This window comes from Lycium barbarum, chromosome 3 (assembly GCF_019175385.1).
Source record: "Lycium barbarum isolate Lr01 chromosome 3, ASM1917538v2, whole genome shotgun sequence".
In the NCBI taxonomy this organism is placed as follows: domain Eukaryota; kingdom Viridiplantae; phylum Streptophyta; class Magnoliopsida; order Solanales; family Solanaceae; genus Lycium; species Lycium barbarum.
In genome coordinates this window covers 130691176-130835354 of record NC_083339.1, presented here as the reverse complement: position 1 = coordinate 130835354, position 144179 = coordinate 130691176, and the positions used below count along the sequence as shown (strand labels likewise).

The following is a 144179-nucleotide window of genomic DNA, read 5'->3' as shown; positions in this document are numbered from 1 at the left end:
CTCTCATCATTATAATCGTCTAATCTATGTGTTAATCTATAAGTACCAAAGTCTCACCCAAGCGTTCTTAGGGTATTATTATACATTAAAATTAAGTTGGGCCATCATCCAAATAACTCTCAGGGGTTGTTTGGTAGCGAGTCGAAATTATCCCGGGACTAATTTATCTCATCTATTGGAATTATTTTATACCATCTAAAAGATGGTATAAAATAATCCCAGTATAAGTGGGATAAGAAGGTATAAACTGGGATATCCCAGCACTAATTTTTGTACCATGTTTGGTACAAGGTATAAATTTATCCTACCAAACGACCCCTTAGCTATAGACATGCTTAATTAATGAATTATTGAATGACCTGTGGATTTGAAGCTTTGGAGTTTTCATTGTATCTAATGCAACAAGTTTCAAACATCTATTAAGTAGCTAGAGGAGTTATTTCGTCCCATCCTAACGATTATGAGTAAAAACTTATTTGCAACACATGTACACAAAGCCAATGAATTTAAGTTATATGTTTGGAATATACATTTTTTAACATTTGATTGTGATTAAGTGATATGCATTTTTACTTTCATTTATTGGTTCGTAGAATTAATTGTTTGGTTAGGTATAAATACTCTACGGAAATAAGTATTTACTAAGATTATGTGCAGGGACGGAGCCACGTTAGCTCCAGGGGGTTCGAGCCTCCTCGGTGAAAAATTACAGTGTATTTTCAAATTTAAAATTATTTTATTGTATATATATAGTAGATGTTGAACCCCCTAACTTCTTCGTGTATTTACCTTTTAGAATTTTTGAACCTCCTAGATGAAAATTCTAACTCCGCCACTGATCATGTGTCTCGTAAATTTTTGTTCGGCGGGTAATATAATGGCTTCATAATCATCAATAATTTATCTCATTTTTAGTTGTTCTCCAGTTAGGTGAATATTTTTTCTTGCTCTCTTGTCTTCCACATGGTTTTCTTGCTCTCTTGTCTTCCACATGGTTTTCTTGCTCTCTTGTCTTCCACATGGTTTAATCATATAGGGTTACAATTTCTTTTTTACTTTTCTAAGGCAATTGAACAAAAGCAACAGCTTATTAATGTTGACCTTTGTTGGTTGTTGCTTTAATTGAGGAAGGCAAATGAAAAATACAAAAAAGAAAATTGGAAAAAGGACGGTAGACTTTGATTTACTGCTTTGCAAACAGAGCAAGTGGTTCAAACTTACTTTCCTACCAATAATCTCTCAAACACCTTCCTGTTCGAAATAATGTTTTTCCTAGAAGGTGGTGGGGAAATTGAAAACCCCATTTTGACTTCTCTTTTCCTATTTTTTTTCCTTTCCATTTTCCCTTTTTCTTTTTGTACCTTTCTTTTTGTCTTTTTCTTTTTGTGCTCTAAAACCCAAGATGCAGATGTAGCGCATAAGTTATAACTCTAATAGAAATAGGGATTTTTTTTCATTCACATTTAGTAAAAAATTTATGCTATAAATTTCATTTCCACTGAATCAGCTCACTGAGAAAACAGATGGTGAATAACAGGTTTCATTGAAACGCTGAAAAATTTTCTAATTTTTTCGTGTGAAGACACTACTATATAAGTTTTTCCACTGATATTCAGTGAGAAATAATCACTGAACATTTTTCAGTGAAAAATTAATAGAAAAATAGAGATGTTTTAGTAGTGTAGGTTTACACGAATATAGTAATTTTAACTCAAATTTTATATACATATTAAAATTTTCTAAAATAAGTATATAAATTTAGATTTCGAACCCATTAAATTAAACAAATTATGGTAAAACTCCTAATTTAAATTCATATTATTCAAATCTGTATCGCCTTTACTTTACCTATAGTAATCTTGACCGGTACTATGTCTCTTTGTCAGTTTCTCTTTATTGTACAAACTGTTTTTCTTGAAACAATCAAGCTTTTGGCCATGTCTGTTTGAAGAAGATTTGCTATGGTGCCACCACGAGAGAACCACACTGACCATTAAACTAGTAAGAGGCGTGCCAAAGCATGTGACAAGGAACTTTTTCTTTGGAAGACTAGCCTATTATCCATAACGTAACATGATTGTCGCATCTGATACTGAGCCTATTATATAGTATATGGTTCAGACATTTTCTGTTTCTCTCGTCTCCATAAATTTTGATGTTTGAATCCTATCTGGTCAAAGGTTTAAATTTTATTGTTCCCTTACTTTTCTTTTTCATTCATTCTTTATTCTTCTTTTCGGTGTTTTGATTCCTCGCTAATATTTTTCCATTTTGCGTATTGGAAATTATTACCTTAATTAAGTACGAGAAGTCTCCTGTCCCATAAGTACAAAACATCATGGGTACCCTATTTAACATTGCTATTTAATTTGTATTCAGTTTATTGGGCATGCGGTTAGACATTCTTAAACGAAGCAATACTGATCTTTCATGATTGGACATTGCGTGTTACCACCTTCCACCTATCCTGCACATTCGATTATATTTTTGAATGTCTACCTACTTCAAAATAACTTCAAACATAAGGTGTTTGAAGTTTCATATGACTGAAATTCAAGTATTTTTATCTGAATTACAATTAAATTTAATTGAATTTCAGCTATATGTGCATGAACTTTAGGCAAATTGCTAAAGTACTCGGGCAAAAAGAACTTTAATCATAATGCCTGAACTTTCACCATATAAAATTTTAAACATTTTATCTTACGTTTTTCTGAAGTAGGTAGACGTACGAAAATTTATAACTCTAGGACATAACTAATTAATCAGCGGTACCAGATTCGAGTAAATTATTTGTGCACCTCACGCCCCTCTTATAACCATAATTAAATGGATACGCATGACTGGTCCACCGTGGAAAAGTTTTGAATAGTTGATACTTAGCTCCCGTTTGGTCATGAGAATTTTAAATACAACTTGAAGTTGTATTCTGGAATACCAAAAATTCAAAAAGCTTATTTTTTTACAACTACATTTCATCGAAAACTACAATTTCAAAAACTATGACCAAACATAACTCCAACTCCAAAATTCCAAAAAAAAAAGTGAATTTTTTTTTGGTATCTATGGACAAACGGGCCTTTAGTTAATTTTCAATACAAAAATAGTTAGCTACAAAATAAGTGCTCAATTATAAGGTCCCTCTAAAAAAGATTATCAACCCCTTTCCCTTTTGATTTATAGCCGAACTTCTATTGAAAATTCAACCACTTTTGTTTTCCGGGTTTAAAATTCAACCACTCAATGCAGAAGAATTAAGGCAAAGCAACTACAGAAGTAAAACCGATGCACGACGGTTGTCACAAGGCTTAAATAGAATTTAAGAGCCGAAACTAACTAGGAATTACTTTTGTGATAAAATCTTATTTTTCAATTGTTTCATTCGTTTGCAAGGAAATGTTTTTCATGAGGAAATCATTTTCTGATATTTGGTTATCAGAAAATGTTACATCTCAATTATACCTTTTCCGGTAAATATACTCACTAACTAACCAAATACCTGTAAGGAATTTTTTATGAAAATAATTTTTAAGAAAAATGATTTATGTCATACCTAAACACATCCAAGTCTGATACTACTGGTTGGATGTCAGCATTGGACTACTAAAGTGTATTACTAGTACTTTGGTGTTGCATGCATGGTGGTCCACCCAATTATAAAAATAGGCATATACGGACAAGACATCTACAACATTGCTTGAATAAATCAATTATAACACATTAATTAGTATTTTTTTTTTAATATATAGAGTGGAAATGATGCACATAATGCTTAGTAATGACCTCGTGTGCCTCTTCAGTTGCAACCTTTTATAGAATTCAACATTGGTAGTTGAACATGTTCCAACATTTGCTTATAACAACTTATTACAGATAAATAATTATTAGTACTCCAAGTTTTTAGGTGATTAAATATATTTTTACACTACAGCATATAAAAGTTTATTATTATTTTCTATATTTCGTCTTTCGAACAGTCTGATGATTTTTTTTTTCTAGTTTGCCCACTATAGCAATAATATTATGCGAGATAGACAAAGAAAGATACACAAGATTTAAAAATCAATACATATATTGATGTATATATCAACACTTCTTAACTTGCCTTTCTCTAAAACCAACAGAACCGAAAGTCCCAAAGGCTGAGAATAGCAGGCCGAGGTTGTATTTGACAATCAAGTCAAAAAGACTTAAAGGAAAAAAATAGAAAAGGTAAAAAATTAAAGGGACGAAAAAAAGACAAATAAAAAACACAACCCTAGCAATAGGACCTACACTTAGTAGAATAAGACCAAGTTAAATAATTCCTTTTCTCTCGAACTATGTCATATAAATTAGGACATAGGAGTAATAATCAACAACGAGAACCCTTTCGGCAATTGAGAACTCCAGAACCGGAGACAAGGTTGCTGACTAATGAAGAGGGCCTTGCACTTAAGCTTGACGCTTTAGCATAACTCGATGAACTAGCTCCAGCTCCTGATTGTGTAAAATATGCACCATTTAACATTAGGTCCCCTTCTGTCCTCCAGTTCCAACTCTTCCATTCACTCTCTGGTGCATCCTCGTGTTTTGTAACCTACATATATATTATTCCAATGAATTTAACTGTAAAATTAAATTATTTCTCAATATAAAAATATGAAATTCTTTTTTAACGATTAAAAGGAAAAAAATGTGTTACATAAATTGAAATAGAGAAAGTACTATTTATTAGAAGAAGGGACACTAACTAACCTCTTTGCTGAACCTGATATCAGGGGCAAGGAATCTGTTGCCTTGGCTATTGATGGTGGGACTAGCACTTCCACCAATGGCATACATTTCCCAGTGTGTGTAGTCATTGTTCACCACATGGAAGTAACCATGTCTACATCTGTATGTTCCAAAATTCCAATAATTCATTAAATTCCACTGCAGCATTTATATAGTTCCTAACTACCTTTCTCTCTGTCATTTAGAATATATATACCGAATTTTAGGTGCATCATTTGCCTAACACATAAACCATCTAACTTAGCTTGAGAACACAATATTTCAAATTTAAGAATTAACAAAAGTATCATGCACAATGATAAATACTGAAAATATAAATAATTTTTATGCTACTACTAGTATAATTTTATATGTAGTAAGTATATTATATCAAGTTGTCTGTTTTATTTCAGATGATCACTTTCCACCGATATGGGATACATAATTATCTTTTCTGCAAGACATTGTAAAAATTTATTTATACTATCAATAAAAAGAAGTTGAACTCAATAATTCTTTGTTACCTTGGCATTCTTTGGACAAGGCCTTCACCGAAGTGATTAAAAGCAATAGTGACTTGCATGTTCTTGTCTTGAGTATAAGAATCACTGTGTCCCAGGAGCATGACTTTATCATGGTGCGTCATGAAATTGTTTGAAATGGTAATCGCTGTGGACCCCATAATAGCGTCAATCAAGCCGTCATGACAGTTAGATAAAGAACAATGATCCACCCAAATATGGCTCCCACCAAATATAGACACTCCATCACCATCAGAAACAGTCCTCCACCCATAATGCGATGGACTACTCCGCACCATAGCATTTCCTCCTTGCTTACAATCGTGTATGTGAATTCCATGTATAATAATATTCGTCACGTACTGTATAGTTATACATGGACCGCCCGAAATATGTACACTAGCGCCTCTTCCATCAATTGTTTTAAATGAGTTCATAATTAGTTCTTCTTTTAATTGGATGACCATGTCGCTTTTGAAAATAATCCACAAGGGTTCTGTCTGAATGACAGCGTGCCTGAGAGTCCCCGGCTTTGGTGTGACAGGGTCGTCGTCACCAGAGTCAGTGACGACGTAGATTTTACCGTCCCTGCCACCAATGGCGTTTTTGCCAAAGCCAATGGCGCAGTCAGCTAACCGCTGGCGGTTTTTCTCCCAGTTGGGATCACAACGCCAGCAGTCATCGATTGGGTTTCCAGTACCACATGAAAGATAGCCCAAGTTCCTCCTTGAACCATTTAGGCTCCTGCATTATCCCAACAAAAAAAAAAATGCTAAATCATGTTAATGTACCTCATGAAAATGTACTAGCAAAAATAATGTTGTGGACTAGGGATGGATTTAGGACATGTTCTGTGGGTTCAACTGAATTTACGTATACATATGAAACAAATGTGCTAGCGACAGAGGCTTAACATGTTCCTTTTCTGCCACTAGATCAACATCACATTTTTGTCAGTGGGTTCCCAACTTGTAATTCTTATATATACTGCATTTCGCAATACAAATACAGGATCCAACAAGAGTTACTTGGTTCCGAGAACCACCACATAATACCCTAATATGCAATGTGGGACTAAAAGGAAGCAAAATTAATGTGAAGAAAGCAAAATGTACGTACCTATGCACTTCATCAACAACAGCTTGAGGACTAGAGGAGGCAAAGAGGGACGGAAGAAGGAGAAGGAAAGACAAGATGAATAGTAGAGAAAGAGAGAAAGCGCCCATGTTGTCTGTTAGCTTTGCCTTTAGGAGAACAGATGGAAAACAGAGAATTTGGGTTGGGAAGAAAAGAGAGGGAAATGGAGGAGTTTATAAAGAGGGAAAAGGTAGAGAAATTAGCGTGTTTAAACAAAGGGGTGGGGTCCATTTTCCCTTCGTGATTACATGTTTTACGGAGATTCCTCTAATTACTCTTACTATACCTGGAAGCTAGAGAGGACTATGGTAGTTTTGTCGGTTAAGCAAGCAGTCCTACCATTGTTAGCTTATGATTCGTAGTCTAGCATGTTAATTAAACAAATAGTTTAACTTATATAGATATATCACCTAAAATTAAAGGTGTCAACCGGTTAAACTGTAACCGGTTTAACCGGTAACCGGAACCGGTTAAACCGGAACCGAACCGGAACCGGTTATACCGGTTAACCGGTTCCGGTTAACCGGATATTAATTTACCGGTCCGGTTCCAAATTTTTTTTAACCGGAACCGGAACCGGAACCGGTTAAACCGGTTAAACCGGTTAAAATTAAAAAAAAAATAGTATATATATTAAGTATATATTGTATATATAGTAGATATGTATACATAGTATATATATTAAGTTATACTTATATATATATATATATATATATATATATATATATATATATTAAGTTATGCATATATTTAGTATATATATTAAGTTATACATATATATAGTATATATATTAAGTATATATTGTATATATAGTATATATATTAAGTATATATTGTATATATAGTAGATATGTATATATAGTATATATATTAAGTTATACATATATATAGTATATATATTAAGTTATATATATATATAGTATATATATTAAGTATATATTGTATATATAGTATATATATTAAGTATATATTGTATATATAGTAGATATGTATATATAGTATATATATTAAGTTATACCTATATATATATATATATATATATATTAAGCTATACCTATATATAGTATATAGTACATATATATACATATATATAGTATATATATTAAGTTATGCATATATTTAGTATATATAGTATATAGTACATATATATACATATATATAGTATATATATTAAGTTATGCATATATTTAGTATATAGTACATATATATACATATATATAGTATATATATTAAGTTATATCTATATATATATATATATTAAGCTATACCTATATATAGTATATAGTACATATATATAGTATATATATTAAGTTATACATATATTTAGTATATATATTAAGTTATACATATATATAAGTATATAGAGTATATAGTACATATATATTAAGTTGTATATATATTAAGTTATACATATATATAGTATATATATTAAGTTATACATATATTTAGTATATATATTAAGTTATACATATATTTAGTATATATATTAAGTTATACATATATATAGTATATATAATAAGTTATACATATATATATAAGTATATATAGTATATAGTACATATATATAAGTATGTATAGTATATATATTAAGTTATACATATATATAAGTATATATAGTATATAGTACATATTTATATATAAGTATATGTAAGTTATACATATATATAGTATATATATTAAGTTATGCATATATTTAGTATATAGTACATATATATACATATATATAGTATATATATTAAGTTATATCTATATATATATATATATTAAGCTATACCTATATATAGTATATAGTACATATATATAGTATATATATTAAGTTATACATATATTTAGTATATATATTAAGTTATACATATATATAAGTATATAGAGTATATAGTACATATATATTAAGTAGTATATATATTAAGTTATACATATATATAGTATATATATTAAGTTATACATATATTTAGTATATATATTAAGTTATACATATATATAGTATATATAATAAGTTATACATATATATATAAGTATATATAGTATATAGTACATATATATAAGTATGTATAGTATATATATTAAGTTATACATATATATAAGTATATATAGTATATAGTACATATTTATATATAAGTATATGTAAGTTATACATATATATGTATACGAAAAGCACTATTCTGTATTGGTGACTTGCTGTTAGGCTGTTAGTCAGTAAATATTTAAACTTTAATTATAAAGTTGTATAACATATGAAAATATAGCTACAATATACAAATAAATACTATAATATATATATATAATACAAAAAACAAAAAAAAAATAGATTTTAATCACTCCAAACCGGACCGGTTCCGGTTTGAGGTTTAAAACCGGTAAACCGGAACCGGTTAAACCGGAACCGGTTAGGCGGTTCCGGTTTTGGAACCGGAACCGGCCGGTTTTCTAACCGGTTCCATAACCGGTTCCGGTTCCAACCGGTTGACAGTACTACCTAAAATATATTTGTAGATGTACTAAAAATGTGAGATTTGTATTTGATTTTGAAAAGAAGATATATATATAAAAGATACTTCATCCTGTCCAAAAACAAAGTTTCCACTTTGAACGTCACGGGCCATGTACTTCTAATTCTACTAAATCTAGACATTCATTTCTTTATATTTTTTAAATGAGATTTTATATGTACAAAATTATTGCACATCAGATATATAATATGGTTTTTTTAATCTATAAGAAATATATATATATATATATATATATATATATATATATATATATATATATATATATATATTGCTATAATGTCATTAAGAACAAATGGATGCAGTATAACTTTACGTAGCAAATTTAAAGGAGTATTACTATAATTTTAGCCCATAGCTCCTTTCCGCATGCAAGAATATATGGAATATTATAATCAAAGTTTTGCAATTTCTATGTTATAGAATAGTGTGTAGAAATAATTAAGGGCTGGATGCATATACTGATATACAGATAATTGTCCCCGTCCTCCATTATAATATTCCAACAGCTGCATTTTATAAGCTAACCATGTCGATCCATGCGAACTCAAACTTTTGCTTATGATTGGATCGCATTCCTTAAGGAAGGAAATAAAAAAGTTAAATCTAATATTGCCATAAAAATTGCTCCCTTTTTAGTGGATAGATGGAGAATAATTTCAATTTGGAACTACAGAAGATACTCTCCTATGGTATAAAACATCGAGATTAAATAAGCAAATGGATTACTTTCACCCCGGAAAGAAGCACTTCATGAAATATTTCCAAAATGACGACAACTTACACTTACCGGATTACAATTCACGATTTTTCATTCCTTTTTATCTTTCATAATAAATTGTCTAAATTTGTAAAAAAAAAAAAATTGAAATCGATTTTAATTGACCAATGCATGACAATTTTTTTGACGTGTATTTTACTTTTAGCACAAGATGTTTCTAATCAGTGATATGGAGAAATAGACCAGCTGTGTATAGCAAGTTTCACAGGGCGACCTAATTATGTCATTCTGGCCTTTAGTTGCAAAAATTGTGTTTTCCATTTAATTTTGGGTAGGAACCCCTGCCCAATTAATTTTCTTTTGTTGTCCTATTTAATTCGTTCAAAGTTTGATATGTTATTGTCCGTTATTAAAATATTTAGTTAGGTAGTTAAATCCTTTAATTTTTCTTGCTAATTCTTTATTGAAAAATGAGAAATGATTAGTGAATGGCATGTTATGCGTCCACGCACATATGCAAATATTATAGTGATTCCCAAAGCTAGCCAACTGAGTCTAGCATAGTTGTTTATGAAAAAATATTTGGCATCACGCATATAAAGTTACTAGATTGCATGGGACCCTTATCATTTGTCTTGATTTTCCCTTTAGTTACAAGCAATCTATGAATTATTTGCTTTCTCTTTTCTGTCTGCTTTTTTTCGATCTTTTGTTCCTCTATTATTTTTGTAGTGGAGTAACTGTAACTTCCATATAAAAGATTAACTGTCAAGAATAGTTTTGCTTTTTATTATGTTATAGGAGATCGATATTGTAGTACAAATTAGCAAAAGACGAATTGTTCTTCTGTTTTAAAAAACTGTTTAGCAAAACCTTACTTGGAATCGGTGTTTACACCAAATTAAAGTAGGAGTATTTAACTTTAGAATTTAAAATTAAAGTGAAAATACTTATCACTTAACCATAATTAAGTGACAAATACGTAGATGAAAGAAAAAATATCGACATTTAATTAATTATTATATTTGATCCTATTGTTTAAGGGGTAGTCTTATATCATTCACCGATGTTAACTTCTGGTTTTTTTTTTTTGGGGGGGGGGGGGGGGGGGGCGTGGTTGTTGAAGTTTCAAAAAATTTACCTTGAAAAAAAATCGATGTTTTGATCTCTTCTTTACGCTACCGAGTTTTTCCGACTTTGAATTAGGTTTGTAAGTATTAAAAATCTGGCTACTCCAAGATTGTGGACACTAAAATTTCATTGGCTAGTTTGAATTTTGAAATATTTACAATATTGTATCCTAATCCATTTATTTAATCTAGTTCAAACTTTTAGGAATTAAATCCCCGCCTCATTCGTGAAAAAAGGAAAAAAAAAAAAGACCCCCACCTAATTTAAAAGAGACTTTAAAGTCTCATCACCACAAAGTGCGACCTACGTGGTTGTTGAAGTTTCAAAAAATTTACCTTGAAAAAAAATCGATGTTTTGATCTCTTCTTTACGCTACCGAGTTTTTCCGACTTTGAATTAGGTTTGTAAGTATTAAAAATCTGGCTACTCCAAGATTGTGGACACTAAAATTTCATTGGCTAGTTTGAATTTTGAAATATTTACAATATTGTATCCTAATCCATTTATTTAATCTAGTTCAAACTTTTAGGAATTAAATCCCCGCCTCATTCGTGAAAAAAGGAAAAAAAAAAAAGACCCCCACCTAATTTAAAAGAGACTTTAAAGTCTCATCACCACAAAGTGCGACCTAGGTGGTAGTTACAAAATACTAATTCTAATTAAAATCACTTAAAAGTCTTATCCATTCTCCATTAAATCTCATAGAAAATGACATGTTAGACGATCACACATATGACATTATAACCATAGCACATGCTTTTGGTATAAAAATCAAAGTTCGATGGTCCCAACTCTAGTCAAGTACCCAACTTCATATGCCCAAAAACACAAATTTCTTCCTCAAATTCCCTCAATATTTCATGGCCGCAAACCTCGCCGTGACTCCACAAACCAATAATATTATAGAAGAATATAACAACACATTCAAAGGAAAATGTGAAAATCCACTCAAGCTGATACAGCAAATCTAAAGCCGCTACTCGTCCACATGACAAACTCCACACATGGCCATGGACCTCCAAATGAAAGGCAAAATGAAAATGAAACAAAGTGCTTTACCAAAAAAATGAAACAAAGTGATAGTTACGTGGCAGATATACCTTGGCCAAGAGGTGCGGGATGCCACTCATCCAATTTTTTTTTTTTAAAACGTTTAGCTCTAAAAATAAGAAGCAAAATAGAAATATTGGGTGTAGATATAAAAATTATATTGCTTGTTGTTGGTAGTGATTTGTTAATGTGGCTCCACTCCTTAGTGGTTAAAATTATTTTTTATGTATATAATAGACCTTGAATTCCCTTTGACTTCTTGGTGTGTTTATTTTTTCATATTTTTAACCCCCTTAGTGAAAATCCTGACTTCGTCACTGCCCGAGCTATATCAATTTTCTTAAGTTTCATTCATGCTAACTAATCTGAGTTCTTGAGAGCTTAGACGTCAGTGGGAAAGAATTCCGAAAGGATTTTATCCGCTCCTCCTTTCTTTCCCTCTCGATGGTATTCGGTTGTATTGGGCAAAGTAAACATATAATTGGTTGTAGATATGAAGAATAAAAAACATTGTTTGTTATTACAATAATTTATTAATTTGTTCATTTCTTTAGTTATTGAAATCGGTTATGAAAATCCTGTGTATGCTGTTAATTTGGCTTCAATTTTTGGTTTCCTCTAAAAGCATTCGGATTCTGATTCTCCTTTCGGGCGGATTGGGGCGAATAGCAGTCTTAGATTAAAGGATATAAATGGGAAACAATATCATCGAATGGATTGTGAGTCAAAATGTGGATACTACTTTAGGGGAAACCTTTGGGACAATACTAACGTGATGAGGGTCATTTTTATTCTGTTTGGTAGGGTTCAAGTGAATGGCATAGCCATTATGTCTATACATAAGTTGCCTTGTTGGGTTGGGTGGATTATGGATAGGGTAGTGACATTGTTGATTGTTACTTCATAATTGCCTATTCTTTGAATTCCATGATGGAGCACTTATCTTGGTACGATGCCACAAATTTGCACATGAATGCGGGTGGGAATATTGATAAGAAAATCGATTGCGAGAGTCTAGCTCAATTCAAAAGTCTGTTTTATGAATTAGGTAAAAGTTGTTTGAGACAATTTAATTAAGAAAATAAATTCATTCTCTCAATCAGTGGGTGATAATATTCTAACGCCCTCCTCCCAGTAATAAGAGCCAATTTTTTTATTAAGGCAAATCAAAATATAAAGAAATAAACACACAAAGAAATTAAAGAAATTTTATATATGCATAATTTCATTTACCTATCTACAGAATGTAATACTATAATTCTATTAATTGACACCCCTTGTTGGAAACGTGGATGAAATTTATTAATAATATGATTAAAGTTAATATTGGATTGAATTCAACCTTAAAAAGCAGCTCAAGATTTTAGAATAGCCAAAGATCATATAAGGAATAAAGGAAATAAGAAGCGATTTTCTCTAACTAATGTGGGACAATCTCACAGGTATAGTTTCTTCCTTTTTATTATGTATATTTTTAATTTAAAAAAGAGCTCAACTCGGATACTAATTTTTCAATCTGCATTTTTGTCTAATTCTCGTTATTTTCAACTAAAAATCACATTACCTTGATCTCCTCCACCTTTACTGGAAGAAAAGTCAGAATCTTTCACCTCAAGTCATGTGATGTACGTAATTAATTGTCTTTTTCCGTAGTTAATTGTGGGCCCAACAGCTAATTATTATCACGTAGAGAACAGAATTACGTAGACTGAACACGATTTCGCTTGTCACGGACTCATGGAAGAAGAAGGAAGAGATATCATATATGCATTTGCTCAAAGGGCAAAAAAAGAAACCAAAGGGAAAATGAACAAGTAGTTACGCATTGTCTTTTCTTTTCCTTGTTAGTTATTTTTAACAATAACGGTATGACAAATAGATACCCAACATTAGAACTGAAATAAAAAGACGTTTTCTATATGTGATTATGGTAATGAGGATGTGTTCGTAGTCCCACATAGCAAGTGAGATGGAAATTTGTCTTCTTATACAGTAGCGGAGTCAGAATTTTCGCTCAGACTTTGAAAAATAAAAATGGAATATCTACATGCCATAACTAACTACTAGTACATATTTATATTTAGTGGCTATAATTTAGATTAATTAGATCCTATATCTAAGAGTAATATGTTAAATACAATTAATAAATACATATATATTTAAAGTAGAATACCCATCATTACATTATTCCAACCCAACCATCCCATCTCTCTGTCCCCTCTTCCCCCACTAGAGCAGCAGTCTACTGCTCACCGCTGCCGGAGCTCTGGCGAACGAGCTCCAGCCACCGACGTCGTGGCCACCGTCGCCGCCAGATCTGACGGACTGAATTTTTGTTTCATCGGTGCTTTTCGCCGGCGGTGATCGTGAAGCCGCCAACCAACAACCTGCTGGCAATCTAACTTTATTTATATGTGAGCATATGCAAATAGAGGAATATTGAAGAAAGTCAAGAATGGAATAGTTAATTGCTTCGTACTAAAGGAAGTTTTTTTTTTTTTGGACATGTAAAGTGGTTGCTTCATAGTAAAGGCAGTTGTTTACGGCGCCAGACGGCAATTCATAAATCAGATCTGGCGGATTGATTTTTTTGTGTTCGCTGGTGTTTTCGCCGGCGGTAACGGTGACAGCATCCATGTTAATATTTTGTTTGGTTTCACTGGATCTAGTGGTGGTCGAGGCGGCGACGGTGAAACTCCGGTTAGGCAAATCTGGCAGGAACTAGTGGTTGGTGTTGTTGTATTCACGAATACACGATTGTATTCACTTTTTTGAGTTTTTTTTGTTAATTTTTTAGATTGTATTCATTTTTTAGGGCGTATATTGTTAATTTGTGGTGTACCTATGTTTTTATGTATTCAGTTTTACTTGCTTTATTCATTAATACAATGAACCCTTTTATAAATACAAATTTAATTTTATATTTGTATTCATTTTTTTAAGGTGTATTTGTTAATTTTTGGTGTATATATTCAGTTTTACTCGCTATATTCATGAATACAATAAGCCCGTTTATGAATACATATAGTCATTTCGTGAATACAGTGAAAAAAGAAAAAAGAAAAATCATTGTATTCATGAATACAGCGGAAAAAAAAAGTAGCTACGCCATGTAAATATTGAAAATGTAGCTACGCCTAATTTTAAACCCCTAAAATGTAGTCATTTATGTAAAATCCCAAAAAACTGTTGTCCCTAGGAATTGAACCTTGGACACTCGAGAGAACTTTGAACACCATGGACCACTTGAGCTAACTTTTACATTTGTTCAGGGTATTCAAAACTTAGATATGTACATAAACACAAAAAATCTACCCCATATATATATATATATATATAATGAAATTTTTTGGCGAGGGTGAACACCCTCACTCCCATTTAAATCTTCCCCTGTTCTTTGGCAATTTTCATTTTTAAACTAGTTTCTGGGTTAAACTAGATTCAATGTCTATTTTCTTTAAGGAAAAGAGCACAAATGTCCGCTGCACACAAAATAACTATCCAGCTCCGCCCCTTTACTTTTATACCCTCAAAATTATTGATCAGCCGTCTTTGAAACTCATATGGTATATATAATATACTGACGGAATATGATAGAGGATTCATTCGTTTATTCAAAAACCACACTTTCTTTAAAAAGAAACCTCTATCATACCATCATGTTATATACATATACTGACATGGTATCATGGAGGACTGCTTCAGTCCTCGAATGAGACACTCCCCAGTCCTCCATGTTACCATCATGGTATATATCATATACTGAGATGGTATCATGGAGGATTGCTTCAGCTAGGTTGAGTACAAATGAAATTAGTTTATGACGGGATGGGATCGGGTTATTATTTTGCCTTTTTATTGATATTTTGTAGTGTTGTCCCGTTGTTTATTATGGTATCAGAGTTAAGCTCGTACAATTTTTGTTTCACTTGATATTAGACCCTCATATATTATCTTGTCCAGTCAATTTTTGTTTCACTTGATATTAGACCCTCATATATATTATCTTGTTCAGTAGCTAATATTCGGAGTTGAGCTAGGTCCAATGACTATTCTTTTAAGGGCAAAAAACATATATGTACATGGTAAGGGGGTATATTTACAAAACATGACGATATTTTTTTGTTTACAAAATATATCACAAACATGTTACAAAATCTATATGAATTAGGTAAATTAAAAAGAAGCAAATAAAACACATTAAATAAGGTAAGGAAATCGTTTTACTTATTTTATTTTCTTTCTCTCTCCATTCAAAATTTAGAGATATAGTTCCCTGATTTTCTCCAAATTTTTCTTCCTTATTTCATCCACTTTTCTCTCCCCATTCAAAATTAAGAGATATTGTTATCTAATTTTCTCCAACTTTTACTCAAAAAGTCTATTATAATCGGTAATTTTTATGTACAAAGGTCATACACCAAAAAACATATATGTATAGTTTTTGTATGCAATATGTATAACTGTTTAGATTCTTATAAGTTTTATATATGAAATATGTATAAACATTATATGAGTATTTTGATTATTATAAAGTACATATAAATTGTATAAAATCTAATCAAAGTATGTACAAATTTTAAGAAAATATGTATAATAAACTTGTAAGTGATACAAATCAGATTTCATACAAAGTCCATACACCAGAAAATAAATATATATTAATTTTTGTATGCAATATGTATAAATGTATAAATTCGTTATAATTTCTACGTATGAAATATGTATAAAAGTTGTGTATATTGTGATTATGATAAAGTACATATAAATTATATAAAATCTTATCAAAGTATGTATATATTATGAGAAAGTGTATATGTATAATAAGTTTTCTAATTGATACAAACCAAATTCCATCCACATTTCATACACATATCAGTTTTCAACATTTTTAAGACTAATTAATATCGAATTTGTTCGCATTTCATACACATTGTGCCGCATATATCTAAAAAATGACACATAGCAGACTCCATACACATTTCATACATATATTAGTTTTCAATTTTTTTAAAACTACAGTTTATATAATTTATATAGATTTTCAAAACACACAATGATCATATATATCTCAAAACGATACAAATCAATTTTTATATATAATTAATACACAATTTAGTAATCAAAGATACTTTTTAATATTGGTTTGAAAATTTATATTATGAGAGAAGATGGACTTTATGTATGAAAATGGTGTCTATCATAGAGGGAGAGATAGAGAGAGAGATTTTTAAAAAGAAGAAGTTGAATAGTAACTATTCTAGAATCAAGTTCACATTTAAAATCAAATGTTCTTATTTAAAAAAAGCTTAAAATCGTGAGTATCCATTAAGCCCAAATCTGGTATACTTTGTACTTTTGTTGGTATGTTTTCCAAATAAGAAAAAGTATCCTTCTATTTTGTAATATACAGTCTTAAATAGGTATTATTAGGTCATTTTCCCTTCTTTTAATCATGGTAGTATTTGAGACCCCATATTATTTAAATTTTGTCTGGTTCCAGATATCAGGCATAGGCGTGTCGAGGGTGTTAGTAGTCCCACAACAATGGGTGAAATAGCAATTTATCTCCTTATATCGTGTTAAATAATTCTCACCTCTTGAGCTAACTTTTGAGATTGAGTTAGGTCCAAAATGCATCTTTTTTATTGGATGGGCCAATTATGTTGTAGTCTCGCTGTTTCATGGAGATTGCCTAAAATTTTCAAATCTAATTTTCAAGAAGTCATGATTCATTGGCTGGAAATATATTTGGTAGAATCATGGGATGCTTTTCAAAATCTTTATGGAATGTATTTAATCATGGGATGCTTGACACAATTAGCTTTAAATTAATTTAATGTGCAGGTGGGGAAGCTTGGTCTAATTTGATATTATAGCTCAATTATTTCAGTAGGCTTTCCGGTTATTATATATTTCGGAACCAAAAGCCATGTCCTACTAGATTTAATTTGCCTTTTCCCGATTTATCTTGTTTCTATTTACGGACCCATAATTAATTAAATATAAAAAAAGAGTAAAAGAAAAAAAAAAGAAAAAAAAAGGATTGTTTCTAGCCTATTTTGACAGTTTCATGTTTTAGAAACTAGTTTTAGCATACTTGCGCTGCACGTGTCAATAAATTATAAATTCTTCACAATAAGAAAAAAATCATGTGAAATAGCAATGAACATCGAAATAGATGCAACATCTATTTAAATAACAAAATAATGTTATTACATTGACCCAAAAATTATGTTTGATGCATCCAATAGTACCTCTTCATAGCTATGTTAAATTGTGTTCAAAGTAAAAATATAACATTTTAAAAATTCTAAACATAAATAAGATTAGGTTAAAAACATTCCTAATTTGAAAATAATAAAGTTGTCGAAAAGGTTTACCATAATAAAAGTAGCTAAAATTCTCTTTTTAATATGGTATTCTCCTCTTTTATTTACCGTAGGAGGTTTTGGAGCTGAAAACAATTTGATTCCTTCTCTGAAAGATAGTTTTCTCTTTCTTGATAACTTTCTCTTTTATTTAACTTAAAATTTAGCAACTGAAGACAATTTAATTCCTGAAAAAATATTTTCTCTTTTAACTATGATAGGAATTTTAGCCGTGTATTTTCTTAATTTTTAATATTGGTTATTTCTACTTTAGAAAAAAAAAACCTGACAGTTATTTTTTCTAGACATAAGTTGTTTTAAATTAAATTAGACATAACTTACATTTTAAAATGTATTACAAACTTGGACCTTACAAAATAATTGATATTCCTGTGTTATTATTATCTAGAAAAAAAGAATCCTACCCCTAAAATAATTAAAAGTGATCAAAATTTGATCCGTATACAAAATAATGTGTCAGATATATTATAAAAAACAATAACATTCCTTTTACAAATATGTTAAATTACATAGTTTAAAAAAGGAAAGATTTAATGTATAAAATTTCTTTGATTTTGAAGTCCTAAATATTAGAGAAATAATTAATATGTATTCCTAAATATTTAGGAAAAATAATTAAATTAGATATAAAATTTTATTAACAAACCTAAAAGAACTACAAAATTGTTGAAACATTCCTGTGTGAGGCGCTGCGCGTGTACTCTATATTAATGAATGAATACATAACTTCTAAAAATTGCACAGATATTATTAGTAATACATTTGAATTGTAAAATACAAATTTTAAAAAATTGCATTAGTTCCTAAAAATGTGAATATTGATCCTGTATAGCTAGCTCCATAAGCAAGAAATCCGACCACACATGAGTCTTCATATGCCTTGTTATGCCAAAGGACTTCTATGGGGACATACCTTGCAAAACTTATTATGCCATTATTTTTGAGATTTAATGCTAAAACAAAAACAACCAACACGAATTCTTTCATAACGATTCTTCATTTTTTTTGTCAAATAACACAAGTACAAATATGATATAAAATACGTTATACTCCATCATCTCATTTTTTTTATAATCTTAAGCATCGAAAATTGTAAAGTAATAATACTGTAAACCTTATAACATACAGAGTGCTCAATGAGATTTAATTTTTAACGATTCTAGAAACATTTTCTCTCTTTTTCAATAATTATTTAATTTTTTTTTTAAAAGTACAATATCATAATTAATTTAGCCTATGCCAGTGTTCAACCTTTATAATTGCATAAAGCTTTGCGCGTTTATGATAGTATATCTATAAATAGATAAAGATATAGATGATTAAATTAATTTTGCTTTACCCTATTTTCCAACTATTGTGAGTTATATATTTTTGTTTTTCATTATTTTTCATCTTTTTTCTCGTAGCTTTTCAAAATTGGATGTTAAACTCATTTATAGTAGTCTTAATTTTTAGCTTTTAGGTGGTCATGTCATAATTGATTAAGAACATTAGATAGTCAAAACATGGACTATACTTTAAGAACTGAATTATACTTTTTTTAGGAAAAACATTATTAAAATTGACGTATATTCTTAAAGAATTAATTTGGGAGAAAAGTGTACATTGAATGAAACTTTTACATTATATATATATGTATGATTCGTGAAATCTAAAGAGAGAATTTCATTTATGAAAAATTCTCGTCGTCATTACTATATGTTTGCATATGTCACGTCCCAAACAGACGTGAGTGGCACCCACACTAGTCTTATAGTGGGCGAATCAATCCCTTAACCCATTACCAAGCCAATTTCAATTATTTAAACCAATTAATAAACTGTTATACCCCGCGTTTTCAGAGCATGAGTATGACATGTACCTTACCGTAGTAATGGAGCGTCGGAGATGTCCCATGATGTTTTGAAAGGCACAAGCCATGGAAAGTACGTAACAACGGAGAAAAAGGGTGAATTACGATCTCGTAAGTCGTAATCGGGAAAGAGTATTTTGAAACACGAGAACATGACCATTATTAGTATAATAAGAGATAAATATCATGTATGGAGAGTTTCGGAATATTTCGAGATCGAGCAAATTGAGGAAAATAAATTCGACGAAAATTTGAGAAATGCTGGAAGGATTTTTAGTCAACTTTGGAGGCGCATATCTCCATGTATATTTGGAGTTTTTAGGTGAAACAAAATCCTAAAATGAAGTTCGTCGAGTCTAGTTTATAATGCAACAAACCGCTTGTCGATAGGATATAGGAGTAGAGAATTATAGACGTTACAAACTGAGCTGTCGACGCAGAAACAGAACTACTACAGTACTGCTACGGTACTGTAGCTACAGTGATGCCGACTTTGCTCACTATAAAAGGGATAAAATCCCATTTTTTCTTCATCCAAAAGCTCTAAAAATTTCCAGAAAATTCAGCCATCAAAGGGATCTTAAATCCCACTTAAAATTGAGGAAGTTGAGCGAATTTCAAGCTACGGAATACCAATCGAAGTTCGGACGATTTGTAGTCGCGATTATCATTCCGTTTTGGTGTTGGAGGAGCTTGGGAACAAGTAAAAATTGAAGATCTTGTTACTTTGGTAAAAAAAAAAAGGTATGAATCATTGAATTTCTTTCTTCATCAATATGGATTAAGGAGTAATTGCAAGAATAAAGATTATATTTTGTTGTGTTGATGTTGTTGAATTATGGATTGAGGGTTGAAGAGAATTTTGGATAAAATATATATATTTATCTTGTAGGATGTTGAGGATGTTGTTATTGATGTCGTTGGTATTAATTTCGCCTTCTTTACAGAAATAAAATTATTAAATAATCATATCACAAGTTGGTTAGTTGAGAAATTTAGAAGACATCGTGTGCGATGTTTTAGGGAGTATATTGGTATGGATAATGGTATTGATGATGTTGGTATTGTTGTTGTTGATTGGTTGTTGATATAATGATTTCGGGCTAGGCATATAAACAGGGGAGATGCTGCCTAAATTTCGACAGAACCTAAAAGGATTTTAATTAAAGTTTCGAGTCGAGCATATGATGACGATTCTAATAATAGTATGAATGGTTGTATATGTAGATTACGAGGCTACGAATAATCTTCAGTGGATTGCAAGACAAGAAGTAAGTTGGAAGTCGAGAAATTATCCTTCAGGTATGTTAAGGCTCGCCCCTTTCTTTCAAAGGCATGATCTTTAGGTTATGATTTCATAAATGTTTCCGTATTTTCCTTGTCATCAAAAGTTAAATGTCCCAGATTCCAAAGCATAATTTCCTTCTTGATATTCCATAAATGTTTTCCAAGGTGCCCCTATTTTCCAAAAACCAAAGGTTGTGATTATGTGAGTTCTTATGATAACGACGAAGGATATGTTTTTCAATGACAACAATGATGTCAAAAGTGAGAATATCATTATGATGACTATGATGAGAATGATTCCTTGCTTAAAGGTTCTAAGTTTATGATTCCAACGACGATATAAGAATGTTGAGTTATTTACTGATTTCTCAATTCATTCATGGATGATGACTAATTTCTTTTAAGATTCCAAAAATACATGGCTTGATGCCTTATGAGATTTACGATCCTATTCTATGTTTTCTCTTAATTCTATTCTTCATCGATAGTCTCACCTTAAAATAATTGTTCTTTCAAGGTGAGACAAAGCGACGATGAGTATTCCATAATATAATCGGAGGCTACCGACCTTACGTCACTCGGATATAGTTGTGGCTTTTGATTGGGCTCTTATGCATGCTTTATATATATATATATATATATATATATATATATATATATATATATATATATATATATATATATGTATGTATGTATGTATTTTCTCACACCGCGCCACGCTATAGTCGGCCGGGCAGACACGTAGATGTGCACACCACTGCAGTGGGCATGTTATGATATTGCCCCGGACGTGGGAGGCCTGGACGCAGGCTAATGATGATAACATCGAGCCTTGATGGCCGGGCATGATACTATATATGACACCGCGCCTTAATGGCGGGGCATGTTACTATGTATATGTATAGAAATGTTTTTTTTTAAAAAAAGGTTAAGCATGCATGACATCCGCCCTACGAGGCATTCAGATGTACAGGTTATCTTTCTTATTCCTTGTTACTTTTCATATCTATGTTATGTTGTTACTCATGCCTTACATACTCAGTACATTATTCGTACTGACGCCCCTCCTTGTGGGCGCTGCGTTTCATGCCACGCAGGTGTATACAGATGAGTAGAGGATATTGCTAGAAGATGTTCCAGCGGGATTGGCGAACTCCATTTCTTTTCGGAGTGTTGCCGAGTCAGAGTATGTGTGTTATGGGATATTGATTTATGTTAGAGACTTTGCAGACAGAGTCATGTATACAGTATGCCCGTCTTGTAAGCAGCTATTTAAGCCGATGTATCATTATGCATTACTTTACAGATTCATATGATTACAAATTTTATTTGATTCGAGAAAGATGAAAAGAATGTTTACGAAAAGCTTCCATTATGCATCTCATTTCATGACTTAAAAGTCCAGTGTGATTAGGAGTATAACAAGATCCAGCGGGTTCGCTCGGCTCTAAGTAAGGGTCGGGTGCCCATCATGCCCTATCAGGATTGGGGTGTGACATAAATATTACTCACGAATAACGGAATAAAATATCTGACAATAAAATAGATTAAATAGCAAGTGCGGAAATCTAGCTATTGCATCCCCAAAATCCGAAAGTCACCGTACACGGACTCTAACCAACAATGTCTAAAAAGAAGAGATATTGTCCAAAAAAACATAATGTTTGGGATGAAAGATAGACATCGGAATAAATAAAGATCTTCAGGCGGCATAGCACGGATAAGAGCTCACCGTCTAATCTTGGTAACGAATAACCTTACTAGATACGAGGTCTGGAAGATGTCTTCCTGGCTCAAAATTTGCACTCACAAAAAAAGTGCAGCAAGTGTAGGTCAGTACAAACAACATGTACTGGTAGGTATCATAGGCCGACTAAGATTAGTATCATGTATACACACATAAAATCAATCGAATAGGCAGACAGACACAACAAACGTGAATGACAATAAATATTCTCAAATAATCCTCTTTCAGAATCAATCATCAATTATCAACAATGAAACACCAATGCTCAAGCCGAAAGTAGTAAAATAAACAATAAAGTTTCTAGCTCTGTCACTTAATATGTAAATGCATGCCAAATGGTATTGTTTTTCCAAATAGTCATGTCATGCAGAGGACTCATGGTGTCCATGTACCACTCGTTCCGGAACGAACCTCGGACCACGAGCTCATAACTAGGCTACATCGTCACCCACTGTCAAAAGTGTCGTAGGAGATGTATACATTCCGTCTCAATCATTATCAATAAATGCCTCATAATCACATCACAAAAATAGCCCAAATACATGTGTCAAGTCAACACTAATGAAGTATAATCAAATAATACAAGCCACAATAAGACACAAATAATCTGCTCAATAATAATATGATATGTGGCTATCTCAATTCATCTTTGAAGCGTATATATGAACACCTCCCTTTCGGTATGGTTCGGTATTTTTTCAGCTTATTTTTATAAAATAAAAAACCAATTTAATTATTCGGTACGGCTACAAATTTATATAAAAACCATCGATTTTATTACAATAAACCTACAAATCGGTTCGGTACGATACGATCAGTTAAGTCGGTTTTTTGAAAACCATTGACACCCCTATTGGTGATGAATTTAGGATTTAATAACCAAAATTTAGTTGGCTTTGAAATCCTAAATATTAAGGAAATAACTAAATTTTTATTTATAAATAAATATTTAGAAAAATAGTAAATGACGATTTTGTCTATTGCATGGTATTTTAATGAAGGGCAAAAAGTTTAATCAACATTTCTAAGGCCCTTCGTGTTTTTAATAGTACTAGTCTCAATGAACGTGCCTCGCATGTTAATCCCTGTCAATTATAAAAAAAATGTAAGGTAATATTATTTGCAATTATATATTATTTATTTTATAAGATACAAATATTATTTGATCATATCCACTTAATGCTTCCATTAAAATGTTCTTTTTGGTATGCACCCTATATGTTTTAGAATTGCGAACTTGTTTTATTAATGTCAAAATAGGTTAGGATTACTTCATAAATGAAAGGTCAAAATATTTGCAGTGGTTGCTGATTTATAGACCGCCAAAATATCGCACTTAAATCTGAAGTAACTCACAGTGCTGCATGTTATATACTTTTATCCAACTTGGGAATTCTCTACTTCAAGGAATAACTTAATTTTTGAAAGATATAAACTTTATAAGCATTATAATTTTATTTTATTTTATATTTTATATTTTATATTAAGCCATCCCTAGTAGGTTATGAGCTTAAGGTGTGGGGGGTTTGGCTTGACCCTTACCATGTCATATAAAAGCAAAAAACTTACAGAAATTAGAGGAGGGCATGGACCTTGCTTCTAATGAGCAAAAGGGGATTATTTAAAAACAATCTATGGGGAGAGGATTGGTATCCTATACTGTTCCTTCCCCATACAAACTACTAATGAATTAACTAATAAAAAAATTACATTTTTCAAATCTTCTTCTGATAGTGGGAAAGTGTCATTTATCAAGTTGAAATAGTCCATTTGCCTCTCTAGGAAGATGTTGAAGAGAAGGATATAAGGTCCCAGTTCTGCTTGTAGAGGCCAGTTTAGCAAGGAAGTTTGTCACTTGATTAGCTTCTCTATACTAATGCTTAATAGTAACATCTGCACCATTGATGCTCTTGATAGTGCTATTAATGATGTGTTTGAGCTTGAGATTGTCAATTCCTTTGTTAATCAGCATATTAGAAATGATCTGTGAATCCATTTCTATAATTTATTTGTTGTAACCATTTTATTTGCACCATTCTGTACCAAAGTTGATTGCTAGAGCATCAGCTTCATTGTTGCTAGTACACTGCATAGGAATAGAATAAGCCATGATAAAGTATCCTCTGCTATCTCTCATAATACCCCCAGCTCCAGCACTATTAGTATCTGTAAAATAGCTCCCATCAGAATTTATTTTGACTTCTCCAATGTCTGGTTTTTCCCAGAAAAGAGTGATGCATTTAGGAATTGGACTCAGTCTTTCAATCATATCACAAATGTTGATCCAGTTGCCCTCTATATTGATAGTAGGGAAGGCCTGATTTAAGGCAGTTCTAATGTTCCACATACATTGAATTTCCAAGTTGTACTTAGATACATTGAATTTCCAAGTTGTACTTAGAGAACTTCTTTTGATCCCCATGTTTGCAAGCAACCCATTCTTTCCATCATTGCTAACATATAATCACTAGACAAATCTAAATAACCAACTTATGAACCTTGTTGATTGGATTGTTGATCCACCAACCTCTATAAATGTTTCTGATTGACTGGAACCATTCCCAATAGGGCACCAACCTTCTTCCAGCTATTTTGAGCAGCCTGTCCTTCCACAAAACGGTGATGCATAGAGTCTAGTGTAGGGATTCTGCAACATAAACAATTAATATCCCTTCTGTTATCAACCCAAGGCATATTTTCCAAGAAAGAGAGCTTATTGTGATATAATCTACAGGACAGGAAGGAGAATTTGAAGGGGATTGAGTTGCTCAAAATACTGTTCAGAAGAAGATTTTTAGGTTGTGTGTCTTCTAACCAATTGCCAAGCAGAATGATTATTGTAATGCCCATCCTTGTAATCTTTCCATATAGCATAATCACTGCCATCCTGATGATTAATAACAATGGAACTTATGTGCAGTGCAATGTTACAAGGACTAGTATTGTAGAGCTTGGCCATACTCCAAGTATTGTTGATGAGAAAATGCTGAACTTTGATCTTGATGTTACTATTGGGGACCTGATTTGGACAGATGAGGACTAGAGGACCCTGTTTTCTCCGATCATCCCACCAAAAATTGGAGCTCCCATTAACAATTTTCCAAGTAATCTCTCTATCACACTTCTCTCTTGCCTTGAGGAGCTGTTTCCAAGCCTGTGAGTTAGCAGGGCACCATTTTTTTCCTACTGGATAGACTCGTTGACTGTACTTAGAAATCAGAAAATTAGCCCATAGATTCTTCTCAGATCTAAATTTCCACCATCTTTTAATAGCAAGAATATTAGTGATATCTTCCATGCCTCTAATACCTATACCAGTTTCATCTTTAGGAAAGGTTAAGTTCTCCCAAACACTCCAATAGTACTTGTTTTTGTCACCGGTTTTCCCCTAAAAAAGTTAGCAATATGTTTTTCAATCAACTCCGAACATTTCTTAGGGGGGTTGACAATAGTAAGGATTGGAGAGCTTGGATTACACTCTTGATCAATATTTGTTTGCCACCAAAAGATAGCATATGCCCTTGCCAACCATTCGTGCTTTTGATCACATTAGTAAGCATAAAATAAAATAACATATCTTTTTCTTCCCTATATGAATAGGGCAACAAAGGTAATTGAAAGGCAAATTCTTATCCATAAAACCAGTACAATCTCTGATTCTATTAATTCTATAAGCACAAGTTTTTGGAGCAGTGAGAAAACAACTTTTTTCTTTATTAACTAATTGACCAGAGATGTTATCATATTTATGAATGATCTTCATAATTAGCTTAATGGTATTGGTGTTGCCACTACTAAAGATCACTATGTCATCTGCATAAGCAAGATGAGTAATGACAGGACCCTTCTTATGCATAGAAAAAGGAATAAACTTGGGATTAGCAATAAGATTATTTAAGGACCTAGATAGAACTTCAACAGCTAAGATACACAAAGAGGGGGAAATGCGATCACCATGTTTAAGACCATGAGATGAGGAAAAGAAACCTTTTTTAGTTCCATTAAGAATAATGGAATACCAAACATTAAAAATGCACCTCCTAATTAAAAAAATCCACTCATTACTGAAACCAAGACATGACCTTAGATAAGAAATGCCAAGAAAGCCTATCATAAGCTTTGGCTATTTCCAATTTTAGAACCACATTGCCTCCCACATTAAGATTTGAGATGTTGTGAATTATTTCTTGAGTAAGCATTGCATAATCTGTAATCAACCTACCTGAGATAAATCCACTTCGATTTTCTGAAATAAGCTTGGGAAGCTGTGGGTTTAGCCTATTAACCAAAATCTTTGAAATAATTTTGTTGGTAAAATTGCTCAAACTAATAGGTCTAAAATAAGTAAAGCTAGTTGGTGAATCAATTTTAGGAATCAAGGTCAGACAAGTATGGGTGTAAAACTTAGTCAGAGATTTGCCAATGAAGAAATCATGAATGAAGTTTAAGAGATATAGCTTCATGATGTCCCAGCAATCCTGAATTTTTTTACCTCCATAGTCGTATGGTCTTGCTGAACAATCCTTGTTGAGACTGAAAACTGCTCTTTTGATTTCTTCCTCTTCAGGTTTTCTAGTGAGCATGATTTTTTCTTCATTTGTGACCATTCTTAGAATGCAATCAATAATTCTGCTACACTTCTGTGGTAAATTAAGATTAAATTGTCTCTTAAAGTGTCTGATGGTTGTTCTGCCAATTCTGTCATTGTGTTGTATCCACCTTCCATTGTTACTCTTAATCCTCGTGATTTGAAGCCTTCTCCTTCTGTTTCTAAGAACACTGTGGAAATACTTGGTGTTTTTGTTCCCATCTTTAAACCAGTTGAATTTGGTCTTTTGCCTTAGTAAGCAATCTTGCATGCTTAACCATCTTATATACTCAGCATAACCTTTGTTCAAGTTTTCCCTAGTAATGTCAGTGTTATCCACAATATCTAAGTTCTCCAGTATTTCCACCTTAGCCTCCTAGTTAACAACATTATCATTAATATCTCTTATCCCTTCTCTAAACCTAAGACTCAATGCTTTGCTAAGTCTTTATAATTTACTTTGAAGAATCCACAGATTGTTTCCTCTAGTTTCCTCATTCCAAGAATTCTGAATAATTTCTAGGAAATCAGGATGTTTAGTCCATACATTAAGGCACTTGAAGTACTTTATAAGTTATCTTGATCACTATTACACTTCAATAACAGGTGCATATGATCAAAACCAGTTCTTGCCAAGTGAAGAACTATATTGTTTTGCCAAACTTGTGCCCAGTCATCATTAACCAGTATTCTGTCAATCATTTGCCATACTCTGACAGCAGGTCTCCAATTATTACACCAGGTATATTTAGGACCAGTGTACCCAATGTCATTTAGACCACAAACATCTATACAAGTAATAAAATCCATACTGTTATGAGTTCTGTGAGGAATTCCACCTAGTTTTTCATCCTGGTCCATTATAACATTAAAATCTCCTCCAATGCACCATGGATCATTGATGATATTTTTCATTCTTTCCAAACTATCCCATACGTCTTTTCTCTACCATAGGCTGCTGAAATATAGGTACCAGGGTCGAAGTTATTGTCCTTGAGCTTCAAAGTGATCTGCTGCTCATTGTTTTCCAAAATTTCAGTGTGATCCAAGTCTTTCCAAAAACACCATATCTGTCCATTGGAATTTGCAATACAGTGATGGAAGCCCAGATATCTTTTATACCCTTCAATCTTACTTTGATATAGCAACAAAAACTAGTTTGTTTATGATAACTAATCTTTTGAGTCTTTGAATAGCCTTTTTTGACCCTACCCCTCTGATATTTCAAAAAATTATACTAATCATGGATAACAGATAGTGGGGGGGGGGGGGGGGGGGGGGGGGGGGCACTTTGTCTTTTCTCTTTTCCTTTTTGTGATAGAGTTTGTCTGCCTTTCTTGTTACCATCTTTGTTCTTGTTTCCGCTTCTACCTTTGTTGAAAATAAGTTTGTCTGTCTATTGGCTTTGAGCAGTGTCATGATTCTCTTCTAAAAAAGATTTGGATTTGATAGATTCCTCATATAGAGTTTGCAGATTTCCAAATCCTCTATTCAAAGTTCTACCCCTTTCTGAATGTTGATTCTCATCATTTTGGCTCTTTGAATATTTTGTAACCTTTTTACAGTTCAAATCAACATATAAATCAATGCCCTCCATGTTATTAATATCAGGCTGAGGATCAGGGGGCTAAAGTTCGTTTTCCTTTACATCAGCATCTTTGTTGTATTTATTGTTGACTTCAATGTATTGTTCCAAATCAACATTGTGACCTTCTTCAGTATTGCTAACATGAGTAGAATCAATATGATTTTCAGTAGGTTTACCCTTCTTTGGACCCACCCTATCTTTCATACCCTTGTGATGTGCTTTCTTAACTTGATCCACCTGTTTGGTAATGCTAAGTTACTCTGATTATTTCCTGAAAAATCCTGCTTCTTGTTATTCCTTTAGATGGTCATATCAATTTCTTCAAAATGATTCTGCTCATCAGGATTGGTTTTGGCCTTTTTGTACCTCTTCATGGTCTTGAGAATCACTTTGTTCTTTTTTTTTTTTTGTGGAAGCTTCTTCTTATTATTGTTACTCTTCTTTTTACTCTTGTTCCATGTAAGTTTTCTAACCTGAGCCTGAATTTCATTTTCTTCCTCTTGTCTGTCACTTTGTCCTTTCTTTCTTCAGTAGAAATTTTGTTTTGTAACACCCTTTGACTCTTTTCCTTGTCTTGCCCATTCTCAATCTCATGATTCTGAACTTCAATACTATTGTCCTCTTTAGCATCATTTCCTTCTTTTTGTTCATTAACCTCAGAATTCTTTTGCATCTCAACACATTTTCCCAACTCATCTACTTTGTTCTAGTTTTGGTCAAAATTAATGGGATTTTTCTTGGTTTCATTTTTCGGATCAGCCCTTTTCTGTTCCACCTTCCTACATTGTATTATAGAATGTCCCAAAATCTTGCAATGTTTGCAATATTTAGGAGGATTTTCAAACTCAACCTTTTGAGTGGAACCTTTAAGAGGGCATGATCATTTTCAGCACCAATTCATATAGCATTAATGTTGGGTTTTGTGAGATCCACTTCAACCCTGACCTTAGCCATGCTAGGTCGAGTCCTAAAATCAGTGGCAGCATCTACGGTCAAGGGAATACCTAAAGGTCTAACAATTTGTTTCAAGTAATTCCAAGCATGACAATGAAAGGGCAATTTGGGTAAGAGTATCCAAACTAGTACTGTTGGAGAATCTCCCTCTAGTCTGAATTTTTGAGTCTATTTCTCCAACCACATAACCTGGCCTTCAATTTCAATAGAACGTCTAAACCATGCATTTTCAAAATCGTCTTTACTGGAGAAATTCAGAAAAACAGTACGATGATTGAATACTCCAATTGTAGCAGTACCTTTTACAGTTATTTTTTTAGCGAATCTTGATCTAATTGGGGCCTGGACTTCATAAATTTGCCCACAAGAATAAACTTACATTCTTCCGCCATGACCCCATTAAAATCTTGTGCTTTGAAAATTACCGTCGGAATTCCATTATGTGAAGTAATTCGGACTCCACAGATGTATTCCCTAATCGATTCTTAGTATTGGTGTTCGTAGTCACAACTGTTTGAATCGTCGTAGCATAATTGATAGTTTGTGGAATTTCTACCCCAGATGAGGTTGGGTCTTTGAGAGGAGTTGTTTTCTCTGTGGGACGCGCCGGTTTCGGGTTATCTGGCGTCCTCATGGGACGGCGCGTGTTTTTCTGATTCTGAAAGCTTATAGAAAAATTACTGTTATGAAATAACGGTCATAAGTGTACGGAGAGAGTTTGTTCTGATCCTAGGGAAGTTATTATTTAATATGATAAGCATTATAAGTTATTTTCGTCAATCTAACCTTTTGCATTGAAATTCAATTAAAAAAGATAGGGTGTCAAGAGTAACTTAACGTTAGGCTTTGCCATCTGATGTCTACAATGTCTTTATTTGGCATTTATAACATGTATATATTAGGGGCACAACCAAAAAAAAAAAAAAATTGAAGTCACATTAGAATCTAATTTAGTTATTTTTGAAACATAACGGACTGGAAAAGTAATAGTTAAAATTGCGACATGTACTAATAAAATACAAAGAAAATTTTAAAATTATATTTATATCATATTCACCTTTAATTTGTATTCGTCAGAGTAACTCCCTTACTTCATCCCTGGTGTGCAATTTAGTTTCAGATCCACGATTAATGGTTTGTCCTAATTAGCGTCCGTTCCAATATTTATCTAATTAGGCTTATTCGTAAGAAAGTATTAAATATCCAATAACTTTCGTTTGTGCGTGAAAATAATGTTTTAGTCATTCCATTAAGTTAGTTCAAACTCCCGATGCATAGCAATTTTTCCAAGCAATTCAACTGATGCAAAAGCATCTCACTGGAAATACCACTTTATTACACCTTGAGTTTACCAAAGTTCATAAGAAGTGCCTACTTTTTTCGAATTAAGGTATTTACTATTAAAAGTCCAATGATATTACAGACTACAGAGTTCTTACCGAACAAAAAAAAAAAAAAAAAAAGGCATTAAAATTCATGTTGAATCCGGTGATGCTTATGGCAAGACATTCTCCTCATCTAGAGACCCCTTTGCGCAATGCTGCTAAAATAAAGTCGCTAACATACTGAATGCGAGAGATAAAATATAATTTTTTTGCATAAGTATAAAGTGTCTGTTTTCAATAATTAAAAAATATTGATCAGATGGGAAGAGAGAACACATACAAGTATATGATGCAACCAAATTTGATTTGAGTGTCTTGGATACTTTTATTATGTACCATTCTATGTCAGAATAGCTATCAATAGTATACGTATAAGAATAATGCAAGGAAAACCACGATTTTTTTTAAACTTTAAAACTGTATTAAAAAAAAAAAAAAAAAAAAACAACAACAACGCTACAACCACAACATATGCAGAAAAGGACTAAAATTAGACAATTAAGTAAAATTGAAACATTGTCAATCACATACACATAAGATGATGAGAAAAATTTTATAGAAAAAAGAAGCATTGAATAGTGGCCCTTTTAGCATAAGTGTTCGAATCCCCCTACATGATTCAGTTCTAAAACTCTCGTTTTCGTAAATATACCGACAAACAAATTATGTTTACCTTATAACTCTAGATCCCACTAAAATTCTAATCTCTTTTTTGTCCAAATCCGTTTAAATTCAGCAAAGATTATTTAATTATATAATTAACTTGGGAATAGAAACTCTGAAGTATAATTGATTTATAACTCTATTAAAAAGTAAGTACTTATTTGTTTTAAACTCTATTTTTACTGTGATATTTTTCTATTTAACAAAATAGCAACTAGAAATATGATAGAATTAGACTAAAAGGGTAAATAAAAGTCGTTCAATATTTGAAGGATATTTGATAACGTCCAAATACACTCCTCAAAGAGAAAGTGTACACGGTCGTATGCAATATATTTACCCAACTATGAGTCGGGGTCGATCCCACAGGGAACAATATGCTAGGCGATTAAGAAAGTAAGGAATTTTCACCAACTAAGCTAAAGCCAAACGATAGATAATATTTTGGGTTTTTGAGAAAATTATGACTAATGCGGAAATGTAAACTAACCTAGAAAGCAAGTAAAATGATCAATGGCCACAAGTTTGGATACAAAGGAAATTACACTCAAGTAACGATCCAATGTATTTCACGATTTTACAACTAAGAACGGGTTTATGTCAATAGATAATGATATCTAAAATCTCATTGAAAGTCTTCCAACCAAATCAATGAATTTCACTCTAAGCTTTTCCAAGCCTTAGAGTGTGATATAGGTCTGTGCACAAATCGGTTCAATTCGAATTTCCGAACCGATTCGAATTAATTCGGATAATTTAATTTGGATAATACAATTCGATTTCGATTTACAAATGCAATTGTAAAATATTACGGTTTAACGGTTCGGATACGATTTGCTTCAATTATCAACCGAACCGATCCGAACAAACCGAATTTATATGCCACTAGTGATTAATATGACTAATTTGGTATATGTAATGTGGTGTTGGCGAATTTGTATGCTTGCACAAGTTGTCAAGCTCTTGTTTTGCTATTTATATGCTATTATGCTTGCAAGTTTATGGGTTTTTCTTGGTTAATGTCTTGGTTATAAGGCTGTAAGTTTAGGATCTCATTATTTTTTGTTATGTTTACTCTAAAACTGAAATGAAATAGTTGCTTGTTTAAATTTCGAATAAACTGAACAAATCGATTTGTGTAACCAAACCGAAATAATAAAAAAACGAATCAAATTGAACCTAGAATGAATTGAGTTTGGTTGAGAATTTTAGAAAGTCGAAATTCAAAATTTCAACTCGATGATGGTCAAAATCGAACCGAACCGATTCGTGCACAGGCCTAGTGTGATATTAGGCACAATCAATTTAACCTCAAGTAACTATCCTCTTCCGAGCTCAAGTTATTAGATGAGTTTAATGACCCAAATTCTTGTTAATTAATCTTTCCCAACCTAGATTTTCTCTTCCGAGCTCAATCTAAGTAAATGGGTGAGTCCTAGGGTTAGCTAATCCCTTTGGAAACATTCAAGAACGAGATTAATTAAATCAACAAAGACCCACTTCAATAGCAATAAGAATCATTCAATACATAAGCAAAACAAGAGTTTCAATCCAAACTTTAATCAAGAATATTTTCATAAACAAGATTCAAGTCTAGAAATGAAATACTACACACTAAAATATTCAATACAAAACAAGGAATTGAAGAAAGGTTTAAGAATTATCTCATTAAAGTGCTCCAATCTTCTCTTCCAATGGTGTAGGTGAAAACCCTAGCCTCCAAAACTTGCAAAATGGCAAAAGATGATAATGTTTTTGCCCTAAGCCTCTCTTTTGTAGCTCCTCTAATTCTTCCAAGTTCAAAAGAATGTCAAAATCTGCCCCCATATTTCTGTTTTTGCAATTCTGCCCGTTTTTGCAAAACTGTCCACTTTTGACAGTTTTGCAAATCTGTCCCGTTTTTGCAAAACTGTCCAGTTTTGACAGTTTTGCAAAAATGTTCAGTTTGACCTCTTTTTGACTTTCTTTTCACTTGGTTTCTTCCGATCACTCATTTCAGCTACTTGGCTTGTTTTGCTTTATTTTGTTCCATTTTGGTCAATTTTGCTCTTTTATGCTCTCCGGGCATCTTTTCCTACAAAACAACATAAAAACACAAAAAGTAACAACAAAAGTGCTTAAGGAGTCACAAAAGCTTAAGGAATTAGCGTCGAATATCGCGTAATTTCACGACTCGTCAATATTTTGATCAATCAACATTATATTCAAACTTTTAAAATTGTATATAGATAGATAGATAGATAGATATAGATAGTTTATTAGTCTGACGGCCGATTCGCAAAATCGAGTTAAAAATTGTTAATATTTGTTTGGACATAGTTTTGTATGACAAGTGATGTGTCGATATAAGTGTCCAAGAGGGACTAACACAGCAATGAATGTTTGTACCAAAAGCTATTTAAATTATATACTTTAACCAACTATTTTTTTATCCCACGCGGACATATATCATAGTACTGAATATTTATTCTCTTCTCATGTACACAAGTATGCACTTCAATTTTAATTCTCCGACACATTTATTTCCTCCGTGCACTTTTACTTGTTCACTTTTGACTTTTCAAGTTCTTTATGAATTAATAAATGAAGTACTTCCTCCGTCCCATATTACCTGGCCACATTACTAAATTACTTTTTTATCCCATGTGGACACATGTCATAGTACTGAATATTTATTCTCTTCTCATGTATACATATATGCACTTCAATTTTAATTCTCCGACACATATTTATTTCCTCTGTGCACTTTTACTTGTTCACTTTTGACTTTTCACGTTCTTTAAGAATTAATAAATGATGTACTCCCTCCGTCCCATATTACTTGACCACTTTACTAAAAATATAGGCTTAATACCTAGATGGACCCTTAAACTTGGCATGTTTTGTAAGATAGGCATATAAACTTACAAGGTGACCAGATAGACACTTAAACTTACTCAAAGTGTATTTTTCAAGTTTTCCAATTGTTTTGAAAACAAAAACTATATTTTTCAAACACTCACAATTTTCATGGCCAAACAAGCCCCAAATATATCACAAAATATTTTTTTTTAAATGCAAAAATAAGGCAAACGCATATACATGAGACTATAAATGTGCACTTAAACCAATAAATACTCGCTAATCGCAATTTTGCAGCTTTCAATTAACTCGGTTTTTTTTTTACACTTGAATAATTAAAAAACAATAACTTTAACCAATAAAAATCCTTAAAAAAAAGAAATTTCAAATTAAGAAATTTCTTTTTTTAAGGATTTTCTTCTCGGCTTTATAGTTTTCTTAATTTGAAATTTCTTTTTTTAAGGATTTTTATTGGTTAAAGTTATTGTTTTTTAATTATTCAAGTGTAAAAAAAAAACCGAGTTAATTGAAAGCTGCAAAATTGCGATTAGCGAGTATTTAGTGGTTTAAGTGCACATTTATAGTCTCATGTATATGCGTTTGCCTTATTTTTGCATTTTAAAAAAAATATTTTGTGATATATTTAGGGCTTGTTTGGCCATGAAAATTGTGAGTGTTTGAAAAATATAGTTTTTGTTTTCAAAACAACTGGAAAACTTGAAAAATACACTTTGAGTAAGTTTAAGTGTCTATCTGGTCACCTTGTAAGTTTATATGCCTATCTTACAAAACATGCCAAGTTTAAGGGTCCATCTAGGTATTAAGCCAAAAATATATATCCAAATTACTTATTCATTTACAAAACCAAGATAAGATTAATTAAATTTTTCCTATCTTACCCTCTCCGCCCCATATTACTTGGCCACATTACTAAAAATATATATTCAAATTACTTGTTCATTTACAAAACCAAGATATAATTAATTAAATCTTTCCCATCTTACCCTTAGTAATAAATGTTCTTGAAAATAGTCAATTCTGATTAGAATGTATTTATTGGAGATAGATAGGGCTAAGATAGTAAAATACATCTTTTATTTATGATTTCTTAAGGGGCGTGCAAAAAGGAAAGTGGCAAGTAATATGGGACAGAGGGAGTATATATTTTACCATAATATTCATATTTATTGGTGTAAGTCTCAATAGCCTTGAAAAATGATTTGAAAATGAGTAATTGATGTGAAGGGTAAAATTGATAATAAGAACAAAAATTTCTTTCTCTCGATATGTTAACATGGACAAGTAAAAGTGAACGGAGGAAGGGACTTTTATCTCTGTTTTCCTTCTTTGTCAATACTTTAAATGTGAAGAGAGGACGAACAATAGTAATGCAAATTTGTACCAAAATTTATATATATTGTATACTTTAACCAACTACTTTTTTATCCCACTTGGACATATGTTATAGTACTGAGTATTTATTCTCTTCTCATGTATACATATATGCACTTCAAATTTAATTCTCCTACACATATTTATTCGCTCCGTGCGCTTTTACTTGTCCACTTTTGACTTTTCACGTTCTTTAAGAATTAATAAATGAAGTATATATTTTATCGTGATATTCATATTTATTGGTGTATAGTCTCCACAACCTTAGAAAATGATTTAAAAATAAGTAATTAGTGTGAAGAGTAAAATAAGAAGAAGAAGAAGAAAAATTTCTTTCTCCTGATATGTCAACGTGGATAAGTAAAAGTGAAGGGAGGGAGTGACTTTTATCCCCGCTTTCCTTCTTTGTCAATACTTTACTTATTTTACTCTCCTTTGCATACCCTAATTATTGTTTCTTTACATTTATTAAATGCATTACTTTATATTTTCATTTTGAAATTAAAATTTGGTAATTTACGATATAACATATATCTTTCTAATTTTGATTTCTTTGTAGCAATTCTTTTTATCTCTAATTGTTAATATAAAAAAATATAATATATATTTTTAATTAATTTAATAAAAATATTTTATTAGTTTTGCTTTTAAAAAATCCAATATATACAATAATGGTTCTTATGTTTGGATCTGAACAATTAGTTAATTGAGATGGATATCAACCTGTCCGTGTACATATAAGATATTATAGAATTTAAAAGAAAAAATCTAGAATCAAAATATAAATTTTCCCTCACATTCTTACTAATTTTCTTTTTCACATCGATAAACAACTTTCATTGTCATGACAATAAGAAAAAATTCTGACTCTTTCCATGTCAAAGACTTAATTCCATTATATGTTTTTAATTTTAAACTCCATTTTCTAATTATAACTAAAGTGATGGTACATAAAATAAATTTTGTATATATTGCTATATTTAATAACAATTAGAATGTTTTTAAAAGTTATTTTTTCAAAAAACAAACCTTAAAGACTGACTAATTAAAGTGAATAAACATGTTCGGCCCGTGCATCGCACGGGCATATATTGCTAGTGTGTGTTCTATGTGCGGTGCATAACGTTTGGCCATTATTTTGAATCAGATTTTTGAATTCAAACGAAAAGTTAGACCGTACAGTCACCGGGAATATATAATATAAATCCTTAATTAATGATTCTAGCTGCAAGAGAAATTAAAGTCACACATCTTCTAGACTAAATTTACTTAATCGTCGAAATAATTTGTTGATTCAACATTAGAATCCAAGACGCTAGAATATTACTAAACTAGTTAATATGACCGCGCTTCGCGCGGCCATGAAAAAAATAATAAATTCATACTCCCTCCATTCCATAATAAGTGATATTTTAGGATTTCAAGAAGAAATTAATCTTATTCTTCCAAACTTACCCTTATTTATAATCAAGAATCATTAAATAACTTCTTCTTTTCTAAGCATTAATTAGGTGTAAGTTAGTAAAAATACTCAGAATATTTTGAGATTAAACAATTTCTTAAGGGGTGTGCATAAACTAAAAACACCACTTATTATATAATGGAGGGAGTAATACAAAAAGGGAACAAACCTCTATTCTGCAATGTCTTTCTTTAAGAGCTTGTAGATTGCTAAATAGTTCTTTTGTCCTTAAATATTTCAACTAATCAAGAAGCTTCGACAAAATTTATATATATAAAATTTAGGTAATAGTAAAATTTTTGTGGCATCTTCCATAGTTGAGGCTCCATTTGATTCCAAAACTTTCTATACTATCAAATTCAAGACTATTTTCGTTTAAATCTGAATGATAGTAAATTATAACTCTCTAACGATTGTGTTTTTCATGATTACAAACTTCGCTCGCAGCACCCCCCTCAAAATATCACTTTCTTTAGACATAAAAATGGGAATCATAACCAATTTCATTTAAATCCCAAAACAAAATATGATTATCATCTAATCCATGACTTAGCAGAAAAAGGTGAACACATTGCCACAAAGATCGACACAAAAAACTTAGCCTCAATTTTTGCGCAATAGCAGAAGTCGTAACTGGTAAGTTCATAAAGGTGTGAGTAGTAATACATCCCATTCTAAATTTGGTGCTTTGAGAATTCATTTGCCAACTTTCTACTAACTTTTCACGAAAATATTATTTACTGTCATATATATACTTTCTTGTTTATTTTTGTTTCTTATTTTTGCAATTGTTAGCCAGTTTTGACTTAGATTATGTTAAAAAATTTGGATGAATATGTAAACCATATCGTTCAACTTAACATAAGAGAAATATGTAGTTTTTTTTTGGTATTGCTTCAAGCAGAAGTTCTTTCTTCCCTTTTGCTGAACTTCACAATTCATCTACCCTCACAGAAAAGTTAAACAATCTTCCGCTCATTTAGTTAAGCTAAGTGCAATTACAAAAAAAAAAAAACAGTAGAGAGAATATCATGTTTGAACTCTTTTTATTCAGAACTAACAAACTCTAACAAAATATTCATGAGTGTGGAACAGCCGCACCCTCTTCACTCAAGGTTTACTATCAACTGAATTAATCGGTTCTCCACAAATAGGGTTAAGTGGTAATCTCCGATGACCATTGCAGACGGGTTGCTCCAATGCTCCGGGAGAACTATGCAAGTCCAACTTACATTATTTGATAGTGTATTGGTACTGAGAACTGCTAGGAATTCTTCATGATCTAATGGCTTCAATCTCTTTGGAGGCAAAAGCAAAAATTGACTAATTAAGGTCCTAGGCCAAAACAATATTAATTGGGAATTATTTGATCAGTTTTTCTTGCAACTTCTTCAATAGAATTTGAGCCAAACATCAGAAGGTAATGGACAATTAATGACCAGTGCATGCTATAGTCACATGCATTATATGACATAATGGCTCCTTTACCCTTCGCTTTCTTAGGATTAGAGAATTAGAGGGTCATCTTTTAGCAAATTGACGATGCAAAATGTACATTTTGTCGATTCTATCTCCGCGTGTGAGTTTACTCACATTAGCGGTTTCAAACCTGAATAAAGAAATAGGGATAATGAAGAGCTTTTAAAACTATTTGGCAAAATGAAGAACATAATGCTTACGAAAAAGTGGATCAAACCAAAAGAGGTGTGCGAAACACCCTTCTCCCCTCAATGCACGTTGTACAGTTTGTTGCATCGTACCTTCTACGTGGCTCTATCAAATTCCCTCCACCGATGTCATTGTATTGATCAAATTTGAAACAAAATATGGATGTACAATTAAAGATAGGAGACCAATCGTCCCTCTGCAATTGCGTCGAGAATGTCCTGTTGGAAGAGAACTACTTGGTGACAGCATTCGAGTTTCTCGACAATGACCATGACGGTCAGGCAGTTGGTCTCAAAAGGTTCCAAGTTATTTATCTGATCCTCCGCAATTGCCTCCCCAGCAAATTAGGCAGTTGGTCTCAAATGATGTGCCTTTGTGAGGACGGGGATAAATAGAAGAAGCAACTGTTCTGTGCTTAAAGTGACTATTGAGAATGAACAAAGACTGGACGCGACTATTGGGGTGGGAAAAGAGACGGATTGGGAAATAGATAATAAATGAAAAAAAGAGGGGAAAAAGGCAAAAAAACAGCAAAATAGATAAATAGAGTTCCTCGTCTGTGAGCTTGCCACGTCAGCGAGCCTTTGACTTGCTTTTATATATATATATATGATGAATTGGCCAATTTATTGTGAACCATGCATCGTCAATATTAAATGTAAATATGGTAAATATATATTAAGGTAAATATAGATCTTGAAGGTCCAAATTTAATTCGCACGAGAAGTTTCATATCGAGAGTAAAACGCTTCCTAACAAAGGCGATTCGTTATCCAAAACTTAAACTCGAGACCTATAGGTAAAAATAGAGAAATATGCTTGTTTCTATTACAAATTGAAATGTTGGACATCGTAGATTAAGCTAATTACATTTTTTTATGGTCCATATGATCTATCTTATGAGGTTTTTATATAAAACAACAACTACATAGCCAATGTAATTTTTTTCAGGTTTGAAAACAATATTTAACGGTTTTCATCACAAAAGAATTTGTGTAGACTATCCTTTTTATATCTCATAAATATCTCACTTAATTAATGCGGATTCGTTTAAATGGGGGCAGTAAAGGTCAATTGAAGTGGAAAAATATTAGTAACACAAAAGGGGATGGATTAAAATTTTGTCGTGTGGGGATACGTGACAGCCCCGGGTGCTAATAATTGTATGTAAAATCTAATTAGGGCCAACTAATGCTCCATCCGAAATTAAGTTCATATTTGAAGTCATTTGGTAACGACATGAATGTATTTAATCTCAATTACTAATGAAGGACAAAGTTAAACTATGTCACATCTTTCAGACACAGTAGACATCTTTACTCTTATCAACAACCATGCAATATCAAACTTGGCTGGTACACCCTGGCTAGCATTCAGCATTCTTCTTTTAACCTTTGAAGTATATGAGAATATATAGCCTATAGGGCCTACTAGCCCTAATTGGATGCATTACTCATTGTACTTTGAGTTTCTTTTCTGAAGCAATTACGGGTAGACGGCGGTAACAAAATGACGTGATTTCATAATCTTTTTTCCACTAGAAGGAAAAAAGAAACTCATTATTATCTGTCATATGATTTGGTTCTAATAATGTGAATCATTAATTCTTAATCTTTTTCCAGCTGTCTCCTATACCTTAATTTTACTGTGATAAATCGATGCTGTCGAGAGAACTCAAAAGTCAAATTTGCTGTTCTGTAAAAGAACTCAGTATTAAAGATTCACTACGCGCACCATCAACCATGATTATTGCATATTAGTATTTCTTTCTGCATTTTAATGTAAGATGATATCTGAGGCTAGGCCTTTCTCTTTTTTTCTTTCCAGATATAATATTTATAAATTGTATATCATCAAACCATATTTCTTTGGAGAAAATGAGATCTCTTACCCTCTTACAATTTAAATAAAAGAAAATGACTTTTTCAGATCTCTTATGTGTTTTTTCCAAATAATATTTCTCTTTGTGTCCTTTTTTTCAAGTAATATACATTTCTGTAGTTTTTCAATCGTAAAATACTAGTTTAGGAGACCTATGGGTTTCTTCTTAGTGGAAGCGAATCTGTAGCAATCACGACTTGTGTCACCGATAGTCGGGAATCCTCACTGAATGGATGAACCCCCTTTGTCCACAGCCTAAATTAAAGATTCCTCTAATGGATGATGCATAGACTCTTTCTTAATAAACCCTAGCGGTCGTATTAATATGAAAACACTTGTTTTTTCAACACATAATAGTATATTTATACGCTAAGGATTATGGTTTAGGAGGAGGACAAAATAATGGGCTAACAAAATATTTAGCACCCGTTATGGGCGGACCCAACCCAATAGCTATTGTTCCAACAATTTCAAACGGAGAGTAAATATTAAAAATGTCCCAAAAACTGGTCAGCCCATGTCATTTTCACTTATTTAAGATTTATATAAAACTAAAATCATTTCGCATCGATATTTAACATTTGACCTTATTTTTAAAAGTTGAGCAAAAACAACCTCCTCGACGGAAGTTGGGAGTTCAGTTCCTGACAGATCACCTGAAGACCTGCTTTACCACAACTCTTGACATATCACAAGGATTTTGTATACGAAAAAATTGGCAGGTCACTAGAATTTCTGATTAGGCTTGCCACAAATTTTTGGCAAATCCGGAATAAACTATCCACAATACTTAACGGTTCACTAAAGGTTTCTGTAGGCATTTGACTAACACTTTATTTGCTATAAATTTGTCCAAATAAAGTCAAATGATTCATATGATACCGAACATTCCGGAAGAAATTGCGTGAATTTCCCTTCAAATGTGCTGGTCTTTATTTTTGCCGTTCAAATGGATTGGTCTCTAATTTTTGCTATGACTACGGAAACATGAGTTCTTTAATCATGCGGAGAATAATTTGTAAGATATTATGATGCGAAAATATAAATTTATGTCTACAAAAAATTTGTTTGTTACGAGGACAAAAGTTAAAGATCCGCGAAATGGGGGCGCAAGTGCCAATGACCCAACATTACTACTACTTAGAAGAGGGAGTTTGGTCGTCCCTCTTCGTCGTAGTTGATGGGCCCCATAAAAAAAAAACTTTCGGGCCCTATATTAAACAGGCCATAAAAAAAAATATATAAAAAAAATTGTGGATCCCATATATTAAACAACAACTAATATTTAAAAAAAAAATGGGCCTCATATTAAACACCATGCGTATCGTAGCAAACACTAATATAATAAAGTTTTAAATACGGAGCATAAACTAAAAATTTGTGGATCCCATATATATTAATTAAACAACAACTAATATTTAAAAAAAAAAATGGGCCTCATATTAAACACCATGCGTATTCGTAGCAAACACTAATATAATAAAGTTTTAAATACGGAGCATAAACTATAATGTTATATTAGTCGTATTTTGAACATAGTATGAGCCTGTTTTTTTTTATGGGCCTGTTTAAAAAGGGTGCAGACTTTGTATTCTTAGCAAACACTAATATAATAAAGTTTTAGATACGGAGCACAAATTACAATGTTATATCAATCGTGTTTTGAACATACTACATATAAATACGAACATAGTATCCCATATTGACGAAATCAAGCAACATATAAAAAATAAAAATAAAAGGTGCAGACTTTGTATTCTTAGCAAACACTAATATAATAAAGTTTTAGATACGGAGTACAAATTACAATGTTATATCAATCGTGTTTTGAACATAGTATATATAAAAAAAATAAAAAATTGGGCCCCATATTAAACAGGCCCATAAAAAAAATTGTAAAAAAATAAAATTGTGGGCCCCATATATATTAAACAACAACTAATATTAAAAAAAATGAATCCCACATTGTGGGCCCCATATTAAACACCATCCAGTATTAAAAAAAAGGTGGAACCCACCACATCCAAACTCACGGGAAAAAAAAAAGTGAACCCCATATTAACAAAATCAAATAATATTAAAAAAAAAAAAGTGAATCCCATATTAAAAAAACAAACAATGTTAAAAAAAATTGTAGGCCCCATATTAAATACCGTGCGTATTCGTAGCAAACACTAATATAATAAAGTTTTAAATACGGAGCACAAACTACAATGTTATATTAATCGTGTTTTGAACATAGTATCCCATATTGACAAAATCAAGTTGTTATGTTCACTAAATATACTTAAAATATTTATATTTTAAAATTAGATAGAATTTAATACAAAAGACAACATGACAAGTAAAATGAGCTAAACTGAGAATATTTACTAAAAAATTAAAAAATAATATTTCTTCGTTTAGATAGAAAATTAATTTCTACAACAAGTTTTCTCTTTTAAAAAATATTAATAAATTTGCCGATTTTGTAATCGTAGCAATCATTAATATAATAAAATTTTAGATACGAAGCACAAACTACAATGTTATATTAATCATATTTTAAACATAACATATACTCTCTCTCTCTCTCTCTCTCTCTCTCTCTCTCTATATATATATATATATATATATATATATATATATATATATATATATATATATATATAATCACTATTCAAAGATAACTACATATACATAGATGCACTATAATCTAAAGTATTGGACCCGTGCGCAGCACGGGCATAAGCCGTATAGTTCTAATGATCTGACAGACTAATTTGATGACTGGGCTTTCTTACTCTTTTGCGTTAAACGTTATCAAGAACTAACTCATGTAAACTTGGGCTTTGAACTGCAGCTCATACCGAGCCTGTAAAAAGGAAGGGCCAGAGTGCCAGTCCACGAGTTGCGTTGTAACAGAATTATTGGGCTAATGCTTTTGAAATGTACCGGTTAAGGAAGTAATTGCACTCTTTGTTATTTCAAATGGACTGGTCTTTAATGTTTGTCCTTCAAAATCGAGGCATAAATTTTTAAGGGTGCTTGCATAATTTGTGGATGTTAGAATGCTTATCTTATTCCCCTCTAAGCATAAGTTCGATTCTGAAGGGCAAAAATTAAAAACCAGCCCATTTGAAGGGCCAAAAAAAAAAAAAATAGGGACAAAAGTATAAACAAGGAAGGTTAGTAGTGCTACGTAGAAACTAAAGTGTACGAGTATGTGGGAATAACGTTAAACAACTTTCACCATTGTACTTTCTTTTATTTCTTTGAAAGAAACTAATGCGTAAGAGTATGTTGTTAGTTAGACAATACATCGCTGTAAAAACGTATTTTTCACAAAATATCTACGTACTTGTCATTTATAGCATTAGTGTAAAGGAGAGGCTACTATCCTATTCCAAGAAACTTGGCAATTGAATTTGTAAATCAATATGTACAGAAAATGTGATTTGAACATTCGCACTAGACGAAATTGTATTAAATAATGAATGAAAATGAAAGAACAGAGCTGAGATTCATAAAACGGAAAAGGCTCAAAAATGCCTTTTACTCTTTTACTCTTACTGAAATTATTTACGATCACACAAATATTTATGGCTTGTTTTAGACTACAAGTTTCATAAATATTTATTTCTTTCTTAAACTCTGTGCCTAGTCGAACTATATCACACAAATTGGAACGGAGGGAGTAATAAATTTGCCGCTCAAACACAAAAAGTTATATGGAAATCAATATATATGGCATGCTATATAAGTTGCATTGGTTCCCTATATTCATTTTTCCCTTTACAAATGCGAATACAGATCACATTCTTGGTTCTTAACTGTAGATACAATTATCAGTTGTGCTCGAGTACTCCTACTTGATTTTTACTTTTTTAGTAAAACATTGGTATGATACTGTAGTCATAATTTCAAACTAGAAGATACAACTTTGCACCCGTTAGGTCATTATCTTTTTCCTTTTGTTTTTTTCTTTGGTAATAGTTACGTTAAATACTGATAAGCTTTTCTTTTTTTGCATTTCTTCAGAAACTAAATATAGTAAACTGGGACTTCGTAGATGCATGTTTGGTTTGAAAAGCAGTGAACAATTGGTTCCCACTTACGCTATCTTCATGATAGGTAGTCGTACTCGTACTCTTGATCACCAACCTTCGTACGCATAACACAAGAGCACATTGATTGAGAACTTATAAAGTGAAATTTGAACACTCCTAGAAGATTTACGAAATGAATAAAAGTAGAAGGTGCTCAAAATCTGCTACTAGTTATAGACTATGAAGAAATTAGTGTCAAGTGTTGTGATAGAGGACTAAGAATCTCCTTATTTTTAATTAGAGATCACATTTTTTTATTTTTAATTCTTATTTATCGCGAGAGGGAAGGGAAAAAGTAAAAAAAAGGATATTATGTTATTGATCGGGTTTGAACCCTTCATAGCTCACCAAGTTAGCTAGCCCTCAACCTCGAGGTCTCAGGTATGCTACTTGAGAACGAAAAAAATCTTAGTAAGGAATATATATCTTTTAATGAGTTTTACGCAGTGCAAATTCTAACTAATCGTGCGCTTAAATCGGACACCTAACACCGTTTGAAAAAACAAAAAAGAGTAGGGAGAAATTAGAGGTGAAGTAGAGAAACACACCGCAATTAAAGCGCCACTGTCATTAAAATCTCATCCAATAGCTGAATTGTTATGCCATTTGCCAACACTATCAAACTAGCTGGAGCTTGAAGCGGAGTTGGTCAATTGTCCCACTCCATAGGTCGGCCCCAATTAATTTCTACTCATATTGGGTGTGCGATGTATTTTTCTTTCTTTTTTCAATTGCAAAAAAAGAGTAAGTTCAAACTCGATTGAAAATATTGAGTCACGTTATTCTCTTGTGGATGATTGAAATAGGACTCTGCCGCTAATGAAATAAATGGTCAAAGAAGTAGGTGAACTCCAGCATTAATTTAGCTCTCAGAATTGGAGTAACGTGGTAATAGGCGATTGCTGTTCTTGGATGCCTACGTCAAAAAAATAGTTTTTTTTGTCCCTCGGTTTCAATAAATATTTTGAACCGAGAGTCTATCGAAAGCAGTTTTCTACCTTCATCAGGTTGGGGTAAGGTTGTGTACGCATTCTCACAGACTCCACTTATAAGATTACACTGGATATGTTGTTGGTGGTGGTGGTTTCAATAAATGTTTATTTTTGATCCATTTTTATAGGAAAGATATTTATATTTTTGCACCATTTTTAAAAATATATTGGCCTCAAATATGAATTAACATTGCAAACTGAATGTAACACATAATAGTCATATATGTAATATTAAATATATAATTTGTTAAGTTTGTGAAGTTTCAGAAGGGAAGAATATAAAAAATGCACATTTCAATTAAGTTAATATTTTAAATTTACTTAACCAAATTTTCTAATAACCAAAATTAAAATCGATACATATTTAAAGGACTAAAAGTACAAATTTTCACCAAACATGTATAATAGTTTTTTGTTTATAAGAAGAAGAAGGGGACAATGAAAACGACAAGTTATTATTTATCGATTTTTATTTTTATTTTTTGAAAAAATTTATCAATATTTTAATACAAGTGGAAAGAAAATGTTTCTTATTACTTCCTCTGCAACCCGAATAACATGATTTGTGGTATATTTTGGAGGGAAAAAACATCAGATTTGACAATATACTATAGAGTCAAATATGTGTACTTAGCATTGGGCCTAATAGGTAGTCTGAAATTAATAATTTTCAGCTTTATTTATTTATTTAATTAATGTTTGAATTCTGAATTTTGAATTTGATCATTTAAGTGCCTAGTAAATATCTGTCTTCTACATCTGACTATCTGAGAATGAATACGATTGGATTTGTTTAACCATTTTGGTTTCTTTCTCTTTATATTCACATTGCATTATTTTGAAATTCAAAGCTAAATCTCGAACGTAGTTTTGGTTTCGTAAATCCTGAAGAAATTACATCAAATACTCGACAACCGTAATGATATAAATTCTTTAAGAAAAGTAACTACACTAACGGTCTGTTTGGAAAGCCACCTGGTAATTGGAATTGGTGTAATTACTACCCTAGTAATTACACAGCCTAGTAATTACGCAGTATTGTAATTACAATGACTTGTTTGTTTGTCATAATGTAATTACAGTGTAATTATAAGCGTGTTGTTTGGTTGCACAAGTGTAATTACACAGTTAGTTTAATTTTAAAATAAAACTTCATTATAAAAAATTTAAAATTAATATTTAAAAAATATGTACCTTTATACATGATATTAAATTAACTATTTAATAACACATTATTTCTTGAAAATATGTTAATTAATAATCATATATTTGTAACTAATATTGTAAAAAATAGTTGATATATAATTTTAAATTAATAATATTTTTATTTTAATTGATTATAAATACTTTTTTTGTGAGAACATCATGGGATTTGATGTATGAGAAAAAAAAATTATAAATATAATGCCACAATATTATTCAAATGTTTAACAAAAATTCTGTCAATTATAAGTGAAAAATAAACAACAAGCAATGTGAAATAACAAGTCAACAGTATTAAAACAAATAAATTAAAGTCAAAAATATAACCTAAATTCCAAATCCAAAAGAATTTTTTTTTAACATAATTCTCTTATGTCAAATTCCAACATTACATAAATAAGTTCCAACGTAACATAAGTAAATACTCCTATAATTCAAAAGAAAGGGAAAATATAAGTCTATAACCACATTCACAACGAAATTATACTTTAATAACGTCACTCATTATATGTCAAGTTTGTTAATGACTCATTCTTTCTAATATTAAGAGATGTAGTTTCAAAAATTTGAATAATAATACTGTTATGCTAAATGAATAAAAAAAAAAAAAATACGAGCAATTACATGGAACCACAAGAAGTAAAGGTTGGAAATGAGAAGAAAGGAAATGAAAAATAAATAATATAAAAAGAAAAATATATTTTAAAAAATAAAAATAATTAAAAAGTAAAAATAAATAAATTAATAGAAATAAAAAAATAAATTAATAGAAATAAAAAAATAAATTCGAAAATCAAAGAAATTAAAATAAAATTAAAAAGAAATAAAATAAAATAAAAAAGAAATAAACTAAAAAGTAACTCTGTAATTACAGGGTGTAATTACACTCAATTCTCAGCCCCCCCTTGAGAATTGGAGAGTGTAATTACACTCAATTCTCAGCCCCCCCTTGAGAATTGGAGAGTGTAATTACACCCTGTCAATTACACCCAATTCCCACCTAACTGTGTAATTACCTGGTCAAACAAACATGCCAAACTGTGTAATTACACCCAATTACATTCAATTCCAATTACCTGGGTGACTTTCCAAACAGGCCCTAAAAATGTCAGGAATTTACTACTTCCTAAATTATCCGACAACTTATTCTTCTCAAGAAGTCGTTTGCTTAACTATGATATGGGATCACAATCACGAGATAAAATGTAAGATTATTTTATCTTACGTTCAATAGATTTTTAAAATTTCGAAATTAGCAATTCTTGGATAGTTTACATCAAAATTGTAGTATTATTTTTATATCACAATCTATGTGAAATAATAATTTCAGATTATTAATTTTGTGATAGAATAACAAAGAACTAAATATTTATTAATAAAATTATAACCACTGTAACACTTGTTCACAGACCAAAACCACCAGCTAATTTGCTACTTTTGAATTTTATCCAACAACCTAATCCTCTTCATTTGGGAACCGGAAACTTTTTAACCCCAAAAATAACTTTTAGAACCAAACTAACCCTTTAAAAAAAATCAAATTACGCTTCACGCACAAAATCTGTGCATGAAAGGGCCAAAGTGTACATTTACACTTTGGTCCTTTCACGCACAGATTTTGTGCGTGAAATCCTCTTCCCCCCCCCCCCCCCCCCCCCCCGACCTTAACATTTATTCTTTGGAAATCAAACTCAAAATTAAGCTTTTTTTCCGTACTTTGACCGAAGATTAGTCACGTTTCAAAAAATCGGAATATAAATATTTTATATAGAACTTAATATTTTTTTAGCGTACAATAATATCGGCTCATTACATCAAGTATACATATACATTTGGATCGTCGTTTTAGAGGTTGTAAAGTGCTCCAAGTAAGTTTGAAAACTTGTTATATTTAGTTTAAGTGCCATATTTTATAGGGTTTTGATTAATCTCTTTTATTTTACTCCCAAAGCTATGAAAGTACTTTTTTGGTTCAAGAAAGATAGAAAAGAAAAAATTACTCTGCTTTGTATTAGTTTTTTTTCTTTTTATTTTATGTCTTTTTTATTTCGTTATTATATTGTGTAATCCGCACCTTTTGAATGTGCAAAAATAAATATAATATTTAAAAATAATTCATCCAATACGAGAGGTTCATAATAATTGAAAAATATTTCATTCCATTAGCAAGGAAATACATCATTAAATTACAATAGACTTAAAAAATTCAAGTTCTAGACACTCTTCTACTTCCAGATGTGCTGCCACCACGGGAGTTTTGCCCACGTGAACGCTTATCATGCCCAAATTGCTTACATGTCGAGCACTTGCGAGAGTAAGTTTTTTCGCTAACATCCATTTGATTGTGATAACGGGTTAGCTTGTTTTTTTCCAATTTACGAATATGCTTCTTGTTCGCAACCATAGAAAACGGTGCGGCTGGCCAATAAGCTTGATTGCCACGGGGATGGAAGTGGCCGGAATATGCTTTAAGGTAATTTACGACCTTATATTCCCCCGCCACATAATCAGTTACATTTTTTGCCATTCTCTCAAAGCACTTGACTGCATGAGAACATGGCATGTGGTACGTTTGCCACTTACCACAAGTGCATAATTTTGTACGCTCAGTAACGATATGTTTGTTTCCTCCTTTACCGTTATAATAACCCGTTCTAACTTCATACACTTGTTGAACGACATCATACTCGGTCATTTGGTGACCCTCTGCCTTTCTTCTATGGTGCTCCATCTTTTTGTAGGGCTTTGGCATCCATATTCCGTCCTCGGCTAATATGGCTCTGGCCTGCCTTGTCCTATCCGCAAATCGCTCCACGACCTTCTTGAAAGTTAGTCTTACTATTGCGGTGACAGGTAGTCCTCGAGTAGATTTGAGGAGTCCATTGAAAGACTCCGAGCTGTTCGTTGTGAGCATGCCCCATCTTCTTCCTCTATCAGCATAAAGCGTCCATTTTTCAACTTCTAATTTCATCAACCAAACATATGCCTCGTCACTCACTTCCCTTAGCAGGTCCATTTTTGCAGCCCATTTTCTTTGTTGATGCTGCATCGCAGCCCCCCACATCAATTTGTTTATAGTGCCATTTTCAAACTTTGTTTACAAATTAGCCTTTAAGTGCCTTAAACAATATCGATGGTAAGCATGTGGAGGCTACCACCCTTCCAGAATACGCATATTGTGCAATGTGCCTTTATGACAATCCGATAGGACACATATGCCCTGATGACCCTTAATAACATGAGTTTTCAGATGAGTCAATAACATCCCCCATGTCTCGTTACTCTCGTTGGCGGCAATTATGAAAGCAAGAGGAAATATTGACCCATTGGCATCCATACCTACTGCAATTAGGAGCTTAATGTCATATCGGCCATATACATGCGTCCCATGTATCGATATCACGTTCCAGCAGTGAGCAAAGCCATCAATACTTGGTCTGAATGCCCAAAAGACGAAGTCGAAAATTCTGCCCTCTAAAAGCCGCCATTGTACAACAGTTCCAGAATTAGCATTTTGTAGAGCCGCCATATACCCCGGCAAAGCCCGAAAAGAGGATTCCCAAGTTCCAAAGATCATCCCAAAAGCACGTCTACGCTCGAGAAATCCATTTCTCTTGCTTATGATTTTACCATATTTGGAGTGGACCATGCTAATACAAGTTTTGATGGGCATCCTGCATAAGTTTAAACAAACAATATTTAGCAATGATATTTTAATTGCTATAAGATATATAACGTACTAGGTCGGATAAGTTACCTTGGAGTTTCCTCAATGTCTTTAAGTAACACATGAGCAATCAGGTTTATATCTAAATTAAAACAATCTGCTCGACTTTGTCCCATATCACAAATATGCTTTAGGTGGAATTTTGTGATTTCCCACAGACCATCAGGCTTAACAATTCCCCGAAGCAACTACCGATAGCCTTGAGACTTTCGCTTACAAACCAGCCTTCATACCGATTTGTTTGAGTCATCAACCTTAAACTTCCTCATATCCTTTATACAATACATTTTGACAGCCCGTTGCAACGCCTTTTTTATGCGAACATCATTCCCTTTGCAAGGTCGCATTCATCAGTTATGAGATTTTTTGGTTCAATCCACATTTTATGGCGACTTTGATCATCATCTCTTGTGAAGAAAAATGCATCCTCACGACCTTGTAGACTGTCAAGATATGGAATATAGTCAGAATGCTACTGCATTGGGTTGTCAGGAATTGGGATTTCCACCATCGAAGGTGGTACATGATGGTGAGTTGGTTCTGGTTGGTTCTGGGGACTAAAATGTGTGTCTTCTTCATCCCCTTCGCTATCTTCATCATCGGTTACCTCTGATTAGCTGGTTATCGCCATCACTCTCTGATGTATCCGCATAACTTGGACAATTAATGATGTGTTGTCAAATCGGTCCTTTATGTGTGATAAAAAACCTGTAATTTTCAACCATGACGTGTTGTCAAATCATGTTATATTACGCATTGAAATGTTGTGCAATATGAATTAAATTCAAATAAAATGGTCAAAAAATGCAGCTTTGTATTGTCAAATCGGTCCTTTATGTGTCATAAAAAAACTGAAATTGGCATGCACGATGTATTGTCAAATCAAGCATGAGTGTCATAAAACTGAAATTGGCATGCATGATGTGTTGTCAAATCGATCTTTTATGTGTGATAAAAAAGTTGTTTTCAACCATGATGTGTTGTCAAATCATGTTATATTGCGCATTGAAATGTTGCACAATATGAATTAAATTCAAATAAAACGGTAAAAAAATGCAGTACTATATATAGCATGATTGACAAACAACTAGTATTCACTTTAAAATGAGTTATCATGATATTCTACACCCAATTTGGTAATCTTGATTTTATCACATGTTTTACCCCAGCAAACATATTTGAAGCAATGGGTAGGACATGGGAACTAGATGATGATGATTTTCATTACTTAAATAACTCTAACAAAAGATTCAGTCGAGAATACAATAAAACAATGAGAGAGGAGTGAAATTGGCGTGTTAGGGAGGCTGAAGCACTGGAGCAAAAGTTAGTTTCAGTAGGACTTAAACGCCCAAAAAAATGTGCTATGTCAATGCTTTGTGGAACTCCACAAGAGTTTAATTTTACTCTTAATCGTTTTCGCGAAGAGAACAATCAGATGCAAATACGTTACCATATGGTAGAATATGGTGTACAATCTAACATAAGATTTAGATCCAAGTGGGATTCGGACTGTGAAATGTCTGATGAAGATTAATATTTTTCTTATAATAAGGTAAGTAGGTAGGGTCAGAAAGACCCCCCCCCCCCCCCCCCCGAGGGTACTTGGGGGTTTGCTACTATATAATAGCCCTTTCTTTTGTTATTAGATTATAACGTATTCAATGTCGAGTAATAGAAACGCAACTTGGTCTTTACTCCTTCCAAAAGAACCAAATAGCAGTGATGATGGGAGTTCAAATCATAGCAGTTTTTCGAGTGATAACGGTGATTTCAAACTAGACGAATTGAATCCTCACCTTCTTATAAAGCGTAATGATGGTTTCTGCAGTGTGAAATATTCAGATCCACGAGAATATTATTGCGGGTTACGCCGCGAATGGTCACATCAGCTTGCCGAATCAGAACGTCTTGTTCGTGACTTGAAAAATCTCAACACTCCAATCCCAACAAGGTACTTAATAACCATGCCTCGAGTAGGTCCAGAAACTTGCGAGTTTGCCGTACAAAGGATTAGAAAAGAAAATAACAGAATGTTGGCAAGACGTTGTAGATTTTACATGCTAAAGTTGGCCGAAGAACAAGCATGATCAACCGGTAGAGCACTAACATCTCCTGAAAAAAGATGTGTGTTAAGAGTCCGCCAATATTGTTCTGAGGACGATATTGAGGACTTCTATTATGATGACGATTAGGGTCTATTTAGGCTTATTGTCTTAGATTATGAGTCATTTAAGTTTCAGACTAAGGCTGTTAATTTGTATTTTTATTTTATGATGAAGTCATCAATTTGAATTAGTTTGGCATGTTTTTAATTTGCTTTTATTATTAAAGTCTATTATTAATTGACAATTTAACAAAAAAACATAAATAAATTAGTACATAAAGGGTACGGATTACATTATAGGGGAAAATGTACAACTAGTAAAAACCATAATCCATAGAAATATTAAACTTAATAAACAAAATGCATATAAATAATAAACAACAACAAGATATTACAAATAATCTTTCACAATTTAAGTTTTTCTTTCAAAGCTATTTTCTCGTGTTGAGTGTCTCTAAGGTTAGCCTTGAGCAAAATTCATTTTTTTCTGAACCGGTGAGCAAGAGCTCCAAAAGTTCAATTTTTTCTTCAGCTTCCGCAAGCTTAAATTGCAAGTCCAACTTAGCAGTATTTCTAGAGATACGTGAAATCGCGGTATCTCTATTAAAAAGTAAATTTTTAAACTTCGCCGGCACCGTTTTATCCACGTGAATGTTATCTTCCTACCGAAAGTGTTTGCAACCGCCCATATCCTATAAACATTACAAGATAATTAGTTTTTTAAAGTAACATATGTAGATAACGTGAAAAAAAAACACTAAAAAAATGTAAAAACACTTACTTCGGGCACTTTACAATGCCAAAAACGGCGACCCGGATTATCTTGGGTCTTTGATGTTTTTAGTTTACACAAATAACTGTATTCACAAATATCAGGTTGTATAGCAAACTTTGAAGTTTCAAAACTTTGAGACATATTTTTGAGAGTGCAAAAGTGTGTTGAAAGGGTGAAAATGAAGGAAATGAAAGAGAAGAGTATGCTGGAAATGGGAGGTTCTGGTGGGTTTTTGTTATGCCTTTCACACACAGATTCTGTACGTAAAGCTTAATTTTTTTTTTTTCCTTAAATGGTTAGTTTGGTTTCAAAATTTATTTTTTGAGTTAAAAAGGTTTCCGGCTCCTTCATTTGCAACTTCTATTGACTTTCCATTGTTTCAATTCATCCTTGACATCTTCTGAATAAATAAAACAAAAACTGAAAAGAAAAAAAAAAGTAAAACAAAAAATGGAAAAAGCAGGTGATTCCCGAGGCTACTCTATGAGGGGTTAGACTTTGAATGTCAAGTCAGTAATGTTTTGACAAATAACATGGACAGAGAAACCAACTAAAAGGCATGAAAAAATAGTCAGAAAAGCTATCGTGGGGTTTGACTAGATTCAAGACACCCTCCCGTTTGATCCTAGACTTGAGAGCATATTTTAAAAATTTATTTTTAAATTTTTATTTGATTATAAAATTTTGATAGATTTTGAAAATAAATATTCAAATCTCAAATTTTAGCTCAAACCTGTTTTTAGGTCAAGATTAATTTTTTGGCCTTTTCAAAACTTTTAAAAATTATAAAAAATAAAAATATAAAACTCTGTTAATGACCAACTAATCTTATCTATCATATTCCTCCATAAAAGTCGTATACCATGTTTCCACAATTAAAGTAGTCCCTTCTATAAAATAACGATCTAATATGCGCCGAAATAATAGCAGAAGAAACCCAAAGTTATGCCCAAACAGTAGAAGAAGAAACTTTAGGGAAAATTGCACTGTCAACTGTAGAAATTCGTTGCGAAGAGAAAAATTAATCTTTGCATTGTAATTTGAACTATAGTAGTTAATAAGTGTGTTATTAGCAGTTGTTATTAAAATATCATATTCTGCATAATTTGGGACCACCAAGTATGTATGTTTTGTATGATTGGAATTCTAGATAGTTTTTAGAACTTTTGGGTACAAGTAATGTTTCAGTTTTCCAAAACAAAGAGTGAAATATATTTTAAAAAACTATGATCAAACACGTTTTCAAAACTTGAAAAACTTCACCCAAATGAAGTTTTTTAATTTTTTTGGGGAATTTATGGCCAAACGCTAGCTTAATTCCTCTTTTAATTTGATGTACATTTTGCGACGGAATGTGAAGTGAATGCCTCTAAGTTGGAATTGCAATTGCCTATGTTAAACATTAATCACATATATTTATATCAAATTAATAATTTAATATTAATGTGAAATTGTATTATTATTTTATTATTTATATATAATAAGTATTTTATATGATTTTGGACATGAGTTTTTTCTAGAAAAATACTTTTGGTTAGTTTTTTCAGTGAACTTTTCAAATTTGAAAAATTGATCTAAGGCCCCGTTTGGACATGGTTTGAAACCTGGTTTGAAACCATGTCTGGACATACAATTTGAATATTTTAAGTTATATTTTCTCTTATAAATATAAAAACCCCACAAATTTTGAAAACTATCAAAACATTCTCAATTCTTATACAATCTTACCAAATGAGCAAATCATAGTTTATAACAAAATTAGTACATTACTAGAAAGCTTTTCTAAAAAATGCAACATCAATTAATCAAATTTTACTTCAATAAAATAAAAAATTTAACATGAATAGTAATATAACTACTATTTAATATAATCTTTCCACATAAATTAAAGATTGGTAGACATAAATAAACGTTAGTGGAAGTTAATGAGATTGGTAAAGGATTGATGGGGGTAATTGTTAAAAATATTATCAACTTATGTTTTTTTTTTTTTTACAAAATATTAACTTATGGGTTAAATTTTGTATTTAAAAAGTTGAAATCATGGTTTCAAACTCAAACCATGCTTTTTTGGATGGTTTGGGTTCAAATCATGGTTTCAAACCAGGTTTCAAACCACGACTTAAAATTGATGGTCAAACGCTGGTTTGAAACCATGGTTTCAAAATTGATGGCCAAACGCTGGTTTGAAACCATGGTTTCAAAATTGATGGCCAAACGCCTACTAAGTTTTACAAGTGAAATTTTTCACTCATAAAATTTAATTTATTTTAAATAGGATGATATTCAAACACAACTTTTTTTTTAAATAATAATTCAAATTTAATTTTAAGTACATTTTCTTGAAATATTACTCAGTTAATGTTTAAACGCTTTCGTAGTATGAATATCAAATAAAAGTAAACACAGAAATATCTTTGTTGTTCCACTTCAAGTATTTTTCTTTTAAACATTTTTTTTTTAAATTAGGAGAAGTTTCTAACTATTTTGCCCTTATTTATGTTTTTAAAAATAATACCTCCATGTGCAATCTCATCATAATTGAAGCATTTATAATTTTTCAAGAATAATTATTATTACGGGTAAACTAATAAAATTAATATTATCTTAAATTTCTAAATTAAAAAATAATTTGAGATAATTTTTTTAAAAATTAGATGGGACTATAATCATTCGTGCCTTGTAGAAAGATTTTGTCCTAATTGGGGACTCTTTGTCGGTCTTTCATAAACGTGACAATGACAATTAGACCAATTGATGTGATAACAATGGATGAATAACAAAAAAAAAAAGGTGATAATAATGGATGATAATTGACATTGATAATATTTGTACAAAAAGGAGATCCATGTTCTCTATCACACACGTGGTGCTCTTAAAGTTCATGGAATTAATATCCTAGAATGTTTCTTGTACTTTCGTTAATTTAGAGAAATTTGAAACCTAATCATGATCATCGATGATCTTCTAATAATGCCGCTTAAAGGAAAAATAATTCAAAATGCTGAATAACAAAGTTTGATATTGGAAAAATATCACTCCTATTATTATGGAAAAGTACACACAATTAAAATAAATACTAAAAAGTACACACAATAAACATAAAAAAATCATCAATTCATTTAAATATGATATCCTACAAGTAAATATTTGCTATAAAAAGTGAATCCTGTCTAGCTCATATACCAAGCATTCAAAAATTAATTTGTTTTAGGTTGTGTAAGCTTTTGGCAGTAAAGCAAGTCTACAAAATACAAATTATTACAGCAAGGTTATAGGTTCAGTAGGAGTGGTCATAGACGTTCCAACGTTTTAAAAATATCAAATCGAACTAATTATATCTATTTTTTTGGGTCAAGTAAAAAAATTTCATTCGACCAAAAATAAAATATGTACAGCAGCTAGTTCATGTTGAACTCTAAAATTAGTTGTATGGTAAGTCCTATCTATTTTGACTATTTACAAGCAGTTACAAGTAATTGAACTAGCCGGGTTAGGAACTTAAACTATCAAGTATGAAGTTATGTTTTCCCATAAATTCATCAAATTTAATAAAGAAACCAAACTTAATGAAATGAAGTTTTATTTTTCCATTTTTCTTTTCTGACTTTTTCTTTCACGTGAAATGCAAATATCTTGTCCAATTTAGCAGAGTTAAAAACACAATCTCTCATATGTAACAAGGATCTAACAAATAGGATAACCTTATTATCTATTGAAATTTTTATATGTGGAGAATTTAACATGACAACTTTTTACTTTCATAATCAAATGTCAACCTTACATTTATATGTGTTTTCAAACTTCAATGTAAAAGAATACTAGTATGGTATGTCCGTGCTGCGCATGAGACCCAACATGAGAAAATTTTCAATTAGACAATTCGATTCTAGTATTTTTAATAAGCTGACAACTCTTAAAGTAACAATAATATGCTTAAGTATCATAACCGAATGTCACGAATGTATAACAACATAAACAACATGATGCAGCTAAACAAAAGTAACATATACAATTATTCTAGTTTTTATCTTACGTAAGATTGAGAGCTATAAAACTAAGTAAATTCTTAAAAGGTTGATGCAGCCCATCTTCAAGTATTTCATACCATAATTCAGTTTTGACTGTCAAATCAATATGCCACTGAAATTCCTTTAGGATAAAAAGAGTTGGAAAATGCGTAGACGATAAATGAAAAATGCAAAGTAGTGTAGGATGCGGTAATCTAGGCCTTGCTTCTTCTATATTACTCATATTAGCTCGTGCTTATTCTGACATAAACCGTACAATCGTAACTTAAATATGTAATATAATGGGGACACTTAATTAGTATGTTGTCTTCTCATAATGTTAGAATTAAATTATCAAATAACACGTGTCTTTTTTATCTTTCGGAGTTCCTCATTATCAAACACTTAAACTGGTAGGCTACCTGAATTTTCACCTTGTTGGTGAGAATTCAAATCCTCACATTGTAATACCTCCCCATTTCCCTCTCTCCTGCCCCCTATATAATAACAAAATGGTTTTTTAAAAAATTATTTAAACTCTTTGACAACACATATGCACATGCATATTGCAATCCCCTCATATTTATTCTTGCTATTTATATACATCATCATCATCAATATTCTTTCACTTGCTTAATAAATACACACATGAATTTCTGCTTCATGCTTATATATAAAGTGCATGAATATGTAGTCATATTTTATTCATCTATTTCATGCACATAATTTCTATTTCAGAATTAATACAATATGTTGTAAAATAGAAAGAAATATTTTTTTTTCTCTTTTTACATTAATCGCTCCGGTTCAAAAAAAGTGGTTAGCCATATGCACACCTTTAGGAAAATATTAATTCCTATAATAGGTAATTTGACTAAATTATTCCTAATTAAATAGGTATTGAGATTTTATCACTTAACACTTAATAAGGGCAAATTTTAAAAAATAAGATTAATTCTTTCTTGATTTGATAAGTGGACAGTCTTTTTTAACAAAAAAATAAAGGTTAAGTGGACACCCTTTTTGAATCGGAGGGCGTATTAATTTTCTTGTAAGATACTTTCAAATAGTTTATTCTTTCTAGTATGGACTTTAAAGTTCATTTTATCATTATTAACTTATTATACTTTAAAGAATACATTTTTAAAAGGATTAATTATAGAATTTGCACTTGATATGGTAAGTATCATTATTGAGTCTCTGATTATGTGAGAATGAAATAGTAAATTAAAATTATTGCGATCAAATTTTAATCCGCAAAAGTCTTTCCACCTAACTAAATAATTAATTTGGTTCCCCTATTTTATTCCAAATTTGAAATCAACTTTATTTTGAATAATAATTATCATTAAACAAAGATTTTATTTTTAATTAAATTATTCTCTTCTTTAGATCCTTGTAATTTAAAAAGTAATTGACATATACAATTTCATGTAAAATTTAGTGATAAGAGTATATGCATACTATTTCCTAAAAACTGTATCACATAATTAGATTCCTTTTTAAAAAGATTAAAAAAAGGACTTAAAAATCCTAAAAGGAAAGTTGGTCCCTCACTAAAAAATAGGAATTAAAAGAAATGTAAAGCAAAAAGTACAACATTGTTAAGCATGAGGAAATGTTTAATTCCACTTTTGCCCTTGTTTGTCCATGACAAACTCCATAAACTCCCATTTCTATATTGGTCCCACACTAAGAGGGATAAAACAGGAATTAAAAGAAATGTAAAGCAAAGAGTACAACATTGTTAAGCATGAAGAAATGCTTAATTCCACTTTTGCCTTTGTTTGTCCATGACAAACTCCCATTTCTTATAGAGAGAAAAAATTTAAACAAGCGCTGTGAAAATATCTACAACAGTTTCTTTAATGACTATCTCTCAATTTGATTCATCTCTTTTCTTGAATAACAAATCAAACTTGATATAGTTGATTTTTTAAATATTGAGAATCATATCAAACCAAAGCATCTTGAAAGTTCATCATGTGCATAGCGCGAAAAAGAATGAAAAATAAACACAAACAGTGCTGCACTTTATGAAATGTAACAAATAACAAACCCAATTAGCTACTCCATAATCAATTGATGTTTTGAATTTTGACTACCCCTAGTTTCAAGAAGTTAAAGACGTAAATAACTTTAGTACTACTGGTTCAGAAACTTAATACTACCTCCACCTAAAGTTTTGTCGTGGTTATTAAAACATCTCAAATTATTTGTCATTTTAGAAGTGTAAGATACAATTAATTTTTTTTCCATTTTATCTTAGTTGAATTTAATTTTAATGGAGATGACACATAAATAGAGTACACATTTGATGGAGAGAGACGATAACTTAAATATAAATAAGTGAAAATTAGTCAAATAACCCTCTTAATTATTACTCCTTCCGGTTCAAAAAGAGTATCCAGTTAACCTTTATTTTTTTGGTTCAAAATGAGTTTTCACTTACCAAATCAAAAAAAAAATTAATCTTATTTTTCAGATTTGCTCTTATTAAGTGTTAAGTGATCAAATCTCAATACCTATTTAATTAGGAAAGTTTAGTCAGATTAATTATTTTTACCTAAGAGTTAATATTTTCTTAAAGAGTGTGCAAACGACTAAGTGAACATTCTTTTTGGAGTATTTCTTAACAGACGTGTAAAACAAAAGCGACAAATAATTTGAGACCGAGAGAGTACAGTACTGCCTCCGTTGTTAATAAGTGGTATTTTTAGTTTATGTATAATCCTTTAAAAATTGCTCACTTCTAGAAAATTACGAATGTTTATATCAATTTACCCCTAATCAAAGTTTACCTCTTTCTAAGTTACCAGTTTGCTAGAAAAGCTACCTAATATTTCTCGATTATATAAATAAGAGTAATTTAAAAAAAAAAAATTTCTTGAAATTATAAAACATTATTTATTTTAAAACAAATTGAAAAGGCTAAAGGGAGGGCTAGTAATTCTTTTTCCTTTGTCAAAATCTAGAAAGTGATGTCGCAATAAAAAAACAGTAAGCCGACGCTACAGTATTATAGCAACAGCTTTTAGCCACCAGAAGCCCCCAAATAATAACTGAAACTGTCAGTTGTACGAAATCCCGAAAGTACCCCTTCAACACCTTCTTTCTCTGCAAAACACACTGCCACAAGTTACAGTAGAATTTCTGAGAGACTATTATTTGACATGTCTCTGCTCTATTGAATGTGATGGCGTGTTTTATCACCATCTAACCCCTCTACATTAATTACATTTACTACTTTGCCACTTCACTTCATCTCCTTATCCCAAGAACGACAAATACAAATACAAATAGCGCTCTCTCTCTGTTGTTTCATTTCAAAATCTCGTGAACTTCGAAAGCCCATTTTGTTTTGCTTCTTCTTCAATCCACAGGTTTCCTGTGTCTTCATGTGTATGTATTCTTTCAAATTTTGTCGTTTCGTTATTTTAATATGATTGAGTATTTGTTTAAGCATTTGTTTTGAACTGAAAGATTCGTCCCTATATAAAGTATTGTTTTGGGGTGAGCGAAAGGGTTATACGTATTTCTATGTATATAAACGTATGGGAATGTGCTCATGTTGACTGTTGCTTCTTTTCTTCGTATATACTAAGGTACTTTGTTTTTCATTTCTCTTGTATTTTCCGTCATTTCAGTGCTTGCATTTTGTTTACAAGTGCAAAAAGAAAAATGGGGTTTTGATTTTTTTTTTTTTTTTTTTTTGAGCTCGTTGTCTCAGTTGAAAGGTACTACGTTGTTCTTCATTTTTGTGAATGTAGTTGTGTTGGGGTTGAGATTATTTTGCATTTTGGCTTAGTTTTAGTAGACGATAATATTTTAATTTGGGGTATGAAAAAACATATTTTTTCCTTTTTTTCTTCCTCTAGATGTTTGAAAGATTTAGTTTCTTTCAATTTTTAATACCTTTTTACGGACTTTACAGTATTGCTGTTTTTTTTTTTTTCCTGTACATACCCAAAAGTTGGATTCTTTAGTTCATTGCGAAGCAATAGAAAAGACTTAAATTTTTTTCCTTGGTTTCTTGATGAATTCTAGGTGAAAACCACAGCATTGTTTTCTGGGCCATTTGAAAATCTTCAGCATTATAAGAGCTCTGATAATTTTTGAGTAATGGATGGGAGACGGCATTCGGTTGATGTTCCCATATCGAAAACGCTGGTTGCACTTAGAAGAGTGAAGTCACTCAGGGATCCAACCACGAATTCGATAAGCAAGTTCTCCACAATGGTTGATAAGTTGAATTGGGAAACAAATTCAAATAATGCTATTACTTTAGGATTTGAAAATAGACAAGAAGTAGGCTACAATGAACCAAATGGCTTCTCTTTGTATGCCAACCTGGAGGACTATGTAGGTGATCAGGAACTTAACTGCAATATGGGGAACTGCAAACCACAGTTGGTTTCGCCTCGAATGGAGCCTTGGAACGGTAATGTCGAAATGTCTAACCTAGGCAAACCAAATGAGATAGAAAGAGGAAATAAATCATCAAGTAAAAGATTAGGTCATCCTTACAGGGATCAAGGAATGGCAATGACTTGTACAACACCTTTTGATGCCTTGGAGGAGGGCACAGGTTCCAGTAAAGAATCAATTGGAGCAGTGCAGGCGAAAGATGTAGTTTATTATTCAACAAAAAAGAATTGCAAACATAAAAAACATACTAGATCATCTAGAACAGCAGCTGGTGATATCTTGAGTCGTGTAGGTAGTCCCTACTTTTCATTAAGCGATGCTCCAATCGAAAGCTCAAACCATGCGATTTCACTATATGGAAATGAAGATGTTGACAATGTCGATTCTGATCACGGTGGATGTGGAATTAGCTCTTGCTGGTTAGGCACCCCTAAATTTAGGGGATCAAGTCCTCTTGAAGAGAGACCACTTCTGTCTGCAGGAATAGGTGACACACTCTTAGCTCTACAAAGAAGAAGCTGGACGAGAGATAACAATGGAGTTGCTTCACACTCAGAAAGTCCTAGAAATCTCAGTCAAAAGTTCAGGCCAAAATCATTCACTGAAATGGTTGGACAGAACGTGGTATCAAGGTCTCTGTTGAATGCAATCTCGAGTGGGCGGATAAATCCATTCTACCTGTTTCATGGTCCTCGTGGTACGGGAAAAACATGCGCGTCAAGAATATTTGCAGCCGCATTAAATTGTCTTTCTCCTGATGCTGAGAAACCATGTGGCCTCTGTAGAGATTGCGTTCTCTATTTCTCAGGAAGAAGCAAGGATGTTAGAGAAGTAGATTCCTTGAAAATCAATAAAATGGAGAGAGTTAGATTAATTATCAAGAATGCAGTGGCACCTCCTGTTTCATCCAAATTTAAGATTTTTATAATTGATGAGTGCCACTTATTGCGAGAGGAAACATGGACTAGCATTTTAAAGCACCTGGAAGAACTATCTCGGCATGTGATATTCATAATGATCACCCCTGACCTTGATAAGCTGCCTCGTAGTGCAGTATCACGGTCCCAGAAGTATCATTTTTCCAAAATAAAAGAACTTGATATTTCGACTAGGTTACGTGAAATTTGTGAAGATGAAGGACTCGATTTTAATCAGGATGCTTTGGATTTCATTGCTTGTAAATCAAATGGTTCACTTCGAGATGGAGAGATAATGCTTGAACAGCTAAGTTTGCTTGGGAAAAGAATAACAATGCCTTTAGTCTATGAGCTAGTAGGTGTTCAATAGTGAATTTCTTGTATTTTCCTTTTCTATTTCCTCGTTTTATAAAAGTCGTGATAATTAATGTTGTCCATTCATCTTCTCTGCAGATTGGAGCTGTCTCTGATGATGAGTTGCTAGAGTTGCTGCATCTGGCATTGTCATCTGACACTTCAAATACAGTTAAAAGAGCCAGAGAGCTAATGAGATCTAGAATAGATCCCATGCAATTGGTATCACAGCTGGCAAATCTAATAATGGACATTCTTGCTGGAAAATGTCAAAGAAGTGCTTGTGAAGTCAAAGACAGGCTATTCAGCGGACACATTTGTAAGTATTAGGTTTCATGGTTATTCGTCCCTTTGTATGCTGCTAACATATCTTGCCAATTTTTTGTCCTACTTGCCTTCTGCATGTTGCAAATCAATATGATCAAATCAGTGGTATCAGCTGGGATTGGTGACTGATGGGGGTGTAGATGGCTTAGTTGCTACCCTTTATATGTTTTTCTCGTGTACTGGCTCCAAATCATCTTTAAGGTTGCGTGTTGCTTGATTAGTTTCATTTACATTAGTTTGCAGTACCTATTTCAGGTTTCAAGTCTTCTGACAAAATCGGACATTTATCTTGCAAGTGCCATTCTCATTCAGTTTTAAATTAATGTTTCCTAAAAGAATCATTGAGCAAATTGCTTGGTCATATAGACTGTCCATAAGAAGTATTTTCGAGGAGAGCTCAAGCATAAATTGTATCTCCATTGTGCGATTCTGATAGTGACCTGATAGTGCACTTCTTGACTAAAATCCTTTTTGGTAGACCACTTGCCTCAAAACTACTTTAGGGAATTTAGCAGATAAAGTTATTGATTGAGAAAGAACTGCGCAAATATCTGCTCTAATTCTGTCCATTTTCTTTTTAATTCAGAGTTGTAATCATTGTTTTGCTGATTGACTCATCTTTCTTTTCCCCTACTGTCTGATAATTATTTGCTCTTACTCCTCTGTACTTTATGTGCTGCATTTTGTTCTTTCATTAGAAGTCTAGAATTAATTATACCTGATAGGTAAGAAACAAAAACAATTCAACAGTTCAACTCAACTTTCTTGTTGTGAAAATTTTAAGGTTGCCTTTTAAATAATCTCTCTATGATGTGCTCCACTTTTTCATTGTCTTGTAAGACTGTTATATCTAAAAGATTGCATTTTTACTGCTGTATATCATAGCTGAAGCTGAGAAACAGCAACTTAGTCATGCACTCAAAGTACTCTCTGAGACTGAAAAACAATTGAGGGTGTCAAAAAATCAAACAACATGGCTGACTGCTGCTCTTCTACAGTTAAGCTCAGTGAGTTCTTCAGTAGATGCCAAAGATGGAAACTCATGCTTGAGAACGGTATACGAACAAGGTGGGATGACTGACACTCTCCTGTACTTCTCATTTTCCGGACAAGGCTAATTTTTATGTTCGACAAGTTCATTGCCGTGGAATTTTGTTTCTGTTGTGTCAGATCCTGATGGTAATCTTTGTAGTACATCATCAACAAGTGAGAGTTTGAAGCACCTTACAAGTTGTGCATGCGAAAGCATCGAATCTTGCAAAAGGGGAATGCAGGATGATAAGGAAACTCTGGCGTCTATATGGTATAGAGCTGTTGAAATGTGCGAATCCAATTCACTTGCAAACTTTTTGAGAAGAGGGAAATTGTCATCAATTTGTCTTAAGCAAGGTAGGAGTTTCCATGCTTTACATGTTTATTGCATCATATCTTCAGCTTTGCCATCTCAGTGAATACATAGGTCTATCTCGACCTGATTACATTGTCATCTTTTCTCCAATCCAATGTATAATTTGAGCCACACATGTCTCCTATTTTGGTAAATGTTGACACTTCAAATGCTGAGCTTTGCAAAACCTCCTTTAATCTGAAGAAGTTGAAATAGGGAACAACTTTTGAGTTGGACCTCCATGCTGTTTTTCTGTAATAAATTAAGCTGGAATTTGTATCTTTAACATCCTTCTGTTGTCCTCATTACTCCCACTTGTGTGCGCTCCGAAGGTACCGAATGTGCTTTCCATGGGTAATGAGCCCTTTTGCTTTTCTGTTTCCATCTGTCCTTTTAACAGCGTATTCTAGCTCTTGGCACCTTTAACCCTCCTACTTATCTAAATCTTGATTTTTATGTAAATCTGTTTGACCACAAAATTATAGTCACAGTTCAAAGAGTGCTTCTACGGAATATCAAAAGAATGTGTCCTTGCAAGCTCCATACTCTTTCCTATCTCCCTAATATGTTGAGCTTATGTTCCAAACTCAGAAAGCAAAGGAAATGTCAATATGGAGGTCTGAGATGATTTACCTAAGAAAATGTAGTTTCCATATTGAGGATCAATGAACTTTTGTAGTTCCTGGTGAAGGGACAATAGATACGCATAATTTGAGAATCACTGATTGTAGAGTTCAACTTTTTGTTCCTCCTTGATTGCTTCTCCAACTTCATGATGGCAAAATACTTATTGCAAGCAAACCAGATGCTTTCTTAGTCCGTTGAGTGTTGCCTTTACACTGTTCAACTGTTTTCTTTCTGATCATGAATATGTTGCAATCCACGTTCTAGGTTTGGCAATTGCTGAACTGGAGTTTTATTGCCCCAAAGACATATCAAAGGCTGAGAAATCGTGGAAACCCATTGCAAATGCACTTCAGCAAACACTATGTTGCAATGTGGAGATCAGAATCAATCTTGTACCCGGCTGGTTCCCCAAAAAATATTCCAGAGTGAAAAGGCTTTCTTTTAGACTTTTTAATTGTTCACGTGGTAAATCACATTCCACGATGGAACGTATAAGTGAAGCATCGGAGAACTCTGATTCTGCTTCTAAAAGAGTCATAATGGTGGATAAAGTTGTTGAAACGTGTTCCTCTGAGTGTTTTTCTCAAAACTCTCAAATATGTTGTCATGGTAGAGAAATTATGACCATAAGAAGTAGTGATGGAAATGCGCTAAGCATTGGATCAGATACACCTCAGATATTATTGACAGATGGTTCCCTACAAACACGTCAGTTAGAACCTGATTGCTTGAAAGAAAGAAGTACTTGCAGATGCCGGGATTTATTTACCATAGAGTCAGAGGAAAAACCAAGTTGTTTTCCTAGAACAGTAGGATTTCTAAAGAGATCAAGTTCATCGAATGCTTCTCATATGACCTTTTCGATTACTCAGCCACAAAGCAATTTGGTTTTATCCATTCCCAGCAAGACACCGTGTCAAAGCCACATTCCTTGCAGCAGTTTAAATAATCACTCTTCTGGGAATCCAGCTCTGTAAGTATCTTATATCTCAAAATATTTTTTTTAAGATTTCTTCTCGATACAAGTTCTGTGCTATATTCCTATTTGTGATCTCCCTTGTTAGTATTATCATCATTATTATTATTTATCTATTTGTGATCTCAAATTTCAGTTTGCTTTTACATGTGTGTGAAACCCACAACAAAGTGGTGGTACTGAATTCATATTGGTATTATAACATAAATCTGAATTTGTAATTGGTAATGGACCAGTCTAATAAGGGACGCCACAAGATATGGCTGAATCTAGAACTGCAAGATGCCTTGTTGGGCAATTTGTTTTGAGAAATCCTGAAGCGAATCAAGTGAAACATTTGACTTAGTTCATGGTTGCTGAGTTCCTGTTCAATGAAAGAGTAATCTGTAGCGATGCCTGATTAATAATCACTTGCGACTGCCTAACTTGTTACGTGCATGAATCTTTCTATAAATTGAACTGCCTGTTTATCAAAGGAAGTCACTGTTTAAGACCCATAGTATTTTCTTGTTTCCCAACATTAAATTTAAAGGTAGTGTCACACTTCTCTTTTTCAACAGTTCCAAGGAGTCAAAGTCGCGTTGTTGGAGAAAGGCTCTGTTACCCTTCAGGAAGGTAAACATGGTACCTTTTAATCTAACATTTTATTGATGCATGCTTGCACTAAACTAAATTGTACATGCCTTCTGAAAAGAACATAGTCCCTCGTATTCTTTTGGCTGAACCATTTTGGTTCCGTTGCTATTTACATTGCTGATAAGTCAACATCTCCATACGTCCTAAAGTTCAGACTACTAACCGATAATGCTTGATGGTGCAGGCTTTGCAGCTGAGACATCAGCATGAAAATCCACCCCAAGAATGGATTCTACCTTATTCTGCTGCAAACTAGCTATTGGAAATATAACATAAACATTGAAAACAACTGAGGGTGCAAGATACAGCTTTCACAGATTTACATGATTTAAGTAAGCATTTTTTGTTATACTTAGCTTCTGACAGAAGTTCACCTAGATGGTGCTTCACAATAAGAGAAACTGTTGAATTAACTTTTTGTACATACAGCCTGAAGATATCTTGGTCTCCTCTATTATGTTTCTGGACGTATATGTATCTCTACTTTAAGCTGTGGTTTTGTGGCCTATAAGCTAATGTTTGTTTTGGCTCAATTCAAAATTGTTATCTTTGTTATGTTGGGCCAATTTTTGTGGACTGAAATCCAAAGTAATATCAAGTGGGGTTCCATGGATCTTTTCTCTAATATGTTTGGTTCAACTAGGAATTACAAGTACGACAATTCACGTGAAGAAAATATGTGACTCCCTTTTTTGTATTATTCTTTTGGATATTAAAGGCAAGACGAGTATGTTTTACGTCAATCTTAAAGCAATGTGTTCATTTTTAAAACTTTTTCTTTTGAAATGAATAAAACAATATGAAGTATAATATAAAATTGATAGAGTGACTACATGCATAGAAACTATTTTTATGTTTGTAACCTTGTTAAACACGGCACAATATTTACCGATTAGTAAAAAGTTACTATAAATTTATCCATACAAACTAAAATTAAAGTCAAATTGTTTTTCCTTTTATTGCTTAGTTGATTTTCTCATAAACTAGTTATAAATATAAATATTTTTCATATATGGTAAGGACGACTACGTAAAGCACAACACATGTATCTTTAGTTGCATATACCAATTTATTTATATTTTTTGATACTTACAAATATTGGTACTTCCGATCAAATGCTCCCCTGAGATTCTCTTTCTTTTTTCACAATATATTCTTCTTCTAATAAGGAAAAACATTCTTTTAAAATGGCTTTAATTTTTAGTGGTAGTGGTATATATTATATGACCTAGTGGCTAATCACATTGAATTCACAGGGAATATTCTAGTTTGTTTAGGGATAACTACGTGGCATAACTAACTCTAGTACATATTTAGATTTAGTAGCTATAGTTTAGATTAATTACATCTTATAGCAAAAACTAATATGTTAAATACAATTAATAACTACATATATATTTAAAGTAGAATACCCATCATCACATTATTCACTGCCAACCCAACCCTCACATGTGTATCTCCCCTCTTCCCCCCACTGCTCCGGCGAGGAGCTCTAGCTTCGGTGTATTTTTTGGTTGTTGAATTGTACTTTGCTGTTGCAGAAAGAAAAATGGAAGAAGGAAGAGATTTTTGTTAGGTTCTTTTCTTCTACAAATAATTGACTTCTCCGGAGAAGAATAGAAAAGAACTGTGATGTTGAGAAGAAAAGAGAACTGTGATGTTGAAGAAAAGAACTGTGATGTTGATGACGATTACAGTGACGACGGTCAGATCTGGATGGAAACAGTCGTATCTGGTCGGAATCTGACTGGAAAATACAAAATATACTTATTTGTGTTATGTATACAGTGTTTTTCGCCTGTATACAAATGAATAGAGTGAATTTGATGTGTATACAAATGAATAGAGTGAATTTTATTTCTTGTATTTAGTTTTTGCGTGTATTTGTTAATTTTTTTAATGCAAAATTCAGTGTTTTGGGGAGGATATTTTTTTGTATACAAGCGATTTTAAATATAATAAAGTGAATACAGTGTAAAAGTAGCTACAATGAATACAGTTGAGTTGAATACATTTGAATTGAATACAAACTTCAGCAAATTTTACTGAATACGAATACAACGACGCACCATAGTGAATACAATAAGAAACAAGCGCTGAAACAAGCTATATGTTTGCTACGAGATGTAAATAGGTTAAATGTATGTACGCAACAAAAACCCTTAAAAGGTAATCATTTATGAAATTTTCTTAGGGGATAACTACGTGGCATAACTAACTCTAGTACATATTTAGATTTAGTAGCTATAGTTTAGATAAATTACATCTTATAGCTAAAAGTAATATGTTAATAACCACATATATATTTAAAGTAGAATACCCATCATCAAATTATTCACCGTCAACCCAACCCTCCCATCTCTCTCCTCTCTTCCCCCACTGCTCCGGCGAGGAGCTCTAGCTCCGGTGAACTGGAGCAGCCATCTTCTCCCGTGTATTTTTTTAAGTATTTTTTGGTTTTTTGGAGAAAGAAAAATTGAAGAAGGAAGAGATTTTTGTTAGGTTCTTTTCTTCTACAAAGAGTTGACTTCTCTGGAGAAGAAAAGAAAAGAACTGTGATGTTGAGAAGAAAAGAGAACCGTGATGTTGAAGAAAAGAACTGTGATGTTGATGACGATGACAGTGACGGCGGTCAGATCTGGATGGAAACAGTCATATCTGGTCGGAATCTGACTGGAAAATACAAAATATACTTATTTGTGTTATGTATACAGTGTTTTTTGCATGTATACAAATGAATAGAGTGAATTTGAAGTGTCTACAAATGAATAGAGTGAATTTTATTTCTTGAATTCAGTTTTTGCGTGTATTTGTTAATTTTTTTAGTGTAAAATTCAGTGTTTCGGGGAAAGATATTTTTTTGTATACAAACGATTTTAAATATAATAAAGTGAATACAGTTTAAAAGTAGCTACAATGAATGCAGTTGAGTTGAATACATTTGAATTGAATACAAATTTTAACGACGCATCATAGTGAATATATACAATAAGAAACAAGCGCTAAAACAAGTTATATGTTTGCATATGTAAATAGGTTAAATATAGCTACGCAACAAAAAATCGATAGTTATTTATGAAATTTTTCCTTGAAACATTGAAGCTCAAGGAATTTCTTAACACCAAATATCTGCTTTGACTGGTAGTTTATTAAATATATATATATAAAAAAACAATATCAATATGTGAGTAAAAACTTTGGTATATAAAAAAGAATTCACCTTGAAGGAATCTAGTGACTTCTCTATGACACCCTACCCCACATTCCGCACTAATACTCTCTCTTCCTTTAAACGAACAGTCTTCCATCTACCAAAGCACTCCCTCTTTTTTCTCTCTCTAAAATTTTATCTATCTTCTTTCATGGCTTCTCGCCGGAAAGTCAAAAAAATTCAGTAATTGAATCACATTCTTGTTTTTAACCTTCTTAATGGCAGTGTTTGTTAATTTAAGTTCAAGGTTTGTTTTTTGTGCTTTGTTCTTTGCTTTAATTCATGTTCTGAGTCATTACCAAGTTGTTGTCTCAGAGCCAACACAGGACAAGCAAGCTCTCCTTGCTTTCCTATCTCAGATCCGACACCCAAGTCGGGTCGACTGGAACAAATCCGCTTCAGCTTGTACTTGGTTTGGTGTTGAATGTGACCCGACAAAATCTTTTGTCTATTCACTACGTCTTCCTGCTGCCGGACTCGTCGGTCAAATAACTAACAACTCATTGGGCCGCTTGACCCAACTCCGTGTTCTTAGTCTTCATGCTAACCGCTTATCCGGCCCAATCCCTTCGGATTTTGCTAACCTTAAGCTTCTTCGTAGTCTCTATCTACATAAAAACAGGTTCACCGGTGAATTCCCGAAAAGTCTTCCCGGGTTGACCCGGTTAAACAGGTTGGATCTTTCTTCGAATAATTTCACTGGTACTATCCCTTTTTCGATAAACAATCTCACACATTTAACTGGACTTTTGTTACAAAACAATAACTTCAGTGGTACTCTTCCGAGTATTAATCCATCAAGCTTAGTGAATTTTAATGTGTCGAATAATCATCTTAATGGTTCAATTCCTACTTCACTTTCTAAATTCCCAAGTTCATCTTTTTCTGGAAACACTGATTTATGTGGTGGCCCATTGCCTCCATGTACGCCATTTTTTCCATCTCCTTCACCTTCACCAAACACAGAGCCAAAAACAACACCGAAGAAGAAATCCAAGAAACTATCAACAGCTGCTATTATTGGAATAGTTGTGGGGTCGACCCTGGGTCTTCTGCTGCTGTTGGTCCTCCTTTTTATATGTTTACGACGAAGATCAAGAAATAAAGAGACGTCGAAAACAGAGAAACCTCCGGTGGTGGCAACGGGGGCTGTACCAGTGGAGGCAGGGACATCGTCGTCTAAGGATGATGTAACGGGTGGTTCAGCTGAAGGGGATAGGAATAAACTTGTGTTCTTTGATGGTGGAGGGTATAGTTTTGATCTTGAAGATTTGTTGAGGGCTTCTGCTGAGGTGTTGGGGAAGGGTAGTGTGGGGACTAGTTATAAAGCTGTTCTTGAAGAAGGTACTACTGTGGTGGTGAAAAGGTTGAAAGATGTTGTGGTGCAAAGAAGAGAGTTTGAGCAACAATTGGAAGCTTTGGGGAAGATGAAACATGAAAATGTGTTGCCTTTGAGAGCTTTTTACTTCTCTAAAGATGAGAAATTGTTGGTCTCTGATTATATGCCTGCTGGAAGTTTGTCTGCTCTTCTTCATGGTATGCTTAATCAATTCCTTTCTTCTTCTTCTTCAGAAACTCAATTTTGTTCTTTTATTAGTATATTTTTCTGCATTCTCTGGCTGCTGTTTGATAGTTATACTTTATTTTTTTTCTGCATTCTCTGGCTGCTGTTATCTGAAATTTGCTAAAAGATGAAAGATTCAGCATTTCAAATTTGCAGTTATTAACTTTTTATGGCAATAAATGTAGCATTTAATCCGTGCTAGATTTTAGGAAGTTCTTCTGATTCTTGATAAGACTTTGAGGCTTAGGTGAGTTACGTATGGCCATGAAAAAGATTTAATTTTTATTTTGTTTGCTTTTTGAAAGAATTGATGGGACTTCAATCTATTCACGTGAAGATCCTGCCACATTGTAACCATAGTTTACAGCGCTTCTGAACTGGATTGCATTATTGTTTCTCTCAATAATAATTGAAGTTTGGTACCACTTCATTTAGTACTTTTTTTAGTAGAAAATGTAGAATAAGTTATTCACATTTATAATCTAAGTCCAGCGCAAATTGTGCATTTTGTTCCGATAATAATTTCTTAAGCTACAGCAACATTCTTTTTGGAACAGTGGCAATTTGTAGATTTGTTACTTTTTTAATGAAAACAACGTTACATAGCAACAGACCACCATATGATTCCTTGCCGACATGCCGTCCTTTATAAATGATGAAATGAATTTTTAAAATTGGAAAACAAGACTTTTCTTTTTGTCCAAGATTTACCTTTTCTTTTGTTACCTTCCTTGTGTCTATGCCCAAAATATGTGCTTTTCCCTAATTACCCCATGTAGTCCATGCATGGTTACCCCAATCAGCAAACTACCTGTAGAATTGTAATTATATATATTTAATATTTTTTTTCATTAAACATTGGGGAAATGGGGAAGGGAATAACAAAGTGCATTGGTGATATCACAGTACTAATTAACTACTATCAATCAAAGCATTTGGTTTTCAAACCCCACAATTTTCAAGTCATGATGTTAGTAGTAATTGTTGTGTCGTAACCTTACTTAATGACTTAAAAGGCTTACATTACTTTGGCTTTAAGCTATTTGGTGGTTATAATTGTCCGATTATTATTCATCTATCTAATTCTTTTGCTTTACTTTATTGATCATTGATTCTTGCTGTCCCCTCATTTTCTTCTTTTGGTGAAACAACGTGCTGCTTTACTCCATTGTCCATTGATTCTTGCTGTCACCCATTTTCTTCTTTTTTGGTGAAGAAATAAAGTGCAAAAGAAAAGCTAATAATAGACTACGTCCTCTTGAGTAACTCAACTGCTTTGAATTTGAATCCAACTTGTTGACCGGAAAAATACAGAAAGGCTAATTTGCATTGGCCTTGGTCATTGTCTAATTAAAAATATTTACTTTGGTTAATTCTTGTACACTACAAAATAAAAAAACTAGAATCAGCTATGAACTCCGTGGCTAAATTACTCATAGCTAACAGAATTTGTTGATAATTCGTCGCCAAGTAGGATTAGAGACAGATTTTGCTGTTTAGCTATGAAATTTGTCCATCGCTAATTCCTGTTTTTTTAAGTAATAGTAGTCGGTATGAGAAGATGAAATAGCTCTGTTTTGTTTACTCAAGTGTTTGCTTAATTCTTGTAGGTAGCAGAGGATCAGGCCGTACACCACTTGACTGGGACAGTCGAATGAGAGTAGTGTTAGGTGCAGCAAGAGGCATTGCCTTCCTCCATATTTCAGGAAAAGTTGTCCATGGAAACATCAAGGCTTCCAATGTTCTCCTTAAACAAGATAACCAGGATGCATGTGTATCTGATTACGGATTAAACCCTCTTTTCTCCACCACAACACCAGTCAACCACCGTGTTGCAGGATATCGTGCACCGGAGGTTCTTGAAACTCGAAAAGTCACATTTAAATCTGATGTGTATAGCTTTGGAGTATTAATGTTGGAGCTCTTAACGGGCAAAGCCCCGAACCAAGCTTCACTAGGTGAAGAAGGCATCGATTTGCCTAGGTGGGTCCAAAGCGTTGTAAGGGAAGAATGGACAGCGGAGGTGTTTGACGTTGAGCTAATGCGATACCATAATGTGGAAGAAGAGATGGTACAACTACTTCAGATAGGTATGGCATGTGTTGCTACTGTGCCAGACCAACGGCCTTCCATGACGGAGGTTGTAAGGATGATCGAAGAAATGAATAGAGGTGATACGGATGATGGTGTTCGACAATCTTCCGATGATCCCTCTAAAGGTTCCGAAGGCCAAACACCTCAGGAGTCTAGAGGCTCCCCTCGCGGTGTTACACCATAAAAGAAATTATAAATTCCCAGGAAGGGTAAGTTATAAATTCCCAGGAAGGGTAAGTAAATTGTATTAGATGTTTAGTGGGTGGAGTAAGTATTTGGGGCGTTTTGGGGACCCGTTATGTGTCTTTATTTTATTTTATTTCATTTTTTCTTAAATTATTTTGAGAAAATTTGTGCAATGATTTTTACAGGTGGTAGTTGAAAAATTTGAATATTTCCGTGAAGTGATTGAGAAATTGGAATTGACCGTGTGATGGATTCTGATTCTTTTGGTATAAAAAGTTGTCTAGCACTTGGCCTCTTCTTTGCTCTTGATTTACACGTCCATTAGTTTAAATATTTGCCAACTAGCATTCAAATGGTTACATCGTGGAATTCTAAGAATTTGTTTTTATACGAGTAAGAGGTACTAATATTTATTTTAAGATTAGGTGGAGCTGGTCTGACTTCAGGGTGTTAAATCACATGCGGTTCATGGACTTTATATTACAAAACTAAACGCTATTTGCCCGTGGGCCAACAATTTTATATATGTTAATTATTGTAATTTTGATGGTTCTGTTATGCAAGATGCAGGCAACACAAGCTTGACTGACTGGTGATAGGTTATGAAAATCAGAGGATGACGCAACTTTAGCAGTTAACATCGTCACTTAAGTAAAGAAATTTAGGGCAATACATGGACGGTTCTGTAAATTTGACTGTAATTATTACTTAGACACCTCAAATGAGTTTTTTACCTATTAAACTTTCATTTTCATTCGACACACAATGTTGATGTGACAAGTCACCAGAAAATCAGTATAGACATACGATTTCTTTCTCTGCTCTTGCCATTTCTTTCTCCGGACTTCTCTATTGTTTTTTAACTCCAAAAGTTAATGCAAAAACTCATCTTTAAGTTTGAAGCATCGCCAGCATAGATATTACTCCCTTCATCTCATAATAAATATCACTTTATTTAAAATACGCATATTAAAAAATTAATAATGTAATATAAAATTTATTAAATTACTTCTATATAATAAAAATAAATTATTTTTTCTCTTGATTAGAACATGCGCAAGTAATTTTGACATTAAAAATCCAAAAATATTGAGTTACTATATGACTTTGTTCAATCTATCATTTAGATTGTTATTTTTAACTTGTCAATTTTTATCTAAGAATAGAGTTAAAAAAATTAGCCAATTTAAGTTTTGATTTCCTAAAGTGACACTTATTATTTGCCAACCGAGGGAGTATCAGGCAACGAATAATTTTCAGATGTTAGTTCTTCATTAACACTTGGGATACTAAAGAAGCAAGCATAAAAGATTCACTTTGTTTTACTTTTTTATTTTATAAATATTTTCTCCTAGTATAGGATCTAGCAGCAGAAAATGCACTTAAAACAACGAAGAAGACAGAATTTCAGTTTTTCCACTTTCAGTTTCTTCCACTTGAATTCAAAGAAACAACGCCTAATTGTCAGTGGTGTTGGGTGGTTAAATAAGGTGATTAAGAAAATGAGTAATGAATTTTTGGGTATGGAATAAATAAATGTTAGAACGAAGAAAGGGAGATGAAGAAAGCTAAGGTATACAGACTAAATTTTAGAAAGAAAAAGAGAAAAGAAAAGGAAGAGGAAAAAAGAAAGTAGAGGAAGAAAAGAATAAACTAAAGGGAAAAGTACAAGAAGAAATGAAGAAGATTGAAGGCTGTCGGCTCAATATATTTGTCTTCTTTTTGGGGAGCGTTTTGGCTTAACAGCCATGTGTCACTGTGACATAGGTTCTTTCATGTCATAAGCAATTGAGACAGACGCTTTTGAAATTTTGAGGACTATAAAAGTATGTGTAATAGATACAGTACAATTCAATTTGAGTTCCAAGTGTTCAAATCTAAACGTAGTTGAGGTGTCAGGCGTAGTTTGGTTGGAAATAAGTTATCACATGATAACTTAATCATTCTCCCATAAGGATATATTAACACTATAATTCTGAGATAAGTTAGTTATACTATAATTTTATACAAATCAAACATATAATAAATTTATCTCAAAATTAATAATAATTCTGAAATTATTTATTTCTTATCCCTCCTGCCAAACGAGTATTAAGGGAGCGGCCTACGTCTTTCGCCAGAAATTTACGTCAAGATTCTGTTTTAAAATGCCTATCCGTGGGCCCAAAATTTCCAGAACGAGTCTCCTACAACTATTACTTGTCAGTTGGCAGTTGTCATCATGGAGACCCATTATTAGAAAATTTCTCGTGATATCATCATCATATCTGAGGTTGCACGGTTTTGTAAGAGCTTCACATCTTCAAATAGTACCGTCAACTCTTTCTTGAAGTGATTATTTGAAATTGCATACAACACTATCTCTTTCAGATTTGAGTCCGGAACCAAAATGCCAAAAAAAAAAAAATTTGAATCAAAATATCCCAATAAAAAAAAGTTACCAAAATACCTTTAGCGCAATAAAATATTGCGCTATAGCACTTCACGAAGACGGCGCCGTTAAGTGCTATAACGCAGTATTTTACTGCGCTATACAAAACTTTCTCTCACCTATTACTGCGCTATAGGAGTCCGTCATTTTCAATAACATCACATTTTCACTCCTCTTTACGTAGTTTATCTTTTTTTACGTAGTTTAGCCGTATATTAATCATGCTTTGAGATTCCGGAACTTCAATATTTTATATAGAACTCTAGTTATATTTGTACAATTAATAAAATAGACTCAACACATCAAGAATACGCAATACTTTGGATTGTCATTTTAGTGGTTGAAAAGTGCTCGAAGTCCTTTTTTATTTGAAGATTTGTAGTCATTAGCTTTAAGTTATTTATCTTTTAGGGTTTCGTCTTAATTTTAAATTAATGCTTAACTTTATTTCGAATGTGTCACGTTTTTTTTTATTATCAATTTAGGATGTGAAATTATAAACAATATTAAAGACTAAGATAATATTTATAAATATGCAAAAAATATATAATATTTACGATAAATTGTACAACACTAATGTATATACACTATCGAGGATGGGTCCCACATGTAGTATGCCGGAGACTATCCCTAGGCCTAAGGCTCATACCATCCCCACTGCCCTCGCCATCGTCTCCATCGCCCTTTTTCCTCTTAATAACCGGGCGCTCTAAGTCATGATCATCTCATCTTCCCCTAGCCCTTGCGCCCTTAACTAGAACGTGCTTCTTCTTGGGATCTAGTCGCGCTAGCATGCTCAGAACCTGAGGCTGAGCTGGGTCTGGAAACTCGACCTCTTCCTCGTCGGGAGTCGCCACCGCGGGCGCCGAAGGATGAACCTGAAAAGTATATAAATATTAGTACCATTTCTTATTTATATTGAATACATTAACGTTATTTATTTAATCAAACCTGTGTGTCAACGGGCGCCTGAGTAGGCTCCTGAGATGGGTCTGTAGGCTCCTGAGATGGGTGTGGTGGTGAATATGAGGTAGTCTCCTGGACGACATGCTGTTCGAAGTCCAAGTAAAGGTTATAAAAATTAAATAAATATTTACCTTATGTTGAATAAAATTAGTATTAAGTAAAAAACTAATATGCGCCTCGGTAGTGTCATGAGAAGACAACTCTGCCTCGGTAGGCTGATGAGAATGCTCCGGAATGGGCAGCTCCTGTGGACCCACTGGCGCTGAATCCTAAAATATGAAAAAAATGAAATAATAAGTACTTTAAATGATCAAATATGTATATTAACTATTGACCTTATATTGAATAAAACTAATTTTAATTAAAAGCTTATATGTGGCTCGACAGTCACATAGGAAGACATCGCTAGCTCGGCAGGCCCATGAGAAAATGCCTAAGTGGGTAGCTCTGGTGGACCCGCTGGCACCGAATCCTAAAATATAAAATAGTACTAAATAATGAGTAACATATATATATATATATATATATATATATATATATATATATATATATATATTTAAAATAAATAATTTAAATGAACAAATAAGTATTTAAAATACTAACCGGGATCAAAAACTCATCGAAGTCAAGAATCCGGGCTCCCTCTAAATTCCGCACAAACCGCTCATCAGCTAATGAAGCGCGTAACGCCGCCTAATCAACGTTATCACGCTCCTCCATGTATGCATTCTGGCTCGGCTGTGATGAAGACCCGGGTATCTCAGCAAGTAAGAGCGCCGGCGTAAACGTAGGTGAGTCCCCAGGTGAGCTGCCACCGGCCTGGAACGGCTGCGGATGGACTAGATCGTGAACGCCCTCTGGAATGGGATCGGCCTCATCCGCCTCATCTACCAGATGGTGTCCTCCACCACTAGGTCCTCTAGCAGCAGCGTCGCGTCCTCTACGCGAATGGCGTCCTCTAGCAGCACGGCGTCCTCTGCCAGCACGGCCTCCTCCACTGGGAGCACCCGGTGCTCCTGATACTCAGCCTCCGGAACAGGCTCCGCCATGCGCCTAATCTCGCTTGCCTGCCGGATACCATCCTCGGATATCCTAACCATCTCCGTGGCAAGCCCCGCAAGCCCAGGGTAAGGCATATGCTCTAACCCCAAGATGCGTAAACGATGTACGGCCACCAGCTGCATCTGTGTTTAACAGAAACAAAAAAAATTATTTTTAAAACGTAACAATTAATGCAATTAGATAAATCTAAATACAATAAACTTACCAATGCCTCGTACTGCCCCGCGAGTGCTGAGTATCCTACATCCCTAGGGGACGCAAAGCTGGGTTGGCGATCAATCAGCGTGTGATCTGATGATATCAGCGCATGTAATGCTCAATGGGAGTCAAATGGCCGACCACCGCTAAAGTGCCCAACCTGTTCTCTCAACGGTGGAGCTGGACATCCATGAAAGCCAAAAAATCATCATCAACGGCAGCCCGATCGTCCCGCTGGTAGTGTTGGAGCTCATGACGGACATCAGGGGGTATACTCTGTGTACGCCCAAACTGTCGTAAGACACGCTCGGGCATGTGATCCTCTACGATGTCCAGGTGTATCAATGGACACCGCGACCTCCAAACCCCGTGACCTGCCCTACAGAAGGGGGGCAAACCATCTAATATAGCAGCGTACGACGTTCATATAAATAGTTGCATAACATATAAATACAAATTAGTGATCACCAAGTAGAAAAGACGTTTAATTAAATAATTAATGTAAATTTAAATAGTTTTACCACATCGTCCGTCATGTGAGCAAGCTGGTCCCGGAATGGAAGAATGCTGTGGTGCGTATCCACATCCCGGTCAAAACCCGTTGTCCACCTCCTCGCATAAGGCATGTCAATCTCGAGGTGATGCCTAGGTACGGGCTGAAAACGCAGCATCCTCTCCCACGCCCATAACTGTAAGCGATATTAGAAAATACGATTTTTTAATCGTCCTTTCAAGAGGTTTGTTTACATTAAAGGAACACACACTTAAAATATTACCTGAAGAAGAGCAAAAAATTCACACACATCTCTGACAACACCAATAGACGCTCGGCACAGGCATCTATAAAGATACGCCAAAACAGCACCGCCCCAGCTATAGTCTCCCAAGCGGTCCAGATGTTCCAAGAAAACCAAGTAACGTAAACTGACAAAGGCACCCGATGAATTCGGGAACAAGATGCCCTCGAATATAATAAGAAGGTACAAACGGGCATGATGATCAACATCGTCCTGCGAGGTGCCGTCCACAACCGGATCCAGACCCTCCAAATAAGTACAGAGTGCACTAAGCCGAACCCGACTCTGTCCCGATATCTAGGCCGCGGCATCAGGCACGAAGTGGGTGAGCCTAGTCAACTTTGTCACCCACGTCTGACCAGGAGGAGGCTCGTACCGAGTGTACAGTGTCTCTCCATCTACCCGCAATCCAAAGAGGACCTCCAAATCTTGAAGTGTAATCGTGGCCTTACCAGTGCAAAGATGGAAGGTATGTGTCTCTGGCCTCCACCGCTCAACCATGGCCGTGATGAGCGCCCAATCATGCTGTACCCGACCAATGGACACGCAACGGTAGATACCGCCCCGAAACAATATCTCCAACACGCGAGGGTGTGGGGGGTGCTCGCGTAAAAGAGCCCACGCTTTCTGCAGCCTACGGGGACGGCGCCTAGTAGATATCCCTATAGTATCGGCCCATAATAACTCTGACCTATGATTGTCTTGCAAAGACAATACTGATCTATCAGCGGGCCCCGGGTGAACAGCGGACCCTGGGTGAGCATCGGGCGCCGGGGGAACATCGGGTCCGGGGGAACATTCGGATCGATGAAAGAGCCCGGTCTGTACAAACTAAATTAGTCATTATTCTTGAAATGAAAGATAAATTATATTAACTAATTAATAATTTGTATGGAATATGTGAATTATGTAGTATTTTATCTTGTGAATAATTAACATGGGATATGCAGTAAATTTAATATGTGATTAAGGACACATATGTGATGACAAAGATTTTTAAGTTAATTACTTTTGAATTATGTGATGGCAAAGACTTGTTAAGTTAATTAGTTTGGGAATCGAAATTCAGCAGTAATATTTGTTTGGAACTCTATTTTGAATATGTGATATATTTTTAGTTGACCAAATAGCCAACACAACTACGATAAAATTAAACTAAAAGAGTATATTCGCCGACCACATATTTTCCTACAAACTTTACATTTTTTTCGTTAGATTATGTATTTATGAAAAGAAGAACTTTAACTATTCTTTTTAAGATAATCTTTTTTTATTTAACATATATATTCACGCTTTTAAAATTATATAGATTAACATTTCATAATCATTTACAACTTGTTTGGATGGTTGTTACCTATTGTATTATATTATGTTGTTAGTTTAAATAAAATGTTTGCTTTGATTGCTACTTTAATTTTATTGTTATGTAACGACGAAAGGTCGTATTTTATGTAACCACTGATTTAGTCCTATACAATACAACACAATACGATAAATGTCAAAACAATACATAACAATCATCCAAACAAAGTGTTAACAACATAATAATTCATTACCATGCAACTTCTTTCAATTCATAAAGAATATTTAACAAATACTCAATTAACAAAATAATAATTCATTAACAATTCATAAATAATTAACAAATTAACAACTCATAAACATATAACAAATTAACAATTCATAAACATTTAACAAATTAACAATTTATAAACATTTAACAAATAATGAATTAAAAAAAAAAAAAAAAAAGGAACAGTGGCATAAGCCACTGCCCAGCCCGATCAAACAAAAAAAAATGAAATTTGTTTTTTTTTTTTTGGAAATTAACGACGATTAAATGTTAAACATGCATGCAATATAATGTATATAACAAAATAATAACAAAAGTTCATAGTACAAAACCTTAATCGAATATTTTTTGTAGAGTTATTTTAATCAAGTTGTACGCCGCTTTTTTTCAAAATTCGAACTTAGAATCTTGCTCCTTGACTTGAATATACCGAGAATCTAAACTTTCTGGATGAAATTTAATAGAAAACGACGTTTTTTTGACATGGGGACCACCTTGGCTCGCCTCCAATGGCGTTTTCAATTTTTTTTTTGTCACTGGAGAGACCAATGGTGGAATCCGATGGGATTTTAGTGGGGTGATAAAGGGCAGTATTTTACTGCGCTATAGGTGAGAGAAAAAGTCCTATAACGCAATATTTTACTGCGTTATAGGTGAGAGAAAGTTTTATATAGCGCAATAAAATACTGCGTTATAGCACTTAACGGCTCCGTCTCCGTGAAGTGCTATAGCGCAGTAAAATATTGCACTAAAGGTACTTTGGTAACTTTTTTTTTTATTGGGGTATTTTGGTTCAAAATATTTTTTTGGGGGCATTTTGATTCCGGACTCTTCAGACTTGGACATTGCACCAATTTCTACACGATGCTTCTCATAAACTCACAGTACATCAATAAATTGACAATAAATCAATCTCATTGATTCAATATTGTGCAGCCTGCATTTAGTGAACCGAGTCAAACGTTTACTTGGATCCGACCAGAAACACAGAACGAAGTACTATTCATGCTTTTAACCATATATCGGGGAAGGGACCCAATTTGACTACAAAACAAATGTCATAATTGACTTCAGACCATCATTCATAATCATCTGAGACAAGATTTTCTATTTGTAAGGTAGAATTTTAAAGCTCCAGAGTGGAACTTCTCATTTTAGGCTCAACAAAATGAAGACATGCCCTAGTAAAGACACCATCATTCAACTCCAGCAAACCCCCAGTAAAGACACCATCATTCAACTCCAGCAAACCCCCAGAACATTTGCATAGAGATAGACTGGCTCTGTCTATCTGAATATCGTCTTGTGCCAATAGTATTTTTGTATTTTCAAGGTTAACTAGACCATATTAGGCCGCTGAGGAAGCAGGAGATTATAGAACTTATCATGCAAGAAAAAGTGCTTTCCCTTGCTATCAACAGCTTTTTTCCACCCACACCATCCTCCATTTACTATTTTCTTGATATCATCACTCCCAGTATAATGAGGATCCAGTATAAGGAAAGCACAATCTCCACTTGCATCGTTATAATCCACGCCCAGGAGAGTGTATGCAAGAACACCACCACCTGCAGGCATGCTAAAATGCTAAGCAACTACTTTTCTGATTTTGTTTAACGAAAAGAATAAAAATTGATACAGAAGCCGATCTCACAAAAACCGCTCCATTTACAGCCATAGGAGTATTACAAGAACTGTATGACCTACCAATCATAACAGGAGTTCCTTGATTCTCAAAATGCAATGCCAACTCTCGACACTTTTCAGGAAGCTCGGCTCCAGATCTGACATTCATGATTTTGCAACTAACCTATCCACAAAGGTAATTTAAAGGCTTAATACATAGTTTACCCTCCTGAGTTTGTAGCCAAATCCCTTCCCAGTTTCACAGGGAACCTTTTACACACCAAAAATTTCACTAAGTGTGTCTATTGGCATGTGAAATTGGGGTGTGCAAAAGGTTAAACATTTGTAAAGCAATGAAATTGAAAAGTTTAAAGGGGAGTACAGCTGACAGCTAAAGAATGAAAAAGATAGTCAAAAGCATAAAAATTATCTAAAACAACTCACTAGGTATTTTATAAACAAATATTTCTAGATAGGTTCAAACTTACTCCAAGTATTTTATCCAAAACAAAACTCAGTTCAATGGCACCAATCCATTCACGTGACCCTATAAATGAAGGATCTTTGTCACCAATCTCTACAAGTGCCTGTTGTATTTCCCTGAAAGGATGTGCATTTCACTTCAGAACAAAAACAAAAAAAAAATTTACTGAAGATATTGGAACTTATGACTACATATGCACATATTGCAGAGTGATTAATTCACAGAAGATATTTGATGTTCATTTATGACTACATAAGCACATACTGCAGCGTGATTACTATAGATTAGCAGGTGCTTTCAGTAGAAGTTGGTACTCCTTGTGTTCTATTTGTATTCACTGCAAAGTAGCCACTATGTCTTTGTTAAGTTGTGAAGGTGGACCTGTTGTGCTTAATATGTACTCTCTCCTTTTAATTTTATGTGTCTTGGTTTGATTGCATTTTATGTGTCTTGGTTTGACTGGGCACAGAGTTTAAAAAAGTAAGAAAGATCTTTGAAACTTGTGGTCTTAAACAAGTCGTATGGGATTTTGGAATTAAAGAGTTATTAAATATAATTTTTTTGATAAAGGTAACATTAAAAAGAGTTATTAATATGAAAAAGTGACCTTTTTAAACAGGGTAAAATTAAAAAAAAGACACATAATTGAAACAAGGGAGTACTACTTATGAAGACAGAAAGTGTGCCTCTGTGGGAACAAAAATGCTATCTGCAAAATTACAAGTACATTTTACTCGCTTGTGCAGTAGAAAGAGGTTATACCCTAGTATATGGATTTCTTTGGGGCACCTCCTTTTTACTTTCTCTTTTGAATCACCCTTTGATCATAAGATATTTTACAATTTTCACCAAACCAATGAGGCCGTACTTCAGTGATCTAATTAAACCATCCATTTTGAAGCTAATGAAAATGGATTGTGTTAACATATGGACTAAGCAGTTTCTTGTTCTGAAAAGAAAGCTGTGAGCCAAGGAAAACTACACTGAGCAAGCCAAGAATCACATGCATGTATAATTAGTACTGACCTAAGGCATCAAACGAAATATGGTCAGTTAAACCAATCACACCTGACAAGAAAAGCCCTTTAATCACTGTAGCTAAAGGATCTACACGATACCTGTGTGATGGAACATCAATTGAAGTGTAATTTTGCAACTTGAACCATGAAATGATTGTCTGCAGGGAGCGATAAGCACAGCCCCAACCCTGTGAGGTATACAATGTTAGTGTAAATATAATGGTGGCCATTAAATAAGCTACCCAGCTAAGTATTACTGTAATCCAACAGTAGCATTACTCAATTCGTCAAGCAATAACATGCAATTAGATAAAATTCCAAAAAAAGAAGGTAGAAGTGAAAGAAAAGCTTTAGAACCAAGGAAAACAAACTACAAATTAAAGAAAGAAGTACAAACATAGAAAAGTTCGCATACAATGAACAGAAAATATCGCAAGCTAATTGTCTAACAAAGTTCAACTAAAACAGCATATTAGGGTGCACAGTAAAAGATTTCACCTACGGAGCCTTCAAAAAAAGAAAATTTATTACCGAGTCATCAAGTCCCTCGTGAAGGTAATGGTAGTACTCATAAGAACCTTGAACCAGAGAAGCCACGCCTCCAGAAACTGCAGAGGGTGTGACAGTGTTAGCACAAGAAAAATTATAATTTCCGTGGTAGTTGGGCAAAAGAGGAAACAAATAACTACTCACCACCACTACTTGGTATCGCCAAATGTACATCCTTGAGAAAAGAAGAACCTGATAAGGCCATGACATGATGGAGAGCATTCTAAGCATCAGCAAACAGCCATGTTAAGCATATGTATATATGATACTGACGCTTTACCTTTCTGGACTAAGCTGCTACTATTTTTCTTCCCTACTAGATCAATGGCATTTGAAATTCTTAGAAGAGGGCGATCAAAAGGTAACCCAAGTCTCAAATGGAGGGATCTTCTTGTTTCAACTGTCATAAAACAAGCCTTGTCAGTGTGTCCGACCACATTTTTTAGCTGAACAACAATTAAACATTCACAGTTATCCCAAGCTTCAAGTGATTTCACCTTGCTTCAGTTCTGTCTCACCATAACTAAGTTCATATAGGACTGTAATCGGATGTAAAATTCCCGGAGGAAGGAAGTGATATGGACGCAACTGCAAGAAAAATTAACAGCACCAGTTAACTTCTGGGACTAAAATGTGGGGAAATTCATCAGTGATGCTAGTTTAACATCGTAACAGGAAAAGTTGTTTGAAGGTACAAGTAAATTCGTAAGTTCAAATGAATAACAAGTTCTTTTTCAAAAAGAAGAGTTGTTACTTAAAGTCACAAGAAACATTAAGTGAAAGGACTCCGAAGTGCCAAGGAAGCTGCATAATATTATAACAAGGATAAACCAGATCAAGTAAAACCAAAAAATTAAGTGTTGCTATCGACAAACCATTTTCCTTCCCCCTCTTTGTTATTTATCTTCTCTCTTTGACCAGTTTATGTTGAAAATTACGGAATTAACGCTCAGCATACTTTATATGTTTCCTCTATACTTGACACTATCCTCATACTTCTCCAAGGTACTCTTTTCCTATTTCAGAAATTTCAAATTACAAATATGCAACTAACATTCCAGAGTGCCACAGAAAAACTTATTTTATACTCCAACTCGACACAGAATTTCTATAACACTGTAACTTCTTACTGAAGAAATGTTTGAACCATGAAAAAATGATTAGACAGCAGAAATTTCCAAGAAGACAACCATAAAGTATAGCTTCGAGTCAGAGTGTGATGTTACATGAATTCATTTATTTACCAACTCTAAAGAAAATCCAAGTTTAGAAGACAAGACATCTACCTTGTTGCATACTTTGTAGCTCTGTACACACACAACCTGTCCTAGTTAAATGGTTGTATGTTACTACTACCACTGAACATAACATGTGATGAATCAAACCAGCCCACATCCCAAGCAAAGTCAACACCAATTTTTTTTTTTTTTAAAAAGACACTTTAGAGCAGTAACAATATAGCACTGGATCACCCAGCAATAGGGTTTTCAAGCAAAGTTGAATATGACCAAAGAAATGATATAGCGGTCTCACCTCTGGATGCCTCTCTAAAAGGTCAGGCATAATAACTTTTCTCATTGAGTGTAACTGGTCAACTAGTGCAGGGATGACTAACTTTGAAATGCCATAAGCCAGCGACATATCTTTTGCCACATAGCAAAGCACCTCTAGTTTATGACCTATGACCAGAAGTTGAGTTTCTTGGGTGGCTGAAAGAAAACAATTCACTAACTGATTAGGCGACCGCAAACTAGATCAAGTTATTCTCATCTATATATCCCCCAAAAGTAGAATAAACAAAAGAAAGAAAAGCCAAAATTATCTATTAAAGTATCATTACCTGGATAATATTCAGCAATAGGTGCCGAAGGTTTCACAGAACTCATCGATTTATTAAGCAGAAAGCTTACTTGGATTTTATCTGCATTCTAAACAGCAAACACTTTAAAACAGCTGTATACGGGCCCACAACGAATTGAAGTAAATTAAATATAACTTCCAACTTAAAGAACTCAATTTTGATAGGTTGTTGCTTGGGTTGAACAAATCACATTTGAACTTTGATTGTAATAGTATTTGAATTTTGAGGTGAAATGTACCTCCTCTATTGAAGAAAATGAGGTAATATCTTTACTCCTTGAAGAAAAGTGTGAACATAGAATAGCTTTCACATCAGAATCTTTAAGTTCAGAGGAAGAACTTGAACTATCTGTGTTCAGTTCTGAACCACGAAGAACAATAGCACCAGAAGTTTGATTTAAAGCTTCTATTAAGCAAGTAACTTGTGGGTCTCTGAATTTACTAGCAATAGCTTCAGCTGCTCTCATATATATATCATGTACATCTGTAAATAAAACAAGCTATAGTCAGCAACTACGAATTGCAAGGCTGTGGACGCACATCTGACACACTATACTCTGATATATAATGTAGGAATTGCAAGGCTGTGGATGCAGATCTCACACACTATACTCTGATATATAATGTAGGAAAGCAAAGCATAGAAAGATTGATTCATTTTGACGCATAATGATCTATTTGTAGGTACCAAGAAGAGTCGTATTGAATATAAAAGAACACATAAAGACAATAGAGATCTCCTCATTTAGATCATGTTCATTCATACATTCTTTGGTTGGAAACTCGAGAAAAAGCTTGCAAAGATGATGATAGAACAATTACACGTCTTGGTTGCTTAATCTTTCTAGATATTCTCAGCTAGAAACCATATATCTTTTTTTCCCTCCCTAGGAGCTACCTACCTTGCTCCCTTGGTGACTCGACCCACAACCTTAAGGTTGGATGTGGAGGTAGTTACAACTTGAGCAATCTTGTCAGATTCCACGAAAAAACTATCTTAATTGAAATACTGCAAACATACTATTTTCTATTATGATTTTGGCAATTCTTGCTATGTGACAGGAGTCATTATAACTCGAGATTTACAAGTAGGATAACACTCAAAGATGGCACTCTATTAGTAGTTACTTTATCAAGGGACAAAAAACTCAAGGATGGTATTCCTGGACAATTCTTTCTTCATTTGATTATTACAGTTGGTATTCCAGGTGCTTCTTGTTCACTTTCATCAAAGGTACCGCTGAAGGATCAAATTTGAATTGATAACAGATAAAGACTTAAATAGAATCGTGCACTAATAATCCACAGCTGAACCGGCAGAGTTACCATTTTTTTTTTGTGTGTGCGACTTGGCGAGAAAGAAAAGTCCAGTCACAAATTACAAAAGGCTCTGGAACTTTCTCCTTCTGTTGTAACTTAGACATGTTATTGTTATCAAAACAAACAATTGTGTCTATACTGTGGCCAATCAACTTGAATTTCCGGCCTGAACTCTGAATGTTGTTTCATCAGTTTATATATGCACACCGTTCTTGCAACCACAACCACATCATTCATTTTAAAATTCCAATTCTACTGCTTTCATGGCTCATGATGAGAAAGTGCATGAACATCATATTTTGCTCGTGCCATCCTTACTTTTTGTTTTTTGATAACCGCAGTGTCCGGGCTAGCTTGCGTGTACCTCGACTAATTCCACAGGGCACCTGCTACATCCCACCAGTATAGGTACTGGGTAACTCTGTCCGCCAAAGCTTGGACAGATGGGAAGAAATCACCTTGTGTTTTTTTTTTTTTTTGGCCTCCGCTGGGAATTGAACCTGAGTCCTCAGGGTTCTCAACCCACTTAAGACTACTACGCCACACCCTTTTCTCGTGCCATCCTTTTAATCAAACTAATATTTTTTTTCTCGGTGTTTGTAGTTCCTATTCTTTTTCCTAACCAATCTTCAACCTACGACTCCCATTTCCAATTTTGTAGAATCAACCAGCATTAATATCCAGCTCTATATACATCCAGCGTTAAGTCATTTAAATACGATCAACTTTCACGACTATAAACAGCAAATATCAGGAGACACTCAACACTAATACTACCAATACGCACTCCCTGACTTCCGAATTTAAGCAAAAAAGGAAAAGAACAGTAGAAAACATATTAAAATTGTCCAGCAAAGTGGCTAGAATAAGTTGAATTTAATTAACGCTAACACTGTCCAGTAAAAGCATGGATAAATTAAGGAAGCACTCACCATTAGGGTTGCTTGGCTGATAATATAAAGGCAATTTTACATGAAGAGCAGAGTGGAGCAAGCAACCTCTTTCCCAAACAAACTTTTCAGGATTGTCTTCATACACAATCGAACTAACACTCTCAATACTATCCAATTTTCCATCTTTCGACACGAAAAAACGAACATCCTTAGCATTATTCAAATCCACCACAGCTCCAATCAGCTCTGAATTCCCCAAATTTGAATCAAAGGACAAACTTTTCCTCAAATTACAAGCTGCATTAATCGCCTCACCCGCAATTTTCTCAAAAGTGCAGTCTTTTCCGACAATTAAAGCTCCAATAACTTCAAAACCCTTCGGTAGCAGTGTTCTTATATCATCTAACCAAAAAAAAAATTGAATTCTCAATCAAAAGGAAAGGTGATTAATTGAATTAGCTGAAATTAGACTTGGCTGATTACCTGATTCTTTAGAGAAATCTGTAGTGTGGATACATCGGAAAGTAGAAATAATGGTGTAGCGAGGGAAGAATGGAGAACCGATGAGCCATTGAATACCCGATTCGTTCTTGATAATCTGGAGCCTCCGACAGAGGATCCGAATAGACGGGTCCGGGTTTTCGCTAACCATTGATTCAATTTGAGATTCGGGGTCCAACTTCCAGGCGACAGATATTCTTGACTGATGATTCCTACTCCCTCCGTCAACCCCTAGGATTTTGAAACTCAAATTTTTCTAATTTAACCTAAATTCAGATATTAAATTCTTAAACCTTTTAAAATAAATTTATTCATAATTGAAAATTACCGGAAAAAAAAATATTACAAATCACAATAATTAACAATTCAGTATATTTAGAATACACATGAAAAATTACAATAAAAGAATTCATGGTTTTCGAAGTATGAACAGTGTCACATAAATTAGGACGGAAAAAGTCATTTTAGTTTTAGTTTTGAAAGTGAATAAACTATAGTAATATTAATAACAAAAAAATCCTCGTACTGACCGAGTGATCAGTGCATTTCGACAAAGAAAAGAAACCGTTGGATAAGTTTGAGGAGTTTATATTCGACTTGAGAGGCAATAATTTTGAGCATTTATAGGGTGTGTCTGGTACAAAAGAAAATATTTTTTCTTTTTGAAAAATAAATAGTTTTCTTGCTTTTTTGATATTTGTTAAGTAAGCAGATTTTTTTTTTCCTGAAAGTATATATGTAGGCAAACATTTTAGGGGTGGGGTAGGGGGAAGGAAGCCTATGACTCTATTCTTAAGAGTCTCGTGTGTTAACTTGTGAGCATGACTTGGGTTCAACCTTGCAAGCAAGGGTTTGTCGATCCAGAAGTGAGTTGTGGCGTGATGATGCACTGTGCGGGATGGAAGTATAATGCTGAGGACACTTTGGCATTGCTTTCAGATCATTGTTGGCATTATATGAATAATGAATGTAGCAACTAAGGATTTAAGTGCCCTACTCGGGCAAAACACAGATTGTGTGCATGGGCACAAGGCAAGTGTCAAGCTTGAGGATTAGATTATGTGTGCGAGAGCGATGCTTATTTTATGCAAGGGACTTACTTGACATAACCATCCCCGGTGGGCACATAGATAAGACCTAGCATATGAAATGTGCCACATGAATATTATCACAAATCAAAGTTGAGGTTATGACATCAAACAAGCGGCACAATTGAAGCTAGGTCTCTGAGGCAAGCTTTGATAGAAGCACAGGGTCGTGCCAAAAAGCATGGGATAAGAGAAGGGGGCTTGTAGTCAGGTGGGTTTACGGCTGTTGCATGAACTATTTGTATGTGCTGACACTAAAGAAGAGTTGGCCCATAACAGTAGGGGTGTGGGCGTTATGGGGGTGGGGTGGGATGAAATAATCAGCGTGGAATGCCACTTACGGAACTTATTTTACCTACTTCTACGAGAGAAGTCATTTTTCTCATTTTTTTAAAGAATATTTTTCAAATATATATGTCTAAATTCAACAATTTAATCACTCTCACAGTATTGCAATCGTTGAGAAAAATGTTTGGAAATAACCGTTCAGTTGCTCTTTAGTTTTTTTTTTTTTTTCATGCCAACCAGAAAAGTTTGTCTCCAAAATAAAGATTAAGGTGGGATGAAATAATCAGCGTGGAATGCCACTTACGGAACTTATTTTACCTACTTCTACGAGAGAAGTCATTTTTCTCATTTTTTTAAAGAATATTTTTCAAATATATATGTCTAAATTCAACAATTTAATCACTCTCACAGTATTGCAATCGTTGAGAAAAATGTTTGGAAATAACCGTTCAGTTGCTCTTTAGTTTTTTTTTTTTTTTTTTCATGCCAACCAGAAAAGTTTGTCTCCAAAATAAAGATTAAGGTGGATTAGTTGCTTGCTCTACATGGACATAGTTGGCACTCCAATATATGCTTGCAGATTATCTTGCATTTCTATTCTTAAACCAATGGCCAGTGGGACAAGGAGGATCCGCAGTATCCGGTACATAACTTGTGTTTTGTTCCTTTATTAAACATAAGCTAGCTAAAAGCATAAACCTCTAGCATATATGATATAACAAAATAAAGCATAGCATAGATAGGAAATGTGCAATGTTCTGTAACAAACTAAATTTTGTATTGATCCATAGAAACGCACAAGTAGATTGTTCATCAATTTCAGTAACCAGAAGCAAAAGAAAAATAGAAATTGGAGGTTCCACACATGAGTTTCCTCTTTCATATATAGGCATCTTCCATGCACATGCTCTTTTCTTTAACCAGGTCCCAAATGTAATTTGACAATTTCCAATCCATGTCCTCCCAAAGGCTAGTTAAGTTTATAATACCTTGTCCTGGAGGTCCAAGGCAAGAAATGGACCACCATATATCTATCCAAAGTTTGTTCCTCCGTGAGAGATGTAGTAATTGCTCAAGGAGCTACCTGCCTGGACAAATCTTGCAACAGTAGCCCATTCAAAATTATCACAACAGGAGTTTCGATTTGCATAACTAGAGCTACTGGTCATGTAACAAGACTAATGAAACTCCGAGTAGACATTCTTTGAGGGAAACTGTTACTTGATCGGTTAATGGCAGTGAAAATGACCCGTGCAATTTGTCCAAGTCCTCATTCAGAACGAACTTTCTGGCAACACATAGATAGCTTGCCTGTACACTAATTGTAATGTAGTAAGGAATTCAGTGTAAGCCTGAAGAGTACCATATTGCAGAAATGCAAATTGGATTATCAGTATGGTACAAGCAACTGGAATTTCTAGTTGCAATGTTCCTTTTTCTCAGCAAAATTAAAACCAAAAGTTCGCAAGAGAATCAACATAGTAGATTCAAGCATGCCCTCTCCAATTACTATACTAGCTCCAATACATTAAATAATATCTACAATGTCCTCTGCTTGTTTAAAGATGTTTTAATTCCAGGCTTTAAATTGAATGATATTCTTTTGTTTAATCTTTCTGCTACCTCCTCGGTGATCTATCCTCTAAACAGCAACATATAAGCTCCATCAGAAACTAATTAAGTGTATGTTGATCCCCATCTATTGATGATACCACCATCCCATTAGTAGAAGAACTCAACCGACCTAACCCAGCTTATCACTAGACAAAGCTTCAAGAAAACAGAAACTCACAAATGCAAGTTGATACAGTGCCTGCTATTCCAATGCCTGAGAATAAGGTAATTTTGTTCTCGATGGGTGCCCCATTAATGAAACAATCCAAACACTCAACATGTATACTTTTCTCAAGGGATGCTGAGTAGAATTGTAGATCAATTATTGATGCTTGAGCAATTGCACCAGATCTAGCAAGAAAAGATGCTTTAAGGAATTATTAAACGGATATTGGATTTCAACAGATCATTCAAACTCACGTAGCTCTACAAACTCTTTGGCACCAAAAAGAATAAAAAATGATTCCCCATTATCAGTATGGTTTGTGATAAGAAAAGAACCAAAATCATCAACTATGATCTGCTGGTTGAGGAAAGAAAATATAAGAAACTACCAATCTGATTCTTTACTTGAGATTGAGAAATAAAGTACCATTTAGGGGGAAGGGCCACTTTGTACCGAAAACACGATTGGGCCAAGAAAAGTGTTGCATTTGAAAGCCACACCAAGGGAAAAGAAGATTATTAAGTCAAGTTATTCTCCACGGGCATCGAACCAAATAAAGAATATATAAGTGAAACTTTTGTAAACTTCCCCAGTAGCTTGCACGGTGCATAAGAAATTTTTAACATTACCACTGCCTTTCAACACCCATGTCAAGTCCAGCTGAATCATCTTTGTATCCGTGCCCATCCACAACACTACCAAATGGTTTAATCGCTAGCACTGGTTCAGGCTCAAAATGGAGATATGAACATGTCCTTTTATAACGACAAGACAAAGTATCAAGTCTATAGCATTCGTGTAAAGGGACAATAATCTGCACAGTGAGTACTCGACCAATAGGAAGCTGCTAACCGGAGAGTCCAAATTTGTTTTGTCGTCTGGTGCCATGGGATGGAGCAGAAGAGTTGAAATTGGTGAATAAGTGTGGGATGTGGCTAATAGAATCTGATCTGCATTTCGATAGATCCCTATTTGTAGAAGCAGAAACATTCAACTGAATGTACCTTAATATTGATGCAAAATCCTGTATAAAATATTCCTCTTTGTTAGTGACCAGAGCCTCTTGAACTGCACCTATTGAACCCTCAAATCCAGCTTGTACATCGCTCACCTCCTCTGATTTTCCATTTTCTAAATCAAAGTGGCTCGCGGGGCTAAAGATTGATGCATCAGAATTATCATCGACGAGCAGCTTGTGGTTGGTTCGTTGGGAACATTCATCTAAAAGGTGGGCTTCCGCAGTCGCTGCATATCCTTCCGCAGACACAAAGATCTCATTATCTAACCAAATGGTGAACGGGTAACAACTAAGGAAAGAGATAGCTGGGGAAAATTCAACCAACAGAACCTTTTTATGGTTCAAAAGAAAAATTCAACCAACAGAACATCTTCATGAGAGAGAGAAAAACAAAGCAAAGGCAACATATTCAACAAAAAATCAGAAGCACGCCTAGTAGGAACAGATTAGTTCTATGGTCCTGATTATACTAAGCGTTGGCAAATAATGGAATATGACCAAACACTAAGACCAGAGGTGAATAGGCCCAGGGGAAACAACCTTTTTGCTGCCTCAACTATAGTTAGCAAAAGATTCTAGTTCCAGAGTGGACTTTTCTCATTGTCAAACAACAATAATGCGGACAGGACTCAGTATGGTCCACTTGTTACATTTGAGGGACAAAAGTATTTGTCTGTAAGTTTTAAATGAGTTATGGCCTCATTTTAAAGTTCTGAGAATACTCAAGTATTATCCTTTTATTAAACTAGGAGCACCTTCATCTCCTAAGAGGACAAGAAGTTCAGGAACAGCTTTTCAGCCAGTACCAACAATACCCAATCAGCACAAAATTGTAAATAAAGGTACACATCAGATATTTCAGCCAATAAGATTGTCTCCAATCTTATATGAATCACAGAAAAATGTAGAGTTTAATCAAAAGAAACACAATTCTTAGAACCAGAAATCAGAGAAACAAAGCTAGCACAAGAAATGGATAAATATTAGATCCACGGTAAAAGCATCAGATTAGGAGTCTCTGACAGCAAATAAGAATCATTACCTTCAATCAGAACAGACTTTATAGTAATTTTTTTTTTTTGACATTGAGCTTTATAGTAATTCAATTCTCTTGCTGAAGTAGAGTTTCACAAGTCTTAAAGCATTTAACTTCAATGATAGACTTTATCAGTAATTCAACTCTCTAGCTGATGTATTCCACAAGTCTTAAAGCATTTAATTTCATTGTCTTCCAACTGTACAAAAGAGCATCTCAATCAAGCTGGATTGAAGATGACCCCCAAAAGAAATAGGAGCATACTAAGCTAACTCATTGAACCAACATAAAATAATGACAAGACAGAAAATATAGCTATTACTGTCCTCCTTGAAATCTTGCTCCTTTTTTTCTATTTTTCCAGAACTCATCCTTCTTTCCCTTTTTCTTCTCTTTCAATATGCCCATACTGCTTCTAACTATTCCCATTAAAGCACTCTTATCCTTCCTGTTCTTTATGGCAGCTTTTACATCCAGAATTGAGCGGAGCTTCTCGTATGATTCAGCATCAGGCACTTGCCGGTCTTTCACCATCTGCTTGTGAAAATAAAACGCCCTCTTGAAATCTCGCACACGGATGAAGGCGTATATCATTGTGGAATATGTAACAGAATCAGGTTTTAGATTAAGTGCTGCCATCTCCTTCAAAAGCTGTGGCAACCTAGAGTCTTGTCCTCCCCTCGCATATGCGTTGATCAACATGTTGTATGTCATTACTGTTGGTTGCAACCCAAGCTTCCCAAACTCACAAATTACATCTCTTGCTTCGACATAGCAACCTTGTTTAGCAAATCCATCCAATATAATGTTAAATGTCACCCTTGTCCCTTCAATTTTATCTTTGATCATCATTTTCCAAATTTTCATGAGTGTTTGGGTATCACCAGCACGTCTAAATGCATCAAGAAGAGCAGTATAAGTTTCTATGGAGGGCTTTATTCCCTCCCTTTGCATATTCTCGAAAGCTGTATAAGCTTTATCATGCCACCCACTGATTGTATATGCATGGATAAGAGCTGTATACGAGTAAGAATTTGGTTTTATACCAACCTTTTTCATCCTCAAGAATGCATTTGCAGCCAAGTCACTCATTTTCTTCAGTCTTCCATAGGCACTAATCAGGCACGTATATGATTTCACATTTGGCTCCAAACCAGCATCTTCCATTTCCTGTAGCAGCTTCTCAACAACATCGGGCTGGAGTCTCCTACCGTATGCGTCCATCAAAATATTATAAGTCGCCGAGGTAGGTGCAATTCTTTTCCTCTTCATATCAGCAAAGAGACCTTCAGCTTCTTCAATTTGGTTAGACTTACAGTAAGCATGCATCAAAGTGTTATAGACAACGGCATTGGAAGATATTCCCCTTTTCTCCATTTCCAGCTGGATAATTAAAGCTTCCTTCTTCAGGCCTTCCTCACAAAAGGATTTAATTAGAGCACCTGCTACTTCCAAGCTCCACTTCACACCTTCTTTGTTCATCTTTTCGAAGAACTCCCAAGCTTCTTTGGCACTCTTTCCCCGTTTCCTCATTATTGTAATCATAATGGAACTTGTCACATGGTCTGGTTGGACAGAATTTGTTTCCATGGACTCATAAACTTCCCAAGCATCATCATACCTTTAATAAATTAAGTCAGTAAAGGCAGCATAAGTTACAAACGAAAAGCTTACACAAAACTGAACTACTCTCATAAAAAGGATATAAACATACCAAATGGACACCAAAACTTTCTTATATACCAAGCATTTTGAATGAAATATGTGAAAAGACAACATATACTAGGAGCATTTCTGTTGCCAGCTTCTTTGCACAACCAATATGAAACTCAAATGAGGTACACCAAAAACAGTAGCGAAACCAGAAATTTCATCAACGGAGTTCAAGATTTAATATTGACGTATAAAATGTAGTTGTTGACCTATAAATGCAGTATAATTTTCTCTATACAAAGTATAATCTTCTGATGAAGGGTGTTCAAGATTTAATATGTACGTATAAAAAGTAGTTTTGACCTATATATACAGTATAATTTTCTCTATACAAAGTATAATCTTCCCATGAAAGGGTGTTCAACTAACCACCTTGGGTCTATGTAGCTCTGACACTGACCAAAAATGACCTCCAAATAATTGACAGTTACCACCAAACATACAGTAAAACATGGACATCAAAACCACCTAGCAACACAATCAAACAAGCGTAAAAGCTTTTAGTCATCATACCTTCTACTACATAAAAGCCCGGAAATAGCAGCATTATAAACATGGACATCCCTGAACACCTTTCGATTAGGCAAGTTCTTAAACAAAACTAGTAACTCCTTGCTCATACCAGCCCTCCCAAGTATTGGAAACAAAATCGTATATGCACGAGGTGTAACCAATGAAGGCTCATTAAGCCCCATCCATTCAAAGAAATACAAACAATCAATAACCAAACCTTCATTTCCCAACAAACCCAATACTTCCTCACAGTCTTTTAATCCAACTCTCCCTTCAAATTCACCTAATACTTCACCTAACGTCACATTTTCCTGTAAGCTCTTAGCTTTCGCTACTATTTCACAAACAATACCTTCAATTCTAGTACTTGGGAGTGTGTTAAGTAGTGATTCTTGAATGTATTCCACCTCATCGTCATCGTTTTCGATTGAACTAGTGATAGGAGCAAGGTGCCAAGATGTTTTACGGTTTGTTTGAAGAGATAATTTGCCTTGGCGACCTGGGTCCGGGTCGGATTCTTGGTCTATTATCCGGGTCTTGAAGAACCGGTGAATTGGGTCATTGTTTGGTTGTTTTAGCTGTTGGGTTTCTGTAATAATAACTTCTTGTTCTTGTTCAGTTTCTTCGTCTTCTTCAAGAAAAGAAAGGAAAAGGTTGGAAGGTGTAGAATGAGTAATGAAAGAGTTGGAGAAAGAAGGGAAGGAAGTTTGATAAAAGGGTCTAAAGGATATGAGATTTTTTCCAATTTTCAAAGGGTAGGAGTAGTGATTGGTCTGTAATGTACAGGAAGTTGAAGATGGGATAAAGGAATATTTGAGCGCCATTCCAAACGGATTCTGAGCTTCAGTGGTCACATAATTCCATATGCAAAATTTTCTACTACTTTTGGAATACTGGGAAACTTATAACAACTGTTTTCACAGAAAGATAAGACGTTGAAAATTGAGAAAAAGGTGACTATTTCTTTTGAATTCGGGGTCAATAATTTATCGCTATTGGAACTAATGATAAATTGTCATTAACTAAAGCAAGAATTGGATCACACTCGAGTTCAACGAGCACTCGCTATCTTTAAGGCTTTTAGAGCCACTTTATTCCGAGTTGTATTTATTCAAATGTCTAAATTTGTGCTTTCGGGTTAAGATTTGACCCGTAATATGAGAATATAATGGAATCAAGATGAGGAGCTTAGAAATTAAAGTCTTCGGACAAATTAAAGTTGGAAACTACACTATAGACCGTATTTTGAAGTGAGTTTACACAACGGCTTAATTCAAGAGACTATAACACCATTATTCTTTGGGAATTTGAGAAAACTTAAACTATGAAAGTTGTAGCCCCTTGCAATACCTTTCCATCCATATATTGTGGAGCCCAAACGGATCTATGTACAAAAAGTTATGTGCATTTTACTGTACAATGTGCAGTCTGCGCGATCAGCTGCGCGAAGAACCTTCAAGTGCGCGATTGCGCACTCGAGGCATGTCACTGCCCTTGCTGCGCGGTTAGGCCTGTGAACGTGCACCGAAAAAGTCACTTTAAAAGCCCTGCATCGTTCCTTACACCCCAACACGAAAATTTGCTCTAAAAAGGGAAGCTCTTAAGAACCCAACTTCCTCCAAGTCCCTCCATCATCCAAGGTAAGTTTTAATGATGATTCTAAGTTAATTTTAATTCCCCAACACCTTATTAGCATGGGTAAACCCTTCAAATCCATAGATAACCGATTGAGAATTCATTTTGGACCAAAGAACCCTAGAATCCGAATTCAAGAGAATTGAACGTCAAAAAGGTAACACTTTCATCTTTTAATTGATTATACCTTTGCATTGATGACTATAGATTATAAGTTCATGAAATGTGAGTTGATGGGTTTGATAGAAAAACATGAACGGTTATAGGTTTGGGTTGTTGATTATTGGTTATTGATTAAGGATGTTGTTTATCTTATGAGTGGTGAAGCATGATATTGATTACATCTAAATGAGATTGTAGAATCACCTAGAAGTGATAGAATGGAAATTAGGTGAAGAAAACATCATTAATGAAGGTTGTGAAGCTTTATGCCACTAAGTGTTTGACAAAATGCCTAGATAGCCAAAACTTGAGTATTGTTGCTAATGTTGATTCCATTGACCTATAATGCTATAGATTAAAGTCGAAAGGGAGCGGCGAACGTTGTATTACACTCAAGAGCAGGAAGTTAAGGTATGTGAGGCTAGCTCTCTACGTTTGAGAATGTTAATGATTCTCCCTACGCCACGTTCTTTTACAGCGTTACTAATTGCCTCAGAAATATAGTTATGCTTAGTTCCTTAAATAGTTGCAGAATTTCTATTCTCTAGTTTCGTAATTCGTTCATGACTTTCATTCCGAACGTTGTGAGCTCAGTACGTAATCAATATAGACTTGTGTTTGATACCCACGAGTCTCAATCTAGAATACTCAGCATGTTTATGAATGGTTAAAGCTTCAGGTCTCATAATCCGTTCATGAATATAGCTTTCAGTGAGTTAATGCTCAGTATGTCAGTGTTTTACTTTTCAGTATGATTCTCAGTTCTTTTATATAAATTGTCTAATGTTGAACACCTATGTTTTGGGCCTAAGTCCACAGTTATGTATACGTATACTTGGGCCTGAGGCCACAGACTTGTGCACTTATATTGGGCTTGAGGCCACAGATTATGATTTCAGTAAGCAAGTAATTCTCCATTCAGAACAGGAAGTATTCTTATCTTTACTTCTTTTGTTCACTTCAGTTATCAGTTTCAATACTTATAGTTCTTTCTTTTAGTTGCTTTACATACCAGTGCAATTTGTGTACTGACGTCCCTTTTTGCTCGAGGCCTGCATCTCACGATGCCAGTAACGATTTACAGGACAATGCATATGCTCGCTAGGATATCCAGGATTAGATGATTGGTGAGCCCCAGTTCTTTCGGGGCCTTATTATTTATTTACAGTCTTTACAGCAGTTATAGACAGTCAGGTATGCCGGGGCCTTGTCCCGGCAACAGTCAGTGTTTTCAGTACTTCATTAGAGGCTTCATAGACTCGAATGACAGTTAGATAGAGTCGCGGGCTTTTCATGTTGAGCCATGTTGGCTATAGTTTATGATTCAGACTTATGTTAGCATTTCCGCATTTTGATTGATATCATTCAGACATTCAGTATATCAACATGTGTTAGTTTATTTTCTGCATTCAATATGTTATGATACCACATGTTGATTCAGTCAGCTAGTTGGTTCATTTGGTGACATGTAGTCAGGCACCGGGTGTTGTGTTACGTCCAGGCTCAGGTTTGGTATGTGACATAAAAGCACAATATCCGGTGCAAAAGAAAATGATTAGCACTATTGGGGAATCGATCCTAGGTATATGCTCTGTGAAGCATGATCTTCAGTCAGTGAACCAAATGCATATATTTCTAACTTTTCGAGGTATATCACGTATATATACAAATAATTTCCCAAAGTTACCGAGTGCACGTGCCCTCCCTCCTTACCACGTGGGTCCGCCTTTGGGTGTGACATAACAATCACTAATAAGGTCGGGTAAAAGTCATGACAAATTAGGGTTCAAATTCCAATAGAGAAAAAACGTTAGGTAATTTATCTTTATTTGCCTGAGTATTAATGGATACTCCTCTTGTCTCAATTTGTGCGATATTTTTTACTCATCAAGATTGAAATTTCTTAATTTTGACTTTAAATTTGAACATAAATTCTCTAGATTTTTTGAAACAAAATTTACATAATTTGAAACTACGTAAAAAGTACTATAAGTCACGACAAATAACAATTCAAAATATTAAAAAATATATATTAAAGAATCGCTATCAAGGAAGATTTCATTTGACTTTCGAATGCTATTACTATCACATCACATGTTTAAGACCACAAGTTATTTTTTTTAATACATTATACATATCTCAAATTTAAAATCACAAGATTATAAAGAATTATGTACTTTCTTAAACTCCGTGCCAAGTTGTAGGCACATGAAATATTTGTCGCTTCTTGCAATAAAGAAATAAGGGAAAATGTGCAAATATACCTCTCAACTTTCCGATTTAGAGCATATATATATCCTTTGTTAAAAAAGTGGTGCATATATACCCCTGCCGTTACACAAATGACGTAAACATACCTATTTCCGGTGTGTGAATTTTTTTTCTAGTGATTTGTCTCGTTCGTTTAAATAAATAGCAGTCAATGAAAAGGGTATATTTTGCATCATTTGTGTGACGGCAAGAACATATATACACCATTTTTTAACGACTATATCGTAAAGTTGAGGGGTATATTTGCACCTTTGTCCAAAAAATAATATGCAAGTGAGGGGTACGAATGTAACTTCAAAATAACCAAAACCCTAATCGGGCACTGTGAGTGGAGGGAGCTCCAGGAATAGAAGGGCGACCGACACGTGGATAGAGTTATTTGTAGCTGACGTGTAAATGTAACCGTAGCCTCCCTATTTATGCTCTTCGTTCTCATCCATTTCCTTTCACTATTTTTTCCTTTTCAAGCAAATCTCAATCCAAATCCTCAAATTCATATATTCATACATATCATCATCTTCACATCCCTTTCCATTTGATCTAGGGTTTCATCAGTACACCGAAGTGTATTTCTATTGACAACTATTTCTTTCCAGCCTTTCTTGGCTCGAGATCCGAGCCAAGAAACAGAGGACTTGGTTCGGAGGTTTCCAAGTGGCTGGTTAGGGTTACGAACTGGTCGCTCTCTTCACTGTTTGCCACTCAGTGTAGAGAGGTAATTAAGAAATACTACTTTGTTTTTTTATTATGTGATTTTGTGTTGTAACTGGCTACTTTGTTTGATATGTGTAGGTTGTGTGAAATGGCGTCGAAAGAGGGATTGTTGACTGAAGGACAGAGGGAGATGCTTGAAACTGCACCGCCGAATGAGGAGATTTTGTCATCTTCTCCTAAGTCTCCAGGTGGTGCTGCTAAGTCTTCTTCGTCTGTACTTTTATCGGAACATCATGTGAAGGCGCCGGGCGGTGGAAAGGCATCCAATGCTGGGATTGCTATGAGACATGTACGACGTACGCACTCAGGGAAACATATCCGTGTGAAGAAGGGTCAGTATTACTCTCTCCGACCCAATTTTAAGTGTTTTAGTCTGATTAGGCACGGAGTTTTAAGAAATAAAGAGACTCCTGAATCTGATGGTCCTAAATTAAAGATGCGTATAATGTACTAAAATGTTGTCGGATCTTGACAGGTTATAAACTTGTCATGTACTGTCAACTTACTAAATATAGAAAGAAACACTCTTTTTGGGACATACCAAAAAGGGAAGTAAGACAGTTAAATTGGGACGGAGGGAGTACTTTTGTGCTGAATAATGATGACATCGCAGTTTCTCTCAAGTTTCAATTTGGTATTTGAGGTTCTGCATTGTGGCCTACTTTTTATCTAAATGCCCAATCAGCATAATATTTCCTGGTGCTTCTTTTTAAGCTAAATACACAGTAATTATATTGTTGAAGTGATTCTAATCTAGTTTGAGTAATTGAACTGCTAATGACTTTGTAAATCCCTTTCTGGAGGGTGGCGTTGGGCTAATATGAACTTACTTCGCACGTTGTATGTGGATTGACGTACTTCCTGGATGAACTTAGTTTGTTCTTAGTTTTAAAACAATTACGTCAGGGATAGGCTTTAATAGTGACCAAAAGAGAAAAAAATGAAGAAGAAATGCTGTAGCACAGAGGACATGTATAGAACAACTCTTCTTTCTTATGCTATTTTGTTGCTTCAAGAGTTACTATATCATTGTTTTCATTTTATTTTATTAGTACCTTTCGACTTACTGCGGGAGTTCACAATCCGTATCATTCTTTCAAAATGTTTGAATGTATCCTTCACTGCTGAGTAGTTGTTAGTATTATCAGAAATGTCTTGATATCCTTCTGAATCCGGTGGCTTCATACTTCAATGTCAATACCACTACTTTGGGCTACATACAATTTTGTGACTCTGACTGTGCAAACCATTGGAACACATTTAAGAGGACATAACTGTAATAGCTTTAATAGGTGTGCCCTGAACCCTGAGTGTTTTCAAGAAGAAGTATTTGGTAGATCTCTTTACATTTTGATAAGTTATAAAGATTAGTTTGTCAAGTATATCAGCATACTGTGGAAATCCAATGGTCGTTGGTAGATAGAAGCCAAAAGGTAAATACCTAACTTTTTTAGACTAATTAGAAGTTTAAGTGTTGAGCCGAAGGTCTGTCGGAAACAGCCTCTCTACCACACAAGGTGGGGTAAGGTCTGCATATACCTCACCCTCCCCAGACCCCACTTGTGGCTTGTGGGATCACACTGGATGTATTGTTGTTGTAGAAGTTGAACTGTTGAAGTCTCAAAGCTGATTGTGAAGCATCAAATGATTGATAAATCTAAAACAGTGCTAATATACAGGGAATGCAATCTTGAGTATTATTTGTCAGGCGCAGCTGTATTGTTAATTTGGTTTTGCCTGTTAGGACTTAGGATCTTGGATATGATTTGTTTATTTTTCCCTCCATTAAGCCTGAAGTTACATTTATTAGAGTTAATGGCATCTCCATCATGTTTTTGTTTTTTATTTGGAGTTCAAATGTACCTCCTTAATATAATTTTGTTTTCTTTCTTCCTTGTGATATAGCCTTCAGTGTTCTCAATTGCAAGTAGCATGCAGCTTGAAATGTTTTTCTTTTTCATTTCTTTCTCTGCACATATACTGAAGACTTTTCTGCATTTGTAAACAGATGGAGCCGGCGGTAAAGGCACCTGGGGAAGATGGTTGGATACTGATGGTGAATCTCATATCGATAAGAATGATCCCAACTATGATAGTGGTGAGGTGAGTCCTGCAGAAACTATACTGGCCCTTGGTGATAAAGTAAATTTAAATTTGGTTACATTCCATGTTACATTATTCTTTATTGGAGTACTATCATTCATCTTTTATCTCACTTGGAATAATTGATCAAATAAATTCAGATTTGGCAATGTTACATTGTACAATATACCAGAATCTCCACCCCCTCCCCCTAAAATCTTGCTTAATGTCTGAATTACACAATCGTGGGTTATAACGGGGGAAAAGGCAATTTGAAGAATGGTAAAGGGAATCGTTGGTGAGAAAGAACAATGCAAAGGGAGAGTAATGTTCAATCTAAATATCATGATTTATATTAGAAGAGCCAAAGGGAAGGTGTTCACTACAATCATATTATTTCTGCAGAAAGCAATGCAAAGTTATTTCCCCAAGTTGTCCAATATCTATTCTTTGCACCATGGTTAGTTTCTTTTCCTGTCAGTTTACATCTGCCTTATTGGCTATGACGTCCAGTTTTTTTCTCTGTTTAGTAATATAACAGAGAATGTGCTAAGACTCGAACACATGGCCTTTCGCTCGCAATTGTTTCTTGACTAGTTCACATTTGTCTTCGTATTGTATATAATGAAATTTAATGGTTGGGCAGTGGTTGTTAACAAAATTAATGGTTTGAGGAGTATTGACTTTAAATCTTAGGTATTATAAGGATAGGGATGGCACAAAATCCAATATCCTTTGTTAAGGAAATTTGCAATTTTCCATCTGCTAACTCCATTTTTTCCTGAACCAATTGATTCATTTTATGACGGTTTGATTAGTTGGTCTTGTAGAAACTGCCTCAGTAATTCTCATGAAAGTTATTATATTATTGTTTTCATCCTCCTCGTTGACTGTAACTGACCAGGAGCCGTATGAGCTTGTTGTAACTGCTGTCTCCGATCCATTGGATGATTACAAGAAATCTGTAGTATCAATTATTGAGGAATACTTCAGCACTGGTGACGTTGAGGTGGCTACGTCTGATCTCAAGGAATTAGGTTCAACTGAGTATCACCCATATTTTATTAAGAGGCTTGTTTCTATGTCAATGGATAGGCATGATAAGGAGAAGGAAATGACTTCTGTTCTTCTTTCTGCACTTTATGCTGATGTCATCAACCCTACCCAGATTAGTCGGGGATTTTTCATGCTTGTGGAGTCAGCTGATGACTTGGCCGTGGACATACCAGATATTGTTGATATCCTCGCTTTATTCATTGCACGGGCTGTGGTCGATGACATTCTTCCACCAGCTTTTATCGCTAGAGCCAGAAAAGTGCTCCCAGAATCCTCCAAGGGGCATCAGGTGCTGCAAACTGCTGAGAAGAGCTATCTCTCAGCTCCACACCATGCAGAACTTGTTGAGAGGCGCTGGGGTGGCAGCACCCATTTCACTGTTGAGGAAGTCAAGAAAAGGATTGCTGATCTATTGAGGGAGTATGTTGAGAGTGGAGACACTGTTGAGGCCCGTAGATGCATAAGAAAATTGGAAGTTTCTTTTTTCTATCATGAAGTTGTCAAGAGAGCTCTAGTTTTAGCCATGGAGAAGCAGTCTACTGAAGCACTTATTCTGAAACTTCTAAAGGAGGCTGCAGAAGAGGGTCTTATAAGTTCCAGTCAAATGGTGAAGGGTTTTTCTAGGATGGCTGAGAGTATAGATGATCTTTCTCTGGATATTCCTTCTGCAAAAACGTCTTTCCAGTCAATTGTTCCTCGGGCAATCTCTGAGGGATGGCTTGATGCATCTTTTCTGAAAGCCTCCGGTGATGATGGGCAAGCAAATTGTCCAGATGATGAAAAGGTGAAGCAGTACAAAAAACAAATTGTTCATATAATCCATGAATATTTCCTCTCAGATGACATTCCGGAACTAATCCGGAGTTTGGAAGATTTGGGGGCACCTGAGTATAATCCCATTTTTCTGAAGAAGCTGATAACCCTTGCCATGGACAGAAAAAACAAGGAAAAAGAAATGGCATCTGTTTTGCTTTCTGCACTTCATATTGAGATTTTTTCTACTGAAGACATAGTCAATGGGTTTGTGATGCTACTGGAATCTGCAGAGGATACAGCACTTGACATTTTAGATGCTTCCAATGAACTAGCTCTTTTCCTTGCTAGGGCTGTAATAGATGATGTCCTTGCTCCACTGAATTTGGAGGAGATAACGAACAGGTTGCCACCAAATTGCAGCAGTGGTGCCGAGACTGTCTGTGCGGCTCAATCACTTTTATCTGCACGCCATGCTGGAGAGAGGATCCTGAGGTGTTGGGGTGGTGGTACTGGCTGGGCTGTGGAGGATGCAAAGGATAAGATACAAAAGCTTCTTGAGGAATTTGAAAGTGGTGGTGTTATCAGTGAAGCTTGCCAATGCATACGAGATATGGGGATGCCATTCTTCAATCATGAGGTAGTGAAGAAAGCTTTGGTTATGGCAATGGAGAAGAAGAATGATAGGATGCTGGATCTGCTGCAGGAGTGCTTTAACGAGGGGCTTATCACCATCAACCAGATGACTAAAGGCTTTGGCAGGATTAAGGATGGACTTGATGATCTTGCTCTTGACATTCCGAATGCAAAGGATAAATTCACGTTTTATGTAGAGCACGCCAAAGAAAGAGGCTGGCTGTTACAGTCCTTTGGGTTATCAGATGCATCTTGATGAGTAGATTCAGACATTAGCTTATTTCATCTCTGTATGTTGTTCGTCGTCGCCTTCTCTAGATGTAGCTCGTGCCTTTTGTCGACTTCTCTAGATGTAGCTCGTGCCCTTTTACTTGGGAATAGAGATGGACTGACTGCCCACTCCCTTCAGATTCCTCTTTCATTTGAAGTTTTTAAAATGATGGATAATTGTTGATGTAAAAATTGGGGCTTCTCGTGTTCCTCTGCTGTAGTGGTAAACACAGACTGCGTTACCTTAATCTCGACTGTTTTCCAGAATGATGTTAGTACAGATCATTTACATAATCCTGCACTTCCTGAAGTTTAATTGTTTTTGGGTCAAACCTACATTATTGACTTGCATACTTTGTTGAGAAAGAGTCTTAATATATGAGAGCATTTACGGTTAAAAGCACATTTTGAATGTATAGCATACTTTATTGACAAAGAGAGTTAATATATGAGAGCATGTACAGTTAAAAGCACATTTTGAAGGTATAGACATCAAGTCCATGGTAAACAACGGAGGGAAGATCAGAAGGTCTGGAGCTTGTGTATGGGTGACAACAGTTTTAATCAATTAATTATTCAAATCAATGCTTTATGAAAGAACAAGTGTTAGTTTTTGCGAAAATGCATGTCTAGAGTGTTTATAGTTTGCACGGAATACTTTGATTTTCGTAAATAAAGATTTCAAACACTATTGTTTCTAGTTAGTGGGGACAGGTTTTAAAGGTGGAAATAGCATTAGTATGGTTACTTTTTAGGAAAGTTGTTTAAAACACAGCCGCAATTTAGAAATTGTTGCAAACCTAGTCGGCAGTCTCCATGGCACACGCTTCTTTTCGGTTCTTTTACGTCGATGATAGATCTCTGGTGTAATCCAAGAGCGCTAATAAGAGTTCACGCGTTATATTGTTGAAGAAACAGATAAAGGTGAATTGCTTTAAAGTTAACTGAATGAGAAATTGTGATTTAAAAGTTTGGATCATAACTGAATTCAGTTGCAAGAGTGCTTATATGTCGTGTCAATTTGTGAAAGCATGATAGGAAACATGGATCATGGACTGCTACGACTGAGAGTTGATGTCAAACTATGAAGAAGTAACAAAGTCCTGGGAGGAAAGCTGTTGTATGATGCTACCATAAAGCGTACGTAAATGTCGACAACTCTTTTTCGTATTTAACTAAACTTTAACAAATGTTGAAAAAGCATAACAACAACTCTAAAACGTAATTATAATGCAAATGGCCCTTCAAATCAAAAAGAAATTAGCTAGTTAGGCACGTAAACTTTTGTCTGAAAGTGAGGGCATCAATGTAACTTTCCAATATCCAAACCCTAAACTGGACCACGCTGAATGGGAGCTCTACAAAATAGAGTCACTCTTAGCTTAAGTGAGAAAGCCACGTGGATACAGTCATTGTCGCTGTTGCTGACGTGTACCTTTAATCGTGTAGCCTCCTCTCCTTATTTAAATCTTGCGTTCTCATCCATTTCAACTCACACACACTACCCCACTTTCTCTCACTTTTCTTTGTAAATTAAATCTCTATCTGAATCCACAAAAACCTATACATACATACCAGGACATACACACACCCATTCATATATATATATATATAATTTACACATCTTTTTCCTTTGTGAATCATTGATCTAGGGTTTCAGCAGTGTATTTGAGCTTGTTTTTGTTACTATTTGAAGATCTGATTCTCGATTTTCAATCCTCTCTTGGCTCAGGAGGATCCGAGCCAAGATCAGAGGAATTTATTCGCTATACGGACAGGTAAAAATCAGGATAGACATATAAAAAGTACTCTCTCTGTTTATCTTACTTTCCCTATTAGTCCTTTTAATAATTCCAACTTCCCACGTCACACGTTTAAGATCACAAGATCAAATGACATTTTGATACGTTCAATATATGTTTTTTTTTCCGCTTTCTTAACCTTTGTGTAGTCAAAACAAACAAATAATTTAAAATCGAGACAATCCTGATTACATAGAATGACAATTTTACTATAGCATTCCTGATTATTACTAAGTCATGTAATGATTGATAAGTCATGTAATGATTGATGGAATGATAAATTATCTCTTGGTTTTCCAAATTGGACGAGTAAAAATGGACATCTATTTTTAGTACAGAGAACAAGTAAACATGGATGGAGGGAGTATTTGTGTTGTTTTATTAAGTGGAGAGTTGATGGTTTGATGTGTGTAGGTTTTGTGAAATGGCGTCAAGTGAGGGATTGCTGACTGAGGAACAAAGGGAGATGTTGGATATTCAACAGCAGAATGTGGAAGTTCTATCATCATCTCCCAAGTCTCCCACACTGAAATCTCCACGTGCTAAATCCTCGTCAGTTTTCATGTCGGAACATCGCGTGAAGGCACCGGGCGGTGGGAAGGCATCCACGGCTGGGATTGCTGTGAGACATGTTCGACGTACACACTCAGGGAAACATATCCGGGTTAAGAAGGGTCAGTATTACTTTTTGGATGAATCATGATCATGTTTTACTTCTTCTTATGTTTTTGTATTGAATTGTTGGCTTCGGTATCAGGAACTATCTTTTTAATGCCCAATCAACAGACTACATCCTGGTGTTCTTATTGAGCTTAAGTTGAAAGAAGTTTTTTTTTTTTTTTTTTTTTTTACTGATTAAAATTTACAATAAATAGTAGAAGTAGAAATGCCATTGTAAGTGCCTTTTTGAAGGGAGGCATACGGAAAATTTGAACTTTTGTCAATTATTTGTGGATTGATGTACTTTGTAAGGACTTAATTTACTCTTATGTTTAAAACAATCATGTGTGGGCTAGGCCATTATAGTTAAAAAGGAGGCCACAGTGCAGAGAATTGTGCTTAAGGCAACACTTGTTTTTCATGTTATGTGAATACTCCAAGAGTTTCTGGTGAGAGGTTGATTTCAGATTTATATTTGATGATTTCAACCTGTATGGTTTAACCACTTAACCCATTGCGTTGTAAAAATTCAAAGTTCAATATTTGATGAAATTTTAGTGACTTTTCACATCGTATTTATTTTCATTTCATGTCAAAAATGCTGAGTTCAGTTGTTGAACTCATGCTCTGGTCTGCATATGTTCCCGGTAAACTCCTATATTGTACTCCACACAATATCAATAATTCAGGAGAGTACTAATGTGCTCAAGAGTAGGGCAGGGATCAATGAAGTGGAAAATTACTTGGAGATCAAGGTTCATATTCAAGCCGAGATTTAGAAAATACTGAGTAGTTTTTCTTATTTAGCTAAGCTCAAAACATCTCCAATGTATTTTGACACCATTGCATTAGCAATAATCTGCTTTGATATGTGTTACTTGAGCCGAGGGTCTTTTGGAAACAACCTCTTTACCTCCATGAGGTAGGAATAAGGTCTGCGTACAATCTACTCTCCCCAGACCCCATATGTTGTTGTCGAAGTTTCAAGGGTTTTAATTCACTTAACAACTCATTTTAGAACTTGAGGTGATGTTTTCCTTTATCCTGTTAAGTTTCAGTTAGTCCTTCAACTCTTTCTTTTATTACTGATATAATACACATATCAAGTTAATTACTTGTAAATGGGTGGAATGCCTGGGGCACGAGAGGTAGAAGGGCAGTAGAGCTGTTTCACCTTTGCTGAGCCAAACGGTGTTGAAATAAAGTAGGGCAGACGGAGTGCGTATACTTTTGAAGGGGTGGGGACACCTTTTATGAATTTTCGTGGATATGTGAACAGTGTGTACTGTTCATGACAAAATTTTGTTCATGTTCATCACGCAAAGATCTAACTAATAGGAGCTGAAGTTTGTTAGTAGACATCCTTCCGCATTTGAGAACACCGATGAAGTATGCAAGAGAAATGGATGCCATTAGTCAGTTTCCAGGCTTCTATTATTGTAAAATGAACAGGTAAGGATTCAGGAGGATGTGGCAAGACTAGGAGAATTACCAAAGCCTAGGCTAGTAACTAACAAGTCTCTCAGCAAGAGCTGTGCATTTGTCAACCAACATGAGAGAGAGAGAGAGAGAGAGAGAAAGAGATGGAGAGAACCACAATGGAAAAAACTCATGCACCTGAAAAACCTAATGTCAGAAAAATGCGTGGACTATTTTTCATGCAGCTTGTATGCTTTTCTCAAGAAAAATTTCTTTTTCTGTCCATATACTGAAGGCTTCTCTTCTCTTTATTTGATGGCGAGAAACAGATGGTGCTGGTGGTAAAGGCACTTGGGGAAAACTGCTCGATACTGATGTTGAATCTCATCTTGATAGAAAAGATCCCAACTATGATAGTGGTGAGGTAAGTCGTTCAACTTATTCAACTATATACTTCTTAGGAACAGCCTCTCTACCCAACAAAGGAAGGGGCAAGATCTGCGTACACCCCACCCTGCCCAGATCCCACTTGTGGGATCACACTGGGTGTGTTGTTTTTTGAGACTGTATACTTAGGTGAACTAAGTTACTTTGGTTATATTGCACGTGACATTATTCTTTATTCGAGTACTAAAATATTTTCTTGGTAATATTACATTGTACAATAGAACCATCCCTCAAGTTCTAAAACTCTTAAAAAATATATTGCTATGCAATTGCGGATTAGAATTTAAAAAACAGGAATTTAAAAGGAGGGGAGGGAATCAGCGATGAGAAAGAATAATGCAAAGCACAAAAAAATTTGGGCTAAATATCGTGATTGTAGATAAGGGTAAAAGTCAAGGGTCATAAGGATTGTATAGTTCTGCCTTGCAAAGTTATTTTTCTTAGTGCTTTGTAATGTATACCTGATGCACCATCATTAATTTATTTTTTCTTTCTTCCCTGCCTATTTACATCTGTGTCTGATAAGTAAATAATACCAAAGAATTGTGAATCCTAAAGAATCACATTTTCCACTGGGGAACCTACTTAACCACTAAGCCATAGGGTCTAATTGTTCCCTTGAAGTATATATGGTCAACATTTTTCTTTATGGCAGTTTAAATCAATTTTTAACGGTAGTGAGCAGTGGTCATCAAAAGAAATATTATTGGTTTTGAGCAGTATTTTAAGTTTAAATCCTTGGAGTTATAATGCCATGTGAAGGGAAGAGAGGACACAAAATACATATCCTTGTTTAAGGTAATTTTTAATTTTCCATCTGCCAATTCCATTTTGTATGAAGCGATTGATTCCTGGTCTAGTCTGTTTTACTGTAATTGCTTGATTAATCAGTGTAGTAGGATGCCGCCTGAGTAATTTTTCATCAGGGATTTATATTAATGCTGTCTCCACCTTTACTCTATATGAACAGGAGCCGTATAAGCTTGTAGGGACTGCTGTCTCTGATCCATTAGAGGATTACAAGAAATCTGTAGTATCAATTATAGAGGAATATTTCAGCACTGGCGACGTGGAAGTGGCTGCATCTGATCTCAAGGAATTAGGGTCGACTGAGTATCATCCATATATTATTAAGAGGCTTGTTTCTATGGCAATGGATAGGCATGACAAGGAGAAAGAAATGACTTCAGTTCTTCTTTCTGCTCTTTATGCCGATGTCATCAACCCTACCCAGATTAGTCAGGGGTTTTACATGCTTGTGGAGTCTGCTGATGACTTGGCAGTGGACATACCAGATACTGTTGATATCCTTGCTTTATTCATTGCACGTGCTGTGGTTGATGACATTCTTCCACCAGCTTTTATTGCTAGAGTCAGAAAAATGCTACCGGAATCCTCCAAGGGGTTTAAGGTGTTGCAAACTGCTGAGAAGAGCTATCTCTCAGCTCCACACCATGCAGAACTTGTTGAGAAGCGCTGGGGTGGCAGCACCCAATTCACTGTTGAGGAAGTCAAGAAAAGGATTGCTGATCTTCTGAGGGAATATGTTGAGAGTGGAGATACTGTTGAGGCCTGCAGATGCATAAGACAGTTGGAAGTTCCATTTTTTTATCATGAAGTCGTCAAGAGAGCTTTAGTTTTAGCCATGGAGATGCGGTCTGCTGAACCACTTATTCTGAAACTTTTAAAGGAGGCTGCAGAAGAGGGTCTTATAAGTTCCAGTCAAATGGTGAAGGGCTTTTCTAGGATGACTGAGAGTATTGATGATCTTTCTCTGGATATTCCTTCTGCAAAAACATCATTCCAGTCAATTGTTCCTCGTGCAATCTCTGAGGGATGGCTTGACGCATCTTCTCTGAAAGCCTCAGGGGAAGATGGGCAAGCGAATGGACCAGATGATGAAAAATTGAAGCAATACAAGAAACAAATTGTTAGCATAATCCATGAATATTTTCTCTCGGATGACATTCCAGAACTAATCCAGAGTCTGGAAGATTTGGGGCAACCTGAGTTTAACCCCATTTTCCTAAAGAAGCTAATCACCCTTGCCATGGACAGGAAAAACAAGGAAAAGGAAATGGCATCTGTTTTGCTCTCTGCACTTCATATTGAGATTTTTTCAACTGAAGACATAGTGAATGGATTTGTGATGCTACTGGAATCTTCGGAAGATACAGCACTTGATATTTTAGATGCTTCCAATGAACTAGCTCTTTTCCTTGCAAGGGCTGTAATAGATGACGTCCTTGCTCCACTGAATTTGGAGGAGATATCAAACAAGCTGCCACCAAATTGCAGCAGTGGAACGGAGACCATCTGTACGGCTCAATCACTTCTACATGCACGGCATGCTGGAGAAAGGATACTGAGGTGTTGGGGTGGCGGGACTGGCTGGGCTGTGGAGGATGCAAAGGATAAGATACAGAAACTCCTTGAGGAATTTGAAAGTAGTGGTGTTCTCAATGAAGCTTGCCAGTGCATACGGGATCTCGGAATGCCATTCTTCAATCATGAGGTGGTGAAGAAAGCTTTGGTTATGGCAATGGAGAAGAAGAATGACAGGATGCTGGATTTACTGCAAGAGTGCTTTAACGAGGGGCTCATCACCATAAACCAGATGACTAAAGGCTTTGGGAGGATCAAGGATGGGCTTGAAGATCTGGCCCTTGACATTCCGAATGCAAAGGATAAATTCACGTTTTATTTGGAGCATGCCACAGAAAAAGGCTGGCTGTTACCGGCTTTTGGGTTTCCTGATGCATCTTAATGAGAAGAATCATATACATTAGCTTGTTGCATCTCTGTATGTTGTTCGTTCTTGCCTTCTCCAAGTCCGTTTTATTGGGAGTGGTGGATAGACACGGACCAGTCCTTCCTAGTTCCTCTTTCTTTTAAGTTTCTTGTATGATGGATATCTTTTGATGTAAAAATTAGGCCTCTCGTGTTCATCTAGTGTAGTGGCAAGTGCGTAGTGCATTAGCCTTACTGTCTTCCATAATGAGTTAGTACAGATCATTATCAATAATCGTACATTTACTGAGTTTAATCATTTTGGTCAATTCTACGTTGTTGACTTGCCTTGCGCCATTTGTGTTGGGAAGAAACAAGAAATAATCAAATTGCACGATGAGGTAACAGCAGAAGAATTACCAAAGTCGAAATTTCCCACACTATTTGAATCAAGAGAAGATAATAAACACTAGCACAAATGGAAATTCAGGCAGCAGCTATACCAACAAATCTGGCGGGTGCACTTGTGCCTTGTGGATATATTATGAGGGCAACATAAAAAAAGAGAATTGTTTGTAGTTGTAGTTGTTGGACAGGGCTTTTTTTTTTATAATCTAAGCTACCGGTAAGGGAGAGATAAAAGTTATTTATAAGAACTCTTTTTTCTGTTATAAAATAATATTAAAAGTAGAGGACACAAAAGATATAGCCAAAGAAGTTGGGAGAGGAAGAAATTTTATTGCTCTTTTAATTCATCTACAAATGAGTAAATGAACTTCCTATTTATAATAGGAAAGTCTTGATGGCCAAGTAGTGAACTTGGTGGCCAAGTAATTTACTTGGTGACCAAGAAACTTCCTTGCTCTCCATGTTATTAATGGACATACAAAAATATTTACAACACTCTCCCTCGGATGCATTAATTAGATGATGTGCATCGTTAAAACTTTATTAAGGAAAACCCCGTGAGAAAAATTCCTAGTGAAGGAAAAAGAGTACACATATCTAATAATGCGCTTTGAGAACTGCCTCATTAAAAATCTTACTAGGAAAATCCAAATGGGACAAAACCTTGGTTAAGGGAAAAAGAGTACAACGCGTATTTACTCCTCCTAATTAAAGCATCACATAATTCTTGAAGATGGTGTACTCCGATCTTGTATACCAACTTATCATATGTTGAGGTTGGTAGAGCCTTTGTGATCAGATCTCAAATGATCATTCGACGAACTAGTTGATCATCTGCATCTTCATTCCTTAGGTAGAGTTGCATCATTGCCAAGTACATTCTTGACTTGCTTCATAAACCGTTGTTGTCTTTCTATAATTTGACCGTCATGTAAAACAACATGGTATGACAGTAATCCTTCATGGAAATAGATAACATATCTGGATCGAACTCTTATATCGATCAGACGAATGCCCTGTATATCCAAAACACTTGACAATATTTGTTAGGATAAACATATTCATATCAGGGCTTTCATTTGTAATATGCAATTGATCTTATTTCAATATCTCTGTATAGGAGTGAAACGATATCATGCTCATAGTTATAGCAGGATATATAAATGCATCAATTGCACAAATATATGGTATTTCAGGACCAATTCAATTTTCTCATTTCAACTTCTTTTAGCAGATAATCTACTGATTTTAAAAACTTTTTAAGAGCTCCAATGATATTCAAGCCATCATCAACTTGCACAATAATATGAAAGGTTCCGATTATCATAAAGAGACAAGGATAAATAGGATCATTTTTGTTTCCTTCGTCAATGAATATTTACTAAGGTGATTAAATCACATTTACCTTACCTGATTTAATCCATATAAGGATTATGAACAAGTTTCTCAAGAATTTGTATATGCTTCAGGCATTTTGAATCCTTCAGAAATTTTCATTTAAATTTTGTCAAGTAAGCCATATAGGCTGTGACAACTTCCATCATTATAACTTATGATATCTTCTAATGTCTAGACTACAGGTCCAATCGCTTACCAAGATTCATCATATCACTTGGTAATTATTTCTACGTCAGTATGCTTTAAGAGACGTAGAATTCATATCCTCACAATCTTATACAATATTGCGCGCCATACCGTATCAAAGATATCATCGATGAGATATCATCTCGTATCGATTCGCAATTCGACATAACTTACTGAGATCTCATTACTTCATTATTTTCAGGTACCTGAACCTCTCATAAGGTTTATGAAGTGTTATGTCGTAGCTCTTCAAGAGCACATTGCCTCCTTATTTTGATCATTTGCTCCTCCTTTTTTCAAGGATTATTATATTTGGAACCGATTGGTCTACCATGCTCCATGCATGCTGTAGACTCTATCCTTCAGGGATATTAGGAGCATTTTGCAGATGAAATATGAAATAGTTGGGTTAGCAAATGCTTCCAGCATTTGACTAGAATTATCTGAGGATCATACTGATGATAATTCACAACATATTTCTTAGCTGCTTATTCTCTGCCCCTTATTTTAGTGACATATATCCCCATTTTCTTTGGGAAAATCCATCTGTGTGCATCATGGTATATCCATTAATCATATACCGCATATCAAAACGCTATAAGATGGAAATATCTAGTTCCTGACCCTGAATCAAATATGAGGGGAGAATTTATCAAAATTCATTGATTTGAAGCATACAAGTGTTGTTGTATGCAATATATCACATCTCAGACCAACACCTGAAGCTCTGTTCTCATAAGCAATGGTTTGGCTATATTATGGAGGCATCTAATGTCAAACCAGCTTATATATAAACCAACATTATCAAGATGATTGTCTTGATTACATATTCTGAAAATTGTGTTTCCAACTCAATTATTTTGAGCAAGCAACTTCGTAAATGTCAAACTGCCAGTTGACAATAAACATACATGTGACTGTCTCATAGATGCATCTATTTAAGACATCACATTGCAGGTGAAGGGGCCCACATTCACCTTTTATATTTTTCAGAATTTTGGGGATTCAGTCCCAATATTAGCTGGTGTAATCAACTTATCATGAGAACAAGCAACACAAACAAATTCTTGAAGAATCTTTGAGTTCTTCAATATGTTTTTAATACTCAATTAGCATATCAGGTTTAAATCAGGACGATCAAAATGGTCTTGTTAACTGATAAAATTATCTGTACCCGTAAACTTCAAGTTTACCATGACGAGTGCTATTTATTTTAATAAACTTCTGGTTTACTATTGCATGAAATTGTATATCAATAAACTTCTGGTATATCGTAGTATGTGATCTCATCATGCTCGGGTAACATTTCACATGTGTATTTCTTACCCATAGTAACTTGAAGATATTTAATATTTCGATCATTTGTAGTCTCAATATGATAATCATTTTTATTGTTAGTAAACTTCAGGTCTACTACAGTTTGTTTTCCGAACGTAACAATTATGATCTACGATGAATGGTATTCTCATATATAACATCTTCAAGAGACTTCAATTTATTTATCATAATCAGATATTATTTGGACACTGCTAGTGTCATGATACTTGTAAATAAATAATTAGCTCTTCTGGAGCCTTTGATCATTAATTTCTATTACCAAATATTTCTTAAATACTTCTGTTACCATGAAAGCAAATTTCGACACTACTGGTGTCACGAAATAAACATTGAATTCTAAACTTCAATATTTCAAATATCTCCTTCAAGGAGATTCATCATTAAATGAATATTTTCTATCTAAGCGTCAACCACATAATAATCACATCCTCCATAAAGAGATACATTAATTGTTATTTCCTTCAAGGAAATCAATAACAACTAACCATAATGTATCAATGTGTGTCACACCCCATTTTAACCGGACGTTAAATTTAGGAGTACAACATATTGGTGATTCCTATTTCTTTTGTTTTTAAGGAGTCGCCACCTAATTAATTTAACGGTGAATTAGGGCACCTAGATGTTAACTAAGGTAAAGTTAAAACTAAACCTCCGTTAATAGTCTGCTTAACCAATGTGATTCTAGGTAAGGGCTCTATATTATCCTAAAGGGAAGGGGTTAGGCATCCTTTAGAATCCGCTAACTACGGTTATCCGGCCAAACTTAGGTTAATTAATTAAGATGGAAATTCATATAAAAGAGGACTTTGAATGCCATTTTAAATAAACTCGTAAATATTACTAAGGCTTTAATCAAATGCTATTTAGAAATAAAACTTATAAAAGATAGTTTGCATAAAAGAGGATTTTAGATGCTATTTAAATAAAGCTTAAAATGTTGCTAAGACTTTATATGAAAGTAATGATGATGTCGTTTGAAATAATACTTGTAGAAAATATGATGTATTGCATAAAAGAAGATTTTAAAGGCTATTTAAAATAAAACTTGGACATGCTAAAACCTTGAATGAAAATGTAATGGTGTTATTGAAAATAAGACTTGCAAAAATATAACAACTCGCTATAGCAAAATGTGAACTTTAGACAAAATTTTGTATTATATCAATATGGTGATGTAAAATACCTAAACTCATTTTCTTTAAAATGTGATGGATAGGGTATGAGTTTTCGTTCTTTTATATTAACTATACTTGGCTAAAAGAAGTATATTATTGGATAAACTTTGAAAAATTATTCATAGAATGTATTTGAACTTATATTTGCATATTAGTGATGTTTTGGAATTTCTGGGATAGTGAGCATGAAATATGATTCTTTTAACTCAATATATAAGGTCATGCTATTTTGCAAATCAATTATGCTAAATAAAATAAATATTAGATATTATAAATAGTTTTAACATGAAAAGTAAAAAAAGAGAATAAAACTTATGGAATTGATTGTTAGTCTTCCTTAAACTTACTACCCATTACTAAAACTAAACCTACTAATTCATTAGGATTTATCTAAGTTAATAAAATAAGATAAGGTTAGTCATACAAAGCAAATAAAAATATACAACAATAAATAAGATAGAGGGGAAGAGAATTGAATGGATCTGACCCATTTTCTAGGCCCAACTGCTGCGAACATGAATGGGCTCGGCCCATTTTAGATTGTTGCGATCACTGTTGCTATTGGGCTTATTGGGCCTTGGCCCCGAATTTGTGTTTTCCATTTTTGCTGTGAAAAAGAGAGTTGGATGGAGAACTGAGTCATGTTGGGCTCTTGGCCCAACATCCAATGCGGAGGAAAACGAGTCCTCAGACTCGTATGCGATGATCATGCATAAAACAAAAGAAAAAGATTAGTATATGATCAATAAGGTTAAGCATATAAAAATATAAATTCAAAACGACTCCGTCGATTATATAGATTATGTATATCCAAGTGTATTTCACGAACATACTTTGATATGCATTTATATACACGAACATATAAATTCAAAATGATGTGCAGGTATCTGTTGGTTTTGGGAGCTTTGAACTCAGGTGGGTATACTTTCAAATGAATACTTTAAGTAAGCATCCACAACTAAGGAATCTAACTCCATTGTTTTAAAACTGAGTTCTTCCAAATGCTTGTCCAAACTAAACTGGAATAGAACACAATGGTGTTTAAAGAATGAGTTAGAGATGGTTGTGATCAAACATATTCCTAACAGTCTTCAACCCTTCTTTGCTCAGTTTTCTCTTCTTTAAAAATACATATCAGCAAAGCCATTTATCGAATCATATCAAATGAACAACCAAATAAACTCAGTTCCTTAAAATCTTTATAGGGAAAAGTTGACCATAGCAGGTTTCAGGAGGGGACTTCAGATTTCAATCACATAACAGAACTTCAGACATTCACTAACTGATCTCGACGAAAAGTTTCAACTATTGATCACAAGCTTCAGCAGGATGCCAACACAAATTTTAAATAGCCAAGGGTTGAACTTAGTAAGTAACATATATGAACATGCTTGGAAACTACTACTACTAAGCATAACCAAACAAAGATAGTAATTAACACATATAAATATATATCCTAAACTAGCAATTAACATGGCTGTCTTCTAACATATAGAACAAGTTAATAAATGAACAAATCTAACATGTATGATTCTTAAATTAACTACATGATTGTTTGGCAGGGATATACACTTACTAATTGTGCATATGCAACACAACTCGAATCAAATACAATTCATAACAACCCAACACTTAACTACACATGATTTGGAAGCTCTAACTATCATGTTCCACATAGCAAAGATCTGATTTTATTAAGCAGATAAAAGAGAGAACACCACTATATAATGATTTGGCCAGCCCACATATTAAACAGGATCCACCATTTAACTTAGAGGATGATTACAAAGTCCTATAACATGTGAGAATAGCTTGACGGACATACAGACCAATCTGAGTAAGCACAACCTAACACTAATTCATACCTCGAGTTCCGCCGAGGCATCAAACAGACACAAATGCTAACATATCATCCTTTATAGAGTTAGACCAGACGCATACCATATTAGGCTCAAATTTGTAGAAGGCAAACAAGAAGGTTCATTTACAGACCACAATGGAGGCATATTAACTCAATACAATGCCATTTGGCAGTTTTTTTTTGTCAAATATAAGTGAAAACCATGACCAAAATTAACTAGACAGTTTTCATGCCATTTAAGTGAATTCCAACACAATGAAGAGTCTAGGTAATGAACTCAGTCCCTATTTGAACATTGACTGGATTAAGGCTAATACACCAGTACATTTTACTGCATTAAACTGCTGAACCTGCTTATTTAAACCAACTTAACATAGCAACATGCTTGAACACAAAGGCTAGCTAAATTAGCATATAACATGCTTAACCATAAAACGACTCATCGTATCAAGGTTCATTAGATTAAACTGACTTAAGCAGGCATGGAAATCCCAATACTAAGCAAAACAGAAGGGTTTTTCTACTTCAACTATGATTATAGTTTCAGATTGAGCAAACAAAATAGGCTACTTTGAGTGTAATTTTTATACTAATTACAAAACTAAACAGGACAGACTTAATGACTAAACATGATTTCATACCAACTACGATACTAAGCAAACAGACTAAAAGGTTAAATACAATTTCTTACCAACTGCAATACTAAGCAAACAAACTAAGTAGCTAAACTCAGAACAGATTTAATACTTGGAATATATTTCAACAGGCATATTTAACTAAAATTAAACTAAAACGAGACTGATATATATACACGTCTCACTGTATGGAACTGCTAAACATATTTCTAAACCAATTAACCCAACCTAACACAGAAATATGCTTAACCCCATAGATTAATTATGCTAACACATACCGTGCTTAAACTGATGCTAAAATTAATATCAACATACAAGAAACATGTAATTTAAACTAAGATACAAGAAAAAATGCAAGCAAAATAAAAGGGACAGGGGATTTTGATAACCAAACAGAGATTTACTAGGCGACCTTAACTACATATTCTAGCAAAATAAGGAAGGAAATGGCCATATTCTAAGTGAGGTTACCATGACACAAAGGACAAAACCAGGATCAAGTCAAGATAACAACTATAGAGGCACAAAATGTACGTATGTTCATGCTAAGCTAATATGAAAGAGACATCAAACTGAAACAACATTCACTTTTATATTAAACTATTAGGCATCAAAATAAACATATACAATTGTATCAATAAGATTTCTGCTAAACTAGCACATGGAATAAGAATAAACCTAAACTATTATATGGTATCATATAAAGGTACAGCCAAGCAAAACCACAGGGGGCAATCTGATGCCCCACTAGCCAGAGCTGGACAAATATGGCACAATTAAGCAGCTAAACTAATCTGTGACCAATCATTATGGAGCAGGCACACCATACTTAATCTGCCATAAGCTAAATAACATATGGCTAACCCAAACAAGACATAAATGAACCACTGCAGAACAATTAAAATGCAAACATATGCACATAATTAGCAAACTACCAGCTAATATATAGAACTAACCAAATGAAGAATAGATAAGCAATGTAGACCTAACTAGCATATGACTACCCAAATTGATACCTAATATGGGGCTGAACAACTGCAGAACTATAAACAGGATTAATCTAAGCTTAAACATGCATAATGCGACCTATACAACTACAGACAGGAACCAAAATATGACTAACCAAACAGATCACATAAGCAGTCTGAAGCACTCGAGCAGTTACTAAATTTAACTAAGGGAAGGTGACTTACATACTAAGGGAAGAGAGCACCTAATTGATTTCATGCAAATAACAGGGAGATAGCATCATACATGAAAAAGAACCAGGCAAGTAAATTTCATTCAAGGCAGGGGAGTGTCAAAATCATAGTAAGGAAACAGCGACCTCAACCAAATTGAAACTTCCTTCTTCCAAATATAGAATCCAAAAAAAAAAAAAAAACAGAATTGATTTTAAATATTTGTATTCCTTTAAAGACTATTTAGCCAATTTATATTAGATTGACTAGGTCTTATTTGATTAGGTTTAACTTGATTAAACTAACATGCACAACTATAAACAACAGAAAGATTATATGTGCCTAGACTGATCATTAACCAGATTAACTAGGAATGAGACTCCAAATAAATCCATACAATTTACCAGATTGAATTCTCAGCATGCAAACAAACTATGTTCAAATAAGCCGAACATCTTGAACTAAATGAACAGCAACATCCGACAATATCTAAACTAAACTAAAATGTAATAATGACTCATCTACTACTACAGCTAAGCTGAACATCGAACTAAACCATACAAAATTAAAAGGGAAGGAATGGGATTTACCTTCTTCGGGTGCAGCGAAGTGAGGCTTCGAGTCTTCGATCTACACTCGAACACTGCCAAATCCGAGTTTGCGATGCTCGGATTCGCAGCAGCAGCAGCAAGGTAAACGAGAATAAAATTGATTTGATATTTTTGATTTGACAATGAAACAAGACCGAAACTGCTAAAAGAACTCATATTTTTAGGAATTATAAGCGACTAAAAGACTCATATTTTAGAACTTTTCGGAGTTCAAAAAATTGTTTCAGAACCTTAATTTTCAGGGGATTCTGTGATTCGAAAAAAAAGAACTACAAAATAGGGGGGGGGGGGGGGGGGGGTTGGGGTTCAAGAACTGTGATTCTTAGGGGATTTCCTGCGATTCCAGAACTTGTCCTTAGGGGGTTTCTGAGATTCCAACGCTTGTCCTCCTTAGGGGGTTTCTGCGATTCCAACGCTTGTCCTCCTCCTAAACGATTTCAAGCCGCGCCATTTATAGGGTTTTGGCTCGTTTGAGTCGAAGAAAAAGGAGAGAGGAGCGGGGAACAGAGGAAAGTGGGGAACAGAGGGAAGTGGGAGCGGGTGTAGGCGGCGGTGGTGGGGACGAGAGATGACGAAGAGGAGCGGCGGTGGTGGGGAAAAGAGAGACGAAGGAGAGGAGAGAAAGAGGAAAGAGAAAGTGGCGGGTGAGGGTGAAAATGAAGGAAACCCTAGGGTTTCCTTTGTTAAAAGAAAACGGGTCGGGTCAAATGGGTACTGGGTCGGGTATGGTTTAAATAATGGGCTTATTATTTTTAAAATGTTGGGCTAGATGGAAGAAATAGTTTGGCTTCTAAATTTACATAAGAAACCCATTTTAAATTAATCATATACTGAGTGTGCTAAAATACCCCCTTAATATAAAGTATGTGTTTACTAACATTTATATGAAAAATAAAATGACGCCGTAATAGTCGGGCGATAATATATTTGAAATTCAACAGTAAGTAAATGCTATTATTAAATTACGCGAAGATAAATGTGATGCGTGTGCATAAGCTGGTAAAATGCCAAAATAGATAAAAATTGTGAATTAAAATAATAATAATGATAATAATAATAATAATAATAATAATAATAATAATAATAATAATGATAATAATAGTGGTGAATGCAATGGAATAATGAAACGCCGATTTTAATAAAGCTAATAATTATAGTAAAATATAAATATATATTTTTTTTAATTTGCCAAAAAATATTAGAAGCGCAAATAGATATTTCGGAGGAGAGGTGGGACAAAATTGGGTGTCAACAATGTGTAGAAACATTCTATTTTACTTTCTTTTTTCTTAAAAAGATACTTGGATAAAATTATTTAAGATGTTTCTGCGTACGACAGGTACGTGTTGCTATGTCTTAATTTCATACCACAAAAATAACATGTATATTCCTTGTATTTCATCTCTCAAGGAGACATGTTGTGGTATTTCTTCATTCACTTCGGGAAATGAAACGTGATTATTCAAATGTGCTTGCAATACGACGTTCATCAATAGCTCGTTATTTTGCTCAAGCACAAGAAGACATTGCTCAGAATATTTCTCAGATATTTTAGCCGTTCTTTCTGCTTCAGGAGTGAAGATTAAAATTTTACTACTCCAGGAGTAAAGTTTAAAGGTTTACTACTTCGAGAGTAAATTTCAAAGTTTTACTACTTCAGGAGTAAAATTTCAGAATTCTACTACTTCGGGAGTCGATTTCAGAGTTGTACTACTTCAGGAGTAGAATTCAAAGCCTTACTACTTCAGGAGTAAAATTCATAGTCTTACTACTTCTAGTAGAATTCAGAGTCTTACTATTTAGTGGGTAGAGCTCAAAGTTCTACTACTTCAGGAGTAGAGTTCAAAGTTTGCTACTCGAGGAGCAAATTTATGAGTTTAGTACTTCAGGAGTAAAGCATATAATATTCAGAATATTTCTTTTCAATTATTCTACCTCTTCTGGAGATGAATCATGATATTTTCACAATCAAATGCACATTTATATTTATAGGTTTTACTACATACTATCACATTCACTTCAGAGAATGGATCTGTATTTGCAGCATTTATTAAAAGTTTTCATTCTTCAGGAATAAAACATAATTCTCTGAACGTGCCTTAAGCATATCAAATCGTGATAGCTTATAGCTTCTTTTAAGATATTGCTACTTCAGGAGCAAATTGAGGTATACATATTTAGTCCCAACAGCAAGCCCATAAAACTATTACCACTTCTGGTGGTTATAGACATAAATAAGTTTAGACACAACGAGGCATAGAAATTATTGTCACTTCTGATGACCATGTATTTCTTGCAAGCTCTCATTTAGCCATTAAGGGATATGAGATTAATATCATAATCTCTCTTAACAATATTATTCTTCGGGAACACATTTGAGGCATAAATAGTCAAGAATTAATTAGGTTTCTCAGATTAAATAAACTCAACGAGTTGTACAACAAACTCACGATAGCCATGTATACTTCGTGTGGGACATCCTTATCATTAGCCTTATATAGATCTGCATAATTATTCATTTCCACATACAATATCTTTCACTTCACAAAAGTGCTTCCCCGTTGTAAGTTATTAGAAATGGTCATTCACAATATTTCAATAACCAAGATAAGTATAAAATAAATAATACCTGCAGAGTGTTGTTTAGAGGCAGACCCAAGAAGACCGCTAGCTAGGCTTCAAAACTAGCAAATATAATACTCCTAGGAAAGTTGCCAACCTAACTACGGGCAAGTAATAAATATACAACCACCACTCATAATAAAAATCTTGCTTATGGTAAAATAAATGCCAAGATTGAATCACAACGAAACTAGGAACTATTGGTCAAATATTCTCTTCATTCTCAGAGAACGTGCTTGTTTTTGCCGTAATGTTATAGATAATAACGGAACAAATAACAAGAACCGAGTAAAGGCAAAAAGGAATACCTGATGCAGCTTTTATCTTTTTTTTTTTTTTTTGCGGTCCCAAAATTTAATTACAATTACGTACCTTTAAAAAAGATAACACGTTCCAACGGTTAGATATATAGAAGTTCCGAACTATTTTGCCTCGATTTTTCTGAAGTAATTGCCCAATATGACAAAGTCTCGTGTTGATAACGTGTTATAAAATAATATTAAAAGTACACGACACAAGAGATATAGACAAAGAAATTGGGAGAGAGAGATATTTTATTGTTCTTTCAATTCATCTACAAATGAGTAAATGAACTTCCTATATATAATAGGAAAGTCTTGATGGCCAAGTAGTGAACTTGGTGGCCAAGTAATTTACTTGGTGACCAAGAAACTTCCTTGCTCTCCAAGTTATTAATTGACATACAAAAATATTTACAACATTCTCATCTTTATATATTTGCTTTTGTGATTATGGGGAATTTTATTTCTTATTTCGTGGACAGATTTCTTGTAATGCTTGTTGTCCTTGATCAAATGGCGGGCATACATGGCTTAAATACTTTATTACCAAGCGAGTGAACGAGGATGAAATTATTGCAATATTGGAAGGTATGATCTGCTTCATTGAGAAGAGGTAACAAAAATTAATTATTGCATCTTTCTCACTTTTTTGTTGATGTTTCTTGTTTTGTTTTGAGTAGGATGTGGCAGGGTAATTTCTTTGCATTAGTAACTTCAATCAGTGCAATTGGGTAATTAGGATATATAGTTTCTTAACAAGTGTGGAATAGACAAATTAATTCACTGGATAGAATCTTGTTAAATGCTATCTTTTGTGCTATCGGCTTACTTTTTGGAATATGGCTGCAGCTTTTCACTGATGAGGATACGGATGATTAGTAATATAGGAGCTCTTCGCAGGACTCATCAATGTGTAGAGAGCCAAAAAGAGTTTACGATAATAAGGATTATCTAAAAAGTTAGCAAATATATAATGTGCAATTTTAATATCTTACGTTAAGAAGCTTGTTATAACAAAATTGAATTGTTAAAACAAAATTGAACACCTAATAGGTAAATTGGGACTGACAAAGAATTTAGGGAGAAAGTCTAAATTTATCTTTGGCGTATTCAATTTGTTTTTGTATTTGCCCTCTGTGTACTTTGGTTCCATGAAAGATTTGTACAATTTGCTATCCAATATTTGTCCGTTCCTCTATTGGTGGTACAACTTGGCTGTGACATCTGCTAGGGTGGCAGCCAGGGTTTACAAACAAGAAAATTCAAATTAACCCGTGAATTATCAATTTCTTTAAATATGCACTTTGTAATAATTGAAACATGCTCCGAACAATTGTAAAGATCCAAAATCCCAAAATATATTTTTAGAACAGTTTCAAAAGCTTGAAATATTAACATAGCTTGATCAATTTTTCACGGTGTAAACAGTAATAAGAGGCGCACTATTTAAAACGAAAAATAATAAAGATAGACCTGAGTACATATATTAGAGAAAACGTAAGTGTATCTATATTTGGAGTTTTGGACCTTTTTCCCAAGAAATTATATGGACTACAAGGTTCTACTTATTACTCCCTCCCTTCATTTTTACTATGCACTATATTAAGGAATTCATATTTACTTTTCCACTATATTAAAGAATTCATTTTATTTATCCATTTTAACATATCAAGAGAAAGACAACCTTTTTTTTTCTTGTTTTGCCAACAACAACAAATCCAATGTGATCCCACGAGTGTGATCTGGGGAGGGTAACTTTTTTTTTTCTTGTTTTACCGTTACATTAATTATTCATTTTCAAATCATTTTTCAAGTCTATTGACACTATACACCAATTAATATGAGTATTATGATAAGATATATGTTTCATTTATTAATTCTTAAAAGTCAAACGTGCAAAATCAAAAGTGTACAAGTAAAAGTGAACGGAGGTAGTACTAAAACTGGTTTTGTATATACAGAGGGATCCGAAGCTAAAAACAACGGGCTTCATATATAAACCACCTTATTCCAATAGTAATTCTATGCTTTTCTTTTCTTGTTGTTTCACGCAATCATCCTCCCTCAACACTCCTCACCCAAAAAAAAAAAAAAAATAGAGAATTTTGCACATACCCATTCCCCATAAACAAACCTTCTGTCTTAAAACTTCAAAACAAGAAACCCACTTTCTACGTGTAGAAGATACATATATATATCCATTTTCCCGTACCATGCAAATGCAAGCATGAAGATAAATCTCCAAAACTTACCCTTCACTCTCAAACCCTTCATCCTTTCTCTCTTTCTCTCACTTTCCTTGTTAACATTCCTCTCTTTACAAACCCCACGTCACACTAAACCCACCATTCTCCCCCCGGACCTCAAAATCCGACCCGGTTACTCATCATACAATGCATATATAAACCTCCAGCTCAACAAAACCCTCAACCCCAAACTCCGAAAAATCTGGACAACCCGAGACTGGACCCGTAAAGTCCAAGTCTTTTCCAAATTCTTTGAAAACTTAAAGCTTAGAGGTTTCTTGAACAACCATTCAAAAGCACTCTGTGTTGGTGCTCGGGTCGGGCAAGAAGTAGAAGCGTTAAAACGGGTCGGAGTTAATGATTCAGTTGGTATTGATTTAGTGCCTTATCCACCGTTAGTTATTAAAGGTGATTTTCATTATCAGCCGTTTGATGATCGGAGTTTTGACTTTGAGTTTTCTAATGTGTTTGATCATGCGCTTTATCCGTTGAAGTTTGTTGGAGAGATCGAACGGACGTTGAAGCCTGGTGGGATTTGTGTTTTACACGTGTCGTTATCTGGACGGACTGATAAGTATTCGGCTAATGATTTGTATAGTATTGGGCCACTTAAGGAATTGTTTAAGGTGTCTGAGTTGGTTGAGGTGAGGCAAATTGATGGATTTGGATTGGATACGGAAGTGGTTTTTAGGAAGAAGAAGAAGTAGCAAAGGAAAATAATTTAATTATTGTGATCTTATCATCATTAGGTTTCTTACTTGGTTTTTACATTACGTGTTAAATAATTCTTTTATTTATCTCTAATTTCCTTATAGTTTATTTGAATGTTGGAAAACAGACAATGTAAACAATAGAAATTACACTCTGATTCATTTGACGAGGAACTTTTTTTTTAAGAGAGTGTTGGGTTAAGCTTATAAGTAGAATTTGGTTTATCTCTGTGCATTTGAAATAAGTTTTTTGTATTTGAAAATGGTCATCTTTTAAGTATAATTGTTTTTATTTTACTTTTTAACATGATTTATTCTAAATCACTTGATCTAAAAATTCACACTTCTACTAAGAGAGAAAATTATGACATGAGACATAAGAACTCTTACTCTCTTTTACTTGAATTCAGCTTCTCTTCATTACATTTGCTCTCACTTTCAAGTATTCATTTGAATGAATACCATCTGTGCTACCTAATCTGTAAAGGCTTAAATTTATTAACTTAACAAGTATATTAACCATGCAAAAATTTAAAATAAAACTTGAAATGTCATCACATTCTTGAATGAAACCAATAGTTGTAAAGAAGACAGAGGATGGTCCAATTGCATGCCTTTTTAATATGTGGAGGAGACATGTATTTTCAACAAATTAACGACCTCCTCTTTTTGCGTAGTAGAAAAAGTTAAATCCGTTAGGTCACGGATAGGGAATGAATAAAGTTCAAAGGGACCACTACTACAACAAATATGTGAGGACATTTTGGATTCAGTAGGTGATGGGGATAATACCTTCAAAACATTTTTCCCAAAAAGATAAAAAAAGGCAGGTCCAGCCTTAGCTTCTCACGGATACACACAACACAACAATATAATAGACAAAGTGAACAAGTCATGTGGATTGCATCAACTTCCAACCTAAAAGCCATTAACAATTGGATATAAATAATGTAAAGTAAGAGCATATAGAGTTTATTTCATTAATAATGTAGTAGTTTAACTTGTTATTATAGATTAGTTTTTTTTTATTAGGTTACCAATGAATGCTTATTCCAAAAATTTACTTGTTATTAACTTATGAGTTATAACTGACTTGATTATATATAAAAAAAATTACACCGTCAGTGCATAAAGTTTAAACGTTTGCTAATTAATTTGTCTATTATACTATAATATATAAGGCAGTTTTTTCTGAATGTGATAGCTGAGAAATGAGAATATTGATTCTTCATTTGATCAATTTTTGTCATCACTCTGAGATTAACATATGCCTGCTATATAAATATAATAAAATCACATCTAAGCGGAAAAAGAAAAAAAAAAAAGATGATTGTGTTTTAATTGAATACTCTTTGTCTCGGTTTCTGGTAAAGTTTTTAATTTGCGAAGGAAAAAAACTAATATTAGTGATATAGAGAAGTGTGCAATTGAAACTTGGATTCATACACGTCCATTATAAAAGTTTAATGCACCAAAAAAGTCAATATGTAACCAATTAATGGGGTGGCTAGCTATGCAAATGCCAGCTTCAGAAGGAGGACCACGTAAATCACAACAGTACGTAATTGGGTAACCACTACGATCCAATGCTTTCTATCGGAATTTGCTCTGCTTCTCTTCTTTATATTTTGCCTGATTGATCCTATCTGATTCACGAAGAAACATTAACCAGATAGATACAACACCATTAGGTGAAACGTTTCTAATGTTAGCTTATGATCGATGAGGAATAATATACAACTTTCTGAGTCATAACTTCCTTCATATTATACATTTTTGATAGGTCTCTTTGATACTCTACTCTTAGCCACCTAGAGATATTTTCATCCATGCTCAGATTTGAAAAATAATAACTAGTGTAGCAGCGTGAAGTCAGGAATTAAGTGTTGAAGATATAATATATATGCATAAAAAGTATTTTTTTATTCTATATACTTAAAATAATTTTTTATATATAACGTATAATTTTTCGATAAAGGGTGTTCAACTAATTACCTTGCATTGTATTGATTGTAAGCTTAAGTTACGATACAGTTGAGATTTTCAGAGAGAACATTCAAATTAGAAATTATTAAGAGAAAAAAGAGACAAGACCGGTTAAATATACAAATACAATTAGATTTTTTTTAATGAAACTTTTTGCTGAAACGAGAGTCAACTCATTTACTTAGCAGAAGTTCCCAATTTCATGTACAGTAAAGAAAACAAATGGAAGAAAGCTTTACCGAAAATGACAAATTTTGTAAGAAGCCTTAATCCATGCTATGAATTGTAAATTCCACAAGCACAAATAAGCAAAGTAGTATACTCCATTTCCTAGAAAGATTGAAAATTGGGCTTTAAAGTACTCCCGTTTAAGCTTGGTCATTTGCCCGATTGGCCTTCATAGCCCCTGTTCTTTAATTTTTGTTCTTCGCTAAAAAAATTTTGGTTTCGGGTTCAAACCTCTGCTCAGTCAATTTTTTTTTAAAAAAATCACAAGGTAGAGTTTGGATTCACAAGGCAGAGTTTCAAAATTTTTAAAAAAAAATCGGAAGGTAGATTTTGCCTTCACCAAAAGGCAAAATTCTGTCTTAATTCAGGCATAAGGCAAAACTATGCCTTAAGGCAAATTTTTTTTCTTTACTTAGTTGAAATTTTACAAATCTCTGGCAAAAGTTAGGCCTTAAGGCTTAATTTTGAGCAAAAATTTGCCTTAAGGCCTAACTTTTGCCCGAATAGGCCTAGCTTTTGCTACAAACCTCTGTCTTGCGATTTTTTTTTTTACTGAGCTGAGATTCAAACCCAGAATCTTAGGGTATTAGGCGAAGGGAAAAAAATTAAAGATCACCAATTTCAAGGACAAAAATTAAAGACCGGTGCCTTTGAAGGGCAATCCGCACAAAAAAAATGTTTAAGCTTCTTACACTTGGCCCATACCGAAGTTTCAAACTTGTAAAGTCACGCCAGGTATGTCATACCCTCTCCATGTCATGCTCCCTCCGTCAAAAAATTGTTTTAATTTGCCTTAGCCATTACTTTAACAAATAAAGAAAGACTTTTGAAATGTGTGGTCCAAAACAAGTAGGTGTAAATGGTAACTAACTTTCTTTTTTTATTTTTATGATGATAGGTAAATAAATATACCAATCTCGTCTGTTATAACTTGTGAGGAGTGACACATACAACTTTCTGCTCTAACTTGTTTAACTCATTTTTGAAAGAAAAAATATATCAACAGATGAAAAGGTTCCACCGAGATTTGAACTCGGGTTACTGGATTCAGAGTCCAATGTCCTGACCACTAGACCATGGAACCAATGTTGTGCACTGTACATTGAAAATATTACATGATTTATCAAGATCGTATTGTCAAAACTTGCATGTGTAGTTTAACCGTTTCATCTTTTTCTTTCACCTTATAAAGAAATATTTTTATAGTCCACAAAAAAATATTTGACACCTTTTAACTAAAAATGTTGTTAAATCATTGTTGGAAAATAAAATTGAATTTGATCATAATTAATAAAAAGTAAGTCAATTAATACAACGGAAAAAGTGAAAACTAAAGCGGAGCCAGGATTTGATATTACTGGGTTCGGAATGCTGATTTTCTTAAGTTACTGGGTTTTAAAATAAGAATGTGAGTATATTCAATAGATTTCTTAAGACAAATACAGAGTTTGAACCAAAGTTACTGGGTTCGATTGAACCCGTAACACGTACACTGGCTCCGCCCTGAAAATCTTGTTCAATATATAACACATCACACTATCTTCAATTTCTATAACTTATTGAAATGTCCTCAACTTTTGACTCAAGGCAAAACCAATTTATGCATGCATCAACTAAAACTTGTGCCTAATGGGAACAAAAAAAGTTTCCCAATAATTGAGGTCATTTTAAAAAAAAATTATTCGTACGCTAGATTTTCATCTGATTGCCCGACAAAATTTCTGAACAATATTGACAAAATTTGCTCATCTAGCTAAACTTGCAACCAATCTAATTTTAACAAGTTTTGGTAGTCCGACAAAAATAAATTTCCCTTGTCCTGATATTGCAACGCTCAGGTTATGTTTACAAAACTTCCATAAATGAACAAAATTTAAGTTGTGGCCTCAAATCGCTGTATTAGTGGAAATCTCCCATAAAGATGTGGGTTCGGCAAGACCAAATCTCCCAAACATGTTATATGTTATTACTAAATATTGTGGAAGTACATAATTCTTAAAAGGTTTATGAGAAACCCCCAAATGAGAAAAATAGTGCAATTTGATGGATTAATTTCCGCAATGTAAAGAAAACAATCCGCAATGTAGCCTGTGATGGTTGAGAGCCTACTTTGCGCAAAATATAACAGATCGTCTATATGTTATTTCAGAATCGGCCATATATACAGAGTGTCATATACCTCTATTCATTTTGTAATGACCCTTTTCAACTAATTTCCTCCTTACTACTTTGATTAGAGGGATCCCCTCTTCTTTTGTTTCAATTTCTTTCTTACGCGTTATATTTTGTACTCTTCTTCAAATCAAGTTTAATTAGTGAGCCCTCTTTCTTTATTTAAAATTTTTTATTTGACATTTTTGTCTCAATTTTCTATGTATTTCCCTGTTTTCACCGGAACAAGTTTAACACATAGAAGTAATCATCGAGTGGTGGGATGATGAGAAAATTCGTAAGACATACCATGCGAATTTAAGTTAGTCGAGCTTTACAAAGAAAAAAACAAAACCAAACTAACCCAGGGCTATTCAGGACTAGAGTTGTCAATATGGGCTTGACCCGCGAGCCCGGCTCAACCCAACCCTTTATTTAAGTAGGGTTGGGCTAAGATTTCTTTGGCCCATGTAGAAGTGAGACTCAAAAGCCCAGCCTCTCATGGCCCGTCGGCCTCAAGGGTTGGGCTGAGGGCAGCCCTTGAGGCCAGAAAAAAATAATAAATAAATTAATTTAAAAATAATAATAAGTAAATTAAATAAAAAGATAAAAAGTAATGAGAAAAAGGAATGTACTTACTACTGAGTAGTAATTAGAAACTGGAGTAATACTTTTTAGTCTTAGAGCGTATATTATATTTAATTTCTTTTGAACGTGATCTGAATTAGTGATTAAAAATAATAATTTATATTTTGTTCTCTTGAATTTTTTCTTTTATGATATGAATTTGCGCAAGAATGGGTGATAGAATATTCTATTTTATATTGTAAAAGTTTCATGTTCAAATTGTATCAAAAATCACCTAAAAAACGTTATTTTGAAAGACGAAAAAACTTAAAGAGCTGGCCCGTCCTAACCCGCGACCCGCTTAGAGCTAGATTGGACTGCCATTTTACCGTCCCTTTAATTAAAAAGACCAGCCCATCCTAAACCATTTAGTTCTTTGGCCCTGTAGGGCTGCATTCAATTGTGTGTTATGTTGGAAAGGTGGGGTCATGGGGGCGGATAACGCATGGTTGGAAAACCGTTATTTTCCAACCAAAAATGAAGCTCCAGCTCTCCCATAATTCGAGTGGTACCTAGTGAACTCTTGTCTTGGAAGAGAAACGGTTCCAATGGCGTTGAGAATTGTCTATTCCTCAACTATTTTCCCATCACAAAGAAAAGGTGCTTCCACTCTACCATCAACACTCACATTACCCAACGCCAACACCGCACTGTTATCATCATCATCATCATCATCATCGCGCTCTTCAATTGAGAGAATAAAATCAGCTTCTCTTCGAAACAAGAGTAAGACGAGTAGGCGTAATGGAGTGGTGACGTGTTCTGCTTCGCCTTCATCTTCGGTGCTTCCAAAGGCACTGCTATTTGACTGTGATGGTGTACTTGTTGATACAGAGAAAGATGGGCACCGTATCTCTTTCAATGACACTTTTGCTGAGGTACACTTTTATAACTCCCTTCAATTTATTGTATACTGAGACGGAACTAAGATTTGAAGCTTATATGTTAGGAATTCTAATCTGGGTTCTAAATTACTCTCTCTGTTTCAATTTATGCGGTGATTTATAGTATTTTTCACGTACTTTCCAAGTATATAAATTTTATTTCAAAAAGAAGTTTGAATTTCAAAATTCCAATTGTGTCAGATAAATGGGGACAGAGCCCAGAGGGAGTAATAATTTATACCTATTCAATAAATTTTGTAAGATGAATACAAGGTTTGGATCAAAGTTACTCTTCGGGCGAACCTATAACCTACACACTAGCTCCGCTACTGGTTGTATGCTTACATTATTGAACGGTTGAATGCATGTGGAATTTCTAATTTAATGATCAAGTGGTCATAGTGGTGTTTAGAACTGCTATTGCTAAGAAAAATGATTTTCTTTTTCCCTAATTTCTTTTTTATTCTTAAGTTGATAACTTTTGATTGTAAAACTCATTATTTTCAATGGTATACAGAAAGAATTGGGTGTTACTTGGGATGTTGATTTGTATGGAGAATTGCTTAAAATTGGAGGTGGAAAAGAAAGGTAGAGTTATTTCTTCTAGAAAGATGAGTAGTGTTTTCAGTGAGGAGAGCAATAGTAATTCATAGTGTAGACTTGAATTAATTTTGTTGTGGTTGACTTGGGTTCTTTAGGATGACAGCCTACTTTAATAAAGTAGGTTGGCCAGAAAATGCACCCAAAACTGAAGGAGAAAGAAAGGAGTTCATTGCAGGACTTCACAAGCGAAAGACAGAATTATTCATGGCTCTCATTGAGAAGAAATTGCTACCACTTCGGCCAGGTGTTGAAAAGTAAGCTCCTTTTTTTCTATCTCATTATGGAACTGAATTCTTTTACAGAGATATTGATTGCGTATATCTAATTTATGTTTCAACATAAATGAATTTTTTTATATTTCTTCTTTAGCATTTCAAATTTTGTATATGTCACTTCCATATGTATGAGGTTCTTAAAGACAACAATATAAAATTATTCCACCAGAGGCATTGATGTTGGAATGAAGTGTAGACATACTGTTTTTTGCCTATTTTAAGAGTAAAGTAAGTCCAAGTAGTCCACTCCATATCTCCAGGTTTTCTCATTATTAACTGCGTAAGAAACTAATGAGGAAATTGGTCCGCTTTAATGTGCTTTTTCCCGTAATCACAAAGTTTTATCCTTTCTATGGGGAGTAACAATGCCTACTGGAGCTTCAGTAATCCAGAATTAATCATGTACATGGTTAATGAGTTTCATTTACCTTTGAGATGAACACATTCTTCTCCATATGCTATGACCCAGGACGACATGCTTTTTTTCGTTTTGTTTCGAGCACATAATATAAATATTCAAGGATATGACAACCCTGCGGTAAGTTCTATCTAGGCACCGAGGTTTCAGGGTTGAAGACTCTTGTGTCTGTTGTATTTGATATTGTTATAGAATAAGAATAAAAAATTAGTCATGATCTTCAATAGAATGTTAATATGAAAAACTCACTACCGTATATTGACAAAATTTGAAGAGTCAAAGTATATTTTCCTTAAGATTGTTCTTTTCCATATTGTAAGTTTTTCGTACCAAATGTTGCAGGTTGATTGATCAGGCTCTGGGTAATGGAGTGAAAGTTGCAGTATGCAGCACTTCCAATGAAAAGGCGGTATGAGTAATCAGATTCCCAAGTGTTAGTATTATGTGTCAATGTCGAGTCTTTTGACAATTATCTGCTATTAAAGGTTGCGGCTATGCTCAGAAATTTTTGTAGCCCTGTATGGTGCTTACTAGTTATCCTGATAAATAACCATGATTTAATCATCGGGCATATATTTGACCTTTTAAACTCTTCATGATTTTGGCCTTAATTCGCCTCTCTGATAGACAATGTAGTTTCTTAGACCTAGAAAATGATCTTAGAAGCAATTGACACCTAAAAATCATAAGATGAGATCTTCTCCTGGAAAAATTCATCTGATATTAGAATAGAACTGTTAAATTTTCCTTTTGCTCCTATTGAATTGGTTGCTGCACAAGATAACCCTGGTTTGCAATCTGAAGTTGCTCTTTTGTTGAGAGAAATAAGAAAATAAAATAAAATTAAGCACTGGCATGATTATTTGTTGTTACCATCCTAAGATAATGTTTTTTTATCATAAGTTGAATTAAATCTGCTACTCTTTAGGTCTCAGCCATAGTCTCATGCTTATTGGGACCAGAGCGAGCGGAACAGATCCAGATATATGCAGGTGATGTGGTTCCTCGCAAGAAGCCTGATCCAGTAAATATCTTATCCATCAAATGGCTGTTCAATGCATTTGGAATGTGAAGACAAATTCTTTTATTTAGATATTAAGTAAGAACCAAATAAACTTCATTAGGTAATAGAGCCTCGTCTTCTGCAATATCAGAAATTTGGAATCTGTTGCACTAGCCTTCTTTAGACTTCTTTACTCTCCAATACCCATTGATGTACAAAGATAATCTGTGAACTTTGGTGTACAGCTATTTTAAACGTATGAACGGTGGCTTTCTATTCAACAAGTTGCAGTAGAACTTCAATTTGAGGATATATGTTGTTTCTAGTACTGTCCTGTGAGATAAGTCTTTAAATGTTTAATGCCATATACTTTCTTCCTGGCAGGCCATTTATCTGTTAGCAGCCGACACCCTTGGGGTTGATCCTTCAAGGTACTGTACACAGAAAACTGGTACTGGAATCGAGAATAACGTGATGACACCTTTGAGAAGTTGCATGATTATAAACTGAAGCAGATAGTAAATAATTTTATTATATCAAGGATCTTGCCGTTACTATTTACTACTATTGACATTTTCTTTCTGAATGCTAAACTTTGCCCTTTATGGTCCGCAGTTGTGTTGTCGTAGAAGATAGTGGCATAGGTCTTGCAGCTGCCAAAGCAGCTGGAATGAAATGCATTGTGACCAAGAGTGGGTAAGTTGCTTTGTTACTTGAACCAACCACCACTGTCTCTCTCCCTGGTGCATTTTTCGGTTCTCTTTTTCGCCAATTGTTGACAGGAATTCTTTCACTTGGTTTCTGAAATTCTTTCTTGCTGTGACATCTTGTTGAAGCATAATCTGAGAAATCAAACAGACAGCTTTTCAGAAAAGCTTCTGCCTCCTTGAATTTCAAAATTACAAAAAAAAAAAAAAAAAAAAAAAAAAAAAGATGTATGATCAGGAAGCCAATGGTTTCCAATGCTTAATATTGGAAACCTGACTCATTCTCCCTAGGATATTTCCTTCAATGAAATGAAATTATTGACTAGAGACCTCTAAGCACTCAGGTGAACATGGTGGATGTGGCAAGTTTCCAAACTTTACTGTAAGGCCTGAAAAGGGTTGACAAATAACATTTAGCTCTTCCATCCTAGATATACTTGCTAGTTGTTAGATGCAAGAGAGGGTTTGCTGTCGTTGTTTTCTGTTTATTCTAGATCAGTTAAATAGTCTAATCTAGTACAATGGAGGAGATCAGGGGATAGAAGGGAAGGACATGCCTAATCAATACAGGGAAGATAACAAGGGTGATCTAAGCTGATACTTTCTTGACATTAAGACACATTTCAGTCTCTGAGCTAAGCATCTAATTAAGTACTAATAAGAAGGTACGATTGCTATTAGCAGATAGTGTTTATTGATTTATTTTGAAGGACATAGTGTATTAGAAAACGGATGCATGCTTTTACAGCCTTTGTGGTTTCCTTGTGAACAAGTAGCTAGCATCTTTTGTCTGTGCAACTTGCTCTTTCACCTATGCTAGATCTCTAGTTCTTTTACCAATTCCTGAAGACCATTTAGCCTGTCGTGAATACTGTTTGATTTTTTTCGTGTTATATTCGCATGTTCTTGTTAATTTGGGTATTGTTTACGAAACTTCTATACTACCTCAGGTACACAGCCGATGAGAATTTCTCAAATGCGGATGCAGTTTTTGATTGCATTGGAGATCCTCCAGAGGAACGCTTTGACTTGGCATTTTGCGGAAGTCTTCTTGAGAAACAATATGTCAGTTAGTCCATCAGGCAGTCTGATTGACTACACGCCCTTGTTTATGGCATGCTTTGCTCTCCACATAAAAGTTCATGTATTATATCTCCCAATGATTCTTTAATAAAAGCTTAATGTCATTTTATCCCTTGATGCCTTCTTACTAAACATAATTCAGGACATTAGCACATCCATTGGAGTTTAACCATAAACTCGTTGATCATAAGTTCGTCACAATGGGCAGTGTATTATTAATCATCGATTTGTCTCAATTGGCCAATTTTTAAGGCCGACCCGGCATGGAATATGTAAATTATTAACATTAGTGTAGACATTGCCATAACTGCTGAAGTACTATCAACATTTGTCGGAATTAATGGCCTATTTGGCATGAACAGCGTAACATGCTCAGATTGTAAAATGCCATTTTTAAGAACTACTTCACCAAGGCCAATCTACTGCATCCAGTGCGAAAGATCCACCCAACTTATTCCCAGGTATTACTGATAAACATAGCATCGACAAATATTCAACCTTTAAAGAAATACTAAAAGATGTTTACACTTACATTACTCAACTCAACTGCTGAAACTACCATGAAACTACTGCACTATCATAGTTCGCGTAAAAATAAAAATAGAAGGAGGATCTTATACCATAGATTATATCATACAATAGAGACATATAATTACCATTTATATATATGAAGTTTTAAAGATTATACTACTCTACGAACATTTCCCGAACTTCATTTATTATTTCCTAGAAATATTTTTAAGTTTATATATCTAAAGTTTTAAAGATTATCACGTTTTAGTCTTGGGATATGATCGTTCAAATGATGTTTACGCATGTTCCAGGAGTCTTATTAGTGCATAAAAATAAAATGATTAACATATGTTGGGCCCGTGCTGCCACTTATTAAACTTGAAATTGTTTTTTTATTACTTTATGACAGAATCCAATTTGAAGTTATGGTCATGGATCACACTGGTAGCACAGTAGCCTCCATCTCGGATCAATCAACAACGAAGATGTTGAACCTCACTATACAAGAGATTTATGACATTTGCCATGCACAAGTATTTTATATCATCAAATTTATAAACTTATGACAATCATCATGATTAACTAACTTTTTCTCGTTGTAGAGAAAAGCGCTACTTCTTGACAATGCGCATAAACAATTGGGACCAAAGACTTTCAGAATCCAAATGAAAAGATTGTTTTCCAAAAATCAAGATAGGCTAGCTATCATGAATTATGAGGAAAAAGAACCTACCAACCAACCATTACCAACTGCACCAATGACCAGCACTGCAAAAGCAAGCAAGCGCAAGGCTATGGAGACTAGCTTCGAACGAATCAGCAGAACCTGCCCACCAAAGACAGACCTTCCAGCACTAGATAGAAAATAGAAACCAAGACTCCTCTCAAAAGGGAGTGAAAGCTACTGGAAATGTAAGTCTTACAGTTTCACACATAACTGAATCTTCTCCTTACTTATTACCATTATTAAAGTTACCATCTCGGAGAATCTTCTCTAGCTTACGTTACAAATATCACTTCTCTGTTTGAAGTTGCTATTACCGACATTTACTTATTTACTTGACAATTGACATACATAGCATCAGTAGTATTTGTAATGTCTTCAAGTTGCCTTTTCCTTCTTCATTCTTTATTTTTAGATTTATCATTAGTTTTTGGTATACCATTGCTAAGTACTCATTAAGTCAAGAAAATTATTCAAAACTCCTAAACAGATTACTGCTTTTCCATTCTTTATTTAGTCCCTTTATTTAGCAAAATATACATTACAGATTACTTACATGAATGATATTCTCTTTATGGAGGAGCAAATTAATCTCTTTAGATTCAGTTCCTTTCTTCCTGCTTTTCTGATAGCTACCCTACTTTCAACCAAATAAGATCAAAGTTAACTAATGTGTCCATTGGTTTCTGCTGTAGGGCATAGGTGTTGGGATCACATATCTAAACCTCCATATTTCTAGGCAGTTTTCAGAAGAAACACTCTTCCTATCTTTTCCACTGTTCTGATAAGTATTTCTGCTCGATATTTCAGAATTGACATCCTCAATATCATGAAATTCCACCCATATCTTCTTATCTCCATCTCTCTGATTCTGGGTGTTGTTGATCCAGTAAACTTACTCGATATGAAGCTGCTGTCATAGGCAATTTGACATGCATAGTCCAGGTTAATAATACAAACCTCGCATGTTGATGATGATAAGTGTAGACATGCCATAAAACTTGGCACTTACATTGTAGAATCTAGAGTGCAACTGTATGATATCATAAAAAAACTGTTAAACTACCATAGTGATATTATGCAGTTTTCATTTTTGTTATCCGTTTGCCTATTTAATTCTAACTGTTTCTGGAGGCAAGAAACAACTCATATTCGACATATCTTCTTCTTGGCATTAAATTGAGTAGGCATTTGGCCATGAAGGCCAAATATTTTTTCACTTTATTTGGAACTTTTAGATTGGAGTTGAACTTGGAGTTGTAAATGAAGTTGTTGTGCAAAGAATAGTTGGTTATTTAAAAAATGGAGTTTTGGGATTTTCAAATGGGTGTAAATTGAAAGTGAACATCTTAATTAATAACCTTAGATCTTTGACCATAAATACATAGATGTATCAGAGTTTGCTCCTCTAATTCTGCAACTCTCTAAATAAATTCTCATACTTCATGTTTTTTTGGTTCAATTTTTGTGCCTTCTAATCAATATGTCTTTTGTCTATTTACTCTTTGGTACTCCGTAACTTTTAGATGGATAATACGTTCTCTTTAGGAGATATGAGCCATTACACGTTGCATATATGCTGCAACATTTTCTGTTTGAAGATTTGGTTGTTTATTCTCTACTATGCTAATAGAAACTTGATAAAAAAAAGTTGGCAACTTCCTTTCTTTGGCCAACAGAAATGCATAACAGATGCTTTTCATTCGCTAAAAACATCACTCTAATTTTAAAGCTGCAATTTGATGTGTTGATGGATCTCTATGGTACATCTGGAACATATATCCAAATTCACATTTTTTCTTTGCTCATTTGATTTGTTTGGATGTTATATATTATGGTGTGTATTACTCCTTGCTGAATTATGCATGACATGTTACTCTTCTGACTCCACATCTTATAGAAAAAGTCTATAGGAGCTGCTGCTCTTCCATGTCCAGCCAACCGTACATTTACCATTTTCCAATTCTATATATTTTTATGAAAAACACACTGATATAAGTTCTGAATAGACGAAAAGAGATGGTCTTACACTATTGTTGGATTAAGCTATTGGTCTATATGAGAATTGTCATGCTATTTCTGGAAATTACTGCTGCTATAGTAAACTCATCCTATTTCTGTATGTGTTGCTACTAATACAAAACAACAATGTTACTTCTAGGAAAAAAAAAAAAACTTCTTTATATCTCTAAACCTCTTTTGTCTAATGCTGATCTATCAATTGGAGTGGCTAATAGAACCCTTTGGTTTTTTCATTTACTTTCAACATCTACATTCCTAACCAAAGCTAGCATCATTTTGTTATCAGGTTTTGCCCACAAGTTTTTGGAGCACATCTTTTTGCCAATGCACTGTCAAGCTACTATCTTTTTGCCACAAGACTGCCTTTTTGAAAAGCTATATTACAACCATATGTGACGCCCCATGCTTTAAAAAGGTACATGACACAGCTAGCTGAACTGCACTACTACTACACTCTCTACATCCATCACTTGAAAACTTGCACTAATTTTAACAACAAATTTCTACAGGTATTTTGTCAACCATGGCGTCGCACAACTACAACATGCATGATTGGTACTAGGAAAATACTTTTTCTATAAATATGTGGTATAAATGATGTATATATGACAGAGCAATCATCAATGTAATAGACAAATGTATATATGCATAAACAGTGCAAACTTATTTTAGTTGTCTTATACTATCTTACCTCATTACTTACGATAATCTTCTTACTATTGGATATTTTAAATCATCCCTGAATATTGTGAAAGTGAACGATTTTTACGTTGGTTTTGGGAAGAGCAATATCTGTAAAATTGATCAAAGATTTGCTTGAGCTTCTCATTTCTTTGAAAGATATCTTAAACCCACTAGAAAAGGTTGTGTGAAGAACCTTGGTTGGTGAGTTTGGCCTGTAATATTATATTTATCTAACTATCATTTCTCATTAAATGCTTACCTTTATATTCATTCACTTTCATCTTTTAAGACATCGTGTATGCTATTACAGGTAGTTGAATTATGCTAAAATTTCTATTCAGATATCTTATTATGCATCACTGATGCATTAGTAAACCCATATGTATTCTCTTTTTTAGGATTTATTGTTATTTATAATATTGCCCGCGCTGCGCACGGACCCAACATTTAAAAATGTGATACTAATTAATGTGGCTACCCTCTACTTGCACAGTTTCATTCACCTAAGATGTGACTTAAATCCTAAATGGCAATAACTACTTGAAAATTAACCATAATAACACTACCCAATATAAAATACATATACTAACACCATTCAATACATAAATTTTTACAATTGTACACAATTAGATATATATAAATACACTATAATCCAAAGTGTTGGGCCCGCGCACATACACCCTAGTATTATTTAGAAAGTCAAGTAGAGTTTTTAATTCATATGGTCTCAATCAAAAGCGATATATGTTTCTCTCTGGGGAGTTTCTCTCTCTTGGCGCAAGTTAACTAACCTGCGCCCACCATGGGAAAGAGGGAAAGGATTCCAACTGAGAAGGCTCTAATGGCGCTGGAAAATGCAACGAAGGCGTAAAGCAAGGCACAGGAAGTCGCAAAATCAAAGACGGATGTCGCGCAAGTCGCATCGGCATTGAAATCGAGTGTTACAGTAGCAAATGAAAAAGTACCTAGTCCAGCCGAGAAATCTAGGGTGGAAAATGTGCAGCAACATGCAGTACAACAATGGAGCAAAGCTATTCCAACAAGTAGTGGGAGCAAAACCCCTCAGGAGAGTGGAAGGAAGTCATGGGCTGATGAGGTTGAAGAAGTTCTAA

At 34.1% G+C, this 144179-nt stretch overlaps 9 protein-coding genes, 2 long non-coding RNA genes and 1 other non-coding gene across 16 annotated transcripts; 8 read left to right on the top strand and 4 right to left on the bottom strand.

The window, feature by feature from the left end:
* Nucleotides 1–4054: 4054 nt before the first annotated feature.
* On the bottom strand, nt 4055–6568 carry LOC132632548 (probable pectate lyase 18). The gene is made up of 4 exons (XM_060348529.1): nt 6396–6568; nt 5280–6020; nt 4738–4876; nt 4055–4579 (listed from the first exon to the last, which is right to left on the bottom strand). Exons 1-4 carry the CDS (start codon nt 6500–6502, stop codon nt 4355–4357), a joined length of 1212 nt encoding a protein of 403 aa, XP_060204512.1. The 5' UTR covers nt 6503–6568; the 3' UTR covers nt 4055–4354.
* A 14049-nt stretch (nt 6569–20617) lies between these two features.
* Nucleotides 20618–22686, top strand: LOC132634180 (uncharacterized). The gene is made up of 3 exons (XR_009580068.1): nt 20618–20810; nt 21294–21368; nt 22451–22686. It is a non-coding gene; the product is annotated as an uncharacterized LOC132634180 (long non-coding RNA).
* A 38799-nt stretch (nt 22687–61485) lies between these two features.
* LOC132632546 (protein STICHEL-like 2) lies at nt 61486–68658 on the top strand. 3 transcript variants are annotated; one of them, XM_060348527.1, is made up of 8 exons: nt 61486–61807; nt 62472–64124; nt 64223–64442; nt 65336–65518; nt 65621–65839; nt 66729–67437; nt 68001–68055; nt 68261–68658. In XM_060348527.1, exons 2-8 carry the CDS (start codon nt 62547–62549, stop codon nt 68330–68332), a joined length of 3036 nt encoding a protein of 1011 aa, XP_060204510.1. In that variant the 5' UTR covers nt 61486–61807; nt 62472–62546; the 3' UTR covers nt 68333–68658. The 3 variants fall into 3 exon arrangements, with proteins under 3 accessions (XP_060204510.1, XP_060204507.1, XP_060204508.1); XM_060348524.1 differs by having other exon boundaries at nt 61486–61826; XM_060348525.1 differs by lacking the exon at nt 61486–61807 and adding an exon at nt 61888–62029.
* A 2663-nt stretch (nt 68659–71321) lies between these two features.
* Nucleotides 71322–75427, top strand: LOC132632547 (probable inactive receptor kinase At2g26730). Its single transcript, XM_060348528.1, has 2 exons — nt 71322–72823; nt 74462–75427. Exons 1-2 carry the CDS (start codon nt 71506–71508, stop codon nt 75127–75129), a joined length of 1986 nt encoding a protein of 661 aa, XP_060204511.1. The 5' UTR covers nt 71322–71505; the 3' UTR covers nt 75130–75427.
* A 7628-nt stretch (nt 75428–83055) lies between these two features.
* LOC132632545 (probable Ufm1-specific protease) lies at nt 83056–90708 on the bottom strand. The gene is made up of 13 exons (XM_060348523.1): nt 90393–90708; nt 89949–90311; nt 87936–88180; nt 87677–87764; nt 87370–87545; nt 86334–86424; nt 86117–86236; nt 85981–86028; nt 85819–85895; nt 85387–85475; nt 84273–84384; nt 83866–83968; nt 83056–83726 (listed from the first exon to the last, which is right to left on the bottom strand). The coding sequence occupies exons 1-13, from the start codon at nt 90559–90561 to the stop codon at nt 83497–83499; spliced, it is 1911 nt and encodes a 636-aa protein (XP_060204506.1). The 5' UTR covers nt 90562–90708; the 3' UTR covers nt 83056–83496.
* Nucleotides 90709–95755: 5047 nt separating this feature from the next.
* LOC132632543 (pentatricopeptide repeat-containing protein At5g50280, chloroplastic) lies at nt 95756–98935 on the bottom strand. Its single transcript, XM_060348522.1, has 2 exons — nt 97847–98935; nt 95756–97241 (listed from the first exon to the last, which is right to left on the bottom strand). Exons 1-2 carry the CDS (start codon nt 98668–98670, stop codon nt 95939–95941), a joined length of 2127 nt encoding a protein of 708 aa, XP_060204505.1. The 5' UTR covers nt 98671–98935; the 3' UTR covers nt 95756–95938.
* Nucleotides 98936–102354: 3419 nt separating this feature from the next.
* On the top strand, nt 102355–107692 carry LOC132632542 (MA3 DOMAIN-CONTAINING TRANSLATION REGULATORY FACTOR 1-like). The gene is made up of 4 exons (XM_060348521.1): nt 102355–102629; nt 102707–102960; nt 104637–104731; nt 105615–107692. The coding sequence occupies exons 2-4, from the start codon at nt 102717–102719 to the stop codon at nt 107409–107411; spliced, it is 2136 nt and encodes a 711-aa protein (XP_060204504.1). The 5' UTR covers nt 102355–102629; nt 102707–102716; the 3' UTR covers nt 107412–107692.
* Nucleotides 107693–108911: 1219 nt separating this feature from the next.
* On the top strand, nt 108912–114812 carry LOC132632541 (MA3 DOMAIN-CONTAINING TRANSLATION REGULATORY FACTOR 1-like). Of its 2 annotated transcripts, XM_060348519.1 has the most exons (4): nt 108912–109203; nt 109642–109901; nt 111636–111730; nt 112724–114812. In XM_060348519.1, the coding sequence occupies exons 2-4, from the start codon at nt 109652–109654 to the stop codon at nt 114518–114520; spliced, it is 2142 nt and encodes a 713-aa protein (XP_060204502.1). In that variant the 5' UTR covers nt 108912–109203; nt 109642–109651; the 3' UTR covers nt 114521–114812. The 2 variants fall into 2 exon arrangements, with proteins under 2 accessions (XP_060204502.1, XP_060204503.1); XM_060348520.1 differs by lacking the exons at nt 108912–109203; nt 111636–111730 and having other exon boundaries at nt 109712–109901.
* A 13397-nt stretch (nt 114813–128209) lies between these two features.
* Nucleotides 128210–129345, top strand: LOC132632540 (uncharacterized). The gene has a single exon (XM_060348518.1). It carries the CDS (start codon nt 128431–128433, stop codon nt 129154–129156), a length of 726 nt encoding a protein of 241 aa, XP_060204501.1. The 5' UTR covers nt 128210–128430; the 3' UTR covers nt 129157–129345.
* A 3040-nt stretch (nt 129346–132385) lies between these two features.
* TRNAQ-CUG (transfer RNA glutamine (anticodon CUG)) lies at nt 132386–132457 on the bottom strand. The gene has a single exon. It is a non-coding gene; the product is annotated as a tRNA-Gln (tRNA).
* A 2138-nt stretch (nt 132458–134595) lies between these two features.
* LOC132632539 (CBBY-like protein) lies at nt 134596–139236 on the top strand. 2 transcript variants are annotated; one of them, XM_060348516.1, is made up of 8 exons: nt 134604–135029; nt 135553–135623; nt 135734–135892; nt 136674–136740; nt 137260–137355; nt 137719–137765; nt 137950–138030; nt 138992–139236. In XM_060348516.1, the coding sequence occupies exons 1-8, from the start codon at nt 134700–134702 to the stop codon at nt 139113–139115; spliced, it is 975 nt and encodes a 324-aa protein (XP_060204499.1). In that variant the 5' UTR covers nt 134604–134699; the 3' UTR covers nt 139116–139236. The 2 variants fall into 2 exon arrangements, with proteins under 2 accessions (XP_060204500.1, XP_060204499.1); XM_060348517.1 differs by lacking the exon at nt 137260–137355 and having other exon boundaries at nt 134596–135029.
* A 1007-nt stretch (nt 139237–140243) lies between these two features.
* On the top strand, nt 140244–143171 carry LOC132634179 (uncharacterized). Its single transcript, XR_009580067.1, has 3 exons — nt 140244–140549; nt 142670–142798; nt 142893–143171. It is a non-coding gene; the product is annotated as an uncharacterized LOC132634179 (long non-coding RNA).
* The last annotated feature ends 1008 nt before the right edge of the window (nt 143172–144179 follow it).

Bases quoted from the DNA above. Each gene is read 5' to 3' on its own strand.
- LOC132632543 (XM_060348522.1), bottom strand. From the start codon at position 98,670: ATGGCGCTCAAATATTCCTTTATCCCATCTTCAACTTCCTGTACATTA. The intron at 97,242-97,846 runs GTATGATGACTA...AATTTATTAAAG, and splicing joins GGGCTTTTATGTAGTAGAAG to GTATGATGATGCTTGGGAAG.
- LOC132632546 (XM_060348527.1), top strand. From the start codon at position 62,547: ATGGATGGGAGACGGCATTCGGTTGATGTTCCCATATCGAAAACGCTG. The intron at 65,519-65,620 runs GTGGGATGACTG...CTGTTGTGTCAG, and splicing joins GAGAACGGTATACGAACAAG to ATCCTGATGGTAATCTTTGT. The intron at 65,840-66,728 runs GTAGGAGTTTCC...TCCACGTTCTAG, and splicing joins ATCAATTTGTCTTAAGCAAG to GTTTGGCAATTGCTGAACTG.
- LOC132632545 (XM_060348523.1), bottom strand. From the start codon at position 90,561: ATGGTTAGCGAAAACCCGGACCCGTCTATTCGGATCCTCTGTCGGAGG. The intron at 86,425-87,369 runs GTGAGACCGCTA...TTTTTCTTGCAG, and splicing joins TTTTAGAGAGGCATCCAGAG to TTGCGTCCATATCACTTCCT. The intron at 85,476-85,818 runs GTAATAAATTTT...TATACCTCACAG, and splicing joins ACGAGGGACTTGATGACTCG to GGTTGGGGCTGTGCTTATCG.
- LOC132632542 (XM_060348521.1), top strand. From the start codon at position 102,717: ATGGCGTCGAAAGAGGGATTGTTGACTGAAGGACAGAGGGAGATGCTT. The intron at 102,961-104,636 runs GTCAGTATTACT...ATTTGTAAACAG, and splicing joins ACATATCCGTGTGAAGAAGG to ATGGAGCCGGCGGTAAAGGC. The intron at 104,732-105,614 runs GTGAGTCCTGCA...GTAACTGACCAG, and splicing joins CCAACTATGATAGTGGTGAG to GAGCCGTATGAGCTTGTTGT.
- LOC132632541 (XM_060348519.1), top strand. From the start codon at position 109,652: ATGGCGTCAAGTGAGGGATTGCTGACTGAGGAACAAAGGGAGATGTTG. The intron at 109,902-111,635 runs GTCAGTATTACT...GGCGAGAAACAG, and splicing joins ACATATCCGGGTTAAGAAGG to ATGGTGCTGGTGGTAAAGGC. The intron at 111,731-112,723 runs GTAAGTCGTTCA...CTATATGAACAG, and splicing joins CCAACTATGATAGTGGTGAG to GAGCCGTATAAGCTTGTAGG.
- LOC132632547 (XM_060348528.1), top strand. From the start codon at position 71,506: ATGGCAGTGTTTGTTAATTTAAGTTCAAGGTTTGTTTTTTGTGCTTTG. The intron at 72,824-74,461 runs GTATGCTTAATC...TAATTCTTGTAG, and splicing joins TTTGTCTGCTCTTCTTCATG to GTAGCAGAGGATCAGGCCGT.
- LOC132632540 (XM_060348518.1), top strand. From the start codon at position 128,431: ATGAAGATAAATCTCCAAAACTTACCCTTCACTCTCAAACCCTTCATC.
- LOC132632548 (XM_060348529.1), bottom strand. From the start codon at position 6,502: ATGGGCGCTTTCTCTCTTTCTCTACTATTCATCTTGTCTTTCCTTCTC. The intron at 6,021-6,395 runs GTACGTACATTT...GGGATAATGCAG, and splicing joins GTTGTTGATGAAGTGCATAG to GAGCCTAAATGGTTCAAGGA. The intron at 4,877-5,279 runs GTAACAAAGAAT...TGGAACATACAG, and splicing joins CTTGTCCAAAGAATGCCAAG to ATGTAGACATGGTTACTTCC.
- LOC132632539 (XM_060348516.1), top strand. From the start codon at position 134,700: ATGGCGTTGAGAATTGTCTATTCCTCAACTATTTTCCCATCACAAAGA. The intron at 135,030-135,552 runs GTACACTTTTAT...AATGGTATACAG, and splicing joins TCAATGACACTTTTGCTGAG to AAAGAATTGGGTGTTACTTG. The intron at 136,741-137,259 runs GTATGAGTAATC...GCTACTCTTTAG, and splicing joins GCACTTCCAATGAAAAGGCG to GTCTCAGCCATAGTCTCATG.